Raw genomic sequence first — 144,179 nt, 5'->3', positions numbered from 1 at the left:
ACGGCGAGTACGGCGCAAGGCGAGTCATGTAGCCCGAGACGACCCAGCGCCGCATGCGTGGTAGGCTGCGGGGTTTGTCCGCTGCCGATCAGCTGAGCGGCCGCTCCGTCACGGTCGCGACCGCTAGTTGAGCAGAACGACTGAAAACGCGGCCATGTGCGCAGCTCCGACAGCGGGTTTGGTGAATCACGCCATGTGCTTCAAGGGGTGCGTCGCAGCGGGTGTGTCCCCGGTCAATAGGTTAACTTCGGCATCCTCCGCAAAACCACACGACGAAAGTAGTAAAGCTTTACTTTAAACAAGCCCTCAGTTACAACGACCATCACATTTATTAGCCGCCCCACGTGAGTATCAGGGGCCGTGCGGGAACCAAAGCGAACGATTCGATTGCTTCAGTGAACTTGCTCCGGCCAACAGGGCGACCGCGGCGACCGCCTCTCCGGCTCGTCCCCGAACGGTGGTGCCCTCACCAGATGCTTCAGTGAACTTGCTCCGGCCAAGAGGGCGACCGCGGCGACCGCCTCTCCGGCTCGTCCCCGAACGGTGGTGCCCTCACCAGAAACAACGGCTGCAACTGTAAACCACAGACGCGCTCTCTCACTTATAGCGGTGCTGCTCGGCGCAGTCCACATTGCCGGAGCGTACGCGCTCGGCCCGTTCTTTCCCAGCATCCGCCCCTCCAGATCGTCTATTTTAACGAACGAGCGATTAGGTGCTCTAGCTCCCGAAGCGGACGAAGTTCTGGCGTGACCTTGGAGGATCTTGTTGGTTATATTGACGGAACGATCCGGGTTTGGGGGCTTGTACTGGGACGGATATTGCTTTCGCCTTAAAAAGGCTCTTTGCCCAAGTTCATAATGAAGCTTGCTGTAATTCTTGTATGTTTTTCCCTCCTCCAATTCGCGTTTTCGGTCATGCCAATTTTCATGTGTTCGGCTAGTCAGCAACGGTTCGAGCACAAGCAAAAGACCTCAACTTCGAACAATGAAGGCTAGGATCGACGATGGCATCATCTGTTCTCCATTTTCGGAGGTCGAGGTCCCCGTGCTGCTCCTTCTACCAAGCTGCGAAAAAAGCGCACCTGGGTGATCCGTCCAAGCCAGCATTGGTGAGTCTTGATCCTAAATACTAATGCTCAGTTAAAAATACGTTTAAGGTATCTAAGGCTTATAAGTTATCGATACCTCGCCAGTACTATAGCCAACAGTAGCGTTACATGCGGCCTACAGGCTTCATGCACGCGGCATGGAGCTTTGTCGTGTTCACGGACACTCTTAGAAAAAGAACAATGGGCCCTTTCTGTAATCACTATTTAGTCTTCACACAACCCTTAGTGTGACTTCAAGAAACATTAAGAACACTGTCACAATTTTTATCAAGATTGCTTTATTGTTGCGGTTTAAATGCCACAGAAATATTTCAATAATGATAGCCCCAAGAGCACATTCTTGTGTGAAATTGGATGGTGTGCTTCAATGGGCTACTTTATTGCTGTACTAGATATTAGTAACTTTAGCTACGTTATTTGGAAAATAGAGGAGAAATGTAAGTGTGCAGTAACAACAAAGCAATTTCAGTACTGGGAAACGTGATGAGTCACACCGACGTTGCTTTTGCTCGACGGGGAAGAAGATAAAGATTTTACGAGCGAGCTGGTGCTTTACATTTAAAGGACGAAAATGAGCGTACGCTGTCTTTTTGAAAAACCGATGGGCAAGTGCGTCTGGTTTCTCGCGAACATGACGCAATAGATCGCGCTAGCAGAGCTATCTTGAGCCTTAAGGTTCAAGAGCCCTGATAGTGCTGTTGCGTCTAGTTTGCTACAGAAGCTAAATTTTCATACCAGGGTGATTCTTATGGCAGTCTGTGCTGCCACGTGCAAATGGCAGAAGTTGCGCTGCTGCTCTTTGCACGGGCTGTTAGGGCCAATCAAATTGCTTGATGCGACTTTCCTCTCTCTTTTCCCATAACATTGTAAAGTTTCTAAAATGAACTATTGTACTGTATTGAGTTGTAGTGTACTATGTGCTTAAGGATTTGTTCCGAGTGAATTGCATCACACAAATCATTTGAGGTGCGCTCTGAAAAGGGCCGCGCCGTCATACTACAGTAAAAAATGTAACTACAGAGGAGGCGCATCAACATGAGTCTTTTAACGCCCGTCGGCTTGTGGAAGTAAGCGGAGTTAGGCGTAAAAAAATGTGCGTATAGTGAAATTCTCAGTTCTCAAATGTGTTTGCTTAAGCCTTCGCGGTTTTTTTAATCAACAGCGTGCTTGCATCAACAGCGTCAACTGCATCAGTTGCATCAACATCAAAATTGCATCAACATCAAATTTGCATCAACCGCGTGCGTGTTTTGTCTATGTACTCTGATCAAATCAAATAAAATTCTACCCAGGATAATTTGGCGCTATTCACCTGGCATGCACATAGCCCTTGTACACGCGGCGTCCACGGCAACGCTCGATTGCAGACACCCCCTGCAAAATGGTTGCAGCACTGCCGCGGCCATTAGGTCGGTGCAATTTCAAAGGAAGCGTGACCCTCCTTTTGCAGAGAGGGACCCAGGCCCTGAAGCGTCCTAGCTACCACAGCCCTGTGTTGGGTACAGCTATCTTCGAAAATTCTTTGCCTACAGAAAACGTCCCACTTCTGTGGCTTAGCGGCCACCAGGCATGCATGAGGATGTGCCGGGTTCAGAATTCTGCATGCGAAACAAATGTTTTTGTCATAACTTCAGGGCAGTCTCCCCATGTCATCGCACAAGTAAACGTAGGCGTAATTGATATGTAAATTTATTACATCAATAACTAGGGCACCGCAGTAGACGACGACCTGGCGCTGGTTCGTAGGTTGCGCTAGTAACCATTAGGGCTACAGCTCGCGCATACAATTTTTCGCGTGTAGCAGGACCTTCTATTCATCCACCATGTTGAGTTTCAAATCTGTGCGGGAAAGCCACTTGTCACGGGTGTAAAAGCAATATCGCCAGTTGGTGCGTGCATGTGCCTGGGATACACCATGGCCTTGGGCTGCAACGTAAACAGTCTGAGGTGCTTTAGCCTTTCATCTGCACGGAACTGAGTTTGGAACAGCGATGCTGTTTAAGCTGGTGTTTGGGCTGGCGAAAATGCACAGGAAAACCTCGCCGAGCGATGACGTCATCGCAAACGTCGGCAACGCAGTGTTACTGCAGTAGAGCGAACATGAATGTTGTAATAGTGGCAAAAGGAGAACCAGCAAGTTGAAGCCAGAAATCCCGAAATCGGCTTGGGGCGCTAATGTGGAATAGTGTAGGGAACGTAGTGTAGTGGATAGAGTGTCCGCCTTGCAAGCGGCGTTCATGGGTTCCACTCTCGGTGTAGAAATATTTTCAGGTGCGGAGTACCTTAGGGCCGCACAATGTCCGTCCGCGTCCGTGCGCTTAGCATTTACAATCGCAAAAAATTATACAGCCGCCGGCAGGATTCGAGTCCGCGTCTGGTAGACTAGACAGAGTTAGTGTCAGTCATCTTACCCATTGGGCTACGACCCGAGATTGAAACGGCTTACTCCCTCGCCTGTAGCCGTGCGGAGTGCCTTAGGATATCCCTATGTCCGTCCGCGTCCATCCGTGCGCACACCACCATCAAGCGAAATTCGATTTGAGGCGTGAGTTGCAGTTTCATTTAGGGAATAATGAAGGTTCAACTCACTGCTCAAATCGAATGACGGTCAGGGCGCTAATCGAATGTCACTCGGGGCGCAACTTGGATGTCATTTCGAGGCCCCGTACTCCGCACCCTTGCCATCATCCACGGAGTAGAGATGGTGCCATTTTTTGTATCTGCCTACAGCTCAGGTAAAATTTGTTTATAACCACGCTTGAGGCCTCGATAATTGGTGTTATTTTACAGCGGAGCTGTATTACGCAAAGATTTCGTACATTTTTCGATGCGCTCACGTCCAGACGCCTAGCAGGAAAGCAAACTTTATGCGCGTCTTTGTACAGGGAGGCCTTCGGGGCTGTGCGTTTCTTTTTTGTTTGCTGCGTGCTTAGGACGTCTTCAGACGCCCCAAACGCGTTTCAAGTGCGAAGACTTCCAAAAGACACGCTTTAACCTGGTAATAGATTAAGGAAACAAGCAGTGGTGTAACACGCAGGAGACTCATCGAATGTATTTGTAAGAGTAAGGGGGAGGTGGATCGTGACGCGAATTGCGAAAACTCGTGGCCGAAGCTTGGTGCGCCATAAAAAGGGGATTTAGAACACCAAAAAAATGTAAACAAAAAAAAACACACTGAGCAAGAACTAAATTCAAAATTAAAAAAAAACTTCGGTATGCATTCGGCGTGATCTTCAAACCATATAATCGCTTTTATTTTTGTTTTTATTAAGGAGCATTCTTTAATTGGCGCTCTTTGAAAGCCGACGACTTTGCGCCGCTAGCACGAACGTGTTGTACAATTATGGATGAGGTTCTGGTGAAACTAAAGGCGAAGCCCTCGAAGCTTGTTGCATCGCTTTCGAGAGAAAAAGAAGTCTCGGTCGGCATTACGACGGCCTTGCCAATATTCAATCCGCCTCGAAAAAACCAAAAATTGCAGGAAATCAACAGGGCGACCCCAGAACCTTCTTTGCTACCTACGGCAGAGCCCATCATGCTGTGTATAGATGCGCCGTTAAGCAGAACGCGCGCGCCTGCGATGTGATGTGGGCAGAGTTCACTATGTGTGCGATGAGTCACCGTTGTCGCTAAATTGTGTGCGCGACCTGATGCTCTCTCTTTTCCGCTTCTTTTTCTTCAATGCAAGAACGTAGGCAGGCTAGGAATGTCCCTGAAGATGTGGGCAATCCCGCATGAGAGCTCGTCGGAATAGGTCTCAGGGTATTTCGTTCCGAGCGCAACTTTGAGAAGCAAAAGCGATTCCAAATGCGTTTGGGGCACACTTCAGTGAATCACAGTTCACTCTTTCAAGTGGGCGGCCTTTTGTAGAATAAAAGATACCTCACCACAAAGAAGAGAGCAATTTGGGATGGGGAAAGCGTACACTTGTCATACTTTGCCTAAGCCCGACTTGACCGCCTGGCCGAAAGCAAAACCTATGCTACGTTGCATGACGGAAATTTGTCCTGTCATTAACTATTATAAGCATTCAATCAGTCGGTGTTTGGCACACTTCAGTTGCTTTTAGTAATAGCGTAGCTGTTTAAGCCTTTAGTGCCGCCGTGGAGCGTTACCAGAAAACTCAGCCCAGCTGTGCGCCGCATCGCGTTGCCTAGCAACCACCTAGAGCCCCGAGCCACTTAACCACATCGCACCCATGACGTACGCGGAAGCGTGGCCGATGACGCAGTCGGACTGCTCAGCGCACGGACAAACTTCGGAAAGAAAAAAACGCTATACCCCCCATAGGGATCGACCTGCCGACCCTCGCGTTGCGAGGCAATTGTTCTGCCGACGACGCCACGGGCGCTTTTTTTTATTATTATTGCCTGCTTGGCGACAACACAACACGCACTGTTCAGTACACAAATTACTAGCTCCAGCCACCAATCGGCTGAAGGGAGTGGCTTAAAACATCTTAAATTGCGCTAGAACATCCAGAATGGGTAACCACTCAGGCTCTTCAGGCATCACTCGATAAACTTCTCTTATATAAGCAACGCTTTCAATGAAGTACTCTCGCACTGTGCGAGCATCCTCTTCGGCATTTTGAACCGCCATGCGAGTTTTCCACATAGAATGCAGACTAAGTGCCATGAACATATCATAGGGCACACCTCCATCGTTGTTTACGGGCAAAAAGCGAATGCCATAAGGCGTTAATGGTAAGTCTTTTTTCAGGGTTCGTTGGAGGATGTCCCAGTGAAAGACCGCATCCCAACAGTCCAGAAAGATGTGCTCAATTGTTTCCAGCTTTTGGCATAGTCTACAGTTAAGTGTCCATGGGTGTACATATAGTCCTTTTTCCTGCAGCCAGGGTTTTACTGGAAGCGTGCCGCTATGAAGTTTAAAGAAGAAAGATTTAACAGATGAACGTACTGGCATTCGTTTCACTCTTTTTAGAACATCTTTTCCTGAACCCACTGCATATAACTGACGATAAAGCGGAACAGGCAGACACACATCAATCATATCTTTGTACAAACGTTTTCGCGGTACACTACTCAAATACTCCGAGGAAAACCTAACCCTCAAAATCCTAAAAGCATCGACAACTTCCCGCAAGAACCCACGCACACGTACACATCGCATTTCAGATGTTGAAACTACATAGTCTGGAATGACATCACGTAGTCGGGCTTGTACCACAGTACGTAGAAAGCAATCTCTCTGATCTCTCAGAAACATAAACCTAGAAACTATTTGTCGGATAAACAAATGTGCCAGTCCCAATCCACCATTTTTCACCGAGCGAAACAAATTAGTTCGACCCATGCGGTCCCAACTTGAGCCCCACAAAAACACCGCAAACACTCTGTGCAGCTTTTGTATGTTCCTTCTTGACATACAAATCGCCTGTAGGACGTACCATACCTTGGCAACAGCAAACACAATACATACTGATGCACGGGCAAACATTGACAGATCCCTTCCCCCCCATTGTGTTAATTTCTCTCTAACTCTATCAGTTTCTCCGTCCCAGTACTCTCTAGCATCCTGGTAGTTTTCAAGGGGGACGCCACGGGCGCAGGTTACTTTCGGTATGCAAAGTATTTGGAGTCATATCTGCGCTGCATCATTGCGGATCGTTGCTAAGAGCGCTGGCTATAACTAACCTCATGGCGATAACTAAGCCACGTAACTTCCTTGCACCCCACGCGCGTAGGGCGGAGTCATGACGTCACAGGAGATTAAAAGCTTGGAACAGCCGACGCGGCGACACACCTCTCGATTCCTGTGCTCCGTGCGTACGTGCTGCTGCCATGTAGGGTGGTTCCAGTCCAGATGGCCCCGATTCGTGCGTAAATGCTGCTGTTATGGGAAGACCCAAGAAAGTCCGGACGCCCGAAGAAGAAGCGGCTTACCAGGAAGGGTGCCGTACTGCCAAGCGAGAAGCGATGCGTCACCACCGAGCTGATCCAGAACGCTGCGCTGAAGCTGTGGCTGAGAAGAGGCGACGCCGAGTTGAGGATCCCGTGTTTCAGTCCAGGGAACGCGAGAGTCGGCGCCTGAATGCTCGACGTCACCGAGAAAGCGATCCCGGCCTGCGACTGGTCGAAAACTTCCAGCATCAAGCCCGCCGAGACATGGGGGGTGCGAACGGTCGATTGCAGCGCGAATATCTGGGAATAGAGTTTGGGCACAGCTGTCGCGTCTGTGACCGACTTTGGTTCGACGTGAACTTATCAACCATGAACTGTGTGCGCAACTATGAACAGCGGAGTTTGGCATTACAAGTGCTTCGTGAAGCCTTTCCCGACGCTACCGACCACGACGAGATGAAGGTGTGTAAGACTTGCCGTGACTCGCTTCTCAAGGGCAAGGTACCACAATTTAGCACTACGAATGGCTTTGTATACCCGCCTAAGCCATCGTCCCTGCCTCGCTTAAACGACATGGAAGAACGAATGGTTGCTCCCCGCATACCGTTTATGAACATTCGGCGCTTAACCCACGGAGCCGGGCAATATGGGATTCGCGGCCAAGTGATCAATGTGCCGATTTATGTGCAACAGACTGTGAAAAGCCTGCCAGGTAGTGTTCCCAATGATGCAGCAATCCACGTTCATCTGAAGCGTCGTCTACTCGCCAAGCCCGTGTATAAAGCCGGAGTTGTCACGAAGAACAAAGTTCACGCTTGGCTCGAGTACTTGGTGGAGACGCCTCTCTACCGTGTCTACGGAGTGAAGATTCAATAGGAAGAGCTCGGCCGCATTACCGAGGAAGCCGGGCCTATCGACGACGAGGATATTGAGCCTGGTGAAAAGCTGGAAGACTTGAACGACCCCGTACAGCTAGCTTATGCCCTGAATTCTGCCAGTAGGACAATGGTTTACGACGACGCCGTTGGAATCCGGTTGACCGACGGATGACACTACTTGGCCATCGGTCCCGGACAAAGTAAGACTCCGATTTCCCTGCTTTGCGATCATAATGGCGAAGAGTTGTCCGTCCCCCAAATTTACTTGGATCAGGCTCGTCAGATCAAGTCCCTTCACCCAACCCCTTTTGCCATGGCTAGTAGTGAGATACAGCGTACCGATCGTCGCGGCGTAGAGCCAAACCATGTTCTCTACATGGCTATGAAAGTGATGAGGCATAACTTGGTAGAACTCACCATGACGTTTCGAGCAAACGACACTACCCGCGCCATAACTAAGGTACACCTGGAAAACAATGAATTTCTCGAAGAGGCGGTGAATAGGGATTTGGCATTTCTTCGCGGAGTCCCAAATACCATTCAGTACTGGCAAAACAGGAAACGCGACGTCTTTGCCATGATAAGACAGTTGGGGAAGCCGCACGCATTTCTAACCATCTCCGCTTCGGAAGTTCATTGGGATCGGCTGATCGCTGTGTTAGAACGTCTTCGTGCAGGAACCGTAGGGGAAACCGCTAGAGAAGTCGAAGAACTGACTAATCTAGACCGCGTGGATCTGTTCAACAACAATCCAGTTGCTTGTGCAATATACTGCAACCGGCTCTTTAGCGTCATCTTAAACATCTTGAAAGACCGTCGCTGCTCCCTGTTTCGCCCCTACTACGTGGTAGACTACTTCAAACGGGTAGAGTTCCAGCAACGGGGTAGCCCACATGTACACATCCTACTTTGGTTGAACGAGGCTCCCCGTGAAGAGCTTAGTGGAAGCATGCCCGAGACGATCGAAATGATCAAGTCTATAACCTCGCTCCACTTGACTGATCTGAAGCGCAGCCGCACTCAGACCCACTCGCACGCGCACACTTGCTATAAACGAGGTCGAACCAGGTGTCGCTTCGGAGCACCGTTCATGCCTAGTCAAACGAGTCGAGTGATCGTTCCCTTTCCGCCAACCGAAGACGAGGGTGAGCGCAAACTTATCGAGAAGCTAAAAGACCACTACGACGAGATGCACGCCTGCCTCGAGCATACCACGTTCGACAACATTGACCAGTTCTGGAACCGCTTTGGCGTGCTTAACGAGGACCATTACGTCGACATTCTTCGAGCCGGTGTGAGTCGTCCCTGCGTTTTGTACAAGCGGCTCCCGGAAGAGAAGTGGGTCAACCCATTCAATCCTTGGATTGTCTCGGTCCTCGACTCGAACATGGACATCCAGGTCATTCTCGATCACTATGCCTGTGCAGCTTACGTTGTTGACTACGTAAACAAGGTCGATCGTGTGATGTCTAACCTGCACAAAGCCGTGAGTGACATGATCGAGGAAACGGGAGAGATGGTCTACCCAGAGGTGCTCAAGGCGCTCGGCCTCAACGTGCTCAAGGCGGTGGAGATGTCTGCTCAAGAAGCCGTGTGGTTTCTCCTCCGCCAAGACATGTCTGAGAAGAGCCGCGCTGTGATCTACATACCCACGTGCTTCCCCGAAGAGCGAGTTCGAGTTCGCAAGACCAACAAGGAGCTTGAACACCTACCACGGCCTTCGACTGACGTGTGGCGAGAAACGTGATTGGCGAGTACCAGCGAAGGCCCGAAGCGTTGAAAGACGTTTGCCTAGCCGAGTTTGTGAGTGCCTACACTAAGAACCATGAGAGCCCGTACCAGCTACCAGCTTCGCCGAACCGAGTGCGTGATCCGCTACCGCCACTACAGATAGGACGACGCGCTCAACTACCAATGAGAGCAAGTCTTGCTGAACGTGCCGTTTCGAAACGAACACTTGGAGATACTCGATAACCATGCATTCCTTAAAACTTACACGGAGAAGATGACCGACAGAACCAAGCTTCAAGCAAAGTGCATCTACGATAGTGACTGCGATTCGCTGATGGAACTTGCGCGAGGCATTGCCGAAGCCCATCCAGTTCTAAGTACACACGAGATGCAGTGGACTCGAATCCGCATAGAACCCGGAGACGAAGATGTGATGGGACACGATGTAGTCAACAAGGTTCTAGCCGAACAAAGTGCGTGTGCTGCCGTGCGAAATCGGGAAGACATCATGGGCACTGAGAAGTTCCACGATTTGATGCGCCTCACCAACTCCGAGCAGCACGAGTTTCTACGAGAGCTCATTCATCGTCAGACAACGCCGGGGGCCGAGCCGCTTCGTACCTTCTTCACTGGCCCTGCTGGCTGTGGCAAGACGTTCATTCTAAAACTTGCCATGAACATCTACAACCGCTTCAACCCGGATCCCCTCTATAATTCCTACGTCATCTGTGCTAGTACGGGGAAGGCAGCCGTTGCAGTTGGCGGTACGACCATGCATTCGGCCTTCAAACTGTCTCGAAGCCGGAACGACGATGGGGGACTGCGTGACAGCGAGCTGAACACCTTCAGGATGGCCTTCCGAAATTTGCGCTGCTTAATAATCGACAAGATAAGCATGATGTCTGCCTACCAACTGGACGCCATAGACATGCGACTGCGTCACGTGACTCAGAAGTACAACGAACCGTTCGGAGGTGTCGATATGATCCTGTGCGGCGACTTGCGGCAGCTGCCCCCCGTCCGAGCCAGCGAGATTTATGAGAGAACGCGTGGTAGCAATCGAGTCTTCGCTTTGGAAGTGAAGTGGCACACCATGTCGTACTTCCCGCTAGTTCGAGTCGTTCGGCAGAAAGACGCTCGTTTCTCTGGAATACTCACCAAGATCGGGGACGGAGTCGCACTGGACCCGGAAGAGCTGTCGCTGGTCGAGAGTCGCTTCGTCACCGCCGAAGAAGCTACTCGACTGGCTCCCGATGCCGTGCGACTCTACTACTCGAACGACTCGGTCAATAAGTACAACGCCGAACTTTCAAAGAACGATGCCGGGGCCACCGAGATCATTGCTCAGGACAATTTGAGAGGCTGGAGAACCGAAGAGGATCGACTTCGCATGACGTTGCGAATTTCGAATATGTCTAGCACTGAGCTCGGAAACATTCCTTCCAAGATTGAGCTGTCCGTGGGACGCCCCTACATGCTCATAACCAACATTGATGTGCTGGACGGGCTTGTCAATGGCTCGGTCGGTGTGCTAAAGCTGTGCGAGTGGGAACCGGACGTGGACTTTCCGAAGCGAGTCTGAATAAAGTTTGATGCACCTGGAACTGGACGAGTTGCTATCGTGAAAGCCAGAGTGGCTGCAGACGATGCTCGATGACGAGGTCACATGATTCAGGCCGACTGGGTTCCGATTGAACCTAGGGTGGTCTCGATAACACTGAATACGAAGCGGGAGGAAGTGGTCAAACGGAAGCAATACCTTTTGACTCAAGCTAGTGCAATGACCGTCCACAAATCCCAGGGTGGAACTTTCGGTAGCGTGGTCTACGACTACAGCAAGAAGCATCCTCAGAAACTCGTATACGTCGTACAGCAAGAAGCATCCTCAGACACTCGTATACGTCGGACTTAGCCGTTGTACCGACTTCGAAAGACTATACCTGACAAATGGGGAGGGCGATTTCAAGTTTCATCATGGCGTTGAAAACGCTGGCACCAGCTTGGCAAACGAGTTTGAACGACTGAAACGATACCCGCTCCACACGATCAGCAAAGACTCTCGAGCTGTGTTTGGCCGAGTGGGTGAGGGAGACTTTACGTTCGCCCTGCTAAATGTCAGATCGCTTCACAAGCATGCGGCGGACGTTAACCACGACGAACTGCTGCGGTTGCCGACTTTGCTGTGCTTTACAGAGACGTGGAACGGCCGCATGCAAGTCGACGGTTACCTGTGCGTTGCCGACGAGTTTGACGCAGACAGAAAGGCCGGGGGGGATAGCGTTTACGTGAAGCTTGGGCTCGATGTACCTGTCGACCGAGTCGACCTTAGGAAAAGTCGTGGTTCCGAGAAGGGCGATGCTTTGGCTATACGTCTGTACGAATCGGTCAGGCTAGTCTTGCTTTACATTGCCCCTAACGCTACTCAGAACGAGGTGAAGCAGTTCGTGAGCACTAAACTGCAAAAGATACGAACAGGGCCCCGTCGTTGTGATGGGAGACTTTAACGTCGACCTTATCAAGGAGAAGTGGCTTGTGGAATACATGTGCACCACATTTGGGATGGCATGTCTTACGCTAAAGTGGGGCTGCTTGCCAACTACAGTCAGAGGAACTTGTATAGACTTGGTGTTTGCCAACTTTGACTCGAAATGCCTGGACGACATTTTCAAGCCATTGGCAGTTTACCACAGTGATCACAAGGTTGTAATGGGCAGAGTTAGCAACACGCCTGAGTGGAAGGCTGGTGGGAGACCCGTGCACTCGCTTAGCGCTATCATGGAGAACTGGATTCATGGCTACACGTGTGCCACGCCATCCCTTGATAATCCCCACGTGCAGCCCAGACCAAAACCTCACCCTGAAGAAGAGGTGGAGGCCTACCACGGCGAGGATGAGCTCGACAAAACCCACCCATTTCCTCATGCCCGATCGGATGACGAGGAAGATCGGCCATGTGACGATGATGGCTGCTACTGAAGAAAGTTCTACATAATAAAGCATTGTAAATACGTTATTTAGTCAGTTTGGCTTGGCTTTGCTTTCTTGACGGGTCTTCACTTGACCAGTCGTTGCTTGCCCAGTCATTGTTCGCTGAATCATTGCATGTCGAGTCATTGTTTGCTGAGTCATTGCTGGGCTGGGTACAGCCCCAAAATGTGAGCAACTTGCACCAGTGGTGCAAGGCTGGAGTCACAAGCGGTTCTTGTGATCGCCTAGTTTCCCCCACCTAGCTTCGCCCCGCATCCGACTAACCCGATGTATAATGAGATGTGCTCCCATATCGTGACGGCTGCGAAGTGTGGGAGAGCGGCCGGAACGGAAATGACACTTTGCCCAGCCACGCATAACTTATCCGAGCCTAAATACAACTTCGCAAAACCTAGAAACGACTTAACTTTACCGAGTATCGAGATAACCCCGCATTAACTTAGCCAAACCAGGAATAACCTAAGTGCGGCCGCCAGCTACGCTGTTTGCCCAGTCTTCGCGCCACCAGTGCGGAGCTGCCCAATTTTTTTCATGTTCATTTGTTTCGAAAAAAAAAAAGACTCGGCATACGTCAGCATTCGAACTCAGGGACAGCGAGTGGGAGGCGGTGAATGTATCCACTACACTGTTTCCGCTTCAGTATCCTACTGCAGTGCCTGTTGCGGATTTCCGGTTTTCTGGCTTCAGTGGCTCGCACTGAAAACGCCCTTGCTTTTGCCACTATTACAATATTCTGGTTAAATGTAAACGTAGCGCTGCCTCGCCGCACTCGGGCGGGACTTCTGTCGTAATCGGTTGGATGCGCGACACAACTGGCACAAGCTCGACTATGGAAACGCGTTGCGGGGTGGCTTGCTGTATCGCTTGTTGCAACGAGTGGCGCAGTTCTTGCAGTGAAAATAGAAAAATTAATGCCAAAGCGCAAGAAGCCAAAAAGCTAAGAAGCAATAACGTTATTCACCTTCTTAATTAGCGTCCCTCACGCAAGATCACACAAGCCGAACGCTGGCCACCGGAGTTGAAAAATTATGAGCAAACGCTTGTTCCCCTGAGCCGACCGCTACTCTTGGAGCTTCACCGCAAAGCAGGGGGGCACGCGTGCATTGTACATGCTTTAATTACCCAGTGTTTATTGCTCTTTGGGGGACTAACGACATCACCACGCAGAAAACGTAACCGAGTCTTGAAGCATAACCACGCAGAAAACTTGGCGAGTCTCCAACCATAACCACGCATAAACTTGACCGAACCAAGAACGATCTTGGTAGGGCGGCCAGCTTCGCTATTTGCCCAGTCTCCACGCCACTAGCGGAGCTTCCCCAATATTTTTTTGCAGCTATAGACGTTGGTTTTTCCCCAAAGGTTTAACCGACGGTAGGACAGATAAAGGAAATTCGACGCAAAACTCTGGTTTTATCAAGTGCGCGTACCTTAGTTATAACCGCGTAGGTGAGGACAAATGGCTCACTGACTGTTGTATTGTATAGGCAAGAATTCCATTATTCCAATTACATTTACTCTGCCTTTCTAAACTCTCGTTCCACTTCGTGCTCTACTATATTCATTTATAGACGCTGTCCTCTACTAGCACCCCATAACCACAGAGAAGTTGCAAATTTTACCGATTATACAATCTGACTCCTCATTTCGGGAAGACATAAAAATCTAACACAAATGTTTGCTTCTCCTTACCAGTTCAAGACCACGAACTGGTTTGTGATGGCGGCACGGTAGGGGCTGCTCTAGGGAGGCTAGATAATATTTGAGCGCAGGAAGTTTCAGGTGATCAGTGCGGGTGAAAAGTTTCTCTGGATTCAGTGCATAGTAGGAGGTTAGTGTGTATTATTCTTGGGTTGACGGAACTGGATCGGATTGGAAGTGGCGAACGCAGCTTCGACAAGCACCAATAAGGATGCTAGTTCTCGCAAGTAAAATTTCGAACAAGGTGGTAAGAGAACAGCTTTGCGAAGTTTTGTGCTGGCGTCACCATCGCTTACTGATTTCCTAATTTTTTTTATTTATTGCATCGTATGGATGGAAAAGTACAAATAAATCTGAAGCGAAACGTTGCTTTTGTGGTGTTCTAACAGCGGAACTGTGAAGCCCCACCCTCTCAAAGACGCAATGTGAAAGTGTGCCGAACCCAGGTGCTGTTACCAACGTGTTTGGCGATTCACCAATACCTTATTGCAGGGTATAAATGCAGCCCTCAATTGTTTGTTGTCTTTGCGTAACAGTATTGATAACCAATAATATGAAAATAATTAATAAATGTTGCCAAAAACATAAAAGTCACATTTGGAAAATAATACGAGCAAGTAGTCTGTGCTGTCCCAGGGGGCTGTTCTTTTCTCTCATACCAAAGAAGGTAGTGTGGTGGTGCCACGCTCTCTGCACATAGGAAAACCTAAATATATTTCAATTTGAGCGTTACTCATGTACATTTTTTCGAATGTGCTTAGGAAAGGCTCACTGAATTGATGCAGGCGGATGAATCTATCCTACTTACTCGTGGCGAGCTGTTCCTAAGGGGTCAGCGGTAGGCGGCAGGATTCCAACAAAATGGCGTCTAACCAATGGACAGGGTCGGCGTCCTCCTCGGAGACACCGTTGAAAGTTTTGCTGCCATGCTAGGCTGCATCTTTGCAGGAGCAAGCATCGTGCCGGCAAGGACTTCGCTTACTCAACGTATGTCTGCATCAGGTTTATGTGTTTTTAAATGAAAAGCGAACACGATATCAATACATTAATTTGGGTACATAAGTGTACATGATATCATTACAAAATCTTTATAGCAATAGAAATTATAGAACTGTCCGTGAGTCATCTACTGCAACGGTCACCTTTATCAGCCAGTCTCTCTGGTTCTTCGCCAGAGAATTGGGGTTCGACCTGTTGAAGCCCTAAAGATGTTGGAATTGGTAATAAAGCCACGAGCTTTCGATGTCAGCAGGCAGGAATCGAATTTACCAATCCCTTTGAGTGGGTATGGGACCACACTGGAGGCCATTGGAAAATCTTCACTGAGAAGCTAGGAAGCATAGCTGCGGAAGCATGGTTGCGAAACTATAGCGTACTATGAATGCACGCGAACTTTACAAAACGTTATTTGTGGCAACCAGAGGTGCCAAAATTTCTATAAATACTGTAATGTTTAGTTAAGGACTACAACGATTTGCAATACTTGGTGCGTCGTACGTAGCTTACGCTCCATTTTGTAATTCGGCAGAAACATCTCGAATTGCCATTTTTACATGTAAAACGCAGCCACCCACACAGTCAGCATACAAAGACTCCATTTTGCTGGGAGGTACCCTTGAATTTAAGGAAGGCTTTCAATGCTTAGAAAGTAGTTAAATGCATGCAAACTATGTTCTTGAATTAGTTTGTTTTGACAGAGAGAAATTGATGTTTTTTAGCATTTAACGATTTTTTAGTTATTAGACCTAAAATCATCGCTCAAAATGTTCAGCAAGGATAAGCTTCACAGTGTAAGAAAGCGCTAATCCGGAACATTTTATTGCGTGCATTTACGGGCTAATTTCGCAGGAATAAACGTTTTTAAACCAGCCATGAAGCACCCGAAGCTAATTACTTTTGCCTTTATTGAAAATCCGGATTACGACTGTAACAATATTGTCAAAAGCAGATAAATGTCGGAGTTAAGTTTACATGTTTTACTGCTTTTTTCTGCAGGCGAAATTCGCGACCAGATCAGCGACAGTGACTGCACTCATACTCTTACCGATGTCGAATTCGTAGATAAAATAACAGAGGCAGTCTCTACCTTAAAACTGAAGGTAAGAGGTGCACTGCAGAACCATTCAAACAATAATATACACTCATGCAGACGTCATGTCTCCTGTGCTTGCTTGGAGATTCTCCGCGGAAAGTGTAAACATATGCGCGTTGCAAAACGCCTTAATGCGGTTCTGCGCTTCCGGAGTCAGAATCGCTTGCGTCCGCTATTGTGGCCCCCCAAAACGGCTTCCATATAAAAGACGCGTGAGGGTTGCGAGATTGTTGCGTTAAGCGAAAAATACACTGACGCGTGCGACGCTAAATAGCGGTGATGATAATGATTTGCATGTGCATAAAGCGGCTTGAATTGATGGTAGGACTTTGGGTATGTATAAATACGGGGACAATTTTCGTGTGATTCCGCCAAGGAGACTGTAATATCCTCCTGTGTTTCAGTTATAGCAATATGTCCAATTTATTAGGCATCAAATACGACGACACCCGTAAAGCACTGTTGTCCAATATTTTAAACGTTTACTAGCGCCATCTATCAAGTTTTGTGGAAGTTCAGCCAGTGGAGATGGTAGTAGGGGTCCGCGTTCAGCAAAAAGGTGTTTTACGTTGACCACTGGAGAAATAAGGGCTGTCTGTCGTGTTTCGTGACCGTTATAATGTGATATTCTATGATGTACTGAAAAAGTAATGATAGAGGAAGCATGCTGAATGGGAAATTTTACTTGGGGGCATGCGTGTTTTTCTCTGCTTATGATTTCATTTTGCATGTCGAACGCGTTGGACACAGGCACTCAAGGCTCTAATTTCGAATGTACTGCCCACTTCAATGCGTTAAACGCGCGTTCAGTTTGTTGTTATGCGGCAATTTTTCTGCTTTCTTGACATTTCTCTTGCGCCATCCATGAATGAAATTGTTGCTGTTTTCTTCAGGGGACAGATTTTTAAAGGAGTTGACCGGAGGCCTGGAAAACGTTTAACAGCCGAGCTGTGTAAGCTCTTGGTTGCGCAGTCAATGATTATAAAAGAAAGCCGAAACGACGTGAGCATACGTAGTGGTTAATGGCTTTGTTTCTTTTTAAATTTCAAGATATTCATTTATTCTTGTCTGTACGTCCCCTATCCAGTTCACCGTGCAACAGAGGTTTTGAATTGGAAGTTTTGTTAGATTATGTTAAACACAACTCCGGATTAGTGTTCATGACGCAGCCATCAAATACGAACATTAAAATTCGTGAGCATTTCGCAACCGAGCTCACTCACGACCTCACATTAGCTCTTTGGTGGAAAAAATCTCTGTCATCGTTGAAAGTCGCACTGCAGCTTCCCTGAAATGTAGTATCGTATATAGAACAACGATTGAATGGTAACCATGTTCTCAACGGTGTAGCTGTGTGCCTGGCTGCTAATATTTGTTCTTAGGCGAGGAAGTGCTCGTTTTGTTGAGGGCTGCGGTGTATCCGAATTTCAGGCAGCTTCCCTAGTTCAGCGTAGTGTAGACAGTTGAGCCTACAACAAGAATAGGCTAAAAAGCATTTTTCTATTACGCATTGAAGGGATGCTGTAGCGTGCAATAGCATTGAACAGGACAGAGGTCTTCTTGCATGCTCGACACAGCGCCCTTCAAGACTAATAAATTGCGCCGGTCGTGTTGTGCCTAGATACTGTGTGTGCTCATCTCCCACTCTCCCCAATCGTGTTTGTAGGAAAGTTCCTTTGCAGTAGCACCTTTGTTTTACATTTGTCTTGCAATACAGGGGCGTGATAAGGGAACGCAACCAACTTCTTATACTTTCCCCGGGTATCCTCACGGCAGTCATTTAAAATCTGCTCTTCTACAACTAAGGCAATTTATTAACTTTGAACGAGTAGTCTGCGAGTTTTAGAAGACAAAGAAGTGCTTACACAACCCTGAGGACGTGTTACCTTTAGCAGGCTTTGCGGATAATAAAGGCGACAAAATGTTTTTATAGTTGTGCCAGTTGTTGGGGATACCCTTTAGTATACTGTCAAAGGATCGAAGATAGCCAGTACTCTTGTAGGAATCGAAGTTTACTCCAGGGGACTTGTACACCATAATAGCAGAAACCAAAACACAAATATCGAAGAAGCAGCCATGCGAAGTTGCTAGCACAGTCCAGCGCCCGCAAATGGAATGCCGCGGCGTGTACACGGCTTCTCTTTATCTGGAAGTAGTGTTTTGCCAGAAACATCATTCGTACCGGCAGCCCTGGCGATCATACGAGAACACACTCTATATATTTCGAACAAGAACATCACCTTCTCTAGAAACATCCACCTCCTGGCTAGCGCAAGACAGATAAGTATCCTACACATACAGGTGGCAATCTACGTAAATCCAAGCTTTCCAGTTGCCCTCTTACTCTATTATCACAGCCTGCATTTTTACGGCGTACGCCGACATCCTGTTCGGCAGGACCGTCACACGGAGGTGTCGTACCAGTAAGGTGCACCTCGACCGTCGAGTTCATACACGTGGTTTGCGCTCCGGGTGGCCAGCACGCGGTCTATGTGCCAAGGGCGCAAATGCGGGGAACAAGATGCACGCACAAACGGCGCGTCCCCACCGCCAGTCGCTTCCTATGCCCGCGGACGCCGCACGCAGAGGCCACCATTGTAATCTGTGAGGTAGTACCCAGGCACACGCCGTACCAAGTAGTAGCAACCAAAACAGCCTTCCCAAAACCAGTAGAAAGACTAAAGAAGGTGTTGGAACTTCTTCCTTCTCTCGCATAGCAGGCGACGCGCATCATTTCCTTCACCTCTCCCAACGAGCGGTGGTATACGCCGCGCTTCACTTGCAGCCAGTTCAGTTAAAGCCCCCATTCGAACCAGATCCCCACTCTATTATATCCTTCCTCCAAGAGACCTGACCGCTCTGTATCTGTAAATATGTTATTTTTATGGCAACAGGAAAATCATCGCAAAAAAAACTGACGTGTGGTCTCCGTCGTTTAACGACAGCTTTGAAGCAGGAGGACATCCAGGTACATTACAGAAGACTTCGCTTTAATAAGCGCACTCTGCTTTTCAAGATGATTTGTTAACCATGCGGAACCAGATGCATGACCACAAAATCAAACAAAAGAAATCAAAAAGCATTCTTCGAAGCAAATCCCCCTCTAACACTGCATGGTAATGATGCTAAAAACTGAGCGAGAAACAGCTCAAGAGAACTACACGGCTACAAAGAATGCTGACTAACCATTGAAATGTATGTCCGCTAAACAACCGATATTACATATGGACAGGGCATAACGTGTTTCAGAGTGTACAATAACTTACAAGAATACCTTAGAAATGAATGCACCTAAAACGACTATGAAAGCTAAACCGCACTTATCGGCATGTCAGAAATATATCCGAAAGCGCACTCTACCAGAGGCTCAACCACACGCACAATACTAACTAGCCTTCCGGACAGCTGATCTTCTTCCCCGTAATGGCATTTCGAAAGAGCGCGCACGCGATCTTGATGCACCTGATCTTAGATAGAACCAACGTCTCCATACTTCACACCAGAGTCATCGTTGATCCGGATCTCACCAAAGGCTTTTGAAAGCGTCAATCACTCCTCCATCTTTATTAGTATGAGGGACGTTGACATGGATGATCAGAACATACGACTACGTTGCAACTTTCTCTGTCGTTTTACTGCCAGGAAAACGGTCGGCAGATTCAAGTGTGACATTATCTACATGGGCAGTCGCGGCACCCCACAAGGTTGCGCTCTGTCCCCCTTTCTATTTAATGTGGAAACGACCAAGTTGCTCCGCTTGTCAACCAAATTCATTATATTAATCACAGCCATTATGCAAAAGATCTTCCTATTTGGACCTATGAAGCCTGCGATGGTGGTCATGAAGATCGGCTACAGTACGCAGCGACTATTGTACGCACCTACGCAAAGCCTGTCCTGCTCACCACAAAAAACCTGTAATGCTTTTTACCTCTTACGAAGGACATGCTGATGACAGAATTACCCAAATATCAGAGTCCACCTCCAGGAAATAAGATACCACGAGTAGATTCGATACAGACACAAGACCTGCGTATCTGAGAGACAAGGACTAATATAACCATGATCCGCACTCTATAATCTAGCGCCGAGCGAACCAAGAAGCCGAGCGCCAGGTTAGATGAAAGCACAGTCGCAATACAGTTAACCTGCTCTGATTTTCACAATCCTTCATAATCAGTCGCTACCTACGTTACCCTATTTCTAAAAATGACAAAAAGGGAGATTGAGAAGGTAAAATGTATCATTAGAAGCCAAACAAGCATGTGATAGGCGTACCGATATCAACCTCAACACACTGCCTCATAGCTATGGGCTTACGAATACCTAGAATGAGGTCATCCGAGAACAATGAACAGCTAAACACCGCAGGTTGGGCCACAGCGCTACTGGGAGAACCATTTTCACCTCTCTTGGCATACCCTTCACCACCAAGTGCGGCCCCAAATCCTGCGGGACATGTGTCAACATATCCACGTAGCGCACCCTCATCGCAACATGCACCCTGAACACCACTACGAGCGGTGTATTGCCCACCCCTAAGGCCTGCACAAATTTCCCACCAGCAATCGTGCTATCTGCTACGTAGATGCCAAATAGCACGACCAGCCTGTGGCGGCTGCTGTCATAATAAACTCATATGGAGGCGAAACAACATCAAGATCTGCTCGTACTCGACTACCAGAAACATGTGAGGAAGCAGCCACTACTCTCAAAGTAGTATCGACATCCGCTACAGTTATTATGTTGCACTCGAGCACGGCTATTAACTACGCAGCAGAACAGGATTCAAACGAAGCCGCCGATGTACTCCGTGCCTCCCCTTGCCACGCATTTGGGCACGCTCTCCTAGTTTGGACACCGGCCCAGTCTTCTCTCCCGGCAAATGAAGTGGTCAAAGAGGCGGCCCGAGAATTGGGCAACCGTACTGACCTTGATGAAGATTTGGAGCCCGTAAAAGTGAGGGAGAGGGACAGGCTGGTCACCTACCGCGATAACACGCAACTATAAAAACTAGGTTGTTTGCTTTATCCAATGGCACACCCAAACCTAAATCGATGGTAATCTGTTGCGTGGCGAAGACGCCAATCCAACGCTTTCCCGTACCCCACCCCGTATGACCACAAATGTTCAGACGTATGCTCCGGAGCATGTAAATCGTGGGGAATTAACTCTTCTTCCATAAAGCGCATAATGTGGGTATGCCCTCAAAAACCTTCGCTTTAGCAGCTCACGTAGCGGTCACAAGCGATGAGTAATGGGAGGCCGTTTTGCTCAGCGATCAAGCAACATGAGAAGAAAAAGTCATAAACCATACAGGGGACGGCGCCGGTGCATACGAAATCCTCGCTACAGGTTGACGGAAGGGGGTTGACACCACTCTCCGAGGAATGAACCTTTTCTACAGATAACTTGATAATAAAGTTTGCCTTACCTGACCTGACCGGTTCCCGCCTATGAATCTGCAATGCTTCAGAGATCAAGCGACTGATTCTGCCCAGACATTATTTCAGCACCTGTAGTCGTTTTCTGAGTTGTGTTCAATGTCAACGTTTCTAATTTAACTTAAATCTTAATTGTAGTGTCGGAAGTCTCTTGGGCAGTGACCATTTTCCCATTTTTCTTCTGGCTCTGTGGTCACACCCGACAAACGCAGAAAAAGGTTACAAGTGTTCTTTATTTGGATGCTTTTCGTGACAACCTAGATAATATCCTCTCAATGCTTCAGAAGACGGATCAGATCTTGCAATAGTCAAGGCTTGGGCGAGTTGGTGCATAATTACAAAGTGGGGGGACTGCGCAACACAGACGGAACAGAAGCAGAAATGGACAACCAGAAGCGCTGACTTACAAGCGAATTTTTATTTTTTGGCACGTCGCTTATATACGCTGAACCTCAAAAAGTACAAGAAAATCAGAAACAAAATGGTGGAGATAACCCAAGCGATCGTCACACTACACCAAAGCCATGTGCCACAAACACCTGCTAAACTATCTGCGGGACAGAAAATCAATGTTTTTTCTGAAGAGACAACGAGGACACGCTGACACAATTTTCTTTTTGGCTCTATTTCTGCAGCCTCCGTAATTTCTCTAGTTATTATATCTGTGTTTTGCACTGACCTGTGTTTTGTGAAAGATTGGGGCGCAGCCGTGGCAATACCGACAGTGGACACCTAAGTGGCCACTAATTGCCTTGTGTACATTATAGTATTGTTCTTTTATTGTCTCATTTAGGCCCCGTCCGGTTTGCCTTACTTCAACGCACTCTTGTGTACCTTAGAGTATTGTTCTTTTATGGTCTCATTTAGGCCCCGTCCGGTTTGGCTTACTTCAACGCACTCTTCAAATCGGTTTTCGTGCTTATCACAGCAGGACTGCATTATGCAGTTCTTTTGGTTGTGTTGACTCCCATACACATGGCGGTAAGCTTCTTGGGCGAAGAAAATACAACTCTTACACCGGATCTTCGTCCTAAATTTTTTAAATTGCGGGCTATCAGGTGCATGTGAGGAATCATTGTTAATTTAAAAATTGTGTAGCATTGAAGGGCAGCTTGGCTGTCCCGTTCCATTTGAAATTTTTGAACTATCGATGCCCGCATCCTATGTTAACCGCTGCTTGGGGTACCCCGCTATGAGAAGCCGGTCAACCTGTTTACTTGAAAGCTATCTTGCATTGACTGAAGGCATGACTTGTTTAAGGCATTTTAAAAATACGTTGTTCTAATAGACGTTCTCACGAGCTTTGAATGGGATGAATTAAAAGGTAAAAGCAGTTTGCGAGAACACGTGGCTGCATATCCAGGAGGGAATTGCCGCTACTCGACAAGGGGAAACTTGAGGTGCCAACGGCTGCGGCGACACGTTCGGTGTTAGCCGCATTTCGTTGTTTCAAGCCATTAAGCGCTACTGTTGATACCCCGCAATCATCTGATAACGGCGCTACCGCCTCTACCAGCGGTCTCCACAACTTGTGAAAGAGACATCGCGGGTGGCGAGAGGAACAACAGTTCTGAAGCAGGAGTCGGCGGTGGTAAAGACGAGCGACTGAGCCGCGCCTAGTGAAGTGGCTTCACCAGAGCCAAAACGGGAGGGGGAGCAGGATTATAGTGCTTCGCACTAAAAACACCATGCCGAGGGTCCAGCTGAGCACCCGATATTTTTTGGCGTTGGGCCACTGCTTAGGCAGCGGCACGTTTCCTCGATTGGCGAAGAAGCAAGTTCAAAAAGAACAGAACTGCCGCTTGTGTTGTTCCAGGCAGAGGGCGCGGTAACACTTCAAAGGTGGGAAATTTGAATTGCATTTGGCAAACAACTGTTCAATTCATCGATATAGGAGTGAGACAGGGAGGAGAAGAGCGTGAGCGGTGGTGGCAATGATCGAATAACCGCGCCACTGCCTCTCTGGAGAATCACTGCTCCGCCCTTGCAACAGCTATCACGTTGAGTGGAACGGCTTTAATTTTTTTGCTTGCTATCTTAAAAACCAACCCAACGGGCGTTGCTAACTAAATGGACGCGGGGGCTTCTGGTTATATGCACAGAGTTTGCTTCAAATGTATCTGCAGTTTCCTTTGCGCTTTGAAACGGGTACATGTATGGCAAGCGCCAGTGGTTCAGGAGTTTCCAAGGGTTATGGCAAAATAAACCGTTTGTTTTTCGAAACCTCTGTTTGGGTCCGTTGTGCCGTAATGCCGTGGGGCTGTACCTGGGTCTGTTATCCCTCTGCGCCGGGTGATTACGCCAGTGGGACAGCGAATGAGCTACGGTGCCAAGGCGGACCCCTAAATTGCTTTGCACCTTAAAGACGAGGGTTGGAGGAAGAATAAAGCGTATTACCGGTCATTAGCGTTTCCATCGTGAAAAACTGTATATACCTTAAAATAGCTATATAGCTGTCACTAAAAACGTAGAGGGGACGTAGAGGTTTATCCGCACGCACTCAATGAAGGATCCATCGGTAACAAAAACGTCGTAACAATTGATCAAAAATCAATACTTCAGGCGTATGTTTGAGTCAGCGTGTTACTTGTTTGGGTGTAAGGTACCAGGTTTTGCTGTGTACTTGGCACCAACCCTAAATTTTCATCTTTACTTCTCCGGAAGTCATGCTCTATTCTCTGCAAACGCAGGGACATTTTGCCACGGGACCCGCGATAGGCTTTATTAACACCAGTGACTTCGTGAACACGGACGAGGGTACGTTTCGGGACGTACTCATCGAGGACCCTCGTGACTACGTGCTTGCAATCTGCTACACGTCCGGCACCACTGGCCAACCAAAGGGTGCTGTTGCCACTCACTACGGCTTTTTGGCAAACATCGCCACATCAGGGTACGTGTTGCCATGCAAGTCCACATTTTTAACCCGGGCTTCTACCTATCCCTTTCGACCCGAGGGTCGTCAGTCGACAACACCGCATAAAATATATGCTAGAGCGTCAAGGACAAAACAGACACAGCTAGTTATTGTAGAGAAGGGATCTTCAGGGTGGCCTGGTGCGAAATACATCACCGTTAACGCGTTTTCACCGAAGGGGCTGCTATGAAAATAATGCAGTTTCCGGGGAGCAAGGCGGCGTGGAAGAGGCCCGGCGAGGAAGCCGAAATCCAGGTTTTTTTAAATCACTATAAATCATGTATACTTCCTTTATTTTTTCTGTTGAGTCATGGTATGGCAACATTTAGGAAAACGAAAAAACGTCTGCTTGACATCGAAATTTCAATTGCATCAGGCCTAATTATTTTTCCCTGCCTGTAAATTATAAATTGTTTTAATATTAGCTGATCGTGTCGTCTTCAGGCGTAGCATTCTTTGCGCAGTACCCCCAGTCATGACTCATGACCCTGCAATGCCCGGAATTTAACGAAAATGCCGATATAGCGGATGTTACACCTGTAATCGTTATCACAGCGTAAATGGACATAACTACTTGAATAAAATTTTGAAACAAACAAAGTTTAGGAAAGATCGACAAGATTAGCGAAAAGTGGCGAGCTGTGTAGCTCCCTGCATTTTTACAAAAATACAGTTTGGTTATAATAGCGTAAATGCAGATAATTGGTCGAACAGAATGTTGAAAAACTCAAACTAAGAAACACGAAAGAAAATAGCGCAAAGGAGATAATTGGTCACACGAAATTTTGATAAGCCAAAAATAAGCAAAATAGAAAAAAATTTCGAAGTGGGCCGAACCCTGCAACATCCTGAATTTTCAGAAAATGTCGATTTCGCGAAAGCTTTTTATTTATTTGTTGACTTAATTTTTTCACAGATACTGCAGGTGAAAACTTTGACCGAAGCACGAGGAGTTATACAAAACATAGGAATGAGACGAGTAAGAAAGACAGCATAGGCAATAAATGTATCAGGAACGCTTCATAGAACCCTGCATATTATACACATATATTACAAGAGCAACACGACAGAACACAATAACTTCAAAAAAGAGACACTGTAACGCTTCTGCAAAATCTTTTGCTTTTAAAACATTGAGCGGTCAACAATTCCAGTCTGTAACGGTCCTGGGGAAAAACTATTTTTGAAGGCATCTGTTCGAGCGAAAATAGGTGCAAGTAAGAATTTATGAGTGTGCCTGGTAGCCCTAGTTACACGTAGTTTAACGCAGCTGGGGAGAGGTATTTTTATTTTGCCTGACACGCAGTCATGCAGAAATATAAACCGAGAGACCCGTCTGCGATCATATAACGTTTGATTGTTATTTTCTTTCATTAGAATAGAGGGTGAGTCGTGCCTACTGGATTTCCAGTATATAAACCGGACGGCTTTTTTCTGCACCTTCTCGAACAGAGAAATGTCTTTTTAACTAAACGGACCCCAAACCACTGCAGCTTATTCTAATTTCGCTCCAACACATGCATTGTAGGCCATTAGTTTAGTGTTTACTCGAGCATTTTTGAAGTGCCGCCCTAGATACCACAGCTTACGAAGAGGCGATATACATATATCGGATACATGCTCCATCCAATTGAGTTTATAAGATAGGGTAACCCTATGATACTTGTATTTTAGAACTTCTGGGATGACATTGCTTCAAAGAGTCTAAGAAAGTGTACTTGGATGCATCTGTCGTGTTACACGCAGTACTGTTTTTTCATTGCTGAGCAACATGGCCCATCGATCACACCAATCATTAATTGCCAAAAGAAAATTTTGTAGTACTTTGTGATCTTCCTTGGGCGATATTTCTTTAAGGACTACACCATTGTCAGCAAATAATTTGAAACATCACTCATAACTTCTGCCAACTCATTGACATAAATAAAAAATAGCAGGGGCGTTAACATACTACCTTGGGGTACCCCCGAGGTTACACGAAGAATATAAGAGGCACAATTGTTAATTACCACAAACTGTTTTCTGTTTTTGAGGTATGAATTCTCCCACCGAACAATACTGAGAAGGAACTCTAATTTTTTAACTTTTGGAGCAATTTCCCATGAGGTACACTACCTAAAGCCTTGCATAGGTCCAGAAAAAGCATATCCACCTGCCCTGACCGATCCAGAATTTCGGAAACATTGTACTGTGCTGTGGACATGCCACTCTGGAACCCATGCTGGTAGTGTGACAACAAAGTTCCTTCCAATAAAAATGTTTACATAATATTTGCAACATGTTCCATCATTTTAGAACACGTGATTGCAAGAAAAACTGGGAGGTAGTTGCTGTAATCTGATCTGTCTCCTTTTTGAAATACCGGGACTACCCGTGCTATACGCCAGGCATCAGTTATATCACCGGTTTGTATTGATAAATTAAACAAATTTGTCATAAACGCTGCAATTTGTTCCGCACATTGTCGCAAAAGGCACTCGGAATGGCATCCGGTCTTTCAGAATGTTTACATCCAGTTTAAGCAACATTTCAACAACTCCCTCATAAGTTACCACTGGACCTTCAAATCAGCCAGAGCAGCACTTCGAAAATTCGTACAGATACCTATTAGAGGTGGATGCCTCTAATTAGAGCCGGATCCGCCTCGCGTGCAGAAGGACCATGGTTCGAATGCCGGTGCCGGACAATTACGGCCGGATTAAAAAAATGCGGGTGTTGCGGGAATTGCAAAATGAGGCTTGGGGTGCCGCCTGACGCCGGCGACCATTGCCGGTAACGCACTCCCTCACCAGAGCAGGATTGCGCCACCCTGGTGTAGTAATGGGGACAACGTCCCATGAATATGCCAATTAACCCACGGCGCGCAGTCTCCAGTTGCTGCGAAGCAACTAACAACGGCGGTTGTCAGACGTGAGATGCAGCAGAGGGTGCAAAGAATCCCTGGAACCGGACAGGCCGCCATTGGAATCTGAACCTGGCAACGTTTACCGCGGGAACTTTATCTAGCGAGGAGAGTCTAGAGGTGTTCGAGGAATTAATGGGCATAAAATAGGATGCCATAGGGCTTAGTCAGGTTAGGAGGGCAGGTGAAGCCGTTACAGTGCGCAAAAATGGGCACGTGCTTTGTTACCGTTGTCTAGTGTACAGAAGAGAACAGGGAGTGAGATTTATGTCAATAAAAGCATAGCCCGAAACAGAGACGAACACTATAGCATTAGCGAAAGAGTAGCCGGTCTTGTGATTAGGCCTAATAAGAGGTACAAACTCAAGGTTTGTACCAGCCATGACGACCAGCTAGTTAACACATCTATGAAGATGTGAAATTGGCAATGGGTAAAGTAGAAACCCAGTATGCCGTAGTTATGGGAGACTTAAATGCTGAAGTAGGCAAAAATAAGGCTGGTGACAAGGCAGTTGGGAACTATGGTCTGGACTGTATAAATAGCAGGGGGGACGTACTAGTCATGTTAGCAGAACGGAATAACCTACGCATCATGAATACTTTCTACAAACGGGAGAGCCGGAAGTGGACGTAGAGGAGCCCGAATGGTAAGCATGAAAATGAAATAGACCCGATAATATGCGATAAGCCTGGCGTCATGCATGATGTGGAAATGTACGGAAGGGTAAGGTGTAGTGACCACCGTATGGTGAGATCTCATTTAGGCTAGATTTGAGGAGGGACCGCAACAAGCTAGTATGAAAGAAGCCGATCAATGAGCTAACCGTAAGGCATAAAGTTGAAGAATTCAGGATCGCGCTGCAGAACAGATATTCAGCTCTTACCGAGGAAGAAAAGTTTATGATACAGGAAGCCAGAGACAATCCTACACGCATTATCACGGAGTGTGCAATAGAAGTCGTGGCACGATGGCTAGACAGAATACTGGCAAACGTTCCCAGGAGACGAAAGAGCTAACTTAGAAACGGCAAAGCATGAAGATCTCCACCCCAGCTGACAGAATTCAACTAGCGGAGCTTTCGAAGTCAATCAATAAGCGTAAGACAACTGACATGCGGAAGTATAATATGGACAGAATGGAATATGCTGTAAAGAACGCAGGCAGCCTGAAAGCAGTGAAGAGGAGTCTAGGTGTGGGGAGAAATCAGATGCATGCACTTAAAGACAAGCAATGCAATGTCATCAAAAATAGGGATAAAATAGCCAAAGTAGCCGAAGAGTTTCATAGAGATCTGTACAGTGGCCGGGATACCCATGATAATGCCGAAAAAGAAAGTAGTTCAGAGGAGATAGACATCCAACCAGTAATGACAGAAGAAGTAAGGAAGGCTTTGAATGAAATGAGGAGGGGGGGCAAAGCCCCTGGTGAAGACCAGATAACAGCAGACCTCTTGAAGGATGGCGGGTACATTGTACTAGTAGAACTGGCAAACCTATACACGCAATCCCTAATGACCGCGAGTGTACCGGAATATTGGAAAAACGCGAACATCATACTAATCCCTAAGAAACGTGACATGAAGGACTTGAAAATTTACAGACTTATGCGCTTACTGTCAGTCGTATACAGCGTACTTACCAAGGTAATCGCTAACAGAATTTTATGCCACCTTAGATTTCAGTGAACCTAAAGAGCAAGCAGGGTTTCGTAAAGGCCATTCAACAATGGACCATATTCCACGATAAATCAGGCTATAGAGAAGTGCGCGAAATGCTGAAGTGCTGAACCCCTATATATAGCCTTCATAGACTATGAGAAAAAATTTTACTCTGTCGAAACCTCAGCAATCATTCGGGAATTACGGAACCAGGCTGTAGACGAGCATTATGTAAGTATACTAGAGGATATTTACAGTGGGTTCACAGCTACTATCATCCTACATATGAGAGCAGTAAAATACCTTTAAGGATAGGCGTCCGGCCAGGAGACACGATCTCTCCGATGTTATTCGCAGCATATTTATAAGAAGTATTCAGAACATTGGATTGGGAACACGTGCGAGTAGGGGTTCATGGAGAATGCCTCAGTAATCTCAGATTTGCTGAAGACGTCGCCTTGTTAAGTAACTCGGGGAAGGAATTGCAAAGCATGCTTACCGCACTTGACAAACAAAGTAGAACCGTGGGCCTGGAAATTAATGCGCAGAAAGCTAAAGTAATGATCAATAACCTCTCGGAAACACAGCGGTTTGAGACAGGTGGCGAGCACGTGGAAGTGGTAAGCGAATATATCTACTTAGGCCAAGTTGTGACCCCGGATCCCAACCATGAGGCAGAGATAATACGAAGGATCAGAATTGGGTGGAGTGCATTCGGCAGGCATTCTCAGATAATGAATGGCAGCCTTCCATTGTCCCTAAAGAAGAAAGTGTATGACAGCTGCATTTTACCGGTACTCACATACGGGGAAGAAACTTCGAGGCGCACTAAGAGGGTACAGCTCAAATTGAGGACGACTCAGAGCGCAATGGTAGGGAAGATAATAGGTGTGACATTAAGGAACATGTAGAGAACGGAGTGGGTCAGAGAACATACGCGTGTGAATAATATATTACTAGAAATTAAGAAGAAATGGACTTGGGCAGGGAGTGTAATCAGAAGGCAAGATAAGCGATGGTCATTAAGAGTAGCAGAGTGCATCTTTAGAGAAGGCATTCGTGGCAAGGGGCGGCAGAAAGTGAGATGGGCAGATGAGATCAAGAAGTGTGCGGGTATAAAGTGGTTGCAGTTTGCGCCGGACCAGGGTAGTTTGAGATCAATGAGAGAGTTCTTTTCGTTGCAGCGAGCGTAGCTAGGCTGGTGATGATGATTATGATGATGATGATGACTGATTCGAGAAGCCCGTATAAAAATACACATTGACTTGTGTAGCTATTTGTTTGGGATCGGTGATAATTTTTGTCATTTAACTTTACCTTTCCAATTTCGTTTTTAGCCGGAGTTAGATACCTCCAAAACTTTTGGGGGCAATTTTAATAAATTCTCCTAGTGTGGTACTGAAATACTGGTTTCTAGAGTGCCTGACTTCACTCAGTAAACTATTTTTAATTCGCTTTTCTGTGGAGACCTTGTTTACTTTTTCTTTCAAAAGGCTCTCGATTTTTCCCCTTCAGTTTACTTTTTCTCTGCAAATCCAAAGATTCTGACTACGATTTTTTGTATTTTAGACGGGACAGAATTTTGAATACAGAATTCAGCAGCAGCACGAAACTGTCGCCACAATAGCTCAGGGTCATTTCCTATTAGTTCTAGATGCGTGTCTTAATAGTCTATTACAGCAATGTCGTTTTCCTTTGAAGTCTGTAATTGAGCCCTGCGTCACAACGTTCGGTTGAAGACTGCTCTTTCTTCAAGAAAGCAAAATAATTTATGGTAGGATATACCTGAATCGACCTTAACAACTCCCCCACTAAACATATCGGAAACTAGCAACAGGTCTAGGGTTGAATTTCCCCGAGTGTTGTCTTTTACAATTTGTTCAAGGTAAACGGTAATGAATCAGAAGAACCACATAAACCGCATTGCTTACGCTCGCAGTCAATAGCAGGTAGGTTGAAATCACCAGTAACTTTGCAATTCTTACACTTTATTTTGTCATTCGCTCATCGAATTTAAGCAAAAACTAATCGTCAGCGTCCGGTGGGCGATAGACTGCACAGAGAAAGAACGTGTGCCCCGAAAAAGAAAACTTTAAAATTAAACTTTCGTGGTTATCGATTTGATCCCCGACTGTTATATCAATGCCATTCTTTACTGCAACTGCTACTCCGTCCCCTTGAGAACCCCTATCTCTTCTGAACAATTGGTACCGAGGTGTTACGATTTCTTCATCGTTAATTAAACTGCGTAACCAAGTTTCTTTAAATATGGCACTACCACCTGCAACCGTCATAACAGCGTAAATGGAGATAATGGGTCGGATATAACATTAAAAAAAATTAAACAATGAAGAAAATTGGATGAATCTGCACAACCGTGTAAGGCCCGCAAGCCCGGCGTCCACTGAAATCAAGCATCGTTTCTTTCGCCTCCCGCGCGGTAAATGGCTACCAGCACAAGAGAAATCCGGCCGAACAGTGCCCACTTCTTCGTCTTTTACAGAAAACTGGAACTTCGTCCTTTTTGTAGAAATTCCACGAGTGCGTACTAACAATATTGTCCTCTTTTCCACACTACTGTCTGCGCTGTATTAAAATTCTGGCGAGCTTTCGCATTTGGCGGCAGGAGTGGTAGCTTCGTGTTGGCTGCGATGATGTGTTTCCGCGCACGCTTGATGAGTACGTCTGATATCAGACGGCTATCTACCGCACCCCCCTTCGCCACCCCCGAAAAATAAGCCTTATAACGCCTAAAAAAGGGCTGATGCACATGGAACGTTCTAAGTCCGCGTACGTGCGCGCAAGGGCGCTTTCAAAGTGCGAGAAAGGATTTTTTACTGTGCGGTGATTTGCCGCGGCTTCGTATGACAAACGGCTACGCAAGGTCCCCCAACCCCTTTTGCTTTTAGCTTCACTGGCCACCTACCTTCGCGTGGTGGAATGTCCAAATTTCACCACAGATGTTTACTGTGGACGTCCGGCACTACAGAATATTCAAGAAAGCTTTCTTGAAGATTCTGTAGCGCCGGATCCTTAGAGGTCCTTAGGTCCTTGGGTCCTACGTCCTCAATGTATATTAGAAAATTAGAGGGATGAGTTTAGGATTTCAAAACTTGTATAGAATGCTGCATATTCGGCTGCCGGTCGTAGCACTTGTCGCTCTTAATCATTTACTTAAATTTGCGTTGTGTGAATGAATTGTTAAAACATGTGAATCGGGTTTGCCATTATGCACGCCAGGCCCGGTTTCTCTACGTGCGAGAGTGAGGTGACCTTGTCGGCGGCGCCCCTCATGCACAGCTCGGGGCTCCTGTCCACCACGTTGGGAGTGCTGCAGGGTGGCACTGTGGTACTGATGCCGCCCAAAGCAGACGTGCACAGATTCAGGGAGCTCGTTATCAAATACAAGGTAAGAGACCATGCGCTAAGGAAGTTCCGCAATCACTTGATAACAGCGCTAGCGCTGTTATCAGCAGCTGCTTTTTTAACTCCCATGGGACCCACGACTGTTCTTGACTCGTAGGAAGAAGAGCGGGAATAGAAGTATTGCCGGCTTGGACAGAATGGCGAATTGGGGAAAAAACGGAAAGCTGTTGCCGCCGAACGTGCAGTTGGCGCTGTTTCCGCCATTGCCGCCTGAAGTTTTACCTCGTCGACTAGCTCTGAATTTCTCTCCGATAAAGAGCAATTCTCTAGCTTGGAATGCCGACATGACGTGAGCCAATAATAATCACCATCATAATCATCATAATCATCATCACCACCAGCCTATCTACACCCACTGGAGTGCAAAGGCCTCTCCCATTAAACTCCAATTACCCCGGTCCTGTGCTAAACGCCACCAATTTATCCCTGCAAACTTCTTGATCTCATCTGCCAACGTAATTTTCTGCCGCGCTCTGCCACGCTTGCCTTCTCTAGGTATCCAATCTGTTACCCTTAATGACCAACGGTTATCTTGCCTTCGCATTACACGCATTGCCCAAGCCCATTTCTTCTGCATTTACACTAATATGTACTTAACACGCTTTTGTTCCCTGATCTACTCCGCTCTCTTCTTGTCCTTAATGTTACACTTATCATATTCCGTTCCATTGCTCGCTGAGTGGTCCTCAATTTAATTTGAACCCTCTTAGTGAGCCTCCAAGTTTGTGCTCTATAGGTGAGTACCTGTAAAATGCAGGTGTCATACACTTTCTTCTTCAGGTCCAATTGTAAGCCGCCATTCATCATCTGGGCATGCCTGCCGAATGCACCCCACCCCATTCTCCTTCTTCTAATTATCTCCTTCTTCTAATATTCTCAGGAGATTGTAAGCTATGCGCGGGTCGGGCGGACCTCTACCACATGTGATGGTGATGCCCCTCAAGGCAGAATGAAAAGGCTGCAGCAAAGGCTAGGAGAAACTTGTTTACTGTAACGAACATCGAGCAATGGGAGACCGCTTTGCTCAGCCCCGACCCGGAAATGCAACTTCGGGTCGTCCGAATGGCCGAAGCCGCCGCCAGAGTCCAAGGGCTTCTGGCTTACGACTGAGGATGAGGGGAGGAATACCAGTGGGAGGCACCACGTTCTCCTTGGTCCCTTTACGTTTTAATCCAGTCAAGGGCAAAATAAAGTTTCTACTACTACTACTACTCCACCGTTCATTGGCCGAAATAGTGGCAACACTTTGTCGGAAAGAGAAAGACACGTCATAGTGTGCGCCCCTTCGCTTGTCCTCGCTTCGTCAACCGCATGCGCTAGGTACTGTAATATAGCCCTCACGCATGGCAGTGTCTAAAAGACAACCTGGTTGGGAGAGATCTCCGTGGCCACCTCATTCTCTAGAAGCCATTATAAACAATTGGAGAAATGGCTACGAGGGTGCCACTTCTTCCGGACACGACTGGCAGATCCCTCTACCGCTGCCCCGAGTCGATGACGAAAGCTGGTGGAACTCTACCAAGCTCAGGATGACTTTGCAGCCATCATCCGCCGCGAAGATGACGACGACCTCTTGGATGCGTATTACGATGATTACTTGCACCGCAATTATGTAAATAAACAATGATGCTAAAACCACTATGTGTGCGGCAATGCTCACCCGCAACAGTTTTACCATTCAAAAATGGCCCTGGTCTGGGCTGGTTGGTTACCAGTCAGTTTCTCCTTACTATTCATGTCTTGCGCGTGAGTGCAAGCTCGCTGTAGTTTTTAAAGAGAAAGCTTTCTTAGTGGGATTAATGGTGGTCTGTCAAAAAACAAGTGAATTTTCTAAGAAACCGGTTGGTCGACCGAAAAGCGCTGATAAGATCTCTGGACACAGGAAGCGTTTGTGGAACCGGCTTCAATTTCATTAGAATTTCTACTTTAAAACTGCTAAAAAGTGACGGCTTTACATAAGACACCAGGCGCAATGAAACAGGCTAAAAAAGATTTTAGGGCGTAGGAATAGGTGTAAACAGTCACAACATTTTGAAACGAAACGAGGCATACTTGAAAAAATTCCAATTTGAATTTGAAATCTTGAAAATATACTTACGTCAGCTAGCAGGTACTTCAAACTAATGTTATCGTATAAATATAGGTCACCCATTACTGAAAGAAAAGCTCAATTATTCTAATATTCAAGAAAATAAGGGTAAATAGTAGGGGTGTGCGAATATCAATTTTTTCGAGTACGAATGGAATACGCATATCTAGCTTCGAATATCCAATCGAATATCGAATGGTAGACGTGGCTTTCAAAATCAAATTTTTTATTTCTTTGTTTATTTGGATGATAATTAGCAAATCAACTGTAAACGCTTGTGTGATAGCGTGATAAAAGTGTCAAAGCAATATTTTCTAAACTTATTATTTATAAAATTTTCTTTCTGTTCACCTTCAACCGAGCTTGAGCGGCCTATAGAACGTGATCGGATACTTGTTAGAAGTGCATTGCATTCCCACATGAATGGACGAGGTCGTGACAGTCAGATTTTTTTCTTAAAACAAAATTTTTTAGTTATCAGTTTTGTAGAGGTGAATGTAGAAAAGTCATACTCTCACTCTTGAAAATTCACTTACAGCCAAATTACATAAAAGTTTGGTGCTAGATGACCTATTGGCACGTGAAAATCATTCAATTTAATATTTCACAGAAAGTAAACCTGAAAATCCAAGTGTCATGACCGCAGCTGTACATCAAGGAATGTAACGCAAAGAACGGAATCAAAACACCTTTAGCGGTCACGAAGAAACCACTGGAACAAACGACGTACGTGGCAAAAAAACCCGTTTTGAAAAAACGGCTTCCGAGGTCGCAACGTAGATATCATTCATTAAACATACACCATCTTCCCGCGGGGAACCATAAGGAGGATGCCAAGCATCATTGGAGGTTTCGTGTAGGTTCTATTGTGTTTCCGTTATGTTGTTTCATTTATGGGAGCACGAATGGGAACGTAGTGTTAACACCCATGTAGAGACAGAGAAATGTAAAGAAATGTAGAGAAATGTAGAGACAGCGAAGAGACCAACACCCGCGTTACCTGATCGAACACCTCCTGGTTCTCGTCTTTCTTTATTGCGTGCTCACGCTCCTACCCCGCTGCCCGCCCTCTTCGTCCTTGTCTCTGGTTGAGCTGCAAGACGCGTGGCGCTTCCCGCCACAGCTTTCCCACGGGAAATTCAACATCCTCCTCAAACGTTTTCAGCTCGTCGTTTCCGTTGACGTACAGCTTCGCGTGCCTTCGTTGTATCAGTAGCTTCTTGACGTAGTTTGAATGAGTGAAGGACATAAAACGCGTTCGTAGCACATGCCTCCGTGTCGGTTTTAATGCAGTGGGAAGAGCACCATGTACCTCCCGTTGCGGCCAGAGAGTCATTGGATCTAAACCGGGCGCCGCCTAGCTATTTCTTTTTATTGTGTACTGCGCTGATGTCAGGCCAAACGCTGACAGGGCTGAAGATACGCGCATGCGCAGTACAGTGCGGACGGCGGACAACAAGGAAGGGAGAGACACAGCCCCGAGCATGAGGTGGTTCGCATCTAAAGTCGCTGGGATTGTAGTCTTTCATGTCATGTTGAACATGGGGCTTCTGCGATGCCTTGCCTTGAAATTACAGTGCCTTTTGCAGCCTTTTTCTTTCCATAAAAACATTTTCAGCTCCTGTGTGAAGAGTACATAGCCTAGTTTGCCGACCAAATAGGGGAAAGAATAACTTTCAATGTAAAGTAAGTTAGTTGGTTGCCTGTATTGCACTGGACAACTTCCCTCTGCAGTGTTGTGACCATGGCCACGAGTGAAACAGTCTTTTTATTTAAATTTGCAAACTGGGTTTTGACTTTTTTAGTGCTTTATATTAAACGTTGCCTGCAGCAGCCCTTGCAAAACTGCACGCATGGTTTTCAAAATTGCCCCTTTGGTCAACTGATCATAACAAAACCCATGTTCTTTAGATCTGGAACACCACTTATGGCCTCAGCACTATTCTCTCACTGAGGACCAATAAAATACAAATAACCTCTGTAGTGAAATGTCTGGGCGTTCGCTTCTGTAAGATTATGCTGTGGGAGAGTTGTTTCTAGTCTCTCATGCAGTCTGTCGTGCAGTCGGAATACTTTGGAAATTGCAATACGTGCTGCCGGTAAAAAAAGCTTCTTTCGTACTTTGCATTATTAGAATCCAGCATAAGATACTGTAATGTAGTCTGGTTTAGCACCAAAGCAACCAATAGTAGTAAAAACTCTGTGTTACAGAACGGCGCATTATTTTTTTTCACAAAGCGCGTGTAATCGATCGTTGCTAAACAGAAAACGCGTTTGTGTCCCTAAACCCAGACGAAATAAACACATTTTAAAATTTCCAGCTCTATGATATTTAGCATGCTTAGTGAACACCAAACTAACTTTATTCCATAGTTTCAGTTTTACAGTGCTTTGAACGAGCGAGGGATCGCCTCTTGAAATTCACCTGTACCTGTCATTATGACTTTCCTGGGGCTTCTTACTGACTCTTGAGTATAGGTGTAGTATCCTGATGCCCGTGAGTCAGGTTTTCTGGCAATTTCTAACAGAGGAGCGTTTTAGGGGCTCGGAATGTGCGGCGGTGATGTCCGTCAGCCCGGGCGCCACAGCGTCGAAGAGCTCTCAAGACGAAGTGATGGTACGTCTATCTCGCGAGCTCTGTTGATGCGGCGGGGCAGGCGGCGCAGTAGCACCCCACATGTATACACGGATAAACTACCAGACCTCGGTGGGCGGGCTATAGAAACGCAATACCGAGTCTATTGAAACTCAACATGATGAAGGCAACAAGATGCTTGCTGCGTGTTCGTAATAAGATGTTTATTGCCTGTCCACAGTCCACACATAAGGAGTTCGATGGATCCCAGAGAAAGTCAATACAGAGTCTGTTAAAACTCAATATAGTGAAGGCAACAATATTATGTTGCATTTTTGCAATATAAAGTTCATTGATTTTGTATTGGCCGCAGTGTTTAGGAAGGCAGATTTGGTTCACTCTATAGGAATGCAATATGAAGTGTATTAAAACTCAATATCTTGACGGCAACAAGATGTTGCTGAGTTTGTGCAATAAAATTTTGACTTTCTAACGAGCTCAGTCTATAAGCCATGAGTTTCAATTGACTTTTTATTGACTCTATAGAAACACAATAGGATGTCTATTAAAACTGAACGTCCATTTTCTTGACGGTGTGCTCTTTTATATCGAGCTTGTTGGCGCTTTTTCGCCCTAATACATATGGAACTGCCGCTATTTCAGTTATATAAACTTCAGTTAAGGAATTGTGTGAGATAATAGAGTCTCCAAGAAAACCACCCAGCTGTTTGATTCCTAGGCCCTTGCAGGGCGCTCTTTTGCCGCTGTGCCCTTTGGTCCTGTGCTGTTTTGACGTTTCGCAGTTTTGATGCTGTACTCGTTTGTTGTCCGCTCTTTGTCCCCTGTGCTCTTCTGACGCCGTGCTGGGTTGAAAGCGCTGTTTTTCCGCGTGTTGTCTTCTCACGGTACCACAACAGGTACCCATCGGCAAAAATCTTTCATTCGGTGTGTTAATGGACGTAAACGAGCATAACAAATGTATCGCGCTCTTATAGCTTGCGGCTGAAATACGTACATCCTATTTTGACATCAAATACGCATGGCGGGTGCATCCTGAAAAAGCAGCAGGGATTCGCTTGTGTCAGACACGGCAGGCAGACAAGATGAATGGTGTCGTTGCCTGCAATCACGCTTCATTCCGCTTTCCAAGAATTAGACGCACATCGAGGCAGGGCGACATTTCTGGCTGATTGATGATGTGGTGAAACGAGCCTAGCTGTTGCTGCTGCTTGTTTCAAGGCAAAACCATCTAATGCGTGGAAGTGAGCACCCTGCAGTTGATTCCAACTGCTCTCTCTCAATGTGCCTATATTTTATATTTGTACTTTAAGGCAAGAACATTGTCGCGCGCAACAATTTTCCTTCTTGCTGCTAGCTCCGGTCACTAAACTAGCCGAACCGAATTTAAATTAAAGTACACCGTCTCACGAGATTGCAAACATGTATGCTATGACCGTGGCAATTGTACCCAGCGTGAAATTAATGCAACATTTTAAAGTAATGTCCGGGAGATATATTAACCGCGAAGGTGTTTAGAAAATTGTACTTTTTTGTGTCCGCGGTTAAAAATGCGAAGAAAGTGCGGCGCATGCGCGCGTGAGCGCGGGAGTCGAGGCCAACGCCCGGGAATTAACAAAACCAAGAAAATGCCTAGCGCTCATGTGTGCGTGCCTCGCGACGACCACCGAGCGTCCCCTACGCCCGTTTGTCATGCCAAGCATTTCCACTTAGGGAGATTGGGCAAGATTGGCTAAATAACTCCAGCGTTCGCCGTAATCGTGGCAGCACTTCGCCGGAACGAGACAGACTCCAACGGTCTCCGTAACCGTGACAAGATTTGCTCGGAACGAGAAAGACACGCCATAGCCTACAGCTCTCCAAGATTATGTCCAGTGATTATCCCTTCGAATAAATGATAGGAACGCTTACTGGTAGTAAAGATTATCATCATCAGCAGCACCATCCTACCTACACCCACTGCAGGAAAAAGGCTTCTCCCATTAACCTCCATAACCCCGGTGCTGTGCTAACTGCGACCAATTTATCCCTGCAAACTTCTTGATCTCATATGCCCGTCTAACTTTCTCCGGCCCCGTGCAACACTTGCCTTCTCTCGGGATCCACATTGTTACCCTTGTTGACCAACGGTTATCTTGCCTTCACATTACATGCCCTGCCCAAGTCCATTTCTTCTTCCTAATTTCAAGTAATATGTCCTTAACGCGCGTTTGTTCCCTGATCCACTCCACTCTCTTCTTGCCCCTTAATGTTACACCTATCTTGTTCCGTTCCCTTGCTCGCTGAGACGCCCTCAACAATAACGTTGAGGACGACTAATAATAGCAACAATATTGCAGTGAAAGTCGTTTTGTCAGTGAGTAAGAAGAATATCGGCTGCAATCGTAAACTTAGACCTTCGTAATGGTCGTGAACGTTGTGCACTTCTTCGCTACCTTCACGTCTAGCGAGTTAGTGTGAGCTTCCTTCAATTTTTATTTTTAAAAGCAACACTGGACATAGAAATTCATATTTGAAATACGGTAAAGAGGTAAACACACGATCAAAAGTGCTTAGGCGCGACTCCCATGCTCGGTTACAGTGCTGGCCGTTTCGGTGAGTAACAATAAGGATAATCAATGGAGTAAGCTCGATGCAGCTACTAATACCCATGTGCAGAACAAGATTAATTGTCCCGTCATGTAAGGCACTATAAAATATTACAAAAGGCGTGAAATGAGTGATCGTGGGCGTGTTATCGTAGACCTGTAACACAATATTAATCAATCCATCGAAAACAAAGTACGTAGTCTTCTGTTCTCGCAACCAAACCGGTAACCTTCAACCGATATAAATTGATATTCACTATATCTTTTCTTGCAATAAAAGCACATTCCTTGAAGTTCAGTTTTACAATCCTTTGAAATTCAATGTCCATACCACTGCACTCAGAAAAAAGATGGCATATGGCATAAGAGTACTTATCAAAGCCCGCTATTACATTCTCCCGCAGACACTGCTTACACTCTACAGTGCTTTCATTCACAGCCATTTGAGATATTTCATAGAAGCCTGGGAGCTGACTTACCAAGTTCATTTAGAACCAGTACGACATATTGAAAACCAAGCGCTTCGCATTATCACTCGTAGCGCATACAATGCCCATGTCACACCTCTGTATCAAGAACTCCGAATTTTCTCTCTGGATAGGCTTATAACGTTTAGTGTGAGTATCACCGCACACCGCCTGTTCAGCAAATAGGTAGGCGGGATATGGCTAACCCTAATAACACGCGATTGTAGGAACAAAATACTTTTATACTACCAAGAATTAGGGCGAACTCGGGAAAGCACACTTTTGAATTGGCCGCACTTAAGCAGTCGAATAACGGCGTACATTATCAAAACCTCGCGATATCTCAAGTCATTTAGGCGCTTGTTTCGTTCTTCAATTAACCAATCATAACACGTCATGTTTGGTGCACCTTACTATATTTTAGACCTTAAGAATATCTGTATATCTGTATGTGTCATTTTTTTTAAAACATCTGTATTAGCTGGTGAAAACACACTAGACCATATAACTATAGATATGTGTATTTGTGCATATGTGCGTGTAACCACGTGTGTACATGCATCTGTAAGCAGATTAGTTTTTCGCCCGCCCTAAGCACTCTTTAACTGCTGCTTTTATCTTACACGTCAACACTATTCTGTGAGAGTTCGTATCTTAATTTGTTTTTCAATTGTATAATCCTGATGCATAATTTGTTGTTCAGTGACTGCACCTATTCGTCATTTTGTTATTAACCATCAGGGTCCCATCTGCAGTGTTCTTCACTATGGGACCCCTACCTGTATACTAATGTTGTGTTATTCACTCTGTATAATGAAGTAAAACGTAATTGAACTGAACTGAACTCTAAACAACAAACAAAAGTGCACCAAGAATAATTGTACGGATAGGTTACGAAAAAAAGTTTATATTGTTTGCTCAAACAAGCAGTCAGGAAGTTTTGTAAGGCGAAGAAAGGTAGTTATTTACTTTTCAAGTGAAAACACGCGAGTGTTTCGGCCCAGTGATTTTGCTTACATCTAACTCCGCGCGTCACGCACCGTCGAAATGGCCTCAAAGAGTCTGATACGCTCAATATATTACAAGCGCAAATTATAAGTAGAATCGTCTAAGGAACACCATACTTGGCCTTTGAAACGACCGAAAAAGCCAGAACAAATATAATTATTTGCAAAGCCTACAAGACTCCTCTGGGGCTGCCCTCAAAGATGTCGACATTCAAATCATTAGAATTTGGTTACATAACAGGTGGGAAGAATAACAGCAAGCCCACCACACTTCTCAGATAGAGCGCTTTAAGAAAACAACGACGGGGCGTGCTACTCTTAACCGATTAGCTTATTCTACTCCACCGAATAAGGATGAGAAACCGATTATACCTTCCAAGGTCTGACAGCACATAAAAATGACCCCATGCCAAGACATATGCGTCCAAAGTACAACAACGCCAAAAGAATTGCCGAAGCACGCCCCATGTCTGCTGGATATAAAATATACCCAAATTCCTACTATGTGGACACATCCCCTTATCCGCACCATCCCGCCCACGTAACCTGTGCCGTGAATGGAACCGGACAAGATATTGCGTCCTGCGCAGTCAATAGCACAGCGATTGATTCTGCCGCAGAAGCCGCGATAGCCCACGCCATCACCCCCGAACTGGACCCAATCACGATCCTCACTGACTCCAGGCAGCTTGCAGAAATTATCTACAAGGTCGCATTTGTAAAACGGGACTGCATATCTTTCTAACAAGAAAGATCATTCCGAAGTTCATATAGTCGGGGTTCCAGGACACGAACTTTTTGAGGAAAATGAGGCGCCTCACACCGCTTCTCGTGCCTATATACACCTGGACGTTTCTCTCACGGGACAGTCACCACATTTTTCCGTTAACAGTCAGATTCTCTTGCGCTACACACACATCTTGGAGGAGTACCAAACAAACCTCAAATTTTCCCACGACCGCACCACCACCTCACAAGGAATGAAGCAAAGACGTTCAAACGGCTCAAAAATAACATATATCCGTACAGTAGCTTTCTTCATGCCAGTTATCCAACAGACTTTCAAGTCACCTACAGCCGCTGCCAAGCGCCCGGTACCCTGTACCGTCAGCTCTGGGAGTGCCAAAGAACACCGGACCTGCAACCAATCCTAACCCCTCCACATAACAGTGGACAGCGAGGCTAACAAGCTAGGACCCAACATTCCAGCTTGACCTGGTGAAAAGGGCCCGTGCAGCCAGCTGCAGCCAGGCGATCATGGACTAGGCATGCCCACCGCAGGGCGGGCGGCCTGACAACAGCACCTCCTGTCTTCAAAAAAAATTTTATTCATTCATTTGTTCATTCCCCTCGTCTGTAATGGAGAATTCAGATAGACACACGCGAAATTTACCCGTCTTTAACAGCTACACCAGAAATTAAGGTCGTGCCGAGCGCCTCGCCCTGAAAAGGAAGTTCTTTTTGCTAACGCCACCCGAGCAAGCTGGCCTCATATTGCCGTAGCTCTGAAGGCACTGAACAGCCCCAAATCTTTCTTGTCAACATCCGGATAATGGGCGCAAATTGGTGTAAGTGTTCTCTTTGGCAGTGGACATGGGGTCCCAAAAACCGTGGTTTAGTTACTGTTACTCCGAAATATTTACCGTTAAATAACACCGTAGCAGAGCAAACAGGAAAGCATGAAAAGTAGGGAGACACTGAAGAGCGCAAATGAAGGCAAGTAAAGAAGGGAGACACACACGGCGCCATGTCTGTATTCCTTCTTTCTTGTTTTGGTCTTAGCGCTTTTACCTCTCATTTAATATGTACGAGGCAGGCCAAGTTTGCACAATACTGCATATTTGTCGTGCTGAGCGTATTATACTTCTATGGCATTTACGACCAGGGAATTACCTGGAGACATCCCGTCGGTTAAACGCAACTGTGGCACACTTTTCGCAAGTAATGAGAAACTTGGTTCACTGATTGATTGATTGCTTGGTTGTGCGGCTTAATGTGCCGGCGCCACACAGGCGATGAGGAATTCCGCAAAGAAGGGCTCCGGATTACTTTTGGTCATCTGGGGATCTTGCATCAGACAGTGAATCTGGAACATACGGGCGTTTACGCTTTTTGCCTCCAGAACTCCAGTTAACGCTGGAGAGCTGCCGAGAAAAAAGGACAAACACGTTTAGGTGTTGCTGTAAGGCTGAGAAACACTTTCGAAATGCAAAGAAATAGTCTTTGGGGACCATGTTTATAAAAACTTCGGCCTTTGCGCCGCGTTGAAGCTTCTTCATATAATTTCGAATGCACTTCTAGAAGTCTGGAGGCTCGAATGTCAACCGGTGATAATGCTTGCTCTGGCAAGGTGCTCCACACTTCTTCAAATAGGGCGGAGGATTTCCTACGCTTTATCCAATAGCGACAAAAGAATTGGCCGCACGCTCTACCGTGACTGCGGCTGGACCAGGCAATAGCTTCTGCTGGATCTACTTTTGTAGACAAAGCATAAGCGTTATTTTTATTAGGATTTCGGAGGTCGTTCAGTTTCCAGTAAACAGTCGCTGCTCTGAGTGAACACCACAGGCTCAATGAATCATGGTGTACGTAGGATTGTGGTCGTTGTCAATAGCTTTTAATCACCGGCCCGGGGATACGGTAGGCAGCTGAGAGGTGGGCACCATAGTCACTTTCAACACCGTTGAAAACCTGCTCCCAAAAACGTTGGGTAACCACTGTTCAGCATGGCTAGCCCTGCCTGGTTGTCCACATGGAGCAGACGGCTTCCGCTTTGTGTCTTCTTGAAGGAGTACTGAAACAAAGTTTTTCTGAGACGTTTTAGCTGCTATGGGTGCCTAAAATTCAAGTAATGATAGAATGAAACATTGGATGGTCGATCGCAACGGAAATAAATATTTGCAGACTAATTTATTTATGACCGTTTCGGTGTCTATGAAACGGGCGCCAAGGCAGCCGCCATGATGCGCGAGCGCGTCCAGTCCATCCGTGGTTGCTTGCGCCCGGGCTACATGATGTTATTCCCAAAACATCTGAGTTGACCACAAGACGTAGTAGATCACGCGAACAGCAGACAGCGCCGGTATGGGTCACCGGAATTCTGATGTCAATGATTTGAGGTGGGGCGCTCACCACGTAATGCTGATGTCGAGGTCAGGTATCTCTTGTGAGGATTAGTGCCCCTAAAAAGATCAAAATTGTTTTAAAATATGATATATTGAACGGTTACGACTAAACGTTCCTGAGAGATATCGCCATGTACAAAGGAAGCTTTTACAAAGTTATCTCAGTTTGGGAGTTTTGTTTCAGTGCACGGTTACTAGCTGGATGGTGTGCGTAAATTTACCTGCAAATAGGTACCTTAATTGTTCAGGGACAAACGCTCATTACAGGTGCAAAATTGGTCTTCTGTCTTAGGCGGAATATAGCCTGATATATAGTGATATCATAGGATTATGCTATTTGACTCACCCGGCTCTACTTTATGCTAAGGAAATTGTTAAGTCAGTACGAATCACAAAAAACACTCTCTTATTGTAGGAGCCAGTCCAGAATTACGGACAGGCAACTGCAGTTTTGATATTGAAAGATCGATATCTGTGAACCAGTCCTTGTTGATTAGTTGCTGAATTCAAGCAAATTGGATGATAGAAGACCGGCACCGGAACACAGATGATGATTTCGAACAGTTTGCATCGGAAATTCATAGCACTTCCAGGAGAGATTACAGCCAGTCGAGATGCAAGGGCACCATGATATTAAGAACAGTAAGTATAGCAGGAATCGCAGGAAGCATAAAAGGGCTATAGGAAACCGAATGGCGTGAATGCGTGGGCAATGACGAGCCGGAGTTTGTGTGAGAGTGAGAGAGAGAGAGTAAGCTTTATTAAAGAAAAAGAGCCAAGTGGTCGGTTTCCTCAGTCCAGGATCCCGTTGGAGCGTCCAGCCGTCTCAGCCCAGTGAATCAGCCGAAGCTGTTCTTGGGCGCTCGAGCTGGCCAGTTCTCCTTCCCACTGCTCAACCGAGGGGTTATAAATCGCGGAAAATGAGGGTTTAAGCTTGCACTCCTACACCTTGTGGTATAGAGTGCAGGGTGCTTTGCAGAATCGATACTTCGGGTCGTATTGCGTAGGCCAGTTAAAGTGCAGCTTGGTAGGATGGGGAATGGTGTTCGTTTGCAGGAGACGCCGGTAGCGCTCCTCTTTCTTGCTGAGAGAGGGTAGTGCAGGGGGAAGCGTAAGCCGGGCTAGCCTATAGTATTGCGTCACCTCCTGGAATGATGTCAAGGGGATGACCGTCTGTAGCAAACTCTTTCGCGGCGCTCGGCTGGTTAGACCTCGAGCAGTCTCGTGGGCAAAGACATTGCCACGGAGAGAAGTGTGAGCCAGTGTCCAGACAACCGATACCCTTTTCTTTGGAGGGTTCTGGCTCAAGATCTTCATTGCGGTGTGTGAGATGCGGCCTTGTAGGTAGCTCCTACACGCTGACTGAGAATCCGTGATGACTACTTCCGCAGGTGTTTGCGTTATCGCCAGTGCTATAGCTACCTCTTCGGCCGGTAGCGTTGCTACTTTCATGAGAGTGAGGCTTGTGACGTGGCTGTCCATCATCGTTACGGTCACTACCATGACTCGGCGTCTTGCATAATCTGCGGCGTCCGTGTAAAAACATTTTCTTTGGAGCCATATTTTTTCTCCAGGTCTCTAACTCGCGCCTCTCTCCGTCGCTCGTGGAACTGCGGGTGCATGTTTCTTGGCAAGGGGGCCACTTTGATGTTACGGTGTAGTTAACAAGGAATATTTTCCGTGGATTCTAGAGGGCGATCGGAGAGGTTCATGCCCAGTCTCAGTAGAAGGGCCCTGCCCGCATCCGTCCTTGATAGCCGGTAGCGCTGACTGAGTAGGTGGCCCTCAATCAGCTCGTCCACAGTGTTGTGAAGCCCAAGCTTGAGGAAACACTCGTTGGAGGTGTAGGATGGCAAACCCAGCGCTTGGTTGTACGCTTTTCTCAAGAACGTATCCAACTTGTTCTTCTCAGTATTCGTTAGTAAAGCATAAGGCGTCACATAGGTGAACCTTGAGACGACAAATGCCTGGGCAAGGCGAAGTCTGTCAGCCTGCTTCATGCCTCTTCCTTTGACCGTGATCCGACGAAGCATGTGAGCAATCTGTCTACTCGTGCTTTCCAAATTCCTTAACATCGTGGTGTTTGCGCAATCTGCCTGGAAAATCATGCCTACAATTTTGATTTGCGGAAACGGGGGTATGGTGGCACCGTCCAGCATGATGTGCATTGAAGGTGCATCGGCTCACCTACCGCCTTTACGGCGCACTAGGAGCAGTTCCGATTTTTCTTGGGCGCACGAAAGTCCACAATTCTCTGCATACGTGTTCACCGTATCAGCCGCCATTTGGATGCGGTACTGCATCTCGCAGACCCAGCCTACACCGGTCCACGCCGTGATATCGTCGGCGTAACGACCATGGTGTAAGTCGGGGATTGACGCCAGTTGTACAGGCAGGAAGATGAGGGCAATATTGAAAAGGGGGGGGGGGGCGACAAGACGGCTCCTTGGGGCTTGCAGCGTCCGCCGGTGCCAATGGGTTTTGTTTGAAAGTCTCCAATCTTGAGGGTGGCTTGGCGTCCAGAGAGAAAGTCCCTGACGTAAGTGTACGTGCGGGTTCCACATCCGAGTTCATTGCGATTAGTCAGTATGGCTTCGTGAGTGACGTTGTCAAAGGCCCCTTTTAAATCAATCGCTAGGGTGGATTTAGGTGTGTGTCTGTTGGCGTGATTAATAATGTCCTCCTTCAGTTGCAGCAATACGTCTTGCGTCGACAGATGCTGTCGGAACCCGTACATGGTTGGTGGCGACTGCTTCGTGTCTTCAAGAAAGTTTTGCAACCGGTTGTGCACGACGTGTTCGAGCAGCTTCGCGATACATGACATGAGCGATATCGGCCGTAGGTTTTCGATGCCCGGGTCCTTGTTTGGTTTAGGTATTAAGCGGACCTGAGGGGATTTCCATTCGAGTGGTATAGTTCCACTCTCCCAGCAGCCATTGAAGTAGCGCGTAGAGGATGCGATAGAGGCTACATCGAGGTTGGCCAAAGCTTTGTTTGTGATTTGGTCCTGACCTCGCGCGGTATTTCGGCGGCTTTTATGAAGGGCTGCTTTCACCACAGCCGTGGTAATGGGCGCATCCAATTGCGGGTTTGGATGTCCCGTGTAATCAGGGGCCGCGTAAGGGGGGTGCGTGGTCAGGTATTTCTGCTGCAGTTTGCCGAGCAGATCCTCTTGCGATTCCTTGTACTTGTGTATAACGGTCTGAATTATCTTGGAAGTCACGCTTTTGCCTTTCGCAAGATCAATGAGGTATCTAAGCAGTTTCCAGGTTTTGGATGCGCTGAGGGTCCCCCACAGCCTGTCGCAGAGCTGGAGCCAGCTTTGATTGCAGAGCTCCGCTGCGTATTTTGAGGCCTGCTCAGAGAGTGCGGCTGCTCTCTTTTTAAGTTTCTTGTGGTGGCGTTGCCGCTTTCACCTCCTGATGAGGCTGCGGCGAGCCTCCCACATGTGGAACAACTTGGGGTCAACACTTGGAGTCTGAACCGTAGTCTTGATTTCTTGCGTTACCGATTAAATATCTTTTCGAATTGATAAAACCCAATCATTAATGTTGTCGATTTCTGAGGTAGATTGGATCGCCCGATGCTCCCGAAACTTCGTCCAGTCTACGACTCGGGCTGCACCAGTATGTACTCCTTACTCCTCCCCTTCGACAGCGGTAACTATAACTGCGTGGTCACTACCTAGGTATTCTCCGGTGTTTTCCCACGTAGCTTGAGAGACGTTTCGCTCAAATGTGAGACCCGGGCACGTGTCTCTGGACACACTATTGCCCAGTCTGGTAGGTGCAGTCTAGTCGGTGAGGAGCGTGAGCTCGTGCTCTTCAGTTCAAGCCATGAGTTCGTTTCCTCGCCTGTTTGACTAGTGGCATCCCCATACCGGGTGGGTTGCGTTGAAGTCGCTTAAAATTAGCAAGGGGCTGCGGCAGCCATCTGTAGTGCTTGCTGTATCAGACTGCGGAGCTCTGACAGCTTCCTCTTGGGCCTGTAGTATAGGTTAAGAATAAAAATGCTGTTTTCTTTCCAAGGTTTACCAGGTATCAGGTCTGTGAGAGTTCCCTCCGTTCCGAATTGCCGTAGCGTGCGTTGCACTGCAGTTACTCTCTTGCTGACAAGCGTGTTAGTGTCACCCCGTTCCGGGTCACCGTGTGTGACATAGCCAGGGAGTCTGGCATACGAATCGACTTCTGGCAGTGCGATGACGTCCGGTTTCTTTGTGCACGACTGAATGTATTGTGAGAGTGTCCCAAGTTTTCGTTTGATGCTTCTCGCGTTCCATTGCCACACTATAAGTTTTTGCTCTTGCCTCCCCTGCGGCTATCTATGAATAGGTCGAGTGAAGTCGGCCTGGTCATGGGTATCTTGCGAGGACGGACGAATATATTGCTTCTCCCTACGTGAAGTTCGCGCCGCCGATGCGCTTTGTCTTTCCAGTGCGTCTAGTCTGCTTAACACAATTCCGATGGGCTGTTGGAGTTTAATTATGCAATCTGTCATGGTTTGCGGCACTTCCTTTAGCTTGTCGGCGAGCTTCTCCTCTCCTCCTGTTGTCTGAATCTCTGGCGTCTCCATGCGTCTTGGTGTTCATTCTGCTTGTTATTGCCGTCTATCTTGCGCCACTTCTCCGTTCGTTTGCGGGGGGGTTTAGCCTGTGAGGCAATCTGAGTGATTGTAGCTCTGAGGATTGCCATTTACTTCTTAAGAGCTTCTATTTGCGACTGCAGTTTATTGCATTCCTGACTTTGGGGTTTAGGGGGTTTAGCTGTGGGAAGGGCAACTTGAGACCAGCTCACCTGTGAAGTCCCGGAAGCTTGGGCCCTCATGCGTCCTCTGTCGCGCTCAGCATCCCCGGCTGGTCGGGACCTAGATCTGGAGCGGGATCTGGAACCGTCCCGGGTCCGTGCCTGGAGTCGTCAGGTCTGTATTTTGAGCGGGAACTCGATCGCCTCTCAGCTGCCGTCGTGAACCTTTCCAGCGACGGCCACTGGCTGCGAGGACTGGAGCGAGATGATGATCTGTCTTGGCCCTTTGTTCAACGAGACCAAGTGTTCAGATCTGTCCTTGGATGCTCCTCTTCTGCCACTTGAGCGCTCTTTACTCTTCTCCCAAGCCTTACGCCGTAGAATGTATGGTTGGCGAAAACGTTTTGGGCATTCTTTACACACTGTGATGTGGTCGCCATTGCAGAGGTCGCATTTCGGATGGCATGGGTGGTACAGCGCTGGGTCTCTCACGCCGCACCTCTCACAGGTGCGGATTCCGACGTTGACACATACGTCTGCTCTATGTCCTATACAGTGACAGTTGGTGCAGTATGAAATGGTCTTCTTATAGATGAAGCATTTCATCTCTACGCCCTTGTAATAAATGTAAAAGGGTACCTTACCCTCATAAAAAATCCTGTTGTGTTTTTGATGTATTTCTGTAGAGTTTTGTCTTCCTCTTGTGTAGAGATTTTGTAGAGTTTGTGAAGAATTTTTTTGACGAGCTCTTGACGTGTTTCAACAAGTATTTGGCCACGGAGTTTCTGTAGAGAGTTTGACGAATGATTTTCTGTAGAACTTATGATGTATTTTTGCAGCCTTTTTACGTACATTTATGCGTACTTCTTGATGCACTTCTCATGGAGTTTCTGTAGAGAGTTTGACGAGTGATTGTCTGTAGAACTTCTGACGTATTTTTGCAGCCTTTTTAAGTAGATTTATGTGTACTTCTTGATGCACTTCTATGGCTTTTATGATGACATCTTATGTACTTCATGACGTATTCTTACGGACCTTCTTCATTTATTTCTGCGTACTTCCTGACGTGTTCTTGCCATTTTTGTAATGGGTTTCTTGAACTACATGAATATTTTAGGTCAGCAAATTGATACATAATTACACATTTTACGCTTTGCTGCAAGTAAGTGTTATTGGGCAAAATAGGGGCATTTTTGGCAGTCACAAGATGTAAATCGGCAGCATTGATAGTCACACATAAATTTAGTCAGACAGCGACAGCTAGCTGAAAGACCAGCCAGTCAAAGCTGCTGAAATATACAAGCAGAGACAAAACTCAGCGACTCACGATCGATTTAATTCTGAGACAGAACTATGCAGCTGACTGACCGACAGCCTTGATTTTCCGTGACACTACGGACAGGAGGGTCGCCTTGATTAGTTGCTGTGGCACGGCAAACTTGGCACATGTGCAGGCTGGAAAGAAACAAAAAGCAAGCTGATATCAGAATACAACATATCAAAAGTAACATTTTTTTTTAAAATATCCTTTTTTTGCTGAAGTTCTGTTTTTAGTTTGACTCTCTTCGATGCTGATATTTAGCCCATTTTTAATTTCCTTAAATACTAATTTGATGATAAATTCTTAGCAAGAATACACTAATTCTCATTTGAATACTTGTGTCATTGCTTGAATTTTTTAAGGTTGCATGTGTGCTAAATTATTTTTACATGAACCGTACCAGCAGTGGTAGTAATTCAAAAGATTTTGCTCACAAATACATGATCTCCCAGTATAAAAAGCCACCTCATGTCACCAGACGTTCGGCACCAGCAAAAATGACTGAAGGCTAATAAAGTTTTATCTGAATCCCCAGAATGACAGGTTACCTGCCAAAAAAAGCTATCCAATAAAAGCACCAATGACTTGGGTTCACTTATGAATAATGTTTGGACACCTAAATAGCTTGTGCACCTGTATACACAGGACACCTATGCGGTTATCATTCTCATTCTCTGTATATGTCCGTTGTTATGTCTTGTGCAGTTGTAAGTAGCTGGCACACATGAGAAGCCCAACAATTTGTTTTAGGCAATATAGATGTCCACAGGACCACTGCTGTACAAGGAAGGCTCACTAAGTGTAAAAAGTACTGATTATTATTTTGTTGTAAGCAGCCATGATGCAGCTTCGATGTCTGCTCTCTATCAATTATCATCAGCTATTTTGCAATGCCATGACGTTTTTTTAGCTTTCGAATTCATTCATTGCTGAGACGTGCGAAGGAAAGTTTGATCCCCCGCTTAAGCGGGCAAACATGTGCATCCCCCGCTTTGATAGACGAGAAATATCCAAAATACTATCCACATTAAAAACCACTGTTCTGAACGGTGTGCAGGAAACAAGTTGCCGTAATTTATGGACAATTTATGCTCAGATGTCAGCTATTTTGAACGCATAGTATTCTATGGCTAGCAACACGTAGTGTTGTACGGCTTCGAGCAAATTTTCATTCATGGTTTTTTACCACGGTAGCTTTTTCCAATGCAAAAAACCCCTAATGACATGATGGACATTCCATAATGGTTAGCGTGAAGACGAAATACATATAAGCAAAACTCTTCCAACCTACTACCATTGGTAGCGTGGTTCATGTCAACACTGCTTAGTATGCTGGCAAGGCGGCCTTGGGCAGACACAAGGAAAAACACAAATTCACAAAGAAAAGTTACAGAGCTTCCTTAAATATATTCGGTTCGTTTCAACGCAAAAATTAATGCAGGTTAAAAAGCTGTTGAAACGAGGAGAGACTAAGCGGCACAGAAAACGACCTGCCTTGTGCTGCCGTAAAGGGTGCCAAATAAAACAAAAATAAAACAAAGGATGCTGTCCGTGTGGGGAGACGTGAGCCAAAGCAGAGCAAAAATAAGCAATGGGGTGAACTATTTTGTCATGAGCAGCGTCAACAAACCAAAATGTACAACTGTAGTAATGTTGGTAAATAATCAGCTCCACAGTGCAAAACATACAGAACAAAGGGACAAGAAAACACAGGACAGGCTCTGAAGTTACACAAAAATATGCCGCCAATAGATGCACAAAAACAAAATTTAACCCGATGAAAGCCTCGGGCATTATTGGGTTAAGTTTCTCTCATTTTTTGTATGCATGCTGGGTATACATTTTTCTGCAACTCCAATAAGTTTATTTTAGTTGACATTCAGAGCTTGTCCCATGTTTTCTTTTCTCTCTGTCCTGTCGGTTTTGTGCTGAGGATATAGACATGCACAATTGCAAGAAACGCAATGAAGACGAATAAACTACAATTGCTACACACTACGTGAAAGTCCCTAACAAGGATTTCTGTCCAAAAATTTTTAAGTAAGCATTGAACCAAATATTTCAAAGCTGGAGCTATACTAACAGCTCACTGTGTATGAAGAGATCTGTGAAGGAAGTTTGAACAGCCACAGGTATGGATAATGCATGTTGTCATATTTATAGCTTTAATAGCAGCAAAAAAGACAACAGAATTTTTTGAGTAATTTTTAAGTTTCAAATGTCTCTATCAACGTGCACGGCTACGGATAAGTCATCACCTGACAATTATAACCAACCAAACTTCGCACGCCCACAGAATAGTCATCAGGCACAAATATGTACGTGAAATATTTCCTTTTCTTTACTGTTCATGCTCTTATTGGAGCAGCCAAACGTACACTGGCACTAAATATTGAGTAGAAAGTGTTCACAATTTACATTAAATACAGTAGTCAAATCCCGTCAACCCTAATAAACAGAGCAATAAATCCTTCAAGTAAATTTTGCAAAAAGCCATAACTTGCTTGATGCTTGAAAAAGTTTTCTAGCAAAAGAATATGTTACCAGGCAAATTGCCGCTTGTAAAACATGAAAAAAAAAACAGCATGAAAATTGGACCTAAGCTCACAATTGCAAAAACACAGGACAAGAACAAGTGCTATTTCTCAGCTGTTCATCAACACAAAGAATGTATATATGCACCGAAATATCGCGCTGGTGCCCAAATGCTTCAATAATGCCAGGCGTTTCGAACAGGCCGAACTTCCCGACATCCCTATGTGCATCCAAAAGAAAAAATTGTGTGTAAGGTGTTGAACCAAGATTTATTTTTCTCTCTTTGCGTCACACAATGCATTAATGATTTAGCCAACGAAATGGGCACTGACCACTTGCGACAGGTAAAATTGCGATTTGGCCCACTTGCCCACCATTTCCTCCCCATTGTGGGGCGTGAAATCGTGACCAGCAATTCAGTGGGGCTAGGATTTTAGGGCAAAGCAGATACCAACCAGCCCACAAGGTCATTAAAGCTTTTATGAAGGGATGCTCAGCAGGGCACTACTGTTAAGTTGAATCAATCTGAAGTTTTTTCATGCATATTTAGGTTTTTTTTATCATTACGCGCACTGCTTCGGTTGACGAGAGGGATGGTCTGCCTTTATAAATCCAACTTGGGGGTTCTACGCGCTGAAGCTATAGCTGGTCTTGATGGGTGCAGTAGTGAAGTGCCGGCACTTTCGTTTTTTTTTTCTTTCATTCCAAAATTGACTGCCGTGGCCGAAAGAACCTCTTGAAATGGTTGGCATCATTCGAGATTCAGCAGCACATCTGCGTCTCCACAAAAATTCAGTATATACATACATTTAGTGTGCAATAAACAAATGAGAGTCAGCTCGTACCTTGTGTTGTTTAGATTGCAAATCTACATCAAGCATTCGCAGTGCTACGTTGTGTCGGAAAAAATCTAATCTGCACAAATAGTCACCAAAAACAGCACTGGTGTAAGATTGCTTAAACACCTTCAAAGAGTCCCTCGTGAAAAAATGACGACTTCAGATTACCGAAATTCCGTTGTGCATGTAACAGGAAGACGAGGTCTGTAAAAACCATAAAAGAAACGTGTTCACCCACTTTTGCATAGACTGCCAAACAGTCGGCGGTGCCCGATGAGGAAACAGCCTCGGTCCTTGAAGTAGGCCGCACCAAGAAGTCATTTTGAATGCAAGTTGCACCAGTCAGCAGCCTGCAACATGTAAGTTATTAGCAAACGACAGGCCAGACACCAGAATCATACTCTGCCTTAAACCTGCGAAATCCCAAATGCTGCGTTACTCTGATCACCAAGGTGTGTTGCACACTAAAATTCATTAAGCTGGAAATTCCGTAAGTGACCCAAATTTAACAGCCATCCTTGAATATTTTTACTTGGTTCTGAATGGTTAATTTACGTTTGCGATGCTACAGTAAGAGTACGAAGCGCAACCAGCGCTACTCATACTACTGTACCAGTTACGACATGCGTGTAGTTCTGACGTTACAAATAAATTCGGGTTCCATACACTTTGTTTATTCCAACATGTCACGACCAAACTGAGCGTTCAAAAAGATTACTCATTCAATCGAAACGCGAAAAAACATCCAGATGGCATTCTAATCTAATGCTGTACGCTCGGAAGTCACTCGATTTATTATTTTATTCTAATGCTACACGCACGGCAATAATTCAATTTATTGTGCACGTTTTTTAACTGAAACTATTATGACGGGAAAAAAAACGGCATCTGCAAAACGAAACAAAAACCAGGAGTGCATATCATGCTAAAAGTACACGATTTGCGTTTAATGCATACACACTTATTATCGTACCCGCACTCCTATTCTCATATTCGCACTCTCCAGCTTCCCTTATTTCATTTCATATCAAAACATTCGGCTAGCAAAACAGAACAGGACACACACACACTACACCAAACACAGTGCTAGAAATTGCGTGAGAATTGATTCTGTTTACACACGCAACGGCCAGGTACAAAGGTCTACCGACAGATCTGCGCAACGCACAAAGCGAGTCACTGAAATCGTTAGGACTAACCGCTTACGCGGACCGCAGTTCGCGAGCAACTCTGCTACGATAAATACATATGACAAGAAAACAAAGTTCACTAGTACTCACTTACCTTCACTACTTCGCAGTATTTCTTCGTCCGGTAGATAAATCCATGGTAGTCAAATCACCGAAACAACGAAAGTTGAAGGCGTGCACACCCGTGCCGTCAACGGCCAGTAGCACACGCACCGATACGGAGTGCAGATAGGACGGTCGTGCTCGCCGCGCAGGACTTTCCTGTCTCATGTTCGTCCGAGGGAAAAACTAGTTCCTTAAATGACACCCACCTTGAAAAAAACGCGTGGCGAAATAGATGCCCAAGTTATTGGTAAATACAGATATTAGTTGCCAGTTATATACAAGAAAAGCTTGAGCGTGGGGTTTTTTTAAAGGAAACAGTAATTGTACCGACAATGTAGATTACGGCATTTAAGGCAATTTCAGGGTCTACGGTGGAAATACAGCTGGCGTGGGGTGGGCGCCGTAATTTTACGGTTTGTTCTGAGGCCGCTACTAAAAACGCCGATCGAGGGACTTTAGCCGCTACCACTAGCAGCGCATTTTCCGCACTTTCGCGCGTCGACATCGCCCCGCGTTGACGGTGTCAGCAAATGCACGGCGACGTGAGCTGACGCGGGAGCGCCAGGAAGCATCCGAAAGCAGACGACATCGTCCGGATTCCATGTCCATCTCCTGGTTTGGAGTCATTACTTTCGCAGAAAACAATCAATTTCTTTTTAACCTACAGTAATCGGGTGCCTTGAGGCAAAGTACAAGCTATTTCTGTTCGAAGGTGCGCATTCCTTCGTGCCTAGCTTGGCTTCCATCGGGGAGATCGGGCTTTTCGGATAGCTTTTTGTGAGTTAAATACGGAAACTTTGGCTACATCGCTTGTAGTGTTAGCATTATAGGCTTGTCTGCAAGATCGGTGCGTAACGAACAAAGTTTATTAAAGCCAGAAATCTAGCGGCGCATTCAATTTCATTCGCGGCTACCGTAGCTTGCATAGGGGGAACGATGAAGCGCGATTGCTTTTCTTGGCTCAAATAAGGGAGCTTTGGTTACATGACTTGCATTATAAGCATAATTGGCCTCGCCTCCAAGATCGGTGTGGAAGAAACAAGCGTTATCACTGCTGAAATTTGTCAAATACGATCAAAACGAATCACTCGACAATATTCGTTGGCAGCCTCTGTTAGTGTACCAAATTCTTGTGTCGGCGCGTACCTTCCGGCGTGGTCGAGTGGTTAGGAGCTTGGACATTTGCGCTATGTTTTGAAAGTCCATGGTTCGAATCGTGGAAAAGCCCCCGCCCCCCCCCCTTTTTTTTTGCAATGAGGGTGTCATAGACAAAAAAAAAAGGCAGAGTACCTTGCAGTTTAACCTACAAGTGACGTTCGCCGGTAACCTCAGTATCAAGGCAGCCCCGAAATTTGCTTTGCTCACACTTTGAATTCATGAAGCTGCAGTCGGTACATACACTCAGGTTAAATCAAGTAGCAAGTAAAGTTGTGCTAATTGCGTCTTCGTTCATCATCCTATCATATTTTGTTCATATTTGACGACAATGACCCCCCCCCCCAAAAAAAAAAAAAAAAAGAAACTTACAAGGCTTGTTGGCAACGTCGCTTGTATACGAAGTTCTGCACTAAGTCCCTACCTCCTTCCGTGAGGTTCGGTATTTACTGGGCTACTGTTTTGAAGGTCAAAGGTTCGAATCTTCACACAAAGTGCCGGTTATTTTTTGGTGATAGCTAGATCACCTATTTTGTACTGGCGTAAACAAAGGGTACCAGGACACCTTGCTTTTAAGTCTGACTAACCTCAGTAGCAAGGCAGCGCTGAAAATTTGTTTTGCTCACGCTTTAAAGTCATCAAGCAGTCTGTACATTACTTCTAGGTAGGACATCAAGTTGTAAGGAAGTTGTTCGAAGTGCGTCTTTATTCATGAGGCTGTGTTGTTTTGTTCAGATTTGACTGTGATAACTTGAAATACATTTTGCAACATTTCAAAAATGGCCGGAAGCATTCTTGTAGAGCAAAGAAAGTGCATTTTGCATGGCAAATCTAGAATGCTAATTACTGCATTTAAACAATTGAAATAACTGCTCATAAACGATCAAAAATAATTTTAAAGTCCTGCAGATCGAGTTCATTGAAACGTGCTCAGCAACGTTCGTCGACGCAGTGGTTGACGCATGACTTCGCCTGTTCCATGCGTTTGCATGTCGTTGCGGCTTCTTGCAGCTCTCCTGCGTGATGGTGCGGCGACGCCGATCAACGCCGACGCTCGCGCGACGCGTGAATCGCGTGTACGTGTGTGTGCGCGCGTGTATCGTATTGCCGGGATGGCAGGACGGCCGCTGGTACACACGAGTTATGATGGCAAACAATAAAAGGGCTGGGGAGCTGGCTTATAATTGAGTTAAAGTTCACAGAGTTTCTATGGAGAACTAACTGTAGAAATTCTATAGTCTTTTTGGAGGCTTTGATGAGTGGAAGCTTAATGAACTTTTATGGTGAAGTCACAACAAAAATTCTACAGAGTATTCATAGAGGCCTTGAGTTGTTTAAGTTCACAGAGCTTCTATGGAGAAGTGACGGTAGAAATCCTACAGAATATTCATAGAGATGTTGAAGAGTTTGCTCTTAATGAACTTTTATGGGGAAGTCACAACAAAAATTCTACAGAGTCTTCATAGAGGCCTTGAGTTGTTTAAGTTCACAGAGCTTCTATGGAGAAGTGACGGTAGAAATTCTACAGATAATTCATAGAGATGTTGAAGAGTTTGCTCTTAATGAACTTTTATGGGGAAGTCACAACAAAAATTCTACAGTCTTTACAGAGGCCTTCAGTTGTTTAAGTTCATAGAGATTCTATGGAAAAGTGACTGTAGAAATTCTACAGAATATTTATAGAGGTGTTGAAGAGTTAGCTCTTAATGAATTTCTGTGGAGAAGTAGCTATAAAAATTTTGTAGATTTTTTATGGGGGCAACTCCATAAGCTCAGAGTTCCTGATGAGTTTCTGTAGTATTTCTTGTGACTCCACAAGATCTCCATGAAAACTCTTCAGAAATTCGTAATCCATTTTTGTAAGGGTATGACCTTTCATTGTAATGACAACACAGCCCGACATGCCCAGGCGGCGGAAGCTTAGGAATTCATATCCTGGGCACCAAATGTCGTCCAAGACTTGCTCCATTGTGTACTGCGTTGGTACGCCACGAATGACACTTTTACACAAATCGTACGGTGAGAGACCATAGAGATTCACCGGGTGGACCCTTCCTCGGACGGTGAGCTGATTAATCTGGCTTTTAGGGCGTTTGCTGCTTGTTGGTGTGGCGTGCTGATAGCTAGAATGTTCTGCTTCTCGTCGATGCGGACGCGGATTTCAGCTTCCCTCCGTGACAGGTTGGCTGCGTTGAGAATGATCTCTGCCAGAAGTGCCGGACTGACCGAGCCGAGGTCGAGCCCGTTCTGTGGGCGCATCACAAGCTTGTAGTCTAGTTCCCTAGTTCGCTAATTCCTGCTGTAAAAAGAACACCGCGATAAATATATGAAGAAAAAGTCACCCCGAAACGACATGTACAGGCACCATATACAGGCACGTGTATATCTCGCTTGTGTCTATCTTTATCTTTGTTCAGCGACATATTTGTTTCACTGCGTGGGACGTATTTTTCTGCAGCATGCTATTAAAAATTTCAGTGTAAAACACGTCCTGGGCCTCCCTCTGATATCTGCAACAGCAGAGTTTGGTGGGCGCCATTAATAGGCACGCGCAAGCATGACCCAGATGACAGTTCGTGGCAAGTGATGTGCACTAGCATCGCCAAGTTGCGCCGGAGTTACAGCCCTAATAAGGCTGCAGCTGCTTCTCCCTCTCTCCGGGCGTTATTTAAGTCCATGCCTTCTTTTGGCGACATTGGATTGAAACACGTTGTCTTTTCTATATAATCAATGGCTTCAGGATTGCTGTATAAACATGTTTTGGGGCACTTGGAACTACAGGACCTGTCGACACGTTATATATCTGTCGTTGCCTTGTCGTTGGTTCAGCGCGGCGAATGGCAAAGGGCGTGCTTCCTGGCGCACTAATATTTATTTATTTATTTATTATACCTTACAGACCCATCGAAGAGCATTGAGTAAGGGGGGTTACATTTTTGAAAGAACATTAACAAATAGTGGAGAAAAAGAAGAAAAGGTAAGTACACAATATAAGGTTTTGGTAATGGGCTTACAAACGTAAATGAAACCCGTCATACACGTTTCTAACAGACAATTATCACAAACGCACAGGGTTTTTGTTGAATCAAAAACATCAGAAAACACTCAAATACAAGGGGGAAAACACCCATAAAGAGCAGCAACATTATTCTGGCCATTCATCGTTACACAATTACCAAGAAAAATGTCGGTGCAGATTTTCGGTACAGCTATCTTGACTAAGTATGGATGCAATTTAGCCAGAAAGATCATTCCAGTGCATGATTGCTCGAGGCAATGCCGATGAATTGAAAGCAAGCGTCTTGCCAAAAATGCGTGTGAAACTATGACTATTATGAAGGCGTCGTGACGTACGTACTGGAGCGTTAAGATGAAGCGGGTTAGGTCTAACGCGAACTATGTATTTATGAAAAAGGCATAATAGCGCGACAGTGCGACGGGTATCTAGCGGCTGAAGTGATAACTCTTGTTTGATTTGGGTAACGCTAAGATGACGGTCATACTTCTGTGTAATAAATCTGGCGGCTTTGTTTTAAATAGTTTCCAGCTGGACGATTAGGTAGTGTTGGTGAGGGGGCCAGATTGCAGACGCGAATTCTAGCTCTGGACGAATAAAGGTTAGATACGCATGTTCGCGGAAAAGGGCTGCTGAGCATCGTAAATTTCGTCGCAGATAACCCAGTGATTTAGAAGCCTTTGCGCAGATGGCGGAAATGTGGGTACCCAACGAGAGATTAGCTGTTAGAGGAACACCGAGATATTTATAGGAAGCGGCTCGCGAAACTGCACTGTGGTTGATGGAATAAAGAAAACCTGAATTATCGTGTTTCCGACTAAAAGATATTACTTTGCATTTACTCAAATTAAGTGACATTTGCCATGTATTACACCAATTGTAGATTATGTTTAAATTATTTTGTAAGGAAAGGTGGTCGTTAAGGCTAGTAATCGTGCGATATATAATACAATCGTCAGCTAAGAGTCGTATCCGTGATGAAATGTTGAGGGGCACGTCATTTATGTAGATCAGGAACAGTAATGGGCCAAGGACGCTGCCCTGCGGAACCTTAGAAGTAACATCAGCAAGGTGTGAAGAAAAGTTGTTGACCACGGTGAATTGTTGGCGCATAGACAGAAAGGTCGGAATCCATGATAAAGTTAAAAAATACAGGCAAAGGGCTGATAATTTTGAAATGAGGCGGGAATGAGCAACACGGTCGAACGCTTTTGAAAAATCAAAGAAAATGCAGTCTGTTTGTTGGTTAGCATTCATGTTAGAGTGTAGGTCAGTTGTAAATTCCAGCAGTTGTGTATCATACGACAGGCCTTTTCTGAAACCATGCTGATGGACGAAAAAAAGTTGTTGGATTCGAGGTGGTTATACACGTTAGATGCAATGTTGTGCTCCAGTAGTCAAGGGTTCGACGAAAGTTCGTCTGGTCAGGCATTGTTTGAAGAAACAGTAAGGCACTCACTGACCAAGTCAAAAAAGCAAAAAAACGTTTCGGAGGTGTTCATGGTCATAGGTGTTCATAGGTGTTTCGCAGGTGTTCATAGGTGTTCATGGTCGAAGGCTGCAGAGATTGAGCTGTCTTCATGATCCGTACCCCTGCTTGTGGCCTCAGCGTGTGTGGAAACAATCGCATCGTGGGATGCAGTCCCCGCAGAAAGCATACTGGATTGAAACACGCAACAGGGAATTGGAAGCGGGTGATAGGCCTTGCTTCTCTTCAACTGCTGCAGCCACCGAGCCGCGATCGGGAGAGGCAGAGGAAGCCCCTAATATCCCCTTAGCCTTCCTTCAGTATCGCTAATTTCGGTACAAGCGGCTATAACCACGCTGACTGTGCAAAGCATGGAGATAGCGCCAAAATAACGCCACCTTGCGGAGAGCGGTCATAGTTGTCTCCGCGATACGAAAGTTTTGTGCGACCAATGCCGCGTAACGCATTCTGCTCACTACCCCTGCTCAACATCTTTGCTTTCCCCCCACCCTGTCGTTGCTCTCATGGTGAAGGCCATGGAAGTTCGCTTAATTTGTTGCAGTTTTCGGCGTGCTCACTACTCGCGCACCGTCTTCTGGGTTTTTGTTAAGTTGTGAATAGAGCAGCTCGGGCTCTTTTCGTTCGCCACTGTTAGGCGCCATTTTAGGGCGATTTTATTTCAGTTTGCTATCCCAAAAACTACTAAAACACGTGTTATGTATAAAAGAAGCCCATTTTTCACTGTTGTGTACGTGTGTACCGCCTTGGTGGCGCCTGACGTTTTTTTTTTTTGCGGTGAATAATGTTGATATGTATCAGCTATCTAAGCACCTTCACCCTGGTTTTCTGAGTCCTCCCTTTACCCGACCCTCCAGTGGAGGGGATCTTTGAAATCGATTTGTTCATGCATTAGCATTGCGGAATCCTATCTTCAGCCGAGTGGAGGAAGCAAGTGGAGTGGAGGAAGGACTCAGAATACGGCTTAAGTGCTGTTCGGAACGGGACTGCTCAAGTGCACTTCGTATATGTGCATTTCTCACCTCTTCCTCAGGCCGTGTGGTTGCACTGAGGGGAAGAGAGATTTGACAAAAATTTTTGTATTGAATGAGCCAAAGGCAGACGGCCATTTTTGAAAACACTACGCAAAGACGCATTTCGGAAAACCGGCGCACGTGTCTCGTGCTGCTGTATACACGAGGGCGCGGGTTCCAATCCCGGCCATGGAGGCTGCGTTTGCAATGGAGGCAAAAACATTTCCTCTACCAAATGTCCTGCCTGGAACAGAGCGCCAGCTGGTTAAAACTATTCCTCATCGTGGCACTGCGGCAGGGCTTGTAGCTAAGGCGCACCTTAGACGCGCTAAACCCGCAATTTGGAAAGTGAAACCAAACATTTCGCGAACCTCATGGCAAAAAGTACACGCTGTGTACTTGCAGTGAGCCGGGGTCTGCGCTGCGTCGACACAGCCAGAGGCCTTGACACGTGTGCGCCGGCTGGGCTAGTGTATGAACTAAACTTGGAAAGGAAACGGGACAAGGGCAAAGTGGAGCAAGATAAATGATGCCCTACGTTCGCTTCAAGTTCGTAATAGCGGCCTGAGGAGCAAGCGGATAATTGCTCTGTTTTGATGCGAGGAGTCTGTTGAAGCAGAAGCCAAGTATGGGTGCAACAGTTACTGCCTTTCCGCAGCAGATGCCACAAAAATAGGCACGCAGGGCTGTCGTCACACAGCATCCTCTCGAAACGACGAAAACAAGGGAAAGTAAAAAAACGTGAGAATTGAGGTAGTCGGCACTAAAAAACCGAGACATAACAGGTGTATGAAGATAACGGTCCAAGAGTTTTCTATAAAACAGGAGCCGCATGATAACATTAACACGAAGGTAAGCTGATCAACGCCGTTCCCGCAACAATACCAACTTACCTCACATCCAGCGTTAACTTACAACAAATTTTCAACTCGTCTCCTCTGTTTTACGGTTTCACCGGCGATTGAACACTTGTCAGAGATGATGAATTTCCGGGTAATTATTTGGGCGTTTTGGGCTACCCAATTTACAGCGGTTGTATCAGCTGGCTCTGGCGGTGAGTGCGATTTCTTTGGCTTAGTTCAGGACAAAGCTTACAGCTGCTTGAAATATTGTCCTACATTGTTGAAAAGTATGTTTTGCGCTGAACGGCGAATTTTGTAGGGTGTACCCTGTCATGTAAAAAACACAAGTGTGCGCAATTAGGAGAGAACGCAGATTAAAGACGACGTGTATGCTAGTAACAGCTGGCCTTTTTTCGATGAAAGAGGTAAATGTGGTCTTTGTTATTCATTTGGCCATTCTATCTCACGATTTTGCAAATTCGCACAATTACCTGGCGCTATCTGGCGGAAAACCGGAGGCAAAATGATGCACGCCTTCGCCTATTTCTTGAAATACACATAAAGACAATACAAAAGTTTGCCTCATTCGTGTGATTTCCCGATTAGAATACCACTGACACACATTTTGACTCATGGTGCTCGCTTAAAAAAAGCTATGCAGTGAGGAAAACAAATTAAAGGCGTAATAATCGCCAGCTGCTTTCCGAGCAGTACTTAGGACGTGTTTTTGGTTCCTTAATAAAACAGTTTGCTAATGCCGAGAAAAAAAACGACTGATATTTAAAAAGGACTACAAATAATGTTGCAGAACGAGCTACTGGAGATTAAATTTAGAGAATAGTCTTTGCACGAATAGTGTTACGTCTTCCTCGCCATAACAATGTGCGTTAAAAATGTTGGAATGGACTATGAATGCACGAATGGTGGTATAGATAATAGACGTTATGAATAAACACATCCACTTGGAATCACTTCGTACTGCGCGCCACGCCGGCCGACGCTGCTATACGTCGAGCTTGTTGGGGTGGTCTGACACGGCACTGGCGCACAGGCATGAACGACACTTGCAGTTGCAGAACGAGCTATTGGCGCTCAAATTTAGAGAATAGCCTTTGCAGGAATATTGTTACGTCTTCGTCGCCATAACAACGTGCGTTAAAAGTGTTGGGATGGAAGACGAATGCACGCGTGGTGGTATAGATGACGGACGTTATGAATGCACGCTTAAACATAGAAGCAATGTGTAGTGCGCGGTACGCCGTCCAACGCCGCCTAACCGTCGGGCTCGTTGGGGTTGTCTGACACGGCACTGGCCAACAGGCACGAGCGACTCTACCATGGACAGTAACCGAGGTAACAAAAGACATGTTTGGCCGGAAGCGGCCGCCTAAGTCATTATGTCCCCATTTGGTTTAGGTGCCTGCCCACAATACTCCGTTACCGACGTGACGAAAGCGATGATGCAGCGGGATAATAGACATTTTCACTGAAATTGAATACTTTCTTAGAAAATAAAGCATCGTTTGCAATCGGGAAAGTGCAGAGGGCCTCATGAGCCACCAAATGTTTCAAATAAGACAGATTTGCATTTCGGCTTTCGTTTTAAATTTAAGCTTCTAACATTTATCTAGCTTAAAGTGAAATTAAGATTCTAATTAGTACTATAACGAGCTCAATGCGAAAACATAACCTTTGGTAATTCACTCATTTCTATCCTTTCCACACAAAAATAACTTTTTAACTTTATAGCGTTATAAACAATAAAAATTCCCAAATTTCGTGCGACAGAGACGTACCATTAGCAGCAGTAGCGCAACATGGGGCAACACCAAAAACCATTATCAGTATTTAACTGCACACAAGCATTTAAGAGATACTAACAAATGGTACTTCATGCCCCACTACAATAGCCGTGCGATATCTCTTCGCGGTGGCTATAATCCGCCTCCACCAATCACGCAAATGAGATTCTGTAACGTCATAAAGTAGCTGCCTGAAAATGGCTGGGGATTCGCTACGCCTTAAACTGTTTGCTCTACAACTGGCATCATTGTTTTTGAGACCGAAGCCTTTGTATTTAACCTGACTCGTATGTTGTTTAATACCTCTTTGAGTGCTATTAAGAAACTTTTCTTTCTAGTTGCTCTAATTTCATTAACGTCGATGAAGCGTGCAGCAAATAAAAGACAAGGAACAATCTACCGACTTAACTAAATTTATTCATCAAAAACTTACTTTTGGAACTTAAGCCCTTTATAAATGTTAACACTAACCAAAGATATCTCGGCACAATGACACATGCACTAACGGGGAAGATTGCACAGTATATCAATTTGCATGGCAGTTTGTCATTAAAAGTGTGGCGACAATGTAACCTGCGTGGGTATTAGATTTTCTTATTTTTTGTATGCATATTCCCGTGAAATCGGTTCTTGAGAAAATCTCTACGGGAGATTTTGCAAATATTGTGAATGTAGAGTAATAAAAGATTTACTCAGCGTTTAGGTGTCGGCATAAAAACAGCAGCAAGCGCGTCGTCGTAATACGTTTTACCTTTCGGAACTACAGAAGCAGCTTAAGCATATGCTGAATTATAGTTTGTTAGGCGTGCGACAGTCAGCACTTGTTCCTTCATTACGGCTGCCAGACGGATATTACTTTCCTTTTTTTAGGGTCTTGCATCGACATCACTTTGCCCGGAGTTTCCGGATTGAAGCAGGTATTGTATACAATGACACTTTTTGGACTTAACCAGTCACTGATAATGTAACACTGCTTAAACCTATATGCAATTTTAAATCACTACAATTGCGAAATCTATTTTAAATCACTACTATTTGGGTAGTAACAAAACGCCGCCTACCTACAATGAAGTTATTCTGCTGGTTAAAGGACAGTACAGAGTTCACCCTATATACCACAGCGTACAGGGCTACCTCCACCGAATGAACGAACAATACCACACGAAGCCACAGAAAGATTTTCGTGGCGTATGATTCTAGAAATCTTTCCTCGCTTGACGGACCGCACGTAACGATGTGTCATCATCACGTCATTCGACTACATACCGAGAGAAGGCAGGCTACTGCCGAAGCCGCGAATGCAGGGGAGCGTAATATGGGCTTCTGCATGCAACTGGGCATTTCAAACAAAGCGAACATTGTGAAGGCCTATACGATGCAGCGATTTGACGAGAGTAAGCGCATACATAGTTCTACAGTGGGTCCAGCCTCATGAGAAACAAAGGATCCTGTAATTATAAAGATTACATAATTACTTGCCGAAGGAAACAAGCAGAGAATTGAAGTATTGGTGCTGTTACGACGTGAGACGTGACACGTTTGGCTTGTTTATTCCATTCAATATTTAGCCCGGGTGCTGCCACTTCCTTAGCGAAAATCTGTCCATCCTTAACCATTTTTATGCGGCAAAACAATAAATAGCGATGCACCTAAGTTGTACCAGAGTACTCTGGTTATACCAACGAAAAGGGCACCTGTGCAGAAAGATGCACATGAAACGCCCGCAAGAACGATGTACGAAGGATTCGCTTCTTAATCAGTGTCCTGTTTTCGCTAGTGAAATCAATTCTAGTTACACCAGACAGCCCAAATTTGACGAATTAAGAATGACACGAGAAAAAGAAAAAAAATCTGAGCGCCGAAATTTATAGTGTTATGACCAGTGAAATTCCGACTGTCATAATTGAACTTTAGAGCAGTAGTGTGCCTTAATTTTCCAGAATTACACGTTTTCTATTAAAAGAGAACTTGACTCTAATAACCTTAGCAAATGTGCCCGCGAAACCAACTGTCACGTATTTAGAGAATGTGGTCCGAAAAATACTTTTCTTTATTTGTTGCTGCAGTGCTTGGACGACTCCCGTGTTGAATGCGACAGCTCACAGGCAAGTATCACCTTTAGAAACACTCATGACACGTTCTCTTTACGCCCTTGTGCCCACAGCTTAGCACAGCCCTCAACTACTTCTAGCATATTCAACAAAAGATATGAGTGCGTTTGCTTGCACGTTTCCGGTATTTATGAAACTTGTCCGAATGCCAGTTATAGATGTTAAAAACTAAACCCAAGGTTTACCAAACCCTCTACGATGCTCCACATTCTAAGTGATATTGCCCAAGGTGATGAATAGGCCACAAAATGGGGGTCTCCGTTTGTCAAGCGTCTCATTATAGTGCTCTGCGTGAAGGTAAGCTCTCACAATGAGGGCTTCTGCACACAGACACGGCAGTTTATCCGTAATTGCAACTTGTAGTTATTGGGGAATTTTCGCTTGTGCCAGTTGTCTGTGCTACGAGTATTTATAGGGTGAGTTCGGGCCTGAAGTGATGTGACTGCATGAGAAAGTTTTTTAGGGGCGATGCTTCTCTTGCTCGGGCCCTGTCCCGGCCGTACACGGCAGAAAGATGATGATTGTGGCAGGTTCCCCCTAGGGATTCGCCAACCAAAGATTGGCGGAAGAGGTCAAAACGTTCAACGTGTTAGTTGCTACCCAACAAGGAGGAGAGGAAGAAGAAGAGGTTGTCGTTCGTCGCCTGCGAGCTCAAGACTCTTGCTCGGGCCCTGTCCCGTCCCTCGTTGCTGCTGTATCCGTCACATTAATGATGATTGTGGCAAGATACCCCTAGGGATTGGCCAAACAAAGATTGACCGAAGAGGTGAAAACGTTCAACACGATCGTTGCTACCCAACAAGGAGGAGAGCAAAAAGAAGAGGTTGTCGTTCCTCGCCTGCGAGCTCAAGACACGTACCGGGGGTACGCGAAACAAGACGCTCTGCAGAAGGCGACGGTCAAGGTGGCTAAAATGTCAAGCACCGAATTCGCCAAATTACCCATGGAGATTCTCATCGTCCCAAACAAGCCCTACATTATCCCCACAAACATCGACGTCGTCGACGGGCTTGTCAACGGAGCGGTGGAAAGCTTGACGTGTCGAGCCTTTGTATGATATGTGGGCGAATGTTTCACGATTTTACCGATAAGCATTTCCGCTTCGCCCCTCTCATCATCATTCACTTCGCTGAGATGGCGGGATTTTTTTATTAGTAACGACGAAAAGTAGAAGGAGCGGATAATTCGGAAGTTGTACATGTAATTTGCCTTGATGAAGTTGTAATGTGGGAAGAAATTCCGTGTGGAAGAAGAATAATGAAGGTCTGCGATATGGCGAACGGCTTTCTTTTCTAGGCTTAGTTTATTGATGTTTTGTTTTAGTTTTAGTGGCCCATATTAAACTGGAGTTATTTATATACGGGGCAAACAAAGGAAGTTAAATGTTCAGTTTAACTTTTTCTGGAAAGAACTGTCGCGTGCGTGCTATCGCGGTGCCTACAGAAGAGAGTTAGTTACAGGTGTTATCTACACGTTTATTCCAACGAAGCTGGGATTGGAACATAACACCCAGGATCTAGTTTTTGTTTTTAAATTCTACTTCAAAATTAGCATATTTGAGTTATATTTTTGTTCAACTCTACTGTTTTTATCTCAGAATGGAATTGCTTTCGTTTTTGTAGGATTAGCCTTAATTCGGTTCGAACTCGACCAATGAAATAAATTATCCCTGCCATGTTTCTCCCAAACACAACACCGTCGCGTTTGTTCGCGAATGTTTCTTCATTAGCTATAAATTGTTCTTTAAAAGCAATTCAAATGAAAAATCGTGATAAAGTTTTTTGAAATGTCCGTAAAGGTTTTCGGGGCAATGCCTGTGCTGATGGCACCCATTTTAGTGATCCCAACAGGGCCTCATTTCTGACAAACGACATCCTTTCTTGAACAACTTCAACACAAAACCGGACTGTTCCTTTATTCAGCTTGGGAAAGGGTAAAAACATTCGTGAATGAGACATTTATACAGGCAAAACATTTTCAAACTACTAAACCTCGTGGCACTGTTCATACTAATCAACATTATTAGGGAAAAGAAATACATCGGTGATTTGATGCGAAGCACATGCATAAGCGTTATTTTGGGTGGTCTTTCAATTAAAATAAATGGCTGCCAATGTTTGGCGGCAGAAAATAAAAAAATGCACCTTGAAAGAAATATTTTTCCCAGCAATAAAAACATCGCTCGCGGCGCCCCCTCAGGGCGGGATTCGCAGCTGTCAAACACTAACGTATGGTTCAGGGGAGCTGCCGGAGGTGTTTTGGTGTCAGAATAACCCCCAGCCGTAATTTCTGAGTGCTGCATTCCCACGCTCTCTGCATTTCAGCCTTTTGTTCGCCCATGGTAGTTCCCCGCCGCATGAATACATTAAAATAGAAATGCTTCCATAAAACATTGTAAATTTGTTGAAAAAAATGGTCCTGGGGAGCATTGTGTACACTAATTTGTTCTGTAGATATTACAGCGACATATGCATCTATTGCCTTTTCTTTATAGACATTGTTTAGGCACAGGCCTTCTTTTCAAGGCGACAGTTTTTCTTGGCCTACCTAAGCGCAGACATTTTGCTGTGTCTGATTGTCTGTGACTCTATTCAGCCACCCCGACAAAGTGAAACAGAAGCTGCGCAATAGTTTTACATACCGACAGCCAAATCTAAACGTCTAAGTCGGGTGTCAATGTTCACACTTGTCAACATTGTTGAACAAGAACGAAACATTGGGCAAATATAAGGCAGAAAATCAATGCATAAGTGATATATGCAGTGTTTCTTTATTAAAAAATTCAATACTACACCAACTGCCGAAAACCCTTGCCTGCTGTTTCCCGTGCTATAACAGCTCCTGGCGGCATTTAGGAAATGAAAGCGCAACAGCAACGAAGGTTCCACTAGATAGGTTCCACAGGAACACTCGTGGAGTAGGGCCACGTGTAGTGGGGTGCCTCGATAAACGGGCGTCTCCGCCGTACGGCTGTGCTGGCATCGAGGCACCTGACTTCGAGCAGTGAAACACGGTAAATAAAAATTGACTTGAGCGAACCTCTAGCGTTTTATCTTTGGAGGAACGAGACGGGAGAGGAACGGCGTGAGAGGTGAGCTGGAAAGAGAAGACTATCGTCTTTCGTCGACATTTGCAACGACAGGAGCAGATACGGGGCTATTTTTGTATTGAACATTTTAGCGGTGGCGTGTCAAACCCCCCTTAAAATATTGTTGGCCACACCACTGATAACGTTGCAGTAGAGAGCGCGCGCGCAGTAGGAGGCCGAAAATCTTAATTGGCTTTACCTTACTTCCTCCGTGTTTATTATGGTAGGAGCAAAACTTTAGGGGAAGAGCATATAGACGTGGGCGAAAAAGAGAAGTAAGGTATCCACGTAGCAGGGACGGCAGAAGACTACACTCTTTCTACGACATATGTAGCGCTGGCGGCAGGTACGCAGCAAATTTTGTTTATTTACGTTGCACGTGTCGGTAATTGTTTCTATTTTGTGGAAATATGTTGCGTCAATTCGACGCAGAACCCAATTTTTATGTGCGTGAAATTCACGATTTTTCTCTTGTTTCTCTGGTTTTCTGTAGAAACCACTTCATATCCTGTCTCCGGTTGTGACGGTATGTAGACAACTGTTTTCTTTTTTAATTGTCTCGTCAGGAGTTCACAAATGCTGAGTGCCCGAAAAGGTTGCCGGAGAAGGGAAATGTGGTAGGCGAACTCAATTTGCATGCAACTATGATGGCCCTGTGTTGTGCGTCAGGGCAAGTCTCATAAAATTGATACTGACCACCGGCAATGGGGGGACGAATTACAGATAGGTTGCATAGTGGGGCCCGGTAATAGCACCGAAACAACCACACGGGCAGTTTGCGTTGAACAAAAACTGCTAATGGTTTGAGCGAATATATCTCTTCAGGTAATGCTAATTTCGTTTCTGCCTGAATGTCATTTCTGGCAGGGTAGGGCTACTCATACACTGCAGGAATGAGTACGGCTCCACAGGAGAGTTGCCGTGTATTTTGTGTATTTTCCGTGCCTGCGAATAAAAACTGCGGAGGTTGGACGCGGCATCGAGGTGCGAGCCGTTGTAAAGAGCGAGGCCACCTTTAGAGCGATGGGTAGAAAACGAACGTCCGTGGTTGCGTCCCAGCTTGTTTCGAAGGGTCGATTTTTTTTATGGTGACCGCGTACCATATTTACTCGCATAATGATCGCACTCGCGTAATGATCGCCCCCCTAAAGTTTGTCGTCAAAATTCCATTTTTTTTTTACATTTCCCGCTCAATGAACGCACCTGAACTTGCCGCAGCAGTATTTCGTATGTGCGCGATGTCTAGCTGATGACGATCGTGCTTACCTCTGTTTCCTTCCCTTTCAAAACGGACATGGCTACGTTATTGCCGCAGACTCGCCATATCGGCAAGCATGCGTTCAATATTGATGAGGAAGAAACTCTCTCTAAACTGACATAAGTAAAGATAAAGTGCGCTCAGCTTGCTGCGTCGGCCCCCACGTCTGTTTTGTTGTCCCGCACTGTGACAGCGGCAGCAACATATTGGTCGCCCTGTTGCTCCTCGCAGCAAACTCGTCCGGGCGTGTTTCGCAATTTATAACACTGCATTTCGCGTCACTTTGCAAAGTGGGTGGTGGCGGTTTGCGGAGTTTCTTTTATGTTCTATTTATTATTTTTTGTGTTCATGAGACCTATTGTAAAAATTTTGACCAGCAACTTTCTTGCTTTTTCTGTGCTCACAGGTTTCTCGCAAAACATTTACCCGGCGTAATGAACGCGCCCCTAAACTTGCATCAATTTTTTGGAGAAAAAGTGCGATCATTACGCGAGTAAATACGGTAGTTTTATTGTATTTATTTTCCTCACGAAGGGAGCTCAGGACTTAGGCGTTAGAGCGGGACACACCCCGAGCACGTAAAAAAAGCATGTTCTCTGTGCAACAGGCCGTTAAAAAGAAATGATTTTAAAAAGCGTGTTCTCCGGCTGCTTGGCGAATGTAGTTCTGGAAAATTGCAGATAGATCAATACCAGGTGTGGTTTCTGACGTTTTCCCGAAAAACGGCAGCTTTCTTTCGACAGAAGAATAGACGCGGGCTCACAGAAACACCTATGACATTCAAATCAAAATAAAAGCCAAAAACGATATAAGAACAACGTATGATGAAGTACAGTAAGGTGCAATCCAGGAAACAAAAAAGTGACAGCGCGCAATAGTCGAATTGCTGACTATACTGTCACGTAGCCAAAGACTACACACCTTATTTGGAAGAAAAGCAAGTTTATTGGAGCCAAATTGTTTCCCCCCAACAACTGAAAGAATACAGAGGTGGCGAAGCCGCAGTCAAAGAAGCCACGTGCGCAGGCGAGTGCGGCGAAATGGAATGCCGCGGCGTCTGCTCTGCGGGCATTTGTCTTTCGGTGCGGATGTTACTTGAACCGTAGAAGTACACCCGCCCGATTTTTTACCAATATCACCGGAGAATCGACCGTTAGGTCGATCAGCTCCTTGTGATGGAGTGATAAGGCAAACACGGCGAAAGTAGCCGAATGCGCACTATAATAAAAGGCCGCTGCTACCGTCGTTTGCTAGGCTCTTTGAAGAGCAGACGGCCGCCCCATTTTTTTTATTCGCTTATCACACTGCCTGCCATACTCGAATTTTTTCTTTAAGACCGGGCACGTGGCGCCGACTGAAACCAGAGTAATCAGCGCTGCCAAACGCAAAGTTCGTTGAGCGCAAGGCTCTTACGGCAACACCGATTACTCTGCTTTCAGTTGGCGCTACGTGCCCGGTCTCGGAAACTTTTTAGTATGACGGGCAGTGTGATAAGCGAACAACAAAAATTGGGGATGGCCGTCTGCTCTTGGAACAGCCTAGCAGACGATGGCAGCAGCAGCCTTTGCCTAGTGCGCATGCGGCTACTCTCGCGGAGTTTGCCGTATCACTCCATCACGAGGCGCTCATCGGCCGAACGGTCGACGCTCTGGCGATATTGGTAAAAAAATTGGTGTCGCCGCCGTCAAGAAACTGCTCCCACGGACACATCCGCTACGGGGCATGAAGAAAACATTCTTTGTCAGAACTGTTTTCGCCGTTTTATAGAGGGTACCCGAAGCACGCCAGAGGAATTTCATCTCGCACTTTACAACTTTCAGCCTGGAGAAGTTGTTGTCGCAAACCTAAATGACTTTGTCGGCAGGACCTTGGTGATCTCACCCCTAAAGGAACCGATTGCTGTGTGGAAGCGCCTCAGGGCTTCCTACGTGAAGAGCAAGCGGAAGGAAATTCATGATGCCGTAGTCACTGAATTCAACTCGAACATTCGGGCGGCGTATAATGTCCCAGGCACATCCACAATGCCACACGGAAGCTGCAATGACCGTGACAGTTGGAAAGACAACATCCGCCACGGGTATGTCAAATGCACCTCATGTCAGGAGCAGTGCCCCTTGCTTACTTTGCTGCCACCCGCCGTGACTGCTAAAGAAGTTCCAAGGGTAATACCAGAGGCGACTAGGCTTATCATCCAGAAGGCAAAAAAACTCTGATTCTCAAGGCGTGTGGTCTACCGTGAAGGCCTACAGTAGACACATAGTGGGTGAACAAGACATCCCTACAGTGCTCTCTTGCTACGTCACTGATGAACTTTACGGCTGAAGGCAAAGCCCCAACAAAAAAATAAAAAACTTATCGTTTTCGTCTTCCGCGCCGTCACCTCCGCTGCCGATGCTGCCGCCCTAAGCGCCCACTTGTGTGAAGCCCACTACTAAAGAAAAGCTGCTCCTGCTTTTGAAAACTTTCGTAGCAAAACAAACACAACAAAAAAGGGTGTTCGTCGTAGTTTTTCTTGACATGCTGAATAGATATTGAAAGGAAAACCGCGCGGTAAGAAAGTTAAATGACTCCACGACCTCTTCGAGAAATCCCCATGGAGGCTTCGTATTGACTTCGCCCGTACATACAAGCAAAAAAGGCAAATGGAAACTTATGCGCTGCTGAAGTACAGTTAGTAAAAGTGGGTGATCAACCTATTTGTAGAAGAAAAAGACATCCCCCTCGCGAGGGGCACGATCAAATGCACAGCATTTCCGAGGGGGTGCGCCGGCAAGTCGTATCTCTTGATCGCGGGACCCGTGTCGCCATCTTTTGGAAGCGCGGGACAACTTGTTGCGCTTTCGAAACAAACGAGAAATGAGTGAAGGATATAAGGCGCGTTCGGTGCATCGAAATCTGTGTCGGTTTCGTGGCTCGGTCGGTTGTGCGCCGGGCACCTTGCGTTCCGCCCGCGGCGTCATGGGTTCGAAACCGGGCGCCGGAAACTGTTATTTCTTCCTGGCTGCGGACTACGACAGGGCGTGCATGCGGACTACGACAAGGCGCGCATGCGGACTACGACAGCGCACGCCAACGCCGCGTGACATTGTGAGTTACTAAAATGCTATGCATTTAAAATTTCGCAAGTGTATATCAAGTACACTGTGGAACAGACAAGTCTGTTCTGGTCTAGTGACCCTAGGGCGAAACGTTTTCCCTATCAAAAAGAGATGACCGGTACGAATAAGACCGAAAGAATGGAACACGGGCTTCAACTGGGGCACAGATAACAGAGGGCGGCGCAGCCGGGCAGTAAAAACCACACATAAATAAACAAACCCAATTGATGTTTCGCGGCATTACTCGCCCTCTAAGGGGGCATCGATTCGATGCTAATATATAATCCCAGTCCGAACAAACAAACAAAAAGTACGTGATCTTGCGTAGTAAGGTTTTAGGTGAACTACTTTGAAGACTTTAGGCCACGTGCATCTTCTAGATGTACCGGAATCATCATCAGGGATAACCTCGTAGGTAAGTTGGCAAATACTGCGTGGATTCCGGTATAGTCCGAAATACCGCCGCATACTTCTCACTGAGTCTGCGTCATTAGATGGGAGTCGAAAACGCACACCCGGTCCCCTTGGTCGTACTCGGCGTCTCAGAATCGGAGCTTGTAGCGTCTGGCATCCACCAGCTGCTGTTCAGTTGTACAAACTCGAGCGAGCTGGCGGGCCTTTTCCGCACGCTGAAGGTGTCCTTGGATGTGGGCGCAGAGGTCGTCGTCTTCTAAGTTCGGAAGCATGGCGTGAAGCATCGTAGTCAGCCATCTTCCGTAGACAAGGTGGAAGGGTGTCACCTGCATTGCTTCCAGGATATCCGTGTTTTACGCAAAGGTAATATACGGAATGACTTCATCCCAAATGATATTCACGTCAACGTAGATAAACAGCCTATCCTCAATCGTCTTGTTTAAACGTTCTATTAGTCCAGTGGTTTAGGCGTGGTATCCCGCCATTCTTCGGTGATCCGTGTTGCTGCAGCGTAAGATTCCCTGCATTAGCTCCGCGGGAAAGACTGTACTGCGGTCCGTGATTAGGAGTTCATAGGATCAATGTCGAAGCACACCCTTGTTTAGGAAGGTTTTCGCGACTTCTTGTGCAGTCCCCCTCGGACGAACAGCGGTACCTGCGTAGCGCGTCGTGTAATCTGTCGCTACGAGAACCCACTTGTTCTCGGATCGTGACGTAAGGAACGGTTCCAGAAGGGGCATTCCAATCAGTTAGAACGGCCTAGATGGGATGCAGAAGTCCGGCGGGTCTCTTCGACGGACGGCGTTTTTCGTCGCTCACAGTCAAAGCAGCTACGGATGTAGTGGAACACATTCGTTTTAACGCGTCGGGAGTATTACTTAGCCCTAATTTTCGAGGAGTGCGTTCTGCGACGAGATATCCGGGAAACGAAAATTACAAAATTTCGTCCCAAAGGTGTTTGCGGGCATGACGAAACGAAGAGGGGATTCCTCTTCGTTCCGGGATTGAAATGCTTGTTGAAGAGGACGTAGTTTTTGAGCCTAACTGCGGGTTAGGTGCGTTTGAAGGCCTTAGGTACGACGACGTTGCGTCTTTCGAGGTATTCCATCATGACGCACAACTCGGGTTAAGGCACGCTTCTGGGCTCCTAGGTCGCTCTCGGTCACGACTCAGTCACATCGTAGTTTTGTGGTGGCGGGTCGACGGGGTGCATGACAGGCAGTCGTCGTCGGGACGTTTTCTGCCGAATTTATCGGCTATTGTAAGGTCGACCTCTAACAGGCGGAAGCTTCACTAGCCCGAGACTGCCACAGGTGTTCTGCAAATTGGCGAGCCAACCCAGAGCATTGTGGTCTGTGAAAACCTTGAATTGTCTAGCATACACGTATGGTCGAAATTTTGGGATGGCCCAAATGATAGTGAGCCACCCTTTCTCAGGGGCTAAGTAGTTTTTCTTTTCCTCCGACAGACCACGGTTGGCATAATTACGTTTTTGCAGTCACTTTTCTTTAGGAGGCGTACGGCACCCAAACTTATATCACTGGCGACCATTTGCATTTACGTTTCGCCGTTTTCGTCGAAATGTGCGAGGGTTGGCGGGCTTTCCAGACATTGTTGCAGCTCGCAGAATTCTTCCTCTTGGGCGTTTTACCAGCTGGAAGGGGCTCTGTCGTTTGTCAACCGCGTGAGTGGCTCTTCAATGCGCGTGAAGTTCGCGATGAAGCGCTGTTAGTACGCGACAGTCCGAGAAATGAACGCACGCCTTTCTTATCTGTCAGTCTTGGGAAGTTTCCAATGAAATGAGTTTTTGCTAGGTCACGAAGAACACCCACGGTGTTGATGAGGCGACCCAAAAACTTGAGTTCTTCGTACGAGAAGCGCAGCTTTTCAGGCTTCAGTGTGAAACCTGATAATCAGACGCTTCGAGTGCTCACTCCAACCATTCGAGGTGTTCGTCGAAGCTCCGGGGAAATACGAACGGGTCGTCTAGGTAGACAAGGCAGGTCTGCCACTTCAGACCGAGCAGCATAGCGTCCATTACTCGTTGGAATGTTGGTGGTGCCGTGCTCAGCCCAAACGGCATCAGCTAAAACTTCTACAGTCCGTCTGCCATTATGAAGGGAGTTTTCGTACGGTCTCTTACAACCTCTTTCATTGGCCAGAACCTCGTTTTCAATACCATCGATGAGAAGTACTTGGCGTGGCAAAGGTGGCCGATGGCGTCGTCAATTCGGGAAAGAATGCACACGTCTTTTGTGTGAATTTGTTTTGTCTTCGATAGTTTATGGAGAATCGTAAGTTTTTCTCATGAGCAGAAAGGAAGTAGCCCAGTGACTTGTTGTAGGTTTTATGATGACGGCATAAATCATGGCATCAAATTGCGTCCGTATGGCTTTCCTCTGGTATGAACACACGTGGTACGGGGACTGCCGTGTAAGTCGGGCTTCATCTTCGGTTATAATTGGGTGCTTCGCTAGTCGTGTGTGACGTAAATTTGAGTTCGACGATAAACACTCGCTGTAGCGATACAGCAAAGCCAATTATTTGTTCCGTTCTTTTTTCGCGGTAGTACCGGGCTCATGTCGAGTGTATGCGGAGGATCGAAGGCGCCTTCAGGTGCGCGTTCACACTCGGCGACCGTGATCACGTCACTTGCATCGTGCGTTTCTTTGAGTAGCGCAATTGCAGCACCTTTGCTGAAATGATGGTACTCCTCGTTAAATTTCGGCACCAAAACGTAGGATTTGCTTTGTGAACAGTGTGCCTTGCCTCTTGTGGCAGTGACACCACGGTCTGGAAGCAACATTTAGTCACTCTCTATGATAGCGACGACGTCACGAACGAATTCACAGTAGACGGTGATTATCAAGCTGGCGCAGGATGGCAGGGCGACATGACATCGGCGATCCTGACAGCTGCATGGTGTTCGGAATTGGATTCTGGCGCCATGGAGTCATCGGATAATTAAGATCGACTTTGTCTACAATTCAATATTGCACTGTTGTCAAAGCAAAAACAGGAGTATACGTTGTGCCGTCTATAGTGACGCGCGATGTGCACGTTCCACTTGGCGTTACAAGATGGCCACCTGCTGTGCGCATGTGCGGACCGTCCCAAGTGGCCATAAATTTCTTCACCTTCGACGCAAATGAACCGCTCATTACTAAGCAGTTGGCTTACGTGTCTATGAGGGCGACTACATCAATGCCGTCGATGCATAACTGGATATCGCACGCCAACTTCTTCGAGTTTTGTGTGCGGTGGGGCGTCGTGTCTCGGCTTGTGCGTGTTCATGGTCGGGACTACGCGTCGTCGTTGTCGTTGCCTTCTCAGCGGCAGAATCGGCCATATCGGGAACACGTCGCGCCATATGCCGTCGTCATGTTCAAGATTCACGTCAAGAAAAGATCGGGGTGTCGGGCTCAGGGCATCTTGAGAATTACGGTATTGAGTGAACCGTTGTGTCATTAGAAGGTTTTCGTTCTTCCGCCATGGTCAAACTTCACCTACAGAAATTGCTGCTTCTATTTTCGCCTGTGTGGGTTAATGGACTTTTCATGTGCGAAGTCAGCATTTTTGCAGCGCCTCCGCGACTGGTACGGGTAGGGGGACGGCAAATGGTTGAAACACGTTGGGCCACGGCTGGTTTGAGATAAATACTCGTCGATCTCGCGTGTTTGTTGGTGATGGAGACGGCGAGGTGTCTCGATGGATAAACTACGCAAATAGAGCCGCTTGTAGGGGCAGAGATCGTAGATGTGGTCGGCCTTTCCACTGTGGTATCACACTGGACGATTATCGGGGGTCCGCCATAGGTCCGTCTTCCTCAGAGTTTAGTTTTGGGCGGCCGGATGCCGGGTGGGTGACAGTGGACGGCGGTACAACTGGGCCTCCTGACGACGAGTTGGAGCTGGGCGGGGTTGAGGAACAGCTTTGGCGTAGGCCATTTCTTGTGCATTTCGGTCTGCTTCTTAAGGCGTAAGAGTTCACACCGCATGTTGAACTTCTCGGATCACGTCAGTCAGGAGGGCGACTAGGGGGTCGCGGCATTGTTGGGAAACGTTTCCGCAGCTCTTCGCGAGTGACGGCACGGATCGTCTGCCGTAAGCCTTCGGTTACGAATCCAGGTGCATTGACGGGATTCGCCAAAAGCGCGTTGAGTAGTCGGTCGTACTGCTTCGAGCGCATGTTGAGGGATTCTGGATCATAGAAGTCTTAGTTGCTATCTCAGCGACGGTTTTCTGGGGGTTGCGAAGGAGTCCTGTGGAAAGCTTTTGTTTACGCCCCACACCAGAAATGGCAGCTTATTCTCTTCTCCATTTTGGTGTTAGCTCGTCGGAACAGTATCTTCCTTTCTTCAACGAACACTACAATACATTCGTTGGTGCGTCGGATTCACGTCTGCAACAACAGCTCAGTCCGTTCTCTACGCACGACAGTTTTGAACGTTTTGACACTCTTCACAACTTTCGCAACTGTTGTGAAAGTTGTGAACAGTTGTGAACGTTTTCAAAACATACGTTTTCAAGATAGCGGACTCTCGTGATTTTCAAACCGGACTCCAGCCAAGTATTCGAGGTAGAAAAACCGTTGCCCTCCTCAGGGTTTCTTCGTCACCCCACCGGCTGAACATTCAGACGCGCTCCAGCTGCTCAACCAATCTTCTGGGTTTTCACCTCGGAATCTTGAGAATGATGAGGCCTCCTGAGGTTGCTGTAGAACGAGGGGACGACTTGTTTTGTTTACCATGGTGCTGGTGGCGACTTGTTCCTTCTTCACTTTCCCCAGTAGTAGATGGACCCCGGGTTGGAGGCTTTGCTTTGGATGGCTGGTACGAGTGAGGCTTGATTGATGATTTGCAGAGGGATTAAGGTACATGTACCCAGCACTCCCAGCAGATGTCCCGTTGCCAAAGACGACGTAGCTATTTTGAAAGAAAAACAAGTTTATTGGAGCCAACTGTGCTCCCCTAACACCGCAAATAATATACAGGCGGCCAAGCATTAGTCAACAAAGTTACGTGCGCTGGCGAGTGTAGGTGAATCGAATGCCGCGGTGTCTTCTCTGCGGGCATTTATCTTTCGCCGCGCGTGTTTCTCTAACTTTCGACTTACAGCGAGAACACTTTAGATCAACGAAGTGTATTCTAGGCTAGTGACGCTTGGGCGAAACATTCTCCCTATCAAAATGGCATAACGCCTGCGCCAGAAGAAAGAAATAATGTAAGACGCGCTTCAATAACCGCGCAGAAGAAACAGCCCGATGCAGCCTGGGGGTAAAACCAAACATAAATAAACAAACCCGATGCATGTTTCGCGGCAACATGTTTTTAGAAAACAGATGCCCAGTAGACTCAGGGAATTTTGCATGACTTCTCTGTGCAACTAAGAGCTTCACCAGACCAAGAGTTTCCACATGAAAGGGGGCCAGCGGGCGCGGCGTGTGTCACGTCGACTCCGTAAAATGATAAATTTCTCTAGCGGAACTAAGCAAATTTTGGCCTGAAACTGGTGTGAGTTCACTCCGGAAGTGACGAGGATCCTGTGGATACCAAATCAAGCCCGTGAGTGAACTTTTTAAGACTTTATTCCATCTTCCGCGGTCGACCACGCCGAACGCCTAGCTAAGCCTACGTTAGGCCTGGCAGCCCAGCAGCCCGGGCGGCAGCCGCCAGCCTCGGCGGCAGCTCGCGGTCGCCATCATGGTGATGGAAGTGATAGTCAACGGCATGGACATCGATCCGGCGGAGCTGAAAAAGTCGAATTGGGTAACGAAAGTGACCAAGAAAGTCAAGGAGCTCCAACAACAGGGGCAGCGAGAAAGTCAAGCTGGTGTTTCGGGCGCGGCCGTAACAGCTGCGGTCGGAATGGAGCGAAATGCGAAAGTGTTTTTCACAAACGTGACCGCAAAACAAGAACATAAGATGAAGCTAACCGGCAAGCAGCTGGCAGAAAAATCGATCGCGTCGAACCTTCCGAGGCTACCGCACGCGGATTACAAAGTGATTATACGACCCAAGGAAGGGCTCGCACTCACCAAGCTTTCGCTACCCGTTATCGGGGGGCTACTGAGACTCTCAGCCGCCATAGAAAGGAAAAAAGGACAAGAAGAAGACCGGGTCGTGATGAACGACAAGCAGGGGACGATAACCTACAGCACACCTAAAGAAGAAGACGCCGTCAAAATGCTTGCGTTGAGACGGCTGCAAGTCGAAGGCAAGGAGTTTGAAGTTCTGACCTACATGGCTGCACCCGACAACTGCGGCAGAGGAGTGGTACATGGACTAGACCCAAGGCTGGCCGAAGAAGAGCTGGAGACTGCCTTTTCCCACCCCGCAAACCCCCCTATCATTGGGGTGCGAAGAATGGGAAACTCCGCCTCGGTGATCATCACCTTCGCCGGCCCCCAAGTCCCCAGGTGGATGCTCTGCTTCGGGGCGCCCATGAAATGCTACCTCTACAGAAAAAGGTACGAGGTGTGCTTCAAGTGCGGCGACATCGGCCACCGGTCGGACGTCTGCAACAACCCTACGGAGACGTGCAAAGGATGCGGTGAACCATCGCCGACGAACGAACATCGATGCGAACCTAAATGCAAGTTGTGTGGCAAAGAGCACATGACGGGGGACAAGAGGTGCAAAGCCCTTTTCCGAACTCCCTATATCGTCAAGAAAAGACAGTGGGAGCGCAAGCTCGAAGCGGAAGCGCGGAAGCAAGAAGAAGAGGAGAAAAAGAAGAAACTCGGCACCCGCAGCTCGCCACGCGCAAGCAGAAAGGACCAAAACCAGGACCGCTCGAGGAGCAAGTCCAGGCAACGCAGCAGGTCGAGGAACCGATCGGAATCCTTCCCTCGCCTGCCACCGTTGAGGACTGAAACATCAAACACCAAGGACTCACGTGACAGTGGCAGTGTTCGTGCAACCTCGGGATATCCGGCAACAATCGCACCAAAGGTAGGTTGGGTGGGTAGGGCCGCCCAGGATGCTAATGCGGAAATCTTAAATGCCCTTAAGGAGCAGAATAGGATCCTGATGGAACAAAATGCTGAACTAAAGAAGCAGTTAGACGAACTTAAGTCAGATTTGATTAAAAAAACAGAGCAGGAGGCTACACCGGCTCTGGCAGTCAGTCCTCCTCCCTTCAAGAAAGTTAAATCCAGGCAGAATGAAGAGGGCGTCAAATACGAGAATAGGATAACGAACCTAGAAGCGGAATGCAACTCGATAAAGGGCATGCTAGAGTCGATACTTGAACAAGTAAAATCGCTGGGTAGCGCTATGGAACAGATGAAAGGTGAAATCCAATTCAGGGACAAACAAATTCAATGGCTATACGGGGAAGCTCAGTCAAAGCAAACGACACGACCTCAGGATGACACCAAAATGCAGCAATAACACGATCTGGCAATGGAATTGTAGGGGCTTCATCAACAAACGTGCGGTCTTACAGGCATTTCTCGATGGAAGCGATCGCCCGGAGGTTATTGCAGTTCAGGAATGCGGGAAAAATTCAAAATTGGCGGGATATAAATCCTACCCGGGCATTGGAAACGATACTCAGGTAGTCACGTTTGTCAAGAGAAATGTAACGGCAATGCAGCATGAGACGGGAAACACCGAAATCGACCACTCGCTGGTGGAGCTCATACCGCGCAAACGTGCGCAAAGGAATCTATACGTATTAAATATCTACAGTTCACCCAAGCAAAGAAAATGTGATTTCGGGGACCTGTTTCTCAAAGTAAAAAGCCTAGCCCAGGGCGACCCTCTGCTGGTAGTGGGGGACTTCAATGCTCCACACCCAGCCTGGGGTTACAAACACACTCTAGCTAAAGGTAGGGCCTTATGGGAGAAAGTTCAACATCACAACCTGGTGCTGATTACAGACCCCATGCATCCGACGAGGCAGGGAAACAGCGTGTCAGCAGACACGACGCCAGATCTGACCCTCACGCACGGCGGTATCGAGGCCACGTGGTGTAATACCGGGGAAGACCTAGGCAGTGATCACAAGATCATAGAGATCGTGGTTAGCAACGGACCCCCAGTTCCGAAGAAGCGCAAGCACAGAGTAACTAACTGGGACGCCTTCAGGAATATAGGTACAGATAACGAACCGATAGAAGATATTGGGGCATGGAGTAGGAAGATAATCGATGCCACCCAAACGGCCACAGACGAGCTGGAGGTGGATGAGGTGCTTGAGATAATCGACAGCCACCTCATCGGCCTCTGGAGGAAAAAGAGAGACATAGAGGAGAAAATCCGAAACAAAAGGTGGGATAGGAACCTCCGTAAGAGGATAGCCATCCTAAACAAACAGATCGAGGAATACTCGCTAGAGCTGACCAAACAAAATTGGGGAAATATATGCGACCAAATGAACAGAGAACTCAGCAGCGCGAAAACGTGGAAATTACTCCGGCACCTGCTTGACCCGGATAAGACTAGATCAGAAGCGCAACAGCAACTTCAGAGACTCGTTTACAAATTCGACGGCTCCTCGAAAGAGCTACTAGACGAGGTCCGCAATCGCTACCTAAGTCCACCCACTCGCGAAACTCTGCCCGACTACACAGGTTCCGCGAATGAGGCCCTGGATGCCCCCCTAACGGTAGCGGAGGTTAGAGCCGAAATTAACCGTCTCAGGACCAAAACGGCTGCGGGCCCGGACCGAGTCAGTAACAAAACGCTAAGAAACCTAAATGACGAGTCCATCTGCAACTTAACTAATTATATGCAGAGATGTTGGGATAGAGGAGAGATACTTCCGCAATGGAAAGAGGCTAATTTAGCCCTCATTCCAAAACCAGCAAAGAAGCTCGGACTCGAAAACCTCAGGCCAATCTCCATCACGTCATGTGTAGGAAAACTGATGGAACACGTCATCCAAAATAGACTCAGCAGGTACCTTGAGGACAAAGAGCTCTATCCAGACACCATGATCGGCTTCAGGGCCAAACTTTCCGTCTGCGACGTGATGCTACAGATTAAAGAGGAAATCATAGAGAAAGTTACCCAAGACACCAGAGTTATCGTTGGCCTAGACGTCACTAAGGCTTTCGATAATGTAAAGCATACCGCAATCCTGAACAACCTGAGCTCACTAAACGTAGGTGTAAAAACATATAACTACGTGAGGGATTTTCTCTCTAACCGGACAGCGACCATAAAGCTAGGGGGAGCATCCCTCGAAAACATACAACTCGGAAATCGGGGAACGCCGCAGGGATCGGTCTTATCCCCTACCCTTTTCAACATCGCCATGATAGGGCTCCCCGAGAGACTAAATAAGATAGAGGACCTACATTACACCATATACGCGGACGACCTCACGTTATGGGTCAACCATGGCAGCGATGGGCACATTGAGGAAGTCCTCCAAAAGGCCATATGCGAGGTCGAAAAATATCTAGAGCCAATAGGGCTAAAATGCTCTGCGGAAAAATCGGAGGCACTGTTCATTGTTCCAAACAATTTTAGGAAGGCCTCTCGAAACGATTATGACATAATGCTGAGAGCCGGCGGAAGACCGATACCCGCGGTAGAACGCATCAGGGTACTCGGACTTTACGTCCAGGCAAATGGCAAAAACACAGAGACAATTAGGAAACTAGAAAACAGTATAGAGCAAATCTGTAGAATGTTAAAACGCATATCTAACAAACACGGTGGGATGAAGGAAGCAAACCTCCTCAGGCTGTTTCAGACCTTTGGCGTTAGCCGCATTCTGTTTGTTGCCCCGTTCCTGAAACTCACCAAGGCAGAGAAAAGTAAGTTAGACATCATCATAAGAAAAGGTATCAAAAGTGCATTGGGTCTTCCCCCGAACACCTCGACGGCCAAGATACTCAGCCTAGGCGTCTCGAACACCATAGACGAGCTCATCGAGGCGACCAAGGCGTCACAGCAACAACGACTGCTAGGCAGCAGAACAGGTCGGAAAATACTAGAACGACTGGGTTACAAATCCAGAGAAATTGCTAAGGACATGAAGGACCTCCCTAAGAATGTTAGAGAAAAGCTAACAATATCGCCCCTGCCCAGGAACATGAATCCGGCATATCACGAGGGCAGACGTAGGAGCAGAGCCATCACCCTGCAAATCAGATACGGAGGCAGGCCGGACGTCCTATACACCGACGCCGCAGAACACATAGGAAAGAAAGCTTACACGGCAGTGGCAGTAACGGAAGACGGCGTCCCGCACTCGTGCTGCACAATACTTAGTTGCGACACGCAAGATGCTGAGGAGGCTGCCATCGCGCTGGCGCTTACTAAGCCAGGAACGAGGGTGATAGTTAGCGACTCTAAGTCAGCCATTAGAAATTACGACCGAGGCAGGATTTCCAACGCTGCCTGGAAAATTCTCGCAAATGCGGAAGTGACAGCGGAACAGGTAACGCTTATTTGGGCTCCAGCTCATCGGGGTCTCATCGGGAACGAAAAGGCGCATGCGGCCGCCCGAGGTCTTACTTTCCGGACGATCGCCGAGGATGCCCTAGACCCGTTTGTACAACCATCCCCGAGGGTAGAGGAACTGGGAAATTTTCACGAAATTACCCAACATTATAGACTAGCGCGTAAGGTACTTCCCCCGGCTAATCCACAGCTTAGCAGGAAAGAAGAGGTCTACTGGAGGAAATTACAAACCGGGGTCTTCGCAAACCCTTTATTATACAGCAAATGGCACCCCAAAGTATACGACTCTAGATGCAAGAACTGTAAAGGCGTCGCGGACCTCGTCCACATGGCGTGGACGTGTCCCTCTTACAACAAACCTCATAGAAATACTGCATCCTGGGAGGTCCTGCTACTCAGCCTGACCTCAAGCACTCAGCGAAAAGTCATCGGTCTCGCCTTAGAAGCCGCCGTGTCCCAAGGGATCCCGGCCGACTGATGGGGGGGCACTGAGCTTACTCTGTGCCTTTGACTGGTGCGAATAAAGTTTCTTATGTATGTATCCACATGAAAAAGAAACAAGTCTCGTGAAAAGTAACGTATCACCCAAAAATTGTTGAGGTACGTTTTGCATTTGGACGACACACCCACAAACAGGATATTGCAGCTGTAACCGCTGTGAAAGGTAGGATTATCCTGGTTGATTTTAAACGAAAACTTTATTACAAACGATAAATTTTCATTTGTTCAAGATGCGTATATCGGGTCATTTGGAATTAGGTATTTCAAGACGGAACGATTAGCGCTTATTGGCATATTTTAACAATTGTCAGGTACCTTTGCGGGATGGTACAGGACAATTAGACATGCTGGCGGAAATACGTACATTTTACGATCGTGGAAATATTTTGCTGCTTTATTTTTTTAAATTAGAGTAATGGAAGATCAGGCCATCCTCTTTCCCAAAAAAGCGAACTGTTACTTTTTACCTCAGATGAAACGTATTGAAATGAAGATAATAAGTATGGCTTTCGGTAACGCAAACAAGAAGGTAGATTGAATGCGCAAACTAATTCAAGGTTTACGTACACCTTGCATGTGACGGTCTTTCGGCACCGGTACTGGTTGTTCACATTCTATTGCAGCCGAGTGATACTAACTAGTGTTGATAATTTTTGGAGACTGAAAAGCTAAAACCTTTTTACTTCGAGTGCACTCATTTGCTTTTATCCTACAATTGGTATTTTTATATTGTGTTTGAGATACTTGCATCTTGTTTTTTTCAGTGCGTGTTTAAAGTACTCGCCGACGCCGGATCTACAGATGTTGCCGTGAAGACGTATAAGAATGTCATAGCTGCTATTGTAGCTGCAAATAGCAATCCACGTATGTACCCAATCCTATCATTTTTACGTGAAATAAACTGGTTGCCGTAAGCTTTGCATGAAGAGCCAGTAGTAATACTCACAATCAACATAAGCATTGCGTTCCTACGACCTGTGTGCCGCTTTTCGAACCACGCCTACCGTCCCAGTACGCAAAAGGCAGCTCTGCTATTGCGTATAGTTGATGTGGAACCATTGTGTGGCCTGGTAATTTTTGCGGCTCCATTTACAGAAATTTAAACGTCTCCTTTTGGACCCTGACAGGTAGAGGTTTTTGTGTACACAGGAGTACCCGCCGCGTTGGCTCAGTGGCTATGGCGTTGTGCTCCTAAGCTCAAGAGCGCGAATTGGATTCCCGGGGAAGACTGCCGCTGTCTGATGGAGGAGATAGGCGAAATTGTCCTTGTGTTCGAGAATTCGGCGCACTTTAAAGATTGCTGCCTGGTCAAAATAAACTTGAAGCCTTCCACAACGGCGCGCCTATCGCGTGCCGTGGCACGCTGACGTGCACCCTTGCTTCCGTGGAACGAAAATAAGCACCCTTGCTTCCTCCTCAATATATCCCTTCTCACAGTCCCAAACCAATCCTGCTCCTACAGTTCCAGTCCTCCTCTCTCTATGGCTTTCTTTCCGTGGGTACTATTCCAATATAAGGCGCCCCAGCCAGGGGACTATTTGCCCTGATGAAAACAAGTCGCTTTGCTGAAACGTTTGCAACAATCGCTGTCGCTAGTCACTGTTAAAAATATTAGAGAAAGAAGAGGTGGCCATTGCCAGGTGCCACCTAATATCACCATCATTGTATAGTTCCATCCGCCATTAAAAAGAATCACTCACGCCCCGCGGTCCTCGCCTCGGTTCTTCAACAAAATGGTGCCTTGACCAGGATGGGAAGATCTACACAGTTGGAGAACGGAGTGTGCGGACCGCCATCAACGATGACGCGAGTGACACGGCTGCGATGGGACTGAACGGTGACCGCTGACCACGGGCCGCAGGCGGACGTGACTACCCACGGATCAATTGAGGGCTCACCAAGCAACTAACGACCAGGCGCCCTCACCAACGGAACCGAGCGGACGCCTGCGGGGACCAGCGGAATCAACGGCTTCGGTTTCTTGCCTACCATGACTCTTCTCGACGACCTACAGATATTACCGACGCCGAGCATCGACATGGAGGCCCTGTCTGAACGAAGAAACCTAATCCGGAAAGACGCCACCACACTGATCAACGATATAAAATCACGGATGAACGCCGAGGCGCCATCAATCGGTAAGCTAATTTGCCTCAAGAAGAGCCTGATGGAAAAATATGAAATACTAAAGAAACTGGATAGTGAAATTGCAGAGCTCGTCGAACTGGATGATTTAGAAAAAGAATATAAAGCCGCCTATGAATTCGACGATCTTATCCTGTTGACCAAATTTAGAATGGAGCGATTGTCGTCGGAATTACAAAAGCACTCTACCGATGACACTAAAAATAGCCCCGGAGGAAGAGGATGGTGCCGTAAACATCAACGAATCGGCTTTGCAGAACGGTCACCTTCTAAACAGAAACAGTGATTTGACGACGCCTTTGAAAGAAGCTCATCAGGAACCAAGAGTCACCCAACAAGCTGCTCTCTCACAAGGAATTATTGCACCAACTGACGATGTAGAGGCAGCTACGTCTGTTGACTGCTCAGACAATTTCGCTTTGATTGATTGATTGATTGTAGGGTTTAACGCGCCGACGCAACGCAGACGATGAGGCGCGCCGTAGTGGAGGGCTCCGGATTAATTTTGACCACGTGGGGATCTTTATCGTCCGCCGAAATCTCGTACACACGGGCGTTTTTGCTTTTCGCATCCATCAGAAAAGCGGCCGCCGCGGCCGGGAATCGAACCCGCGACCTCGTGCTCAGCAGCGCAACGCCTTAGCCACTGAGCCACCGCGGCGGGTAGACAATTTCGCTCCCAACGATGAAGTTTACCGAAGTAGACATAAGAGTTGGGGCACCGCAGTGGGGACACCTCACAAGGAATTATTGCACCAACTGACGATGTAGGGGCAGCTACGTCTGTTGACTGCTCAGACAATTTCGCTCCCAACGATTAAGTTTACCGAAGTAGACATAAGAGTTGGGGCACCGCAGGGGGGACACCTCACCAGTCGTCTCGTTCGTGCAGTCTTTCCGGGTGGGGAGATCAGCGCGCCAGGAACGACCTAATGAAGGCCCACAAAAACCACAGGCTAACAAAGTAGCACATCATAAATATCGACAACCTAAAGAAAACCTAGGCTCACCAATGGAGACACCTGATAGATGTTGTCATCACAGTAGCACAACTTCCACCTGGATTGGGTTGGCCAAGGCACAACGTGACGATCTTAAGACCCCGGTGTCAAAACGTAAAAAGCGAATCAAGGTGGACCCACAAAAAGCAGGTAGAAGTACCAGAAAGACGTCTTCACGGAAGTGCGTGAAAAATTGCCGACTGATCGTGAAAATGAGGAAAAAAGGAAAAGCCCCTTGTAAAAGGATCGCTGCCCGCACAACAAGAGCCAACCGATACCAGATATCTTCCAAGAAAAGAAAAGCGATCCGGCGCACATGTCACGAGACGCCTGCACGAGCGCTGGCAAGTCATCTCGTACAGACGGGGGTCAAGACAAGCCACTTGCCCTGGCCCTACTCCAAAAAGCGCAGCTATCACCGACGCACCAAGCATCGATGGAAGCAAAAGTACGGACTAGCACAGGGCGGCTACAACGGGCAGGACATCGCTTGGTATCTGGACTGCTTAACGAACTTGAACTTCCGCCTGTTGGGTGCGACAAAGGCAATAACGCGGAACGACCGCTGAAAACTGCTTCATTTCAGCATCTTCCTGTGCTAATCGCGCGCCCGGGAGGATGTTAAAAATATTAGAGAAAGAAGAGGTGGCCATGGCCAGGTGCCACCTAATATCACCATCATTGTATAGTTCCATCCGCCAGTACAAAGAATCACTCACGCCCCGCGGTCCTCGCCTCGGTTCTTCAACAGTCACTACCTTGTTATATATATATATATATATATATATATATATATATATATATATATATATATATATATATATATATGTATATATATATATATATATATATATATATATATATATATATATATATATATATATATATATATATATATATATATATATATATATATATATATATATATATGCAAACAAAGAGAACCTGGACGCCAGTTGAAAAATACACGAAAGTCATGTTCGATCACGGTGAGGAATGACTGGGCTTAATAACATTGCGGCCGAGGGACCGGGCTTCGTCAGATTACAGTGATGGCATTTGTCGTACAGCTTATATATGTTTGGAAACTACAAATTATCAGCAAAAAGTAAAAGAAGCTACAGCAGTTGAATAAAATATAATATATATATATATATATATATATATATATATACATATATATATATATATATATATATATATATATATATATATATATATATATATATATATATATATATATATATCAAAGATACAGTCCTTATTGCCAGTGCTGTTCGCCGACTTGACGGTGCTTTATAACGCAAAAGGAGGTGATTGTCCTTTTTGTATGATAGAGGACTAAAGAAATCAAAGTTGAGACAAAATACGCCGTGATGGAAAGCGGGAATCGAACCACAACTTCGCCTAATGCGTGGCGTGCGGTGCGCTACCGACTGCGCTATACCTGCGGTGGATTTTCTCTCGACTTCAGCGGGGGCGTATATTTAAGGGGGTCCAGAGACCAGTAACTTGGGCCGCTCCTGGACCTCTACGGGAGAAGCAGAGGGTCTTTCGTTATCCCAGCGGCTCGCAACGTGAAACGTGGTCAAATGTCTGTGTAAGCCATTGGCCTTTCCCGACTGCTGGAGCCGGAATCCTCTTAATGCATTGTGCAGAGCAGAAATATATGTGACGAGGCATTCCGTAAGAACACACATCAAAGATGCAGTCCTTATTTCCAGTGCTCTTCGGCTACCTGAAGGTGTTTTACAGGGCCATATTAGGTGACTATTTTTTTGTGTGTGATACAGGAATAAATAAATCAAAGTCGAGAAAAATCTGCCGTGATCGGAAGCGAGAATCGAACCCACGACCTCGTGGCGAGCCGTTGGGATAACGAAAGATGCGTCGCGTCTCCTGCGGTGGTGAATGGGTGGCGCTAGTTTACGCGTCTGCGGACCATCTTAAATATAAGCCCCCGCCGAAGTCGGGAGGAGATCCGCCTCTGGGATTGCGCAGTTGGTAGCGCGCCGCACGCGTTATGCGGAGGGCGCGGGTTCGATTCCCGCTTCCGATCACGGCGGAGTTTTTCTCGACTTTGATTTCTTTATTCCTGTATCGTAGAAAAAAGACAATCACCTCATTTGGCGCTGTAAAGCACCTTCAATTAGCCGAATAGCACTGGCAATGAGTACTGCATCTTTGATGTGTATCACGGGATCCCACGTCCCATATATCATAAATTTCTGTGCTCTCTCACTCTCTCTCTTTCTATATAAATATATATATATATATATATATATATATATATATATATATATATATATATATATATATATATATATATATATATATATATTTAAATAAATACACACTTACTGCACTTAAGGATGCAGGCTTATCGTGGCTCCTAATAGACTAGGCAGTGAGCTAAAACAGTTGCTTCATCATTGTACACCTCTACGCAGTTCAACTGCACGTAATACAGGACGGGGACATTTTTGTACTGTAATAACGTCTTGTAGGGTAACTGTTTTCTTTTCCGTACAGTGGCGCTGTCGTTTCGGGTTTCAACGAATCAAATCCAGGGCACGGTCAACTTGAAAGGTTGTGACGGCACTGTCTCCGTGTCCTTGCCGAAGGATGTCGCTGGGAAGGTAAGCAAGGAACCAAAATGGTTTTGCAGACATCTCGTAAACATTAAGTACTTATGATGAGCTAGGTTGCACGCCGCTTTTATTAAAACCATTATTGGTGTTTGACGTTCTCGGGTTCTTTCGCGCCTGTTAGGTCAGGAATCGTAATTACACTAAAAGTTTCTCTGAATTAGAAAATCGCAATAAAGATAGCTTAGCTGTCACAGTTTCAATGAGTAAGTGTACAGAGAATAGCGAGCCTCATTGTTGTTTTTGGGATAAAAATGTTAGAATATTCAAGGGTACTGGTCAGCAAAACTGAAAATACTCTGCGCAATTTTGAGCTATCTAGCTAGCAGCGCTTGTTCGCGCATTAACGGCGGGAACGTGCCCTGGAGAATGCAGCCCGATTATCACGAACACAAAAGAGCCACCAGGACTTCAGCGCTTGTTTCGTGACTCGGAGGAAGTAAGCATGTCTTGTACGTGAAAACTGCCGACTTTCGGGGCCGGCTAGCGTTGGCCGCTGCCTTGCTGGACAACGAAGTAAACGCAGTGTCCTAAGCAATGAGCCCAAAAACTTAACTGATGGTTTGGGAAGAAGCAACTCGTGCACTCGCAGCTCCTGCCACGGTAGCAAAATGTATTGTTTCAGACTCGCTTCCGACTCATAGTGGCAGGAATAATAGCCAGAATCATTTCCACATTTATAGGGAAAAAATGCAAACACAGTCACCTTGTGTGGACACCGTCATGCTCACCCCTGCCGGGTTACAACTGGCTCGCAAAACTATTTGAGATTTCGGTACCCAGAGGCAAGCTCGTCACGTACAGGTCGATTACGCACCACTATGGCTGGGCCTCCTGAAACAACTGCAGTACCCCATACTTTAGACAGCCGGTGGTCCGGGAACAAAGTGGGTGCCAAGAGACGGGTCTCAAAGAAGGGTAAGACCAATAAAATGATGAAGGGGTGAAATAAAGAAATTCTGTGGAAACTGCTGGCTCAAGCAACGAAGGACAGGAGCAGGTTGGAGGTGGATAGGAATGGCCTTCGTCCTGGAGTGGACCTGAGTTGGCTGTTGATCATGATAATGCTTATCACACTCTTAGTTCGCCATACGCAACCGGTTGCGGGGGAACAAGGGCAGTGTAACCCCTTTCACCACCCCGTCAGCTACAACCTCTATTCCCACTCCCATTATCGTACAAATGCAAGTTCGGGGAAACACGTACCCTAAGGGCACGCCCACAATAGCATTACTCAAGTGCTCGCTACTTAGGCGTTAGAACACAACAGCAATGGGAAGCCGCCTTGCTCACCTCTCGCCTAAACCCACAAGAACTTGTCCAACTGGCTGCAAATTCCTCTACAACCCACGGGTTCACGGTAGCCATTTAACGAAGAGGGCCTCGTAATTACCTCCTTTTCGCCCCTCCCATCCGAAGGGTCTCAAACAATGTTCCTTCGCGCTTTTTCTCTACTAGAGATATCACGCTGTCAGAAAGATAACAGAGCGAAAATAAAAACATTCACATGCAGAAGATAGTCAAAAAGGAGTGATAAATCGCCTATCAGAAACGTTTTTTCCACCGCGGAAGATTTTTAAGCCTCCTAAGGTTCATATGAGATATGGAGAAGTAACGACTCCAATGCGTTGTCGTATAAGACCTTTTGCTTACCCTGTTCACGGTGAGGCTTATGATTCGAGGTTTTGTATACTCTGCGATGGCCGGATATGTCAGTCAAAAATATCCCTGCCCCTTCAAACACTCTTTGGGAGTGCTTGAAAGTCAGGCAGCCGGTTTACAAACTGGCTGCGTAAAAGGCTGTTAGGTTTTGCTTGGGTACCACATTTCCTCCATGAGTAAAATTAAATTTGTTAGTACCGAACATGAACGTAATGGTGGAGTTAACTTGCTGAGCAAGTTTAATAGAGGTGAACGAACTACAATGTTTCAATTTTATAACAGTATGAAAGCTCCACTAGATTTTTTCCCCTCGTGTAAAGCCGCCAGCACCGCTTCTGCGAGTCTCGACAATACGGGGAAATTCCCGGAGTGGCATTGTAGTCGGGACCGCAGGTGCGGGAATGGCTAAACTTATATTTTATTACCAATGCAATTTTCCAGCAATTTTGACTTTTCGTTCAATCGGCGAAAACGTCGCAGAGGAAGTTCTCCGATCATTTGAGAAAGCCTGCAGTGTATTTGGACTAACAAGAGTGTGTTCCCATTTTCACCGCAGGTCACTGTTGTTAAGTTCAGGCTCCTCATGTAATTAATGAAAGCCGCCGGTCGCTCATGTATTGGCGTCGCCTCCGCTGGGAGCTTCTTTTCCGTGTCCCTTTCATGTAGCCGCACGGACGCCAAGTTCGGAGACGCGGAGAGCGTGTTTTGTGCCCGTCCTTTTGTGTGTCAAAAGACGGGGGCGATTAGGCTGAGTATCTCTGCCGCGTCGGAGGTGGCTGGGTCATTCGGCATGACAAGCTGACGGGAAGCTGAATGATGGTGTGTCTCAAGTGTCGGAAAGGCGCGCGGTGTTTTTGGGAATCTGCGACGCCGGCGCCGGGCGCGCTCCGTTGGCAGGTCGTTCGCCTCGATGACGGTCGCGTGGGCTGGCAGCGTCTCTTCCCGTGGGCTGTTCAGGCGGGTGGCGGCGCCCCTTTAGTCTGGGAGGGGATTAGCCCCGACTCCCTCTTTGTCCCGGCGCGCGCGCAGACCAGACGCCAAGACGAGGACGCGGGAGGAGGTCAGCCGCGTGAAGACCGCTCCAAGCCGTCGGCTTGGCTTTTGGGCAGATGCCGCCCGCTGAACGTAATGGTGTGTCCACTTTAGGCCTCAGATGTCCTTTATTTGCTGGTCGGGTGCAACAGCGTGCGTGGGAAACGCACTATGAGTGCATAAGAGAGAGGGTTGGGTCACGTGACCGCAGGTGGGGACACATGTGTGATTGGCTGGTTCCTGTGGCCAATCAATGGTTTCTATTAATTGTTTAAAGGGTTTTTTTCTCTTTCTTGTACGCCCCCTTCTTGGAGGCGGGGTTTTTGGAATCAAAACCGGAGTGTTGGGTTTTGTCGATGGTCGGTCGAGAGGGGATCTAGTTCAGTATAGATCTCGACCGAACAGGATGCTGCTGTCAGAGTGACAATGTAACCGTCACTCTGACCTGATGTAAACTTGGAGTAATGTAAATAGTGTACATAAACCTAATATCCAGCAAGGAAGGCAGTCCTCATCCCTCACCCGCTCCAAGCATCGGTCATCGGTCATCGGAGCGAGTCGAAATCGTCCTCTCGGTTCGCGCATCAAAAGAACATCACTATTTCGTCTCCATCAGTTCGCCAAGAAGATGGAGAGGCGAAATTTAACTACTGTTAAAACACACCTTAAAGCAGTGTGCAACTCTTCGGGCGCTGAAAAGGTGACCCGGGCACCATTTTAGCGGTCCCCCTTCTTACGGCCGGTCTTGATCCCTCCGGAAGCCAAGCCCACGCTGTATACGCGCTTGTCACTTTACACTCTTCTCCCGCTCCCGCGCTCTTTTCGCGCTCAAAGCGCGAATGTTGATCCGTGCTTTGTTTTTGTTGGAGCACGAAAGTCTGTCCAGGATAATATTCAACTTAGCTTGAACGAGTCTTATTCTTCCTAACAGGCATTGCTTTGATAAGTGACAAACTGTTCCCCTAAATATCCAAACGTTACAACAAGCAATAAGCAATGCCGTTTTCTTGTAAAAGATAGCCCTTTTATAAAGTTGCCAAGGAAGAAGCGGATACAAACCTACTTGAATCACGTGTTTGGACAATCTGAGTGGCATATACCACGACCAACGCGCTCAGTCCAACGCTACGTTGTCGCGTCTTTCTTGTGTCATCATAGTTGTTATGAGGTCCCATGAAGCCACAGAGAGAGGGCGTTGCTTGTGACAGGTAGTTTCGGGGTTCCTTAAGCAGTGCCACTGATTTAAAAATGGAAAAATATCCTTATCAGGCACATATTATGTACTAAAAAAACTGATTGCGTTTGCAGTGCAAAACGGACCTGAGCGATGCCTGCGACTCACCTGCGGTAAGTCTTTACTTTCCTGTGAAAGCGGCATTCCAATGCTGCGTACAAGATGGATTAGGCGTTGCGTTGGAAGTCACAGAAAGACCTTGTGCGCAGTCCAGCCCTTATTTACCAAGGGAAACCCAGCAGAGATTATATGAATGGAAATCTTGGTTAGAAGGGCAAAGGAACCACACAGCCGAGAGTAAGACGACATTCTGGACTAAAACATAGAAGAGGATTTGTGAGGATGGAGGGCCGTGGGAATTTAGAGCTTCCGTTCTGCAGCATACATGATCAGGTTTGTGCTGCTGAGCCCAAAGACGCGCGGTGCGATTCCCCGCAGCGGTGGCCGCTTGTTTGTTGAGCGCGCAAAGGAACATACGCGTGTGTTCATGATTTAGGCCATGTTAAAGATTTCGGGTGCGTTGAAATTACTCCGGAAGGATCCACTACGGAGCGCCTAATAACCTCAGTGGTTTCGGCGCGTTAAACCATACAGCGATCATACGTGGACACCTTCACGACGATATGCTGACATGCTTGGCCCACTGCTGACATGCTTGGCTGACATGCTGACATTCGCCCCCTCATCAGTCTTTCAATCCCAATTCCGATGCTGTCGCCTGCGGGTTGCTTAAAATGCATTGCTTGAAATGCACTCCCTCTACCATTTCTTGTTAATGGAATTTGAACTTCTTGTGATGTGAAAAGGGCAACTCGGCTTTGCGTGCAATGTCTTGGCTATTCGAACGTTTTCCTGGGCAGTTGGGGAGTGGTTCCTACCTTTGTATCACAAAGAAAAACACGGACGGTGAACGCAGACTAATGTTGTTGCTCTTCACATCGGCTTACATTCCCAATGATCCTTTGTTGAGAAGAAGAAATGTAAGCCGTTAGTAATACGCACGTAAAAGCAAGGTGGAAAGATCTGACAGTATATTTTTGAGAATAACCATTTCGCTAAAGTATTATGTCTCTTTTATATTGCGTTGATATGGCGTGCTTCGACAAATTTCGTCGAAGCCAGGTTTTTTCTTCTACTTAGTATCTTGATTTCTTGAAACCGGGGTTCACAACCGCAAGCATGACGATAAGAAGGGGAATGTGCGCCCTGACACTTTGTAATCGTTACTTCATGTTCTCTGGCTCAAGAGTTAACGCAGCAGGTGCCCGCCCAATCATCGCCTCCTGTATCCGGACCCGCCAACCAAGCCCTCTCCTTCTACTCTGGCCACTTTCCCTCAATCAGTAGCCTTCCCAGCGCTTCATTCATGTGACCAGTTGAGCTTGGGGCGACGCGTGGTGGAGAGCGGCAGCGTTGGCAAAACACGCTCCGCCGCGGCTCTGAGCTTTCTAGCGCTGCCGTGAGCACCATTTCTTTGACAACCTCTAACATCGGTTGCCTTGGCAACAAGGCACAAACCGCTCTAGAAGTCAGTTATGGTTGCGTGATCCCGGTTCAGCTCGGGGCCCCACTTCGCGACATGTGGGCACTGCAAGCGTACCACTCACTCCCATTGGGAAGTGCGCGAAGCGTTTGACATTGTAAAAATACAGGAGGCGATGGCCCTCTATGCAAGGCCTTTCGGGTTTTCTTCGCAGTGACGCCGCTTTACCCATCACCGCTGCTTCGGTCCTCCTCGCCACAATTTACACAATTTGTGCAAAGGGCTGATAACAGCGCTAGCACGGTTATCAGCAGTAGCGCTTTGAAGTCAATTTGGGTCGGAATCGTGTCGATCGCTATGAGGAACAACAACGGGAATAGGATACGATGCGCGAATGGCCGCAAAAACAACAGAAAGCCGCTGCTGCAGGACGTGCAGACACCACCGTTTTAGCATGAAGTTTCACCTTGTAGAGTAGCTGTGAATCTCTCCCGGCTGAGAAGCGACTTCCATGAATGGAATGCAGACGTAAGCCTGTAATTCTTGTAGAGCTAGAAAGGCTTTCTAGGCTACATTTTCATAACCGTCTTTTAAGTTGAGCCGTGCACATACCCTGCTGCCGGTTTATGCGTTCACGGGTCATAGAAGGGGTTGTTGGAGGGAGGGTGCGTGCGCACGCAGCTAGACCGCATGGGAGTGAGGCACCGATGATATGTTTGTTGTGCTGGTGTAAGGTATATACGGGGACGCATCATGGCCCAAAGCGACCTGGGTGGCCTCCTCTCTCGTCGAGCAGTTTGGGTTGGTGTGTTACACCGACAGGGAGAGGTCTACGACGCTTAAGGGAAGCGAACGGCGCCTTGTTTGTCCGCCAGACTAGAGCTCGAGTTTCTCCAAGTTCCATTAATCTGATTGGCGAGGAGCTATGCTCCATCTGAACTTACGAAGCAACGTGTTTTGTGTGGCGCACCTCTTGGACTTGGAGGGCACTTAGACTTGAACTTGGATTGGGTCTTGGAGCATTCCTTGGAGGGGAAGAGCACAGGGTGTTTTAGCAACGTATTGGCCAAAGCGACGACTACACTGCCTGAGAAAGGAGGCCAGCAGGGAGAATTGGATCTAGCAGTACAAGATGCGAGTGACTTACCTAGTTATCTCGCAATTGGAGTTATAAAGCCTACCCGCATTCCTCCTTGAATTCATTTTAATTTTTGGAACTAAATGGCAATGCGTTCAAATATTAGTGTGCACCCACGCGTGTTACAATGCACTCCCAAGTATGTGAGATGTGGCCTTTCAATCTAGACCTATTTTTTGCGGAGCGCAAGCTTTATTATGCTTCTGCAGGGAAGTTTTGTATAAGGGCAATACGCCCTCGAGTAAAAATCTGCATCTATTCCGAGAGTTGTAAACTAATGCGCTGCATTCTTCAACGCTTGTCGACATTGTGAATGCTCCCGCAGGAGTTGGCTGAAGTGCATCATTGTCGTCTTTTTGCCAGTGATGTACTTCAACACTGTTATAGCGGTTACGTGAATTTAGCCATTTATGTGTTTTTCCTGCGATGCAATGCAATTGCACAGTTGGCGCATTGTTGAAATTGTTTAATTCGTTTTACTAGCGTTCTTCCCTGGCTTTCTATTTTACTCTGATTTTTTTTCGAGGAGATGTATAGGGCTCATAGTTTCGATTTGAGCCATTCATCATTGGTTTATTTTTCTGTTTTCTTTATTTATTGCTTTTAAAAATTCTCGCGGACAAAGTATCTTCATTTATGCTATTATAACGATTACATACATTACTTCCGCCAGTTATGCATTTCTGCGGAAATGCAGGCCGCTATATACGGTTCTGAAAGGAGGTAACTCGGCAAAGAAGGCTGCGCATTACATTTCATTACACATCATCTCTAAAATAATTCAATGCTGAGTGTGAGAAGCTAGAAATATACATAGCGTTAACTGTTTGTTTTTGCTTTTGATGCACCTTTGACTATCTTGTTCAACAGTGCTGCTGTTTTTCAGAATATTGCATCCTAAAAAAATAAGAAAATCTCCTTTCCTTCACCTGCGCGTTGACATACGTAAGCGGCTTGCGGGCGCACACGAACGCACGTGCGTACGCACGTACGCACGCACAAAGACACGCATAGCGTGCAGGAGCACAATCATGCAGGTAGGCACGGACGGGCGCACGCACAGAAAAACGCACACACACTAATCTATATGTTGCCCGGGGTAAGGTATTGCAAAATCAGGGCAAAACATGGCACTCCGACTATGAATCTTATACAGGTGACGTACTATGAGCAAAACTTACAAATATATTGCGCAGAAGACGAGAGACACAGACAACTAGACACACACAGCGCCGTGTGTGTCTACTTGTCTGTGTCTCTCGTCTTCTGCGCTATATTTGTAAGTTATGAACCAACAAGCCCAAATTTCCACGGTACTATGAGCAAGCACGCCTATGTTCACCAAGTTATAATTCATTATTAGCGTAATTTTACCAGCGAAGCTGTTGTTGCTGCCCGTAGTGTGTGGTGTGCGGCATCATAAAAAAACTGGGACGTAGTTATTCCCGCTGTTAACCGCGCAAGTGAGCATCCGTCTTACGAGGATCGGCCGGCGTCGTCCAGGCTTGCACGTGGCGTTCGGAAAAATGCCAAGAAACTGTCCACCTGCATTTGTGCTACAAAGGGGGAGCACAAAACAGTTCGCGCTACAGTTGTACACTTGGCTAAGCCCGTTTCCGCCGCCTGTAGCGCACGCTAGCGCGTTTCACTTTGCGAGGAATGTGAAAGCTTGCTGCAAAACAATCCGGGCCCACCAGTCATGCATCAAGATAGATTTGAGGATGACTACTACTACCACAGTGAAAAGCGACGACAGAACATATAAATAGTATTTTCGACCCCAGTGCAATTCGTGGTGGTGTGTCCTTCCATGTTCGCATAGAAAGAAATCCTCCTGCTTCGCCATATGGTGCAGGCCTTGCGCGACTCAGTGCAAGTTTTGCGAATAGTATTTTACTTGGAAACAACATTTTTACGAGACCTTTTTAAACGGAGTTGCGAAGTTGTTACAGTCTTCTGGAGCACGTGGATAAAAACTTCGATGGACAGACAAGATTTTACGCGGATAAAAACCGTACTGTTAGCTAAACTGAAAAGTTTGGATTACGCAATCCTTCCTTTTTTTGATTCCTAACACTTTCTAGTTTTCCTCATTTCAGGAGAAAAAACTTACTTCAACTCTTGTATCCGGCGTACTGGTAAGCTAATATTCATCATAGTGACGTTACGACAACTGCTTTTGCCAGATGATGCGCTTAGTGTTTCATTTTTTAATGACAACAAGCAAGCGCATAGAAAAAAAAAGGAAACTGTTTGTGGTAAAGGCCTTGTCTGGCGATGGGAGTGACTCGAAAAAAAAAAACTGCGGTAAAAAGTTAGCAGTTTGTTTTCCTTGGGCGAGATGAACGTGTGAATGAATCAACTAAGGTACGAATGTAAAAATTGTGACTGCATTATATTTTTCACATTGCAATAACCAGAAAAGTGGGCAGTTCTCTACTCCTTTTTGATGCTTTTGCGTTTCGTGAGCATTTTATATATGCTAGACTCGCCCAATACCGGACCTTCATTTGGCCAGCTGGCTGAGCCGGCGGAGGCCGCGCTAGTCTTTTCGAATTTGCGATAACGCACGCGGCGCGGAACGTTCACCGAGGTCGACACTTTTGCTTCCACTACCAAATGACGAGGTGCAGTTGTCCGGGTAGAAGCCGCTGAGAAGCGCAGGGCCAGCTCCGCAATAAGGCTTCTTCTTCACTGTACTGTTAAGGAGGCTTGTGACCATCACTGCGTTTCGGATGCGTGTCTAATAGAAGTTCTCCCGTCTTTAATGAAATGGGCTTTCACCAGGTCATGAACGCCTTATTTCAGAAGGCATTGTCTGAAGAGGCTGCAAAATGCGATATTTTTTACTTACCAGCTCTTTCAGATGACCCGAACCTCATAAACAACAATTCTGACACAGGCGTAACAAACTTCGCAAAGATTGCGCATCTTCCAAACCAACAGCGTGTGGTAGTAAGCATGGATCTTACTACCACACCACAAAATGCGATGTAGTTTGTACGCGTCTGCATTACTTTCAAAGCAGAAACAAAGGCGAAAACTAGGCTGTTAACTTCTATGTTGTTGATTGAACATAAGTGACGTTGAACCATAAATACACCTGCGCCTAAAAAGCATGTTTTTGCTGTGCATCAACTCACCGCATGAAGCTCATGTTTAAAATAAATTTACACATCAAATAACGCAGCCGAGGTGTTTAAAGCCACCGAAAACTCAACCATTTCCACACTACATGCAAACTGCCAGGAGGACCCGTGCACGAAGTGTTTTTAAGTAACGTAAAGGAATTGTCATAACTAGCGCATGCATTGAAGTCGCAGAAAAAAAATTCAAGAGTAACTTCAGTGACGTTTTCATAAATATGAGAACCCTTAACCTAACCCTACAATAGCAATAAAGCCCTGCCACGCAGTTCAGGAATCCTGATTCTGGTGTAATGTAAGCGTAGATTACCAAAGTCTGGAACTAAGATTACAGCAACATGGATTGTAGGCGGGCCAGTTGGTACATATTTCTGAGATTAACAGCGCGAAAGAACGTGACAACAGCGGAGTAGACAAACACAGCGCTGTGTTTGTCTACTCCCCTGTTGTTCCGATCTTTCGCGCTGTTAATCTCAGAAATAAGATTACAGGATCACAAAACTATTCATGGCAAAATGACACAAAAGTCCTATAATAACGGAGATTACGTCGATAACCAAACTTTCTGTGAGAACCACCGAGGACAATTTTCTCACAACAAATACCACTCTGTTTTTTACTTAATGAAATATTAAATCAAAACAAATAATAAATTATTATCAAAAATAAATACTTGTAAATATGATGTCTGTATTTTTTATCCCTTTGTTACAAAATAGTGTGCAGCATGAGTAGAATAGTTTTGTATGTTTTTCTTCATTTTCCTTAGGAGCCCCAATATCAAAAAAGGTGTACACGACTAACGGATTCAAATTCCTCCAAGAACGTAGATAAACGTGGTTTAAAAGCCGCCAATTGCTCTATCCATCTTCACGACTCGAGCCAAACAAAGAATCCGTGACTCTACAGCCACAGTAGTCAGCTAGAGCAGAGGACAGAGTTCACGAGTAGCGAAAATAATATTTCCACATGTACGACAACTAAACTACAGTGTATGTAAAATAGCCTGTTCACTCGGCGCACCAGGTTTTACGGGGCGACGAATGGGCCCGAAGAGCAGTTTGCGAGGTGGTCGTGCGAGCCGCTTTACTCACCCTGATGCGGCAACTCAGCCCCCACAAAAGTTTGACACCCTCAATTCATAGAAAGCCATAACAGCCTAACAGAAATGTAACAGTTGCAAATTCCTATCAGCCCAATGCGCGCGCTCAACGCTGCAGATGTCAAACCAACACCCACGCGAAAGCAGTGGCCTAAAGTCTCTTCCATCCAGAAATATTCTGAGGTATTTACAATCACCCCCGCTACTATATATACTCATACCTCTATCATAATATTTGGAAATACCGAGCATGACCCCCTTATGCCCCCACACAACAAATCACATACACCACTGGTTGACTCTGATGCGTAGCTCCGATAACGTAATCCAACGCGTTTTACCGATATGGACAAAGAAACCTCCAGTATCCAAGATGATCTTCCTGACTAACATGGCAGAGGGAGCCTGAAGCTGTCTACTTCTGGGCAAATAAAATTTGTTCTCTATCTTGCTCTCTCCGGTAGCAGCCATGCCCTGTAATTCTTTAAAATTACAATAGATCTCCATGTGATGAAGGACCCCGCTAGACACTTGCGCCAGACCATATGAAGCGAGAACATCGGGTGTGGAATGTCGCACAGATGTATTTCAGCCAAGCGGTAATTCGACAGGAATAGGAAAAGACGAGCCCCGAAGGAGAAGGTACACGGGAGAAAACAAAAAAAATCTACACAGACACGGGAGACTTAGAATTCGCCGACAAGTCTCACTCTCCGTGGAAGTCACTGGTCTCACCACGACTGATGGCCGTCAACCACATTATCCACTTATGTCGTGAAAGGAGAGCTGAAGGGATCAGAGCAAGATCTCGAGCGCGTAGTGCGACGACTCGGGCCTACGCCGCGAGGTGTGACCGTTGCCCTATGGAGGTTACAATGCGGACTCGTGAGAAAGTTCTGCCGTGATGCGCTGGTCGCGTTCAAGGCACCCCACGTCAGGCCTTAGGAGTTCTGCGAGCTTTCGTGTCTCGACTCGGGCTTACACCGTGAGCCACCTTTACGACTCAATCAGAATGGCCAGACCTTCACGCAAGCGGGCACGAGCCGCCAGAACAGGCTCCGTACACTTCAATAACGTAGATCTCAAGTTCAGGTCTCCGGAACCCGGTACACCACGCACCACGCTCGCCTTGATGCGATTCCGGAAAAAAAAAAAACAAGCTTGAGCCACGCCGTTCTCCTGTTCCCTTTTTCAGTTAAGGCAGATATCAGGTTTGTCTTCGCGTCATCAACCCCAGACCATGACGCTTGGTCAGAGCAGTCCAGCTCACTTCAGTTTAGCTGAGCTTCTGAAGTTTAGTGGCTGTGCTCTCTTGTCACCGCGGTGGACATTATTGGATATGCTTTCCCGGAAGTCGATGGGGCAGTGACCGCAAACCCCTGGGAATGCTCTGCAAGGCTTATGTCGAAGGCCTGCTGTGGTACCGCCTACAAGTTTGGGAGCAGCTTTCGCGCTTATGTCAAAATAAGCTGTAAGCAGCTCGAAAAGAATGGCTGCGCATCTGCTAACGTCTATGCAAATGTCGTCTAAAGAGGATTAATCTATGGCTGCCCCTGGCACGCAGCTGCCTTTCTTGTCTCATACGCCCAGCTCTAGCCCTGCTCTGTTCTAGAGCCACAATAGCGAAGATCTCTCGCCATCCATGTTGCAATTTTGCTGTTAAAACGTCTTTTTCAAGGCGTGTTTATTTGCTGTCACAAAAATTAACCACGCGTACTTTTATGAAAGCAAAACTGCAAATATAAGTTATTTCTTTTCATTTTTTTTTATTTTATCCTCCTAAAGGTCCCCGGGGGGATATTAAATATGTAGTGGGGTTACAAACACATACAAACATGCGGTGAGTAGGCCTGAAAAATGGCTTTCGCTGCTCTGGATAAATGTTGGAAAGGTGATTGCTGTAATCAGGTGAGGGAAGTCATTTCAGTCCTGTGATGACCGAATCAAAAATGCGGCAGCAAAGTTAGCCGTGCGGGAACATTAATTGGAAACTTCAAAGACATAGCCAATGGGATAGGAACTGCGAAACGATAGGAACATGTAAGGTTATATTGCAAGGGGACTGTGAAATAGTTTATGAAACAAGAAAATGGAAGCAATGCGTCTGTGGGAAAACAGAGGTGACAAGCCAACTTGTAATCAGGCATATGGGGAATGAATGAATCTAGTTGCGCGGTGTTGAATGGATTCGCGGGCGTGTTGTGGGCTCCATGTTGACGACGCATATTCGAGCTCGCTTCATACAAGGGACTGATAAGCTAGTAGTTTTATATGTTGAGGTGCCTCACAAAGGTGAAGCTTTAGGAAACTGATAGTACGATTAGCAGCTGCGGTGATAATCTGGTTATGCTCAGTTGATTGGGGTCACAGCACAAAGTTAGGCCAAGGCATTTGTATGAATGCACCAGTTAACCACGCGTGTTAGAAATTATGTAGGAAGTAGTGAGCCAGTTATGGCTGCCCTGAAAGGAAATAAGTTTACATTTGGTAGGATTAGATTCCGTGTGCCAGTGTTCACACCAACGCTTTACTTGGTTGACATCCTGTTTGAAATAAGCCTTGTAAGTATTTTCTTCTCTGAACAACTTTAAAAATATGACGCACATTTCTACATTTAACAGGCTGGAAATATTTTGTCAACATACATATGTCAATCATGACATCTTCCAACTTACGCCGGGTGGAAGAAGTGATGAACAGGCAGGCACGAAAATACGCATACAGGCACAACAAACTTTTCACGTTTCAGTAGCGCAAGAAACACTGTCATCATTAGAGATTTTCTGAAACTTCCTGTTGCGGAAGGCTCATATATTTCGCGGCATTGCTAGTTTAACTGTCTTCAGCATGCTTGTAAATACTATACTACTTAAACCAAACATTTTGGCCAATCTGTATGTCTGTCTGTTCATGAAGTAAGAACTCCAGCCAAAAGCCAAAGAAAGTCGTCCAAAAAAGGTTTATATTGAGGCAAAACGTTTCGAAATCTGAGGAGGCCGTTCAGACGCACAAAAATCCCTAAGCAAAATGAAGACAGTCATATTTGAGGTAAAACATCAATGCAAAACTGGTATTCTAAGTGTTGTTTTAATTATAAATAAACATTGGTGTATATTTAAAATAGAAAATAAAAGAATACGCGTTGAGAAGAAATACTTCTACACAGAATTACAAACACAGCAGGCGACGAGCCTGGACCACGTGGTAGCGTCACGAGTTCAAAACTAACAAATTGTTCCAGAGATGGTCCGCGAGCAATGTAACGGGAACAATTTAATTATTTATCTATTTAAGTAATTATTTGTCTATTTTTCGTTTTTAGTCACTGCGGTTTCGTAACTAGATCTTAGTAAGGTGGGTTACATCTTTGTAACGTGTACATAGCATGACACAGAATTATGCAGAAACATAGTCGGTTGCAGGTAATAGCAAAAAACACATACAACAACAACAATCAAAGCAAGTGCGACTCGAATAAGAATAATGAGCTTAGTGAAACAATATCATTCCTCAGGTCATTCCAGTGTACAATGGTAGGTGTGAAAAAAGAATATTTAAAACAGTTATGTCGCGGAACAAGTGGTGTAATCATGAGGGAGTGCCGTTTTCTGGTAGGTCCCCAGGTGGTCAAAATTAATCCGGAGCCCTCCACTACGGCGCGCCTCATCGCCTGCGTTGCGTTGGCGCGTTAAACTCTACAATCAATCAATCAAATCAAGTTTTCTGGTAGCATAACGTGAAGAATAGGATAAAATGTGCGAAGTATCTATACGGTAGTGCCCTTTGACTAACTGAAAAAGACATTTTAAGCCACAGATGCGATTTATCTCGGAAACTGATTGGAACCAACATCTCTTTAGTAGTTCTGTAATGAAGGAGCGACCATATGAGTTATATATACATTGAACTGCTTTCTTTTGTCTCATTTCTAATTTTTCTGTATAATGCATAGAGAAATGGTCCCAAATGACAGCTGCGTACTTCATTATTGGGCGAATTATTGAACTCTAGGCAAGAAGGCGTGGATCGGGTGTGGCAGATTTTAACGAACGCCGTAAGAAAAAAATTGACCACATCTTTCCGCGGGGGCAAATCATGGGGTGATGCGACGCATCTGGGCGGTGCTTGTGACGGTTGCGCCGACCATCGCGGTAGCAGACCTGTTAGTCTCCATTCAAATCATCGGTGGCCATCGGATGTCATCGGAGCGGCGGCGGTGGAGCGACTGAGCGGAGCGGTGCAGTTATCGCGTTTATATGTACCGCGCGTTGACAGTGAGGGAAATGAGAGAGAGTAGCGCGTGCGCATGTGTTAACCGAGCGCTAGCGCGCGCTGACGCACAGCTGGCATGGCGAGGGGAGCAAGTGCTTACGCAAGACGGCGCTGCGGTGAGAGCGGCGTTAACCCGCAGCTGGCGTGGCGAGGAGAATGGGGGAGAGGCGTGTGGATGGACGCCCGATGCATGCATGGAGGGCCAAGGCGAGTTAAAGAGTTGCGTCGCATCTAAAAAGTTTCCCAAGACATTTTGCGCTTACTACATCAATATGCTTCGTCCAAGAGAGGTCATTTGAAATCCAAAAACCGACCTAGATATTTGGACTTCTGTACCTCTCAAAGCAAAACGTTGTTTTCTTTGTGACAAAGCAAAAGCGGTCGCTTTTTGGATTTGCTTCAACAGATATCGCCAACGCTTATCATGGGAGCAGGGGAACCGGAGGGGAAGAGCATGGCAATGCGTACGCGAAAGTGAAGGGAAAATTTACGGGCAGAAGCGGTGGAAGCCCATAGTCTTTCGACGAAATTTGCAGCGGAGTGAGCAGATGCGGAGACAATTGTTTTCCCTTTATGCTTGATTCGTGGCTGCTGTGCCTTGTAAGCGTAGTTGCACACCTGATTCCGCAAAGCAATGCGAGCTCCCTGCTTTCTTTTTATCCGGCTAATCATCTGTCCTTTGTTGCAGTGTTTTGTAAAGAACGGCCTCCAAGGTGCCCGTGACGAGGACATTAAGGACCTCATTTGCGATGTAACTGGTGCAATTGACGACGCTGGAGGCGTGGAGGCCGTCCTTCTCGGCAGTGTTATTCGAGACATCAGTAATGAGATATGTGAGTTTGCCTCGATCACTATAGTGCCGCAAATGTGCGTTACGTTTCTTTCGTCGCATTTTTTTCTTGTAATGCTCCGGACAGCGCAACCGGGTGAAGCTTGACGATAATTTACTACCATGGGCAAGGTAGACAAGCAAAGTGGACGAAGGTAGACAACAATTTATGAATTTGTTTGTACCTTAAAAATGAACACCTGCCAGGTATTCCTTTTTACGGTAAAAACAAATATTTCAAAACTACTACACGACAAGACCAAAATTCTCAACACCTTCAGGTGTGACAGTTCTTCTGCCTGAGGTTTCCTTGCACTAGAGTGCACTAGAAGGGAAGGGTGTGTCTTTCGGGGCCAGTTAAAGGGGTTCCGGTTGCGATGAAAATTTCGTCTGAGGAACTCTCGTTGAAAGAAGTACCCCTGGCGGCTGGTGCTTAACAATAGCTTTCAGAAGTTTTGTTTGTTACATTAATCCTTGTTTATTGCCCTAAATAGTTTTATAACTCTGATTCATGATATTGAGTTATAAAGTTTGATATAAAGTTTGATTCATGATATAAAGTGACCCACCAGTGGGCCATTGGGTATACCCCTCAGATGCGTCGTGACCCACCTTAGGGACACGCGGCTATGCCGCTTTTTTTTCGCACCAACGAGATGGCGCTGGCACCGTTGCAGCGGGCGTTTGGCGCGTTTATTTGAAAGATTCAAAGCTATTTTCCGGCTTTTTCGCGTTAATCCATGTTTAAATTCAAAGTGCTGGCCCCAAGAAAACACGTGAAATTGTTTTCTGTGATAAAAGTATTTATTAGGCAGATAAAATTTCAAATTTAGTTGGAATATTTACCATGTTCTGAAGTTCCTTTCCTCAGTGCTGCGCTTTCCTTTGCGCCCGTAAAAGTCACGAGACTGCATTAGGCGAGCTGAAAAGTTTTGGAGCAGCAGGGAAAACTCATACACTTAGTCCAACGGCACGTATTTGACAAAGTGTGGGTAAAGTTTGCAAGCAAGACAATGGAGGAACGTGCCACCAGTCGGCTACTTAGAAACAATAGCGCCACCGCATGTCCAACCAATACACAATATATATTAGTTGCAATTTCGAACTTCAGCTGGCAGCACAGCATGGAGACCTCTCATGGGTGAGTCCCCGCTGGTTCACGCGCACACAGCACAAAAACATTTTTATTCGGTGCGTTGTGGGTCACCGGTGGGTCATAGCCTTTAACATCAGACAAGTATTCTTCTGGGCGTGTGCATCCTGATGCAACAAAATCATACATCTGCGTTCAAATGTCATAACGTTATCGCAGCCGCAAGGAGATAAATGAACGGAACTTCATAGCCGCATACGTGGAGCGCAGGGAGCGCAGGCCATGACCGACCGGTGACGCGCGACGCAGGTAACTTGTTGGAGCCTCTGCTCCGTACAATTATTTTAATCGCAAAAGAGACCTGCGCTCTCTATTGGTTTTTCCCCCGCAGGACACACCTTACCTTCTAGTACACTGTACTTGCACTGTGATACGCCTTAAGTTGGGTATTATTAAGCACAGGCGGACTACCATTCTCACAATGGCTTCTAAAATGTTTCAAGGGGTGTGAGGGGGGACAAGACACTGACTGATCGAGATAATGATTTGGGCTTTCTATTAAGCAGAGTGGTTCTATAGACTATAGTTTTTAAGTTTTTTTCACAGAGGTCGGCTTTAGGTTTTCAAACGAACTTTTAATAATTCACCTTTTCTTTTGAGGAATACCTTGTTGTGCACTTCGAACACATGTGGGGCTCCGCAAATGTGCAGCCCGCGGCGGCAGCTTGTTTCTGGGAAGGTGACGTCATGAAGCGAGGGAGGTGGAAGGACAATGAGGGCCAGCGTAGCTGCGGCACGGGTTTCTTTCCGCCTGCTCCTCGATGACTTCGGGTTGCGCGACGGGAAAATCGAGGCAGCCTCTTCGCATTCGCACGAGGTGCACCATGTGCACTCTGGGGGGACCGAAGATGAAGCCTGTTTAGCGGAAGATCAATGGTAGGCTTACTGCGGCAAGACCGGTCTTGTTTCCGGGATCAACTTGTGGTTTGTCCTCGTGAACCACAAGACCATCCGGTATCCGCACCCAACCCCTAAAGCGCAAGAGTGCTGTCCAGCGGAGCCGTTTCGTCTTCTTCAGATTTGGTGTCGTCGTGGGATTATAGTTTAAGGCCGCCTATGTGTATGGTTAGCGTGTAAAGCCTGCTTAGGGTAGGATATTTCGTCGTGGCCACACCAAGGATAGGTTCCGAAGGGTTCTATTCAGTCGCTCTATACAGTCCGTGCTGGCAGACAGTAAGCCTATTGGATGTTTGTATATCCTTTAAAGCATAGTTTTGTAGCCCTCCACCCCTTGCTTACTTTCGTTTTTTGAGTGTTTGTGTATGTATACCCTAGCCTTGGCTGCCTCGGGCGCACGTGTTACCTCTGTATTGCACCGCACACTGTGTTCCTGACGGAACGGGTGCCTATGTTCGCGTAAGAGTTTTTTCTGTAAGTATTGTCCTTTCTTCTTTAGTCTTGCGTCCCATGGCTGTGTATTAAACTTTCTGTCTATTCAGTCTGTATTCGAGCACATGTGTACCTCTCTGCCTCCAGAAACATTTGCGAACATCCACACGCACGGGGCGACCGACATTGCGAAATAATAAATAACTATTGTCAGGCCTCTTGTTGGTTGAAGCGGCCAAGGTGGCGTGACTCATGTTCTGACAAAATACGGCCGGTTGAAACCATCCTGTCCAGCTAATAACAATGTCGTCCTCCCGCTCTTGTATGCTTACAAGAATCGTCCCGTTGCAATGCCAGGTAAAGTAGTAAAGCACTTCTTTGGGCCAGTTGGTGCTCGTTGAAGGCAACACAAACGGGAATGCAAAACGGCAGCTGTAGCCTTCCGATTATTTTGCGCGGCGAAGCTGTTCTCGGTATTGTTGGTTCATGTTTCTGTGATCGCGGAAGCCCATATACTACATACGACGGCTTTTCGGTTTTCTAGCCAGTTATCGGAAGCCTTCCCGCAGAGACTTCACATATGCTGGCGGTATTCTTTGTCCTGACTTGCAGCTGAAGCGATGACAATGATGCTGGGCGCATGTGCACTGATCGATGATCAACACCGCATTTTGGGGCTCTTTGCAGGCAGAAATCTGACTATCGTGCCTTCATCCCAGCCCTTTTGACCTTTTGACACTTTGACCTTTTGCACCTACCAAGAAGGTATTATGTTCCATCGCTAATAACGTTTCGCTGTTTTAAACTGAAGCCTTTTACCTCTACCCCCCAAGTGTTCTGTCGCGACCGTTGGTATAAACAGATAACTCCCGCGAACAAATAAAAAAAGTTTACTGGCACCGCCACGAATCGTACCTGAAACGAATATGGAAAAGGAGCGAGAGCCCATTGTCTTACCGATGGAGCTACGAGACCACGCGGAGACGGGGTAGACAGACGGTGCACCCACTGAGAACATCTGCGGGTTTACCCCCAGCGTTTTCGCTGAATGCCACGTGATAGCGCCACGCGATCTTTCGCATCGCTTAACACCCCGGCCGCGCCGTGTGTAGCGGCTGTGTGTGGGCCTTGCGCATGCACTAAAAGTTAGCAAAGATTTATTGACGCTCACACCAACGCATGACACCTGGCTTCTTTTCCGTTCATGCCGGAGCCTACCGAGGCGACGAGATCTGTGGACGGGACAGAAGAGACGTGTGATCGTCTAATACCGCGTTTGATCTTCCTTTCATTTTTGGTATCAAAGAATATCTGTTGGAAGCATTAAGGGTGTGGTTAAGTGCATTTCACTTGTATCGCGTTTCACTCTTTGTAGATACTCGTGTGTGAATGAAGAGACGTCGCATGGGTACTCGTTGTGGGTTTTGTTAACAGGTTCGCTTTCAATTACCTTTACAGGGTGGATTGGCTTACATTTTACACTCTCAAGAAAACAAACGGAGGTGCATCTCAGGTGCAACTATCACTAACGACCGCAAGAGGAGTTGAATAAATTCTTCTCCTGCAAAATATTTGCGCATGCATGTAGCAGTGCTGCGGTTAGAATCGTAGAGGGAAGATGTCAAACTAACAGTGGTCGTCTCGTAGCTTGCATTTAGGTGATTCCCACCACCTGAAGCGTTATGCAGTGCAATAACACGATACAGTGGCATAATAAACATAATTACGAAGAGCAATCAATATAATACTGTATGGTTGAAACCACGTTCTGAATACTTAAGTAGATATTTTTTTTGCAATAGACATTTTTGGGTTTTGCCGGCTCCTACAAAAGTAGCTGTGAAGTTCTGTTGGCTATCGATTGTCGAAGGACCCAGCAAACAGTCAAGAAAAAGTAATAAAAATTGGCTATTGCTTTTGCAGGTGCGCAGAAAGCCTGGAATCATGCGTTGAGATATTTAGCCTTCTACTGATTTTTATGCTGACTTCTGTAATCAAGGTTCAATAAACACTAACTGCTACAAAACCATCCTGCAGTCTCATCAATTATCTGAAGCCAAAAGCTACAAATAAATAACATCTATTAAGATTTATCTTCGTGCATCTTATGTGTCTTCTACCGCAGAATCAAGACCTTTCCGATTGTACTTTTAATTGCTCCTATCGGTACACTGCACCAACCCTATCTAAACCACCGATTTCTTTAATTAACAACTCTGCCAAACTAACTGTCTTACGTTTTCACCGCTTCTAGTCCATCACTCGGTTTAGCAGTGGTTAGTTACCGCGGTACGTGCCGAGCCATCTTTTTACCCCTGAGAGTGACGACGCAAAACTACGTTAAAAGCCAATTTTAAGGAACTGACCGGCAGCTAATAGCAAGGACAAGAGATATGACTGGTTCGGCTCTGCACACTACCATCTTTGTGCTGACCGCTGTTCCCGTTTGGTCTCCAGTGAACAACCCCGATTAATCTATACTAAAGCCCATCTCCTCCCTTGCAACCGTGATATTTGGTAATGGAGCCGGGTATCACTACCCTGGGAATAACTGGCGAGTTTCGATGGCACAGGTGGCTTGCCGCTCTACCTACAGACAGAGCAGGCATGCCTGACGATCAAGTGACTAAGGCTGCTGCTCCAGCAAGGTCAGCGCCTTCCCTCACGTTAAAAAATTTGATGTTTTTGGGGAAAACGTAAGAGGGCGAAGGAGATTCGCTATGTTTTTGGGGAAAACGTAAGAGGGCGTAGGAGATTCGCTAGACATTACACAAGGTTCAGAAAGTATAACCGCTAGAACTTGGCATTGCAGCACGTCAACGTGGTCGTCTCCCTCGCTTGAATTACGCTCCTCTTGTACGAAAGCACTAGGAAATCTTGGCCACGTAGGACAACTTTTCATGGAGATCAATAAATGTTTCGGGGATTCAGCCGCTAGAAAGAAAAAAGGCTGAAGAAAGCCACGGTTGAATGAGCCAATGTTTCTCAAGCTGTGAAGCTTGGAGAACCAGTGAATCTACCTCGAGGAGAAGGTGGCTCACATGCACAAGAAAATCGCTCAGGGCGCCCATGTAGTTTTTATAAGGAAGCAAACCTTGGTCCGCTTTGGGCGTGATTCGTTACTGCAAGGCATTCGAGGCACTAAAAATGCGGCACATTTTACCATAGTTCGGTCGTCTAACAAAGCACCCAGCTTATGAGGTCGATTTACCGAGGAAGCTGTCCACCGCGACTTGCCTTGTCACAATTTTCTCAGTCCAGTACGCCCCATCTTCCATCAGTACGCATTGCAAGGTCACCAGAAGAGCCTCCAATGCATTCGCATGAGCAAAGTTACACGCGTCAGACCACTACTTTTTCAGATCAGTGCTTGCTGCCCCGCCTTCCAGTCCCCGTTCTGGACGTTTGCATTGCCTAAAAATGTACCCGTGTGCCCAGCAGCTGCTGGCTACAGATGACCTCAGCCGGAAGATTTCGCGTCCTACCACCTCACGGTTGCTATAACTTTGGCCTCCCCGGACACATAGTCCGATTCCGTCACCATCGCACCCGCCCTAAAAACAGTTGTACTAAGCTACAATTTCTACCGGTCAAGCCGAACGAGCAACAAGAAACGAGCCCTACAGCATCGTTTCTCTCCTATGTAGGCGCCAATTCCGACCACCCTCAGCGCCACCTACGGGAGTTGCGGCCACTGGAAAAGTAGCCGCTGCAACCATTGGGGTAAGGTTGCAGTGCTGCGCTTTTACCAGTTCCCACAGCGGTAATACAAGAGAGTTTTAGCATATCGTTGTCGTGTGAATTCACATTACGGTTTAGTGTGTTACTGGTATCCGGTGCTTTTGCTTTTCGGTGGGAACGGTAGGACGTGTTTGACGTTCTATCATACCGTTTTCAGTTTCCGCATTTGGACTTCCCGCGGCCAAATGCGGAAAGTGGCGGCATCTGGCGAATTAGCCTCCAATTATTAGGACAGAACGTTTGTGCTCATAAATATGCCCTTTGCTTAAAATAGCTTCAAGCTGTGAATTTTTAGGTTAGGTTTTCACCACACAATTACTGAGGCCCGCCGCCAATGCGGCTTTAAGTTGAAGCTCGTCCAGGAGCTCCGAGTTACCACCCTCGAATAAAGACCTTGTACGCTTGGAAGGAATCTTGCCGTCAGTTTATAATTGATGTTGAGCCTGATTTTCTTTCGGAGTGACATTTTCACCAGTCTCTTTACCGTCCAAGCAAGAGGAAATCACCTCTTTTTTGCGTACAAAGGGGGTGGGCGAGGGGGCGAGCACGCGCAGAAAGGATTTACGCACTGACCGATTACACGTTAGTTGGGCTGGTGGGAGATTTAAACATGAAAGTCCCACGGCGCAGTGCGACCAGCCTGTGGTGCTCCGTCATGTGTGTTTCTCAGACAGCAAAATGCCTACGATGACGGGAAGGAAACGCTCATCGCCATGTTTCTTTGCAAGAATACACCTGTCCGTGTGCATCGCCTGTTGTATGCTTAATCACATCCCTGACCACTTCTGAGATCTTCACTGGGCACTCTATCATCACCACCAGGTTACCACCGGCCACTACTGTCCCAAACACTGGCTGGCGCTTAGCTCTGATAATTTTGGATATCCGAGCGACCGCTTGTTTTTGCCTGGTAAATTGCTGATTTCCCTTAGTTAACCTTTGTTATATCTGTAATTATTGGTACCGGTCATTACATACCGGTACCAGTAACTTCGTATACCGGTACACAACTACGGACCATAACCTGGAGGCTCACTTAAAGCGTCCAACTTAAATTGAGGACGACTCAGCCAGCAATGGAACGGAATATGATAGCTGTAACATAAAGGGACCAAAAGAGAGTGGAGTGGATTAGGGAAGAAATGCGTGTTAGGGAAATATTAGTAGAAATTAGGAAGACGAAGTGGGTGCGCGTAGGGCATGTATGGTGAAGGCACGATAATCGTTGGTCATTAATGGTAAGAGAGTAGATCCCTAGAGAAGACAAGCGGGGTAGGGGGACGGAGAATGTTAGATGGGCAGATGAGATCAAAATGTTTGCGGGGATATACTGATCGCAGTTCGCGCGGGACCAGAATAATTAGGCATCTATGGGAGAGGCCTTTGCTCTGCAATGAGCCTAGATAGGCTGAGGTTTATGATGGTGAGGATACCCGTATTTATTATAATTAAGGTATGACGTTGAGGACGGTATGTTCGCTGAGTCTAGCTAGGTGGTAGACAAGACTTCGGAATTAGCCTTCGGTATACACACACTTCCTCAGTTTCCAGCGCTAGCTTAGCGAGCTTCGCATTCCGGACTGGCTCCAGTGAAGCAGCTCGCCGGGCGATATCTGCGGTGTCGTTAGTCGTTGCTTGCCGAATACGGCTGAAACGGGCCCGCTCCCGAGCCACGCTTAACGAAGTGGGGCGCCTCGCTCTCATCCATAGCCAAGCCACTGCCGCTCGACGTTCTATCGAGCAGCTGTGGCGAAGCTCGTACTGAATACACAAGCACGGCGCTCCTCTTTCTCTGGCGCGCTGCTAGTGACGTGCCCAGACGATGACCCAGCTTCGGAGAACACATAGGTCAAGCCGGAGGCGGGGGACGTCGACGTGGCAAGCCACGTGATGCGTTGCCAATTGAGAGCGTAGCTTTAATTTACGGCGCATCGGCGGCCAAATAAAGGGTAAATTGTAGCAGTGATCCTTGTCGTACACATCGACGAGGTTGTCACCTCCTTCTTGGCGAGTGGTACATGAAATGTTATCCTCAGCATTATAGACTAACACCACCTCTTCGTCATTGAGTCGAAGCAGGGGAGATGGGATCAGCAAGTCGTCTCGGGTAGGATTGGGACACTCCTAGGTATGTCTACAATTTTACTAGTTTTACTACCAGACATGGCTTATAGTTTTACAATTTTACTACTAGACATGGCTTATAGAGAATGCGGTGGCCGCGGTGACCTCTCCGAAGCAGAGTGTCTTTTCAACTTAAGCATTAGCGCTGGAGTTGTTTTTTTTTAATGGCGAGAGCGCTTGACGTCAGTGTTGAAGGTTTTATTCTGAAGCGACTGCGCGACCCGGAGACTCGGCGGATGCCATGATGCACGTGCTTACGAGCGCTGTGCATTTTTTCACTCCTCGGGGTTTTTCTAGTTTTTTTCTTGCTAAACCCGCTGTACGTGCCAAGGACGCTCAGCGGTAGTTGCAGGAACGTGCTCACGAGTGCTGGGCATTTTCTCGGTATGTTTGCCTGCAACGAAAAAGTTATGGCTTGTACAACGGCTCCGCTGTTCAAAAACTGGTAGCCAACCGTCCCGCCCCCAGCGAAACCACGGGCAAGAAACCTTTGTTGTAGCGAGCAGCGGCCAAGCACCAACATCATGCTGCTCGATTCCCAATGGGTACGCTGGTCGCTGGTAGTCACTCAGACCACTACTGCTTCGCCTCTAGCAATGTCCCCTCTTGCCTTAGCCACATCCTCTTCCCTTCCTCAACCCCTAAATACAAGCTATTCATGGCTCAAATAAACAAAGATGTGCAAAACTGAGAGACTTCACCTTGAAAAGAGCAGGCGTAGTACAAATCCCAGGCCAGGCTGACACATTTGGAACAGATGCTGGAGCTGCTCCCCGGCCGCCCCTCTTCCTCACTTCCTAGATCACTGAATGTACCATTACAGGAGTGGCTCACTTACGCCATCGATCCCATACCAGAAGGAGCACAAGGCGAGTTTAGGAACGAATAATTGCCTAATATATTCTTAGAATTGAAGAAGCCTTCAAAGCTCGCATTACGGCCCGCTAGCATAAGATGGTTATATCCCGGCGAACTCATCCTGTATACTCGTTTTGAAAGACAAAATGACGTGACGAAAGAGCAGACACCGGAGCACCTAAATCGGGAAGGGCTTTCCGCAGGATATACTATCTTCACAGTCCTACAATGCTAGCTCAATCTCTAAACAGGTGGACAACATAGAGGAGAGAACCGCTCTGGTTTTGATTATCCTATCGTTATAAGGAGCTATGTGTTCTCCACATAACACAACTACACCAACCCGAAGTTTTGACTTAGTAGAGAACTAATACTGGAGATGTAAAGCTTCGAGACTATAGAGCGTACAAAAACCATAAGCATACAGGTATGGTCATATTGGAATATAAGAGCCGATGACAAAGTGTCCGTCTATCATCTCACCGATACCCCGCAACTAGGTCGAAATGCTCCCTTCTAATTAGAGAACTACTACTGTATTTACCCTCAGTATTTACAGCCTCCGCTAAAGTACGCGTACCAACACTAGACGCCCTGATAAAGTCAACTGTTGATGTCTCCAAACGAAATACCCTCGTTATCATCGGAGACCTGAACGCTCCTAATGCAGAATGGGGCTATCATCATACAACCAGAAAATGGAGGACGCTGCTTACAACGATGAAGCATCACATCCTCGCTCTCTGGAATGACCTCACCACACCGACTCACGTCTGCCACAGCGTGTCCGGGCACACTAACCCAGAGCTCTCATTTTGTAAACACACCAAGTATATCAGCTTGCTCTGCAGCAAGCACTCCGAAGCAGCAACTATATTATCCAAATTGAACTACCTACAGTGCAGCCCTTCCGAAAAAATGGCAGCATATCTGCGCCGTGGGTGATGGCCAGGGTGCGAGTATAGGGACTCGAAATGACATCCATGTTGGCCCCGAGTGATATCCGATTTGTGGCTCAAGTGGCATTTCATTTGAGCCGTGAGTTACACCTTGATTATTCCCTAAACGAAACTGCAACTCACTGCTCAAATGAAATTTCGCTTGATTGTCGCTTTATGATGGTGTGCGCGCGGATAGACGCGGACGTACATTGGGACGTCCTAAGGTACTCTGCACCGTTACAGGTGAGAGAGTAAGCCATTTGACTCTCGCGTACTAACTCACGGTCGCAGCCCAACGGGTACGACGACTGGCACCAACTCTGTTAGTTCTACCATACACCGGCTTGAATTCTGCCGCTGTCTGTGTGATTTTGTGCGATTGTAAATGCTATGCGCATTATGCGGTCCTAAGGTACTCCGCGCCTAAAATTGCATAGGTCAACATCATCGAATGAATAGCAGTTCAGATGCAAATCAATATTCCCTGGACCCTATAACTGCAGGTGACCTATGCCTTCTTGCACTGCAAACGCAAATTGTCATGTTCAATAATACGATAGACCTAACACAGGAGAAACCTGCTGCGGATGTTCCTTTGCTTCATTTATTGTATGCCTGAGGGGAGCGTGAGAGACCGAGCGAGAGGGAGTAAACTTTACTTTGCAAAAAAGAAAAAAAGGAAGCACGTGGTCGAACTCCTAATTTCAAAATCCCGTTGGAGCTTGCTGCCTTCTCCGCAAATTCCACAAGCCGAAGCTTAGTTTAGCAACTGTAGCGGTCCAGTTCACCTTCCCACTGCTCATGGGAACGGTTGGGGATTGGGCGAACATTTGGAGTTTTCGGGCAGGCCCACACAATGTGGTAGACTGTACAGATCTCACAGTAGATTAAACAAGTTACGCTGTAGAGGGTAGGGTTGATGGCGTGAAGTTTGATAGGTGGGGAAACGTGTTTGTCTCGAAAAGCCTGAGTTTATGCTCCTGTTTCTTGGTGAGTGACGTGTAAGCAAGATGACACTGTTCCCTATTTAGCTTGTAGTGCTCTGTGATGCTTTGGTAAGTTAGTAGAGGATGAGCCTCTTGAAGCCAGTCGTGTCACTGCGCCCGGTAGGCTAATTCTCGGTCCGTCGTGTGGACCGTGACATTTCCGCAAAGGGACGAGCTGGCCGGGTCCCTAACAAGACGTGTCTTGTGTTGAGGGAGCTGCTGGAGTAGGATTCTTGCAGCTGCTCTTGATATTCTTCTGGGTAGGTAGCTTTGGCATGCTGCTTAAGAGTCAGTAATGATTGTATCGGCTGAGGTGTGGGCAATGGAAACAGCGATGGCTGCTTGTTCTCCTTGAGTAATTTTTCATTCCAGTAAGTGCGACACTTGCGACGTTCTGGGTGCATGTGACGACCACAGCTGTTACCGTATCCATGCGAGTGTAGTCCGAACCATCCATGTACCCAGTTTTGTGGTTGCGTCCATGGTATATATCTATTTCCTGTGATCTGCCCGCACGTCTTCCTTGGTGAAACTGAGGGTGCAGCTTCCGTGGAATGGGAGACACATAGTTGTTTTGCCTTAAAGAGACACTAAAGTGATATGTAAACATTGGGAGATTACTAGCGCAATTTGTAGTCCTGAGTCCCCAGGCCATGTTTCGACCACTCTGGGAGCGTTTACGCGATTTTATTTAGTAGAAAAATTAATTAGAAAATGTTGTCCTCCTCTCTTTACGCTCGCCCATTTTCTGTGGCGTTTTCGTGTGACGTCGAGAGGAGCCGAGCTCGCAATTGGCTGCGCTACTGCACAGCTCCCCGGCCTTCAGACAGAGTCCCCGGCCCAGCATTTCGTCCGCCGGCCGCCGACGGGTCGTCGCAATTCGTTCGCTCAGTTGAAACGAATCCAGGACACGTTTGTGAATGGAAGAATGTGCCTTTCTTTACTTGGTTAGTTTGTACACTGTATCTAGCTCCAAGTCAAGGTCGCTTCACACAAGCGCTGCACAAGCGCACATGCGACACTTCGCTGACTGGTAAGCCAGTAGGAAAATATAAGGCCTCTTGAAGGCGGGAGGAGAGTCAGCGAAATCAATATAGGTACTAAAGCAATAAAATCAACTGATATTTTTACCGTACAGCGTAAAACTAGGGTGCGGGAAGCACTTTTTCGCGCTGGGCGAACAAGCACAGCGGCCAGCAGATGCACGACTACGCATCTGCGAACGCTTTTCCGTCTAAGAAATGTAATTGCTAGACGTGAGATATTGTGGAAACTTGGGGGATGCTTACTGCACGAGCGCAAAACAACAAATAGTCACCTAAGCTGCTTGGAATGCTAAAACTAAATAAATGTGTAAACTGGTTATACATTATATACCATATAATTCCAACGTCAGCAGTCCTCGCCCGTGGCCGAGTGGTTTGGAGCGCTAGGTATGTCAGCGCAAGTGTTTTGCAAGTCACAAGTTCCAATCCCCGCGGGTACGTGCTTCTTTTTTATAAGTTACCTTTTTCATTTTCCGCCGATGTTTTCTATACTGAGTTCACCTCTTTTTGGGCGGCAACGTTCATTGCTTCACGAACTAGTTCACAGAACGCGCGCAGTCTGGCACTGGCGCGCTAGCGAGTTCTCGTTGGTGTGCTGTTGCCATAAGCTCCGACTGCTTGCGGGCAGTTGTCACAGGCCAGAATCAGCAGACCCTTGGCCTGGTGCGAACACGCTTTTTACGATACAGGCATGAGTGAGGAAAGTTCCAAATATAGGGGAAAAGCGCTTGGGATTTCAGCGTCTGCGGGGACGCGGAGGGCGTTCATGCATTGCGTAGGCCTCGGCTAGTGAATGCTACGATTCCAAGCCGTCCTGGAAGGCTTATCTTATGCATTTTACAGCCGACAGCATGGCAGAAGCGCGGTACGATTATTACTGAGATATTGAAAATGCCCATCCAATAACGCCTTTGGTTGTGTTTTACAGAACCGAAACCGAAACTTGTTTGATTGCTAACCTTGGGCATCGTTCAATCACGGTGCCCCCTCCTCCCAATGTCACAGCCTTAGTTGGTGCGGCCGCCGCAAACCGCGCATGGTAGTTTTTCTTCTTTCGCGCTTTGTAAAATAATTACCGATTTGTCAACCGGATAAATGATGAAAAGTGTGCTAATTTGAGCCAGTCTACGCAGTGCAATCAAAAACGGGAACTTGACAAATTCACTTCAGTGTCCCTTTAGGGCTGTGGCATGTCCATGGAACAATTGTCTTGTTCTTCAGGGGTATTGGATCCTAGGCGACCACGCAGTTGGCGTCCTGTTCTTGTGGTCGCTAGACGGTAGCGCTGGTTTACCAAATGAGCCTCTATGAGCTCCTCCACCGTGTTGTGTATTCCAAGGTTGAGAAGGCTCTCCGTGGCCGTACTGATGGGGACACCAAGTGCTAAATTATATGCTTTCCGAATGAGTGTGTCAAGGTTGATTACATTGATTTTGGAGATGATCGCATACGGGATGATGTAATTGATGCGAGAGATGACGAAAGCTTAGACAATCCGTACTGTGTGTGCTTCCTTCATCCCTCTAGTCTTGGTGGTGATTCGGCGAAGAATGAGAACAATTTGACCTGCTGCTTTAGTGAGGTGCCGAACAAGTATAGAGTTGGAGTAGCCTTCTTGGATCGTAGCTCCGGCAAGAGTAATGTGTATGCCTGTGTCTGTTGTTTTCTACTTAGGTGTTACCGGACAAGCAGAAGCTCAGCTTTCTGTGGAGAGCAGCATACACCAGACTTGCTTGCGTAAGCTTGCATGATGCCAGCAGCCTTCTGAAGAAGGTCTTGCATTTCCCTTACCTGCCCTTCGCCCCATGTATACCGGTATATCATCGGCATACAGGCCATGTCGAACGTCAGGAATGGCGTCTAATAGTTTGGGTAAACCGATGGCGGTGATGTTAAACAGCAGTGTGGAAAAAACTCCGCCTTGTGGCGTGCCTCGGCCTGCCTCTTGAATGGAGGTTGACTGCGCGTCACCGACTGTCAGGACTGCTGCTCGGTCTGTAAGGAAATCCCTGATGTCATTGTATGTACTTGCTCTGCAGCTGATGTTATTTACGTTGTTCAGCATCATTTGATGCCCTTTTAAATCAACGGTGAGAATGCTTTAGGTGTGTGAATATTGGTCTGCATCATGGATTCCTCTTTGAGCTGAAGAAAAAAAATATCTTTGGCTGTGAGACTTGGTGTGAATCCGTACATAAATGTAAGAATTCGGCAAGTATATTTGAGATATTGCTGCAGACGAGGGAGGATGACGTGCTGGGGTAGCTTTCCTATGCAGGACGTTAACGAAATTGGGCGGAAATTGTCTGCGCTTGGCGCCTTTCCTGGCTTAGATATAAATGAACCCCAGCCGTCTTCCATTCCTGCAACAGCCTTCACAGTTGAGGCTAGCGGTATCAATAAATAAATAAATAATAAATTCAGGTGGTACGACTCCCTTTTCCCAGCAGCCATTTATGTATCGAGTGAGGGATGTGACGGGGTCGTGGTAAAATTTGGTCAGTATCGTGTTTGTGATACGGTCTTAGTCGGTTGTGCCGTTTCTGCGTATCTTGGCTAGCGCTGTCCCTACGTCGGATTTGTCAATGGGCCTACGAAGGTGGGGTCTTAGATCACTCGAGTAGTTTAGAGCGGAGTATGGCGGAGATAAAGGCAGGTATCTCTGCTGAAGCGTTATGAGGACGTCTTCCACGGCGCCTGTAAAATGCGTGCAATGTATTTTTCATTGTCTTGGTGGTTTCGCCTACACTTTTTGCGTGCTCAATAAAATTTCTTAGTACTCGCCATGTCCTAGATTTGGTGAGAGCACCACTGAGGCTGTCACAGATCATGAGCCAATTATGCTTGCAAAGTTCAGAGGCGGGTTTCGTTGGTTCCTGAGTGAATGCTGCTAATCGCAAATTGAGTTGGCGATTGTGCTTTTGCCTCTTCCATCTGCGGATGAGCGTCCGGCGAGCTTCCCATATGTGGAGTAGTTTGTTGCCGATATGTGAAATCTGTGTAGTAGAATTTAGTTGTTGCGTTGGAGCTTTTACATCAGCTTCTAGCGCTTGCGTCCAGGTGTTGATGTCCTCGATCTTGGAGCTAGGCAGCTGAGCCCTGCGCTCGCAGAATTTGTCCCAGTTGGTTGTTCAAACTTCCCTTTGGAGTACCGGATATTCTTCACCGTGAAGGGTGGTTGTAACGACTCAGTGGTCGCTATTCAAAGTTTCATATAGATTCACCCATGTGGCGTGGTTGACGTTTTTATTAAACTTAAATTCGGGTACGTGTCGCGAGTTACTTTCTTTCCCATTGGCGTCGGCGTACTGGAGTCCGTACGTATCACCAAACACTCTTTGTCAGCGCAGCATAGGAGGTCATTGCCTCTCTGTTCGCACATCGGTATTCTCATATGATGTGGGCAGCGTTGAAATCTCCAAGGAGAATAAGGGTATTGGGGCCCAGGGCCGTAGTTGCGTGTTGCACTATGCGGTCAATGCATTCTTGGTTATTTTTCGGTCGACAGTTTGACATCGAGGACAGACAGGCTTTTTCCCTCGTGCACCTTCCGCGGGATGAGCTCGGCAAGGATGCTAGTCTGTTCTGCTTGTGTTATTGCGTGCTGTATGGCAGTGATGGATCTTTTGATTAGCGTGCAAGAATTAAACACTTTTGAGTCTTCATGTGTAATATGTCGTAGAAACTTAGCGTGTGCGTTGGTTTCTTGAAGCGCAAGGACGTGTCGTGTAGCTGACACTGATTCATTATACTGTTGCAGTAGGACAATCTTGTTCCTTTTGCTCCTGCAATTACATCGCAAGATTATGAGTGCTTTGGTCGTTCCTGCTTCCTGCCTACCCATGGAGCAACGTAGAGAGGTCCTCGTCGGCCTTGTCTGTAGTGGTCGGTCGATGGTACAGCTTTTCTTTCCGAGACGACCGGCTGAGGCATGGCATTGATTAGCCATCAGAGTGGTCGAGGCGGTTCACTATAAGCGTCTTTTTTTGCTGACACTGTGCCATGATTGTACGAGTGTGCTAACCAGCGCAATAGGAGCACCAAGTTGCTGATTGGAGCATCGAACGGAGCTGAGACTGTTCTTTTCTGTTTCTAGCCTGACGTCCGCTTGGCCTACCGTCGTCACCTTGCTGCCTATTTTCCTGCTGATCGTCCATCCCTGCCTTCGGACCGGGTTCAAAGTGGGCGGCAAGCAACGGTCTGCACAGCCATGAACACCGGCCTGCAGAAACGACAGATAGCAGCAGCGTTGGTGCACGAGGCGGTGTGACGTCACGGCCGGGAAGCTACAAAAGCAACTCAAGGAATCGCCGCCTTCGCAGTCCGGTGGAGCATCGAACGGAGCTGAGACTGTTCTTTTCTGTTTCTAGCCTGACGTCCGCTTGGCCTACCGTCGTCACCTTGCTGCCTATTTTCCTGCTGATCGTCCACCCCTGCCTTCGGACCGGGTTCAAAGTGGGCGGCAAGCAACGCTGTGCACAGCCATGAACACCGGCCTGCAGAAACGACAGATAGCAGCAGCGTTGGTGCACGAGGTGGTGTGACGTCACGGCCGGGAAGCTACAAAAGCAACTCAAGGAATCGCCGCCTTCGCAGTCCGGTGGAGCATCGAAGGGAGCTGAGACTGTTCTTTTCTGTTTCTAGGTAAGAAACGTCTGTGATACTTTCATAGCCCCGATTCTATGCTCCACTGGACTACACTGCTTTGCCGTTAAATATGCCATCGGAAAAGTGTTTGTCTTGTTCCAAAGGTTTCGAAAATGATGCACAGCATCTCGTTTGTAGCTCTTGCAAAAAGTGGTTTCATGTTGGAAAATGTTCCGGTGTTCCCAAAAAGAAGCTAAAAACCATGGCTTCAACCGCTGATCGTGGTTGGAAATGTGAAAGATGTACAAACGAAGAGTTAGAGGCGTCATCTGAATCCGAAGAAACCGATGAAGAGAACGCTAAGCCAGCTAAAGACAGCGGTGCTTGTGACTTGAGTAAGCAGATATCTGAAATGAGCAAGATGCTAGCAACAGCTTTAAGTAGACTAGAAAGTTTGGAAAAGAAAGTCGATAGGCAATGTACAACAACGGAGGCTATTGAAAAGTCAATGGAACTCTTAGCCTCTAAGTATGACGAACTTCTGGTGAAGAACGCCGAGCATGAAAAGCAAATTGACTCCTTAAACAAGGAATCAGCCGAACTTTCCAGAAAGCTTGCGGAAAAAGACGCGGAATTAACGCAGCTAAAGGCTACAGTCGATAATGTTGAGCAGTATTCCAGGCGAAAGAACGTTGAGATACACGGTGTAGCCCAGCTGCCAGAAGAGCATTTATCTCAGGTTCTTGTAGATCTTAGCCGTAAGCTGGAAATAAAGGCACCCGAAAAGCAATCTGTCGAAGCGATACACAGGCTCAAGGCAAAGCAAGATAAGATTCTAGCTATCATTGTTCGCTTCAGAGACCGAGACGAACGCGACCTATGGTTATCTAAGAAAAAGACACTCAGGAACGAAAAAATCTTTATCAATGAAAACTTGACAACAGCGCAAAAACAGCTGTTCTGGCAATGCCGTCAAGTTGGCAAGCAAAAAAACTACAAGTTCGTGTGGATGACCAACGGCAAAATTTTCGCGCGGAAAATTGAGGGAGCGACTGGAATCAGAATCAACACTGAAAACGATCTTGCAAAACTTGTTTAATGACCTCTTTTGATTCATTTTGCGAATGGGAGGACTGTCTCCAATCGGTGATGGTTGAGGACTCCCTTCAACTAGACGTCGTCGTTTTGCACATTAACATCCGAAGCATTACTAAAAACTGGGATCAGTTATGCGCGCATCTGAATGAAAGAAAGATTGCTGTCGATGTAATTGTTTTAACTGAAGTGAACATTGATGCGCAACGACAGTTTTCTTTTTCACTTAATGGGTATTCCAGAGCGGCGCTGTGTTGTGAAAATCAAAAAGGTGGAGGAATCTTTGTATTCGTAAAGGAAAACTGGCTGTTAGGTTCCACTGAGCTAAACTTTGAATATGCAGAGGCATTGCTGATTTCGATCAGTAAGAAAAACGTGACGTACACGATATGTGCAATTTACAGGCCACCTAACATGAATGTTAACTTGTTTTTAGTTGAAATGAAACAAATGCTAAACCGTCAGATGAATGAAAAGAACCTTATAATAATAGGAGACATTACCATTGATGTTATGCAAGAATCAAAAATTGCAGTAATGGACTACCTCAACTTATTATCGGAATTCGGGCTTTCAGTGGTCATCGGTGACTACACAAGGGAAGAATACTTGAGGGACCAAATCACCAGATCATGCATAGATCATATTATAACACGCAGAACGGAGCAAAGACATCAGTCTGGAGTGATTAGGCTAAAGTTGGCTGACCATTACTTTATAGCAATAGCGATCTATTCTAAGGCAGCGAGTGAAAATGTTGAGCAATTTACAATGAAAAAAATTTTAGACGATAAGAAAGTTGATGCCTACATAAGTGAGACTAATTGGAACACCTTGCTGTCTCTGGATCACGTAAGCTTGTACATTAGGGTAACTGAAATTTTTCGTGACATCTACGAGCGTTCCAGTAGGTGTGTAAAATTAAAACAAAGACAATTGAACAACCGATGGATCCCAACTGAAATAATGGACTTTGTTATTTGAAAGATAAAGCATGGCAAAGATGCCGGAAAGAACCGCAGGATACGCTAAAGAGGCAAGAGTTTCGGACTTTGCGGAATTTGGTAACAGCAAAAATACGCCTGGCTAAAAGCAAATATTTTTTGTCGCAATTTTCCCAACATAAGAAAAACAGTAAGAAAACGTGGAAGATGGCGAACGAATTAATGGGAAGAATTAAACAAGCGAGCGTAGATGACACAATCAGAAAGAACATTCCGAAAGAAAACACGCGTGAGTTGTGCAATAAATTTAACGACACGTTTATACAAGCCGCTGAGGCATTGATGGAAAAGGGGGGCGACGATGGAACGCGCACGGAAGAGTACAAGCCACTACGCGCGTGCGCTAGCACAGCTTATCTGCCGATGATTACCGAAGCAGAGCTTTGGAACATCATCCGCGGAATGAAACCGTTTAAACCGCCCGGATTTGACAACATTAGACTAAGAGACTTGTTGTGTCACTATAGCAGATTAAAACATGTGCTTTTAAAGATTCTTAATGGAATATTTGAAACAGGAAACATGCCCAAAGAAATGAAAGTTTCTATTGTGAGGCCGATTTACAAGCACGGAAAAAAAGGCGAGCTCGGTAACTACAGACCGATTGCAATATTATCAGTGTTCTCATGTAGTGGAGAAGCATATAGCGTCTGTAATGCAATCCTTTTGCGAAAAGTACAACTTAAATAACCCTGCACAGTTTGGTTTCACAAAACACAGAAACAGTATTTTACTCTTAGAAGAATTTTCGGACCTCGTTAACGCCTGTATTGAAAATAACGAAGCCATTTTAGTGTTATTTTTAGACCTATCGAAAGCATTCGATACAGTAAACCATGAATTGATGTTACAAAAACTTAGCTCTTTGGGGTTTCGTGGGCAATTTCTTAAGTTCTTTACGAGTTATTTCTCACAACGATTTCAATGCGTAAAACTCCATGGGGAATACAGCGAACTTAAGGAAATACAATGTGGAGTGCCTCAGGGAAGCACGCTAGGGCCCATACTCTTCAATATATACGTTACCGATCTTAGCTTACTTCCACTGAAGTCGAACGTGTTCCAGTATGCAGATGACACTGCTCTGGCTCTGAAAATCACCGACTCCTCTTGCGGAACACACACTTTTCAAAATGACATTCACAAAGTCATGGATTGGTTCAAACAAAATTCAATTTTTGTGAATCTACAGAAAACAAAATTGGTATGCTTCAGGAACCCACACAAAGCTGTTTGTCTCGATAGGCCTGTATATTTGCATACGCCACAGTGCAGCTCTTCTAAATGTAGGCCCCTTGAATTAGAACCCGAAGTAAAATATTTAGCCCTTTTCTTTGACCAACACTTCACGTGGAATAAACATGTGCTGTTTGTATGCAAGAAATTAAGGTGTGTAGCAGCTATGATTCACAACTTAAGAGGGAAGGCCCCATTGAAATTAGGACAAACCATATATAAATCACTGGCGGAAGGAATTTTGAATTATGGAATTACCCTGTATGGTTCCTGCTCAGATCATAAACAACAATGTATAAACCGAGTAATTAACAGAATAGCAAACAGTATTGCCTATGGAACAAAGTTACAAGATGCAAAAATAGAGGACACGTATTCTTATTTAGGTATACTTCAGGTGCACCAACTTTTTCGGTATGAGGTACTAACTCGATATTACTTCTGCAACCAGTTCAAAGTTCCGGTTAGGAAAAATAGAACGCTAAGAAAAACAAAAAAAGGTTCGTGAAGCCGCGAGTGTTCACAAACTATGGGAAAAAATGCGGAAACATTACGTGCCAGAATTTTTCAATGCTCTCCGAAACGATTTGTATAATTTAAAAACACGGAGGAAAATGTTTAGGAAAATTCGCCAATATTGTGTCTCAGGAAACTCATATGGGTGAAGAGTGGAATACATTTGTGCTGTCCACAAGTACGTTTTTGCTGTTTTTACTGTGTTTCAATGCATAATTCCGCTATGTGATTTTTGACTGAGAAGTATTTGTCATGTTCAAATTTGAGAGTGTGCTTATTCTCTTTTGTGTATGTTACACCAACTGCCTGGAAAGCCAACCGGCATTCGGTGCTTAGGCAGACCAGAGAAAAAAAACTATGTAAAACAAAAGTGAATAAAGCTGAATGAATGAATGAATGAATGAATGAAGGAATGAATAAATAAATAAATAAATAAATAAATAATAAATTCAGGTGGTACGACTCCCTTTTCCCAGCAGCCATTTATGTATCGAGTGAGGGATGTGACGGGGTCGTGGTAAAATTTGGTCAGTATCGTGTTTGTGATACGGTCTTGGTCGGTTGTGCCGTTTCTGCTTATCTTGGCTAGCGCTGTCCCTACGTCGGATTTGTCAATGGGCCTACGAAGGTGGGGTTAAGATCACTCGAGTAGTTTAGAGCGGAGTATGGCGGAGATAAAGGCAGGTATCTGTGCTGAAGCGTTATGAGGACGTCATCCACGGCGCCTGTAAAATGCGTGCAATGTATTTTTCATTGTCTTGGTGGTTTCGCCTACACTTTTTGCGTGCTCAATAAAATGTCTTAGTACTCGCCATGTCCTAGATTTGGTGAGAGCACCACCGAGGCTGTCACAGATCATGAGCCAATTATGCTTGCAAAGTTCAGAGGCGGGTTTTGTTGCTTCCTGTGTGAATGCTGCTAATCGCAAATTGAGTTGGCGATTGTGCTTTTGCCTCTTCCATCTGCGGATGAGCGTCCGGCGAGCTTCCCATATGTGGAGTAGTTTGTTGCCGATATGTGAAATCTGTGTAGTAGAATTTAGTTGTTGCGTTGGAGCTTTTACATCAGCTTCTAGCGCTTGCGTCCAGGTGTTGATGTCCTCGATCTTGGAGCTAGGCAGCTGAGCCCTGCGCTCGCAGAATTTGTCCCAGTTGGTTGTTCAAACTTCCCTTAGGAGTACCGGATATTCTTCACAGTGAAGGGTGGTTGTAACGACTCAGTGGTCGCTATTCAAATTTTCATATAGATTCACCCATGTGGCGTGGTTGACGTTTTTATTAAACTTAAATTCGGGTACGTGTCGCGAGTTACTTTCTTTCCCATTGGCGTCGGCGTACTGGAGTCCGTACGTATCACCAAACACTCTTCGTCAGCGCAGCATAGGAGGTCATTGCCTCTCTGTTCGCACATCGGTATTCTCATATGATGTGGGCAGCGTTGAAATCTCCAAGGAGAATAAGGGTATTGGGGCCCAGGGCCGTAGTTGCGTGTTGCACTATGCGGTCAATGCATTCTTGGTTATTTTTCGGTCGACAGTTTGACATCGAGGACAGACAGGCTTTTTCCCTCGTGCACCTTCCGCGGGATGAGCTCGGCAAGGATGCTAGTCTGTTCTGCTTGTGTTATTGCGTGCTGTATGGCAGTGATGGATCTTTTGATTAGCGTGCAAGAATTAAACACTTTTGAGTCTTCATGTGTAATATGTCCTAGAAACTTAGCGTGTGCGTTGGTTTCTTGAAGCGCAATGACGTTTCGTGTAGTTGACACTGATTCATTATACTGTTGCAGTAGGACAATCTTGTTCCTTTTGCTCCTGCAATTACATTGCAAGATTATGAGTGCTTTGGTCGTTCCTGCTTCTTTCCTACCCATGGAGCAACGTAGAGAGGTCCTCGTCGGCCTTGTCTGTGGTGGTCGGTCGATGGTACAGCTTTTCTTTCCGAGACGACCGGCTGAGGCATGGCATTGATTAGCCATCAGAGTGGTCGAGGCGGTTCACTATAAGCGTCTTTTTTTGCTGACACTGTGCCATGATTGTACGAGTGAGCTAACCAGCGCAATAGGAGCACCAAGTTGCTGATTAACAACTTGAGCGCGTTTCTCGATGGCTTCCTGGTATTTTGTTCTTACGTCATCAATTTGTGTAGGAGTGGGAGCACGATTCCCAATGGGTGTTTTCCACGCGTCGAAGATTTTACGTTTTTCTCTACCCCTGCTTGTGGGTGCTGGGCTGAGGTGTTGCATGGCATCAGTTGCGATTGGGTGCATTGAGCGATGAAGTTTCGCTGCTAGGGCATGTGACTTCTTTTTGTAGGTTGGTGGAGCAATTGCAGGTGGGTTTAGGGGAATGAGCAGTGGTAGAGAGAATCTGAAATCAGCTCACCTGCGGAGTCACAGTTTCTTGGTTGCTCGAGGTTGTCGGCACCCGTTGCTTTGACTGGCTCCTGCCGGGAGAGCCCCTCGACTTGGAGCGCCACTGTGACCTGGAGGAGCGCCTGCCTTGAGAGGACACACTGTTGCGCGATCTTTCCCGGCCGTCAGGGGGTGGACTTTCGGTGAGGCATACTTCTCCCAATTCTTCCGGCGAAGGTAGTAGGGCTCCTTAAAACGTCGCGGGCAGTCTTTTCTAGCTGTCAAGTGCTCGCCATGACTGAGAGAGCATTTGCGGGTGCATCGGTGGTCCGGCTCTGGATTTTGTTTTCCACGCTTGGCACAGGCAGTGGCATTAGGTGTTGGGCAAACATCAGCGCCGTGGCCTGTCTTATGGCAGTTGTGACAGTAAGGAATTGTTTTCTTGTATATGTAGCACCTTGTCACCACTCCTCTATAGTATACGTATGTTGAAGATCATCATCAGCGGATCTCCCGTACAATGCCCAATTGAAGTGAAGAAGAAGAAGCCTTGTCTCGTGGAGCGCGCAACAATCATCATCTAGCCTTTCTGCTGTTCCTTTCTCATTAAACTACGCTGTGGAAACGTCCTGCGGTCTCTCTTTACTAAAGATGGTGCCGTGACCAGGATACAACTCCCGAAACCCAGAGAAGACAACCTGCCATCGCGCAGCAGTGAAGACAACGGCGGAGGAGCAGCAAAGCAGCCTGGAGGAGACGAGAAGATCGCAGCAGGCCGAACACCCACGGAGCCAACGGATCCCCGAACGTAAGCGGAATTTCCACTTCGGAAAAGAAAAATGAGCAAGGAAGTAGTCACGAAGAAGAGAAGGGCGTTATCAGCTACGCACGTCACGTAGCTGATTATAGTGGCGGAGGCTCAAATGCAGCAACGAGCCGACAGAGAGCACCTGATTGCCACGCAAGTCTAGATAAAGGCTATAGCATCAAGCCTAGCGAAGTGCAACGAGCAGATGGCAGGTTATTTAACGGATGAAGTGGAGAAAAGTGAATTCCACAGATTGATAGAATACGAGTTGAAACTTGCAGCCATCTCTTCAAAGATCAAAAACTATTTAAAGGAAGCTACGGAAGGCATGCTGTCAGCTCAAGCGCAAGCACAGAGAATCGGATCGGCGAGTCATGCAACGCACAATGCGCAAGACTCCACGGAGCTTGTGAAGCTGCCGAAATTGGAAATTATTAAGTTCAGTGGAAATTCCCTTGAATGGGCTAGATTTTGGACGCAATATGAATCAGCAGTTCACTGGAGGCCTAGTATGAGTAATGAACAGAAGTTCAACTACCTCATGTCGACACTAACCGGCAAAGCAGCCGCAGCGATTGAAGGACTTCAGTTCTCGACCGAAAGTAACTATGAACAAGCTATCAAGATTCTAAAAGAGACATTTGGGAGACCTGAGCAGTTGGTGGACCTGCACATGAAAGAGCTGTTACGACTCGACAAGGTACCATCAGTCTATCATACGGAAGCCCTGCGAAAGCTTTTCCAAAAGGTGCAGATACACACACTGGCACTACAGGCTCTCGGAGTGAACACAGAGTGCTACGCCCCAATGTTGATGCCTGGACTAAAGAAGGCTATGCCAGCAGACCTTTTGATCCAGTACAAGACAAAGGAGGCATGTGAAAACAGGTCGACGGCTAACAGCGAAGAAACGTCACCAACGGGAAAGAAAAGTGCCGACGCGCTGCAACGAATGATAGATTTTGTACGGGAACAGGTGTGCTTCCGCGAGGAAGCTCAGCGGGAGCAGGAGACAGCAGGTACGGCACCTAAACAGGAGAACAAAAAACCGTACCGCACGACCGCTAGTTTCTACAGCTCTGCACACAAGGCCTGCTTGTTCTGCAAGCAAACTAACCACCTGACTGAAGACTGCACGCGAAGCCTACCTATGGAAGAGAAAAAGAAGCTGCTAACCGAAAGCAGATCATGCTTCAGATGTACTCGACCAAATCACACGGCGAGGATTTGCAAAGCAAGTGTGTTTTGCAAGAGATGCAAAGGCCGCCATGCAACATCAATATGCAAGAGAAAAGACAACAAAAAGAGACAGGAATCAACCACAGTACAGCAAGAAGCAATGTCCCTGATTCAATCAGTGGGGAACCCGACTAGAAACTGCGTGTTGCTGCCGACAGCAATGGCTTGGGTAAAAGGAGACGCATCAGAAACCATCTGTCGAGTACTGCTTGACAGTGGTAGTCAAAGGACATTCATTACAACATCTCTGGCGGAAAAGGTCGGAGCAAAAACTCTGAGGCAAGAAAAGCTAAGAATTGAATCCTTTGGAGGGAACGAAAAATTTCAATGCATGGACGTCGTGAAGGTGATGGTAAAGAGTCGAGAAAAGGAGCCAGTTATAGCTGTCGAAGCCCTTAAAATAGGGAGCATCTCACACAGCCACCTCCCAGCACCCGACAGAAACATCAGAGACAAGATGCGGGAACTCAAGCTAAAATTGGCGGACGACGAATTTGAAACTAAGGACGTTGGGACAACAGGACTTCTCATCGGCTCAGATTACTACTGGGAGTTCGTCACGGGAAAAATACGACATATCGAGAACCGACTGGTCACAGCCGAGACCACACTTGGCTGGATAGTGCATGGACCCGTCAGCGACAGTAGGATCAGACTGAGAGAGGCACAGACGGTGATGGTACTCGAGGTTGAGGTAAGTAACGTCGAGTTGAAGACGGAGCTGGAAAGATTTTGGAACTTAGAAGCCATCGGAATCGAAGCAAAGACTAGCCAGATGGACAAAGGTAGCATGGTTGCCCAAAAGTTCAAAGAGCAGGTGTGTAAAGAAAATGGGCGCTATAAGGTGAACTTGCCGTGGAAGGAAAACATCGACATGCAAACCAACAAAGACACTGCAATGAAACGACTTATTCAGCTGACAAGAAGGTTAAACAAGAACAAAAAGCTCATCGAAAGATATGACAAAACCATCTCAGAATACTTCAGTTCAGGAGTTGCCGAGAAAGTGAGCGAAAATTCAGGATGCGAGTCCAATTTGTGTTATTACATACCGCACCAGGCAGTAATACGGGAGGACAGGGAAACGACAAAAGTTTGAGTCGTTTTTGAGGCATCTTCGAGCTCAATGAACGGAAAATCATTGAATGACAATTTGGAAGCCGGTCCTAATTTCAACGAAGATATGCTTTCGCTACTTCTCAACTTTGGGAAAGAAAAGGTAGCTCTAATGGGCGACGTTGAGAAAGCGTTTCTTCAAATAGCAATTCGCGAAGATGACCGCGACGCATTACGATTTTTTTGGTGGAAACACGATGATGAAGGCGGGCTGACCAATGAAGTCGAAACGTGGCGAATGACCTGAGGCACATTTGAACAACTCCAAGCACGTTCGTCCTAGCGGCGACAATTAAACATTACTTGGAGCAAATGAAGGATGAATTCCCATTTACACGGCGAAGCTGATGAAGGGAATTTACGTCGACGACGTGATTTTTGGAGCAGATACAGTTGAGGAAGCTCTCAAGCTGTACAACGAGTCCAAAGAGATTTTTCAAAGGACATCAATGAACTTCCGAAAATGGACGTCGAATGACGAAAAGCTCAATAAGATATTGGACGACAACGACAAGGACACAGCTCACCAAAGAAACACGATCGAAAGGGCACACAGCGATACTGGGTATGAGATGGAAACACTCAGAGGACATGCTGTCATTCCCAGTAGAAAAAAAGTCAAGCATTTCCCAAGTAAGAGGGAAGATGGCAAAGTACGAATGCCCGAGTTTGCCCGAAGTTACCCGAAGTTACCCGATTTGATCCGGAGGGGCGCTATGTTAAAGTCTTTGGCATTCGCACGTTACGTACCTCTCACTTGGGAAATGCTTGGGAAAGCGCCCTCGATCGTCGGAATGCGGAGCCGACGAGCGAGCGCCCTCACGCGGACGGAACGCGAAGCGAACCGGCACAGCGGCGCGCCGCCCGCAGCTAAGCCGAGCAGGAGACCGTTGCTACGCCGAGACCGTTGCTACGCACGCTCTCTCTCCTCCTCCGCGCCGTTGCTAGGGGAGAGGGGGAGCGCGGACGGCGGGAGAGACGCGCGCGAAGGCGCAGTACCGGCGAGGGGGAGATGTCACGCGAGGGGGAGAGGCACGCGCCGAGGATGAGTGCAAACCTAGCGGGGGGAGAGGCGCGCCAGCTGCAGAGCACGTGATGTCACGGCGCGAGGGGGAGGGGGGAGCAGACGGCAAAGGCGCCAGCGCGCGGTCACGTGGAGTGTGACGTCCCGGCGCGAGGAGCGGTGCGGAGCCGGTGCGGGGCGCGTGCAGTCAAGTGGGGTGTGACGTCGCTGCGCCGTTGCTACAGACGCTCCCCTCCGCTCCTCGCGCCGCTGCTAGGGGAGAGGAGGAGGCGCACTGCGGACGGCGGAAGGTTTGGAAGGAATAGTATAGGAAAGGCAGGGAGGTTAACCAGAATACTGTCCGGTTGGCTACCCTACTCAGCGGGGAGGGGATATGGGAAATGAAAGGGAAAGAAAGGACAGCGGTACATATTAAAGGAGCAAATGAGAGAAAGAAAAGTAGAAAAAACACAAGGCGTGACCAGGCAACTGGGTCGCTTATAAAGTACATTCGTACTTAAAAATGGATGTTCCCTGCGACCACGACAAACATGACTAAACGAGTAGTGTACCAGGCAGCGGCGAAAATCTTTGACCCAGTCGGTGTACTATCGCCATTCACGATACGAGCCAAAATAGGATTTCAGCGCCTCTGGAAGATGGGAGTAACATGGGACGACCCGTTACCATCAGAGGAGAGTGATCAGTGGAAGAAATTATTTGAAGAATCAGAGCAGTTAAAACGTCTTCAGGTGCAACGAGGTTACCTGAACAAAGAAAAGGACATAGAAAACCGGCACCTACACGTGTTCTCTGACGCAAGCCCATCGGCATATGGAGCTGCAGCGTACATCGTGCACCAGTTCAAAGACGAAACAAAGGAAGCGATTTTAATGATGTCGAAAAGTCGAGTTGCACCGATGAAAGAGTTATCCTTAGCCAAACTTGAACTCTTGGCAGTGGTTCTGGCAGCCAGGTTGAGCGAGTATATAAGAAAACTTTACGCCGAAAAATTTGAAAGTGTCAGCCACTGGACGGACTCAATGATAACGCTTCACTGGATCAAAGGAGACGCCAAGAGAGAAGTATTTGTTAAGAGGAGAGCTGATGAGATACGTGAAAGAACAAACCAGCGTAGTTGGGGGTTTGTCCTGGGACAAGAAAACCCCGCAGACATGCTCACATATGGAATCAGCGCAAAATCTCTAATAGAGTCAAAAACGTGCAGGCACGGTCCGAGCTTCCTCAAATCCGAAGAACAGCGTCTGGGCACCGAAGACAACGTGAACATGAACACTGAGGGCGAGCGAGAGACGGTACATTGCAACGAACTTTCAGCAGAGCCAGCTGCATCATCAATACTCAACGTAGAAAGCTATGGCTCTTACAACAAGCTACTACGGGTGACAGCCTGGATGTTTCGTTTTACTGAAAATGCGATAAGGAGACGTATAAAATGCGCACTAACAGCAGAGGAAATAACAAAGGCCGAGGAGTACTGGATTAAGGAAACTCAGAAGTGTTTTTGTTTTAAGCCTTTACTAACCAACATAGGCAGCAGTCAGAACGGAGGTTTTCAGCTAAATGGAAAGGAAGTGTACTCGGACGACGCAGACATCACACGACACAAAGAGCGACTACAGTTCAGCGGTTTAAAAAATCGCCATGTCTTAGTACTCCCAAAGGAGGCACGATTTACCGAGCTTCTAATCCGGCACGTTCATATCTTGGTGCTGCACGGTGGTGTTCAGGAGACTCTCACAAGACTTCGTACCAATTTCTGTCTCGTACACGGACGGCAGGCGGTGAAGCGGATCATCAACAAATGCATAACATGCAAACGACACAGCGCAAGACACGTAGAACAGCCAGTACCTCCACTGCCAGCGGATCGGGTAAATGAAGCGAAACCATTGGAAGTTATTGGAGTAGACTTCACCGGAAAGCTGTACGCAACGTACAAAGGCCAACAAGTCCAACAATATGTCCTTATGTTCACCTGTGCAGTGACAAGAGGAGTTCACTTAGAATTGACAGACGACATGACCACAACCAGTTTCTAGAAGCGTTTCGACAATTTGTAGTTCGAAGAGGACTCCCAGAGGTCATTTACTCCGACAATTCCAAGACCTTGAAACGGGCCGAAAGGGACATCAACAGATCGCTTGAAGCATTAATAAATAATCCAGTGACTAGTTTCACCAGTATGCACAAGATCAATTGGAAGGCCATTGCGGAGTGTGCACCTTGGTGGGGTGGCTTCTACGAACGCCTCATACGAAGCATGAAAACATCCATACGCAAGGTAATTGCCAAGAGAATAACATCTCTTGGGGAGCTACGGACTGTGCTAACAGAGGTGGAAGGAGCTCTAAACAATCGTCCACTGACATACGTATACGGCGAGCCCGACGAGCCACTTCCATTAACACCAGCGGAAATAATTGGCGGCAAGCTTCAGATTCGTGACTCCCCGGTCAAGAAACACAGCCGCGACATTGAAGAAGCATGTAGGAGCCGTTGTCGCATCACGCAAGAGTGGTGGGCGAGGTGGCGCGATGAATACTTAAAGGAGCTTGGATCAACGGTACGAGCCAGCGCTGCAAGCAGCCAACAGTTATCGGAAGGTGACGTCGTACTCATCAAAGGCAAAGGACCCAGGACGTTGTGGAAAATGTGCCGTATAGAACGGACGTATACAGGAAGTGATGGGAGAATAAGATCATGTCTCCTGCGGACAAGCGACAAGGAGTTGCTTAGAAGGTCAACGAAACATATATATCCGCTTGAAAACTGCTTCAAACGAGGGCGCCATTGAGCCATTTCCGGCGGGCGGGAACCTGTTGAAGATCATCATCAGCGGATCTCCCGTACAATGCCCAATAGAAGTGAAGAAGAAGAAGCCTTCTCTCGTGGAGCACGCAACACTCATCATCTAGCTTTCTGTTGTTCCTTTCTCTATAAACCTACGCTGTGGAAACGTCCTGCGGTCTCTCGTTACTAAAACGTACAAGGTTACCCTGTTGCCTAGAATCGTGATCAGTACGGTGGAAGTACTTCCGAGGTGACGACATGTTAGAAATTGAGTACCCGGGAGCTAGAGGTCTTCGTGAACTTCCTTCATTCACCAGTGTTGTGGGATATTATCTACTATGCCTTTCCAGGAGTCGTAAGGGGAACGCCCATATAGGCTAACCGGGTAGATTTTTCCTTCTAGCATTACCTGCGTGATGCGGTTGAGGGCTCGGGGGGCTTGCTTATGTGGTGTGATTATAGTTAGTATGTTCTCTCTCGGGTTAGCCCGGACTCTGAGCTCAGCTTCTCTCCACTTGGTTTAGGCAGCCGAGAGATTTCTCTCCGCGAGCAGTGCCGTGCATTGGTTGCGTAGTTCGAGTCCTTCCTCAGGGCGAATTACCATCTTGAAATCTTTCGGTAGAGATGGTGGTCTTGGCTTTGTGGCTTTGGCATCCGGCCTGGTGCTCATTTTAGTTTGGTTTTGGATCAATTGCTGCACGGTGAACTCCAGGCTTGTTTTTTTTCTGCACATCGCATTGCTGACGGCCTCAGTCCATCATTCGTTGTCTTCTTGCATGCTTCGGATTTCTAGTCTTTCTTGGGCTCCTATCTCATTATCAAGTTCTTTGATGGGCAGAGATGTCGTGCCTTGTCACCCGTTTCCTTAAATTTTAGGGTGCACTGTCAGAAGATATGGGGAGTCGACTCAAGAGAGCCAACAAACCCCACCGAATCCACAGGGCACAGGTGACAAAGGGGGTGGCCGTCTGATGTGCGGCTTTCGCCGACCAGAGCGGCAAGAATGAGCAAGAGCCTTGAACAAAAAAACAGCACAAAGACTTATATTCAGACAGGCAAGTTACAAACACAAGCACGAGGTAACGGATCGATAATGACAGACAACTTAGATTGAATTCAAATACAAGAAACAGTCCAATTAGACAAAATTATACAAACAGGAGCGTTAACAAATGAATATTACAAATCGGAGCAGTTAACTAAAAAGAAACGAACAGTTCGATGCATATGAGAGACAGAGTCCCAGCATATTCACCGACCGGGCCGGACGATGCACCGCTGTCGGAGGCGAGTCGGCTACCTGGGAAGCGTGGCTTCGCTGTAGGCCAGGCCGTCCGAGACGATCACGGTGATTCGAGGCCCGGGAGCACGTTGGAGTCCTCCAGGGCGCGGGTCGCCGATGGTGTGATGTACAAACTGGCAGGTGCCGTTGTCAATCACGACGTCCAAACGTAGCTGCTTTTCTTAGGCGCGGCTCCTCCTTTTATAACCGTGCCGGCGCGGAGAAGGAGAGCACACACACAACGCGCCCGCCGCCGTCAGCGAATAACTTCCCTCTTCTCCATTCTAGAATGATCGACGCTCTTTAGCACTGGCAAGGCCACCCGTGCCTCCTCGAAAGTGCTGGAAGCTTCGACGAAACCCGAGCGGCGGAGGTTTTATTTTTGTTGTTTTCTGGCCGGCCAGCCGACGTAAGATCGTGTTACCGCCTCTTCGTTCGAGAAACTTCCAGCGTTGTCTCGGGCGAATAGAACCGAGTGTAAGAAGAATTAGGCGCTGTACAATAAAATGAAAAATATATACGGTACTTTTAGACGTCGTACGCTCGAGTTTGTGACATGCCTGAACCCATCAACGCTGTCGCCACCGCTTCATATTTGTGCCGGTGTTAGGAAATAGGAGAACCCATCAACCGCGTAATCCCTGCATTGGCCCAAATTTATGATTTCAGAAAGTTGAGCCATTTATTGAAAATTGAATTGTACTTATACTACTCGCAGAAGAGCTATTGTATTGTAATTACACGTTACCGCACCGACAGTGTAAATGAAGTGAGACGGCGCATAAATGCTTCATTTTAGCTGTCGTCGCCACATACCAAACGACGACCCTTCAGCCACGTTTGAAGAGTCGACTTCTCCACCAAGTTACGCTTGCGCGAATGGAATGACAGTAACCGCGGTACTAAAGCACATACCACCTGGAAACTGAATGCGAATAAAAGAGCAGTTTATTAGGTGTCACAGGCTGCAGGCCACTGCAGAGAATTAGGTCGCTTGGTCGATGTGCCACTCAAAATGCCGCCGGGTCGCGTGATTTCAAACACTTCACTGCACAGAGCAACCATGTGACATGTGTGAAGTCAATGCGCGTGCTATTCTTTTGGGCGCTGAAGGCTTGGGTTCGAGCTTCAGCAGGTCTATCTCATAGCTTTTTTTTCATTGCCTCCCTTCTTTATCTAAATTTATTTTTTTCTAAACTCAAATCTACCGGTTGTTTTTGTTAATAATAATCATTTGGTATTTCTTAAGTCGCGTTAGGTTTGGGGCGCAGCCAATGACGACATTTATTTACCGTTGTGCATCGCACAAACAGACATGTCATGGTGGTGCTCTGTGCAGCGAAGCATTTGGAAATACGCTGCCGGGTCCCACTATCGAGAGAAGCGAGGCGCTGCTGCCAAAGTGCACAAAACAAGCATCCGCTGAGTGACTAGCGAAGGCGTCTCACGCATACTCAGCTATCTGCAAGGCAGGTGCTGGGCCAAAACCTGTCGTGGTGATGGTTTTTACAATCTAATCGCTTGCGCTGTTATTGTTTGTAGCCGCCTGTGCATGCATAGGCTGCACGGGTGACCGCCTAGAACTGTGAGGTAATTTTGTTTCAAAAGTATCGATGTCCTTACCATGGCATAGAAATATCCCACTTCATAACTTGTGCAGGTCAAAACATAGTTACAGAAGTTAATTATCAAGGCGGTGCTATATTTGTTCGCCAAGGCGTGGCGATGAGATTACAAGATGTTATTAGGGCAAAAGATATTGATTTCTCATTGACATCTCGATGAGACATGAAAAGTGAGCGTGGTGATAGTTGTCGTGGACGCGAAAGTTTCAGACCTTCTGTGATCTAAGCTGCGGAAACGGTGATATGGAGGGCAGCGGTGGTGCTGTGGCTGCTTTCTCGGATATTGCATCCATAAGCTGATTATTGCTCGGCGTTCGGTTGTTTGTCAATGATTCCTCGAGTGGCGAACGGAGAGCTGTCCTTCGAAGTAGCCTATTTGGTCCCTGGCGCCGCTTTTGGGATTCAGCATTCTCACATGAAAACACTTTAACTCCCGCATTAGAAAAGCATACTTAACCTATGCCGTAAGGAAGCCTGTCGTAAATGTAGGAAAAGGACCAGAATGAGCAAAGGCCGCCTTAGCTTCACAAACCTTCCTTAAAGCGCACTTCTCAAAGGCGCCCTTTTTGAGGCATGGTAGGCTCCTGCGAAGGAGGCTAGCACGCGATGCATAAATCCGCACACGACGTGTGTGCTGGACTCGGCCTCTACGCCTATAGGGAAGAATGGTTTCGTTGCGCCAGCTTCGATGCGCTAGGATACGCCACCAGCTCCGTCCGTAGCCGGTACCCGTAGGGAACTTTAGGCTTAACATTGCGACCGAGTACTGCTCGCCGCTTGCGCTGCTACCCCGCATGACTATCTATTGCGTGAAGTTGCAACACAGTATCATCACCCTTCTCGCATGCGTAACATGGGTTTCCGATAAATTCCATTCGGGCAAGCGGTGACAAACTGAAGCTGCGCCTGCCGGCGTCTTTCTACGCGCCGAGGCAGCGCCCCGGTGCCGGCGCTGGCCGCATCGCACGCCGGTCGGGCGGGAGGGCTGGTGTGGCACGGTCGCTTTCAGTGCGGCAAGCGTGTGCGCGGACGTTTTTGCTCACAGAAAGTGCTTTTCTGTTTACAGCTTTATCAATGTCTAGCTGACGACGCGCGACATCGAACACTTCAGCCAAGCTATAGGGACCGAGCGGCCGTTGTATGGCACCACCGTCACTTCAGTGAACAGCGCCGCCCGTGGCGAACCGCTCGTCAGTGGAATGCCGTTGGCGGTCAGCGCAGCGATATTGTGCATGACTTTCGGTCGTTCTGCTGCGGTGCGGCTTACAAAGCGTGCATAAAAATAAGGATATTTTTCAGATCGGTAAATCTTGAGCGCGGAGGTTACCTTTACGAGGCATGCCATGTGTGTGATTTACGCCCATACTCAGTAATTGCAAAGAGCAGATGACGCTCAAAGCGCCAAGGTGGAAGTTAAGCTGGAAGTAAAAGTCCGTTCCTTCGTGCATTTTTTTCATGCCTGCTTGCCGTTTGGCGTATCTAGGAGTATACTGCAGCCAAATGCTCCCAAAAAGCCGATGTGTGCAACCGATCCAGGAATGCTGCGGTGCTGGCCTTTGGCAGTTGATGACGAAACGGCGTCGTGCACAAGCCAAAGACAAGGGGGAAGGGGTGCTTTCTAATGATTTACTTCAGAAATGATATTGTGATGGAGGACGCTTCCCACTATTCATTACCCAGGGTTGACACGTGTTTCTTTTCACAGGAATGCTCTTATTACAGTCCTCGGGAATCGTTTACAGAAAGTATACCACATGATTGTAGAATGTTATTGGTTGTCGTGGCAAAGCATTGCTTTACAAGAATTGTAATAGTCGCTGGCTAGTTCGTGAATGGTTTTTCAAAAACCAATTCTTGCGTGGCCGAAGGACGCGAGACAGGGGGTTGCCGAAAACCTATACTCAGTTCACAACTGAATGCAGCGGCCGGTTTTCAAGCTGCCACCTACACTTGAAAACTCATGCACTCCTCCGTTTAACGACTATGATGGTTTATAGCAACGCTTCCTCGTCTTCGTTTCCTCGGTTGCCTTTTGGATTAAAACTTTGACTAGTTGGGCATTGAATCTGACCAGAACGAAGTTTGGTCTTTTGATCTCGGGGTCTGTGACTTTGACCATTTCCGACTCGATTTCGCAGGAAGAAAGCTTCGCGTTCAACCATCGCAATCGTTAGACGGAAAGCTGGATGATTTTGCTCTTTCATTTTGAACTTCCATGCACCCCTCTCCAAATCCAAACAGCTTCGAGCGTGTCGGAAATGTGTCTGTGCTGGAGTGCTCGGGCTAATACATACATATTTGAGGCAACTAATCACGCGTTTTTGGTGTCTTCAGAAGGCATTACACAATTTTTTCGGTACTCTGTAAAGAACATCTAAGCATTAAAAAACAGGCTGACGTTAACACTGCCACATTTTTTAACTATCGGTGCCAGTTTTTAGTCAACGCAAATGGTAAAACCGGAAGAAGATGAGGGACGGTTTATAGCTTGGGTGGTTGAATAACTTCGGCTCCTGGTAAAATGACCACTACAAACGTGGGTGTTCCACTTAGGCTCTCAGTCAGGCTCCCATGCTGTCACGAGTGTCGCTCACCAAACCCGAAGGCACAAAGCTTACGGTTACAGAAACAAAGCTTAAACTACCGCGAGATTTCCATGGCTGTGCTGTAATCGATCTCGTACGCAAGTGCCTTTCTTTTCAAAGCACACGTATCGAGGTAGGCCAGCGTTAAGGCTGGCGTGGAAACCGCAAGTAGTCATTGAAACCAGTGAAGAAAATTTAAAGTGGTAGAAATGACTACTAATAATAGTTGCAAATAACTATTGCAACAATAGTTGCAATAGTTGCAGCGCTACGTTGACATGAGCGCTGTAAAAAGCGCTCCTCTAAATGTAGCCCATTTCCAAACTTAGAAGCTTCAAATAAATTTACGTAGCCATTAGTGCATTTAAGAAGAAATGAATACTAATAGTAGTAGTTTTATTCATACTCAGAATGGGTGGAGCAAAGCGTACATCCCTGCAGAAAGCACTCATGTCATTGTAGGCTGTAGCCGACACCCAACTTTAGAAGCGTCCGACAAGTTTACTTACCCGTTACTGTATCTAAGAACCCAGCGCATCTGTCTAGACTTCGTTTCACCGCACATATCCGCTCACAACACCACCAAAACATTCCAAGTACCGAACCAAACACGGCAAAAACAACGGGTGGCTGTGCAGTCCAATGAACCGGCACATTCCACTGACGAGGGGAGTGCCGAGTGGTGGCGCCACCCGTTCAGCTGCCCGGTGCCTATTGTAATAGTCTGCAAAGTTGGTCGCGAAAAGGCGCACTTAAGGTAGGTCTGAAGCTACTTGAAGTCGCACTTACTTTTCGGTCCCGTAACGTCATGGAAAGGCGCACTTTCAGCATAAGCTTGGTTCTTGACACGCGATAAGGGGCTAAGTGTGTCGAAGGAAAACGTTTCACTTAAAGTATATTTGTGAATACGGAGGTAAGTATCCCTCCCGCATAATATTATAACTGGCGGTATCATGTATTCCGACAGGATGCTGCAGTTTCGATACAAGGCGTGTAGCATTCCGAGCGATGATGATACCTAAACTTCATCATAGAAATATTTGTCCACTAGGGAAATCTCTGTGAAGTTAATAAGGTTCGACCCTGTGCTATCCGTATCGCAGTAAGGTAGCCGGCACAGATTTACTTTTTGTGGTGTCAAGAAAAGAGTTACGAAAAAAAACACAGTGTAAAAAATAAATGGCAAGTAGCGTTCCAATTACAAAGTTTTGCAAAAAAAAAGCCCCAATGAAAACCTTGCGTTACAGTTCTGCGCTGCTTGCAACGACGACACAACGCTTAACCAACACTTCCCATGCCAGGAGCCATAAGGATGGTGTTCCCCGGCACGACGCCTTCTTGCCGCCTGTACCAGGAGAAGACAGGAGAAGGCGGCATCGGGGGAGGCATTTTTAACACCTTTTAACACCATGCGGAAAAACTAAGAGTTGCTTTATTCGAAAGATTTCATGTTTTATAGTGTCCCCAGTGCTTGTCCACAGCAAACGATGGCTTATTCTCTGAAAAATTAATCAATTTAGGTTAAAGCTTGAT

The 144,179-nt window shown here is 46.7% G+C and overlaps 1 protein-coding gene and 1 long non-coding RNA gene across 4 annotated transcripts; one reads left to right on the top strand and one right to left on the bottom strand.

Annotated features, from left to right (window-relative positions):
• Positions 1-50,180: 50,180 nt before the first annotated feature.
• On the bottom strand, positions 50,181-55,439 carry LOC144175885 (uncharacterized). Its single transcript, XR_013323709.1, has 3 exons — positions 55,300-55,439; positions 54,254-54,365; positions 50,181-50,775 (listed from the first exon to the last, which is right to left on the bottom strand). It is a non-coding gene; the product is annotated as an uncharacterized LOC144175885 (long non-coding RNA).
• A 7,373-nt stretch (positions 55,440-62,812) lies between these two features.
• LOC144175884 (uncharacterized) lies at positions 62,813-111,717 on the top strand. 3 transcript variants are annotated; one of them, XM_077704939.1, is made up of 11 exons: positions 62,814-63,034; positions 65,495-65,541; positions 66,691-66,729; positions 70,317-70,349; positions 86,279-86,378; positions 91,193-91,299; positions 95,311-95,349; positions 99,957-99,995; positions 107,066-107,210; positions 110,376-110,453; positions 111,612-111,717. In XM_077704939.1, the coding sequence occupies exons 1-10, from the start codon at positions 62,959-62,961 to the stop codon at positions 110,414-110,416; spliced, it is 666 nt and encodes a 221-aa protein (XP_077561065.1). In that variant the 5' UTR covers positions 62,814-62,958; the 3' UTR covers positions 110,417-110,453; positions 111,612-111,717. The 3 variants fall into 3 exon arrangements, with proteins under 3 accessions (XP_077561067.1, XP_077561065.1, XP_077561066.1); XM_077704940.1 differs by lacking the exon at positions 111,612-111,717 and adding an exon at positions 111,147-111,570; XM_077704941.1 differs by lacking the exon at positions 99,957-99,995 and having other exon boundaries at positions 62,813-63,034.
• Positions 111,718-144,179: the final 32,462 nt, after the last annotated feature.

This window comes from Haemaphysalis longicornis, unplaced genomic scaffold (assembly GCF_048455015.1).
Source record: "Haemaphysalis longicornis isolate Haplotype H1 unplaced genomic scaffold, Haemaphysalis longicornis Haplotype H1 scaffold_3, whole genome shotgun sequence".
NCBI classification, from domain to species: Eukaryota; Metazoa; Arthropoda; class Arachnida; order Ixodida; family Ixodidae; genus Haemaphysalis; species Haemaphysalis longicornis.
This window is presented reverse-complemented; position numbering and strand designations above follow the sequence as displayed.

Excerpts from the sequence above, each read along its gene's own strand:
- LOC144175884 (XM_077704939.1), top strand. The coding sequence starts at position 62,959 with ATGATGAATTTCCGGGTAATTATTTGGGCGTTTTGGGCTACCCAATTT. Across the intron at positions 70,350-86,278 it reads TCCTGTCTCCGGTTGTGACG|TGCGTGTTTAAAGTACTCGC; the intron begins GTATGTAGACAA and ends TGTTTTTTTCAG. Across the intron at positions 95,350-99,956 it reads ATGCCTGCGACTCACCTGCG|GAGAAAAAACTTACTTCAAC; the intron begins GTAAGTCTTTAC and ends TCCTCATTTCAG.